General features: G+C 39.7%; 1 protein-coding gene across 5 annotated transcripts; it reads left to right on the top strand.

Moving 5' to 3' along the window:
- Window positions 1–18,994: 18,994 nt before the first annotated feature.
- PCGF5 (polycomb group ring finger 5) lies at window positions 18,995–85,489 on the top strand. Of its 5 annotated transcripts, XM_038139977.1 has the most exons (12): window positions 18,995–19,130; window positions 29,010–29,120; window positions 34,083–34,154; window positions 51,174–51,483; window positions 61,267–61,363; window positions 65,767–65,822; window positions 65,939–65,998; window positions 69,208–69,356; window positions 70,469–70,567; window positions 71,624–71,713; window positions 73,576–73,635; window positions 75,825–85,489. In XM_038139977.1, the coding sequence occupies exons 4-12, from the start codon at window positions 51,372–51,374 to the stop codon at window positions 75,870–75,872; spliced, it is 771 nt and encodes a 256-aa protein (XP_037995905.1). In that variant the 5' UTR covers window positions 18,995–19,130; window positions 29,010–29,120; window positions 34,083–34,154; window positions 51,174–51,371; the 3' UTR covers window positions 75,873–85,489. The 5 variants fall into 5 exon arrangements, with proteins under 5 accessions (XP_037995905.1, XP_037995906.1, XP_037995907.1 ...); XM_038139978.1 differs by lacking the exon at window positions 34,083–34,154; XM_038139979.1 differs by lacking the exons at window positions 29,010–29,120; window positions 34,083–34,154 and having other exon boundaries at window positions 19,001–19,130.
- Window positions 85,490–125,522: the final 40,033 nt, after the last annotated feature.

The following is a 125,522-nucleotide window of genomic DNA, read 5'->3' on the forward strand; positions in this document are numbered from 1 at the left end:
AGTTGTTTCCAACTTACCATGACGACAGTGAAGAGCTTCTTAATATTTATCAGCAAGTTCAGCATTTTCAAGTTCCCAAAAAAATTAAAAGGTGAGAGCTTCAATTTCCCCCCCTGTTTTCATATTCTAAGAATGTAACTAAAATCTTGATGCTAGGAGAAAATTCTGTACAGAACTTGGACTCAGCCTCATTGCATGAAAAGGAGACATATCCTTCAAGCTAAAAACCCCAAAACCAAGCCAGATCATAACTGAAGTATGCTTCAAGGCTCCCTGTGAGCCTTCTAGTTTCATCAGATAGAGACACTCCTATGGTTTTTTCCTCATTTGCCTTAGTTTGAAAACTTTATTTTTAACTTTGAGGTGCATTTCAGACATTAGTTCTGAAAAACATCTGTATTGGCCCAACTCCTGTTGAAGTCACCAGAAGCTTCCACTCATGAAGCCATCATAAACCAAGCTCGCCAGTGACCAATTGTGATTAAAAAGAAAGGAGAATGGTCCTGCTAGGGAATAAGGTGACTCCCTGGGACTTAAAAAGAAGGCTTGGTAGCAGACCATTAGTGTGACCTCAACCTGCCACTTTTCCAGTGCTACAGTTACCCTTGCTCCATAGAGAGGATAGTTCCTTATCCAGCAGGAAATGATCTGAGATACCTGGCAAATAAAAGAATAGCATGAATAGCAACTTTTTCAGCTGACTAAAGGCCGAGCTTCTCTCTAGTGCAACTGTGACTGCAGGTCTCTGGAGTGATAACATTTTCTGTCCTTAACTTGAAATCAGGGCCACAACTGCCACCCTTCAAATTTTAGTAAGAAGCAACAAAGTGACTGAGAGGTTCTGGCATTGTAGCTGAGTCATGTTTTGATACTCCTGCAGAGGGCAGTGGAACATATTCTGGATATGGGACATGTCCAAAAGTTATGCTGTTTTCTTTCTGGAAAATGGTGAAGTTCCAGGTCTTGCTGGTGGTAAGGAATATTTTCTTGCATTTCTGCTCTAGAACTTGTGTGGATCAGATGCCTGCCTGCCCAACATCAGCCAAAAGAGCCCCTTCCTTACATCTCCTTCAAAGGAAAAAGCAGGAACTCTGTTATGGGTGGGCTGTCTGAAAGGGGAAGAGGAGTGAGAACCAAACCTGAGCAAGATGGCTGGGCCAGTAAAACCCATTCTGCTTCTCCCTCTGCTGTTATTCAGGGTTATCTAGCCCTTAATAGTGAAGGAAAACAGGCAAATAAGAGCCTCTTTATGTCCAAATTCTTAAACAATTGACAAAGTAAAGACAAATGCAGACTGCCCAAAGTTGTGCTGTTCATAATGCGAAATGCCAGCTGTTGTCTTGTAGTATTTTTGGTCAGGAGAGCTAAACAAGAGCAGAGAGGAGTGCAAGGCTAGTTTAACTATCTTTTTACATGTATATGCTTATATATATATATATATATCTGTTTTAATTGTTATGTATATAATTGTGTATGTGCTACTTTTGGGGCTATGTTTGGACTTTAAATTGGACATGCCTTTTTTAGATTTGAGTTTATTCCCTGGATGGATCTTTCCAAAGTGAGCTAACACTTCAGTTCAAGAGCCCATCAGTCCTACCTGACAATCTCAGCTTTTGGCAAGAGCAGCAAGAAGCACTATTGCCATCTTACCTGCTCTGTCTCTGGTTTAAAATACAATAAATAACTGACTGAAACATTGATTTATTACAACTCTAAGTTAGGCTCTGGTGTCTAAAATACAGTTGCATACTGGACCACTTTTGGTGATGTACCCCTGCTAGTAATCACATTAGAATGAAATAGAAGATCCAAAGCTAAAATGCTTATAATAAAGATCTATTCATGCAGAAATCTTCCTTGTCCTTCTTATTCTCTCTCTTGCCAAGCATCCTCTTAGGTTCATTACAGGAAGCAGTATAAACTATACCTTCTTCCATGTTTCTTAAAATGTCTCTCGTTGAAGGCAGAATCAAGAAGAGCACTAGATGCAGATTATATTGTAAACCCTGCTGCTGTACAGAGGTGAAAAGGAAATTGATAAAGGAAGGATTTGAATCCTGCCTTCTTATGGCTGAATGGAAACAGAAAACTGGGGGAAAACTTTCCAGAGTGGGCTCTTGAGCTAGAAATAAGTCCTCTGCACAGGAAGTATTCAAATGATAAATTATAATGTAAGAAGCCTTTTTTAAAATTCCTTTTGGAAGGTGTGTGGATTTGCATCCTGCCATGTCAAAGGAGACCCAGGTGCCAAATCTGAATGTTTTATTGTAGAATAATGGTAGGCAATTAGTTGTATGTGTGATAAAGCCACAGGGGAGGAGGTAGGGAGGTGGGAAATGCAGCATGTCTCTCTGAAGTGTATTGTCCTCTATCAAGAAAACCAGATGAATTCTGAGCAGTTGTATTTAACATCTCAAGGAAAAGAAAAGGGGGTGATCTCCAATTAGTGCATATCTGATTCCCCAAAGCTACACATGACAAAGAAGTTTGTTTCATTTAGATATCAACAAAATCTCACCAGCAAAAATGTGATTCTGATCATAAGCCTATTAAATTGAGTTTATGCTACTGTATTTGTAATTTTATGAACTGGTGCTTGGTGCAAAAATAGAATTACTAATGTGTACTGATGCTTGTACTGAATCTAGCACACACAAAGGAGTTCAGGAGGTGGAGGCCACTGGCAAACTGCCATTTAGAGATGAGAAAACAATTCAAAAGTGATAAGAAATTTACAAATGCTATGTGTATGAGAGCATTAAAGTTCTTGTCTGAATTAATTCCTTGTTATTTCAGGGTTACTCAAAGTCCAAAGAGTGTATTTTGAAAAACATACATGTTCAGTTGAATGAAAAAGCTTCACTTTTAAGCCATAGTGTAATTGCCAGAGGTAGATTAAGCTCCTTGGTGGTGGGGAGGCACTGAAACAATTTCAGCTGCTCGGGTCTCAGAATTGTTTAGATACTTCTGGGGGCTGTGTAACTGATGCAAAACACAGATAATGGGCTGGGGCAAGGAAACTAAAGGCTCTTAGTAGATCAGTCCTGAATGTGCATTTATTTCTGCTCTCAGAAATTGTAGCAGTCACTGCTGCTTGCTGGGGATTTTGTTGCCCTGGGAGAGGAGGCCATCAGAAAAACAACCACGTGGCAACTGGTACAGCTTGTCTGCTAAAAAGACAAAGCATGATTGTCATGAGAAAGGCTACCTCCATAACGAGCACTTAGGCTACTCTTGGAACTTGGCACTTTGCTAGCTTGTCTCTGTACACAAACTTCCCAACCAGCTATTTATGTGTACCTGAATAATTAGTAAGAAAAATTCTGCTGTTACCCCACATCAGGAAAAAACAAGACTCCAAGTATGTTCGTTGGATAATGTTTGTATTTCTTGTGCAAGAGTGTTCCATTAAACACAAGAAACACTGAAGTCTTGAATTTAACCAGCATATATTGCAAGGAGCAAATCTGAGAATTAAAAATTAGTGCTGAGACTGCAGCTAATTCAGAAGCAAGGAAACATTGTAATTTGCTCTTTTGAGTGATATGTTTCATAAAATCTTTGGGTTTATAAACCCTTCTCATGGTATCAAATGTAATCTACCTACCAATCTAAGTATTCACAAAGTCATCCTCTTTGTTAAGTGCTAGAGATTAGCATCGCCTTGCTGAACTGAGCCCCTGGAGCAGTGATGCTCCTGCACTGATGGCATGAATGATGCTCCTGCACTGACGGCAGCAGCTGTAGGGAAAAAATGGTAAAAGTTGTCATGGATGTGTTCCCCAGCTGAAGATTTGTTTACCTTGAGCATCACCCACCTAAGCGTGCTTCAGTGGGAACTCCAGTGAGCTCTTTCCAGTCTGCAGACTCTGGTAGCACAGGCCCTGTCCCCCTCTGCGCTGGGGCACACGCGGTGTGCCGTGTCCCCCTCTGCGCTGGGGCACACGCGGTGTGCCCTGTCCCCCTCCTCTGCGCTGGGGCACACGCGGTGTGCCGTGTCCCCCTCTGCGCTGGGGCACACGCGGTGTGCCGTGTCCCCCTCTGCGCTGGGGCACACACGGTGTGCCGTGTCCCCCTCTGTGTAGGGCACACACGGTGTGCCGTGTCCCCCTCTGTGTAGGGCACACACGGTGTGCCGTGTCCCCCTCTGTGTAGGGCACAGACCCGGGCCGTGTCCCCCTCTGTGTAGGGCACACACCCGGGCCGTCCCCGGCACGGCAGCTCGGGGCAGCTCCTGCGGCCTCTGCTGCGGGAGGGGAGGAGGAGGAGAAGAAAAGCAGGGGGAAGGAACCGAGCAAAAGTTACAGCTGGGAGGATGGGCAAAACAGAGGATGAGAGGTGTGTGTAAAGCTGGGAGAGGGCTACAAGTGTTGCTGTCGTTCCATCAATTACACATCCATTAATAATACAGATCCCAATTTAGGGCAGAGGTGCCTTCCTTGTGCCATACAACTCCGTCCCCTATCGCCTGTGCAAATGTTTCTAGGACAACATAAATTTTTTTGTGTTCTTCTGTGGAAGAGAGGCCCATTTTGACTATTTGTCAGAAATATTTTTTTCTAAAATCTGATCAAATTGTGTATTCAAAGTAATTTGCATCAGTATGCCCAGGGTGCTACAATTTCTGTGTCATTCATGTGATAAAGCTGTTAGGAGAGAACCTCATCCATGACTTGTTTCTGCTTCATTGCAAAGGTAACACCCTCCAGGTTTGGTAACTTGTTATGACTAACAACTTGGTGGAAACACTGCAAATAGCTCATGGGGAGGGAAAAGGAAACAAAGGAGACAATTTTCCAGAGCAAATACCAAGGAGGTGTTTTCTGAAAGTTTGCTTTCTTGTTTATAGTGAAAAGTACTGTGTAAAACAAAAACTATATGGCTTACAGGATAAAAAAAAAACAAACAACAACTTTAAAGGGATTAAATCCTCATTTGCCTACTTATCTGAACAGAGACTTGAACCTGACTACTTGTCTATGAAAAAAAACTAAGAAATTATTCACATTGATGATTTTTTGCTTCTACAGTAAGAAATGTCATTTACTAGGTATCATTTATTTGATGCACTATATTGCTTTATTGATATTAGGATGATGAAGCATGCATTCTTTGGTAGTTAGGTCAGTGAGGTTCAGCTGTGTTTACTGTAAGGATAAGTAAAACTAATGTGCCATTAAGATGTTTTTAATCTGTGAACAACATTTGCCTCAATAACTTTCTTTTATGTGTGTAGATTTGCTGTGGATTTGCTAGAGAGTGCTTTCTAGGTGTTGTAAATATATTGCTTAAATTGCTCTTTTCCTTCTTTGTGATTTCCTTTCTGTTGGTCTCAGAATTCCTCTTCTGGTTTTCTAAGGAAATGGGCTTATGCAATCATGTGATTTGGATGTGGTTTGCATCTGTCTGTCCTGCTGTGACAGCTTTTTAACCCACTAGTAAATTAACCAAATTGGAGAGCAGCAACAGTCTCCAAACAATTTACATTCTTATATATTTATGAAAATCAGGACCCCATCACCAAGGGGAGAGAGAGGCTTTGAGAGTGCCCCTAAAAAGGAAGAGTGCCTCTACTAAGGATTCAGCTCCTACAAGGCACAAAAGATTCCATATGAAGAACTATGTCATGAGTATCCTAAAGCCAGATAAAGCTTCACTTAAAATGCACACACAGTTAGCTCCCAGACAAAACCTACAGCAAATGAGGCTCCGTGATCTCTCTTCACAGAGCCCTTCGTTTTGTGTATGTGACCTTGGCCGAGGGTAAGCTAGATCCAAATTCTGCCTGTACATTACTATCCTTGTTTATTTAGACAGATCTGGATTAGGCATGAAGAAATAATCATAAAAATGTTGCATTTTATGATTAATTAAGCTCTTCGTTTGCACTTCATGACATAATAAATAGAAGTGCACGAAAAGCATTTCTAGGGCCCTTTATTAATTGCTCTATTTCTGGGAAATCTGCTTGGAAAGTGGCCTGTTAGTGCTGCCTCCTCCCCTCTCCTGCAACAGCATGCAGTTCTTTCACCTCTAATGAAGTTTAATCAACACAGAAAAAGTGGTAGGCGTTCCAGGTCACAGGCATTGTGGTGACTCAAACCCTGAGTGCTTTTGACAGACCAGAAAGTACTTTGCAAACCTTCCATTGTTCTTCTTGTAAGAACAAAGGTAAAAATACAGACTCCTTGCTGCATTCTCTTTTGTCTTGATGGAGGTGATTTGTCTCTCCATTTTTGCATATATGAAATAGTGAATGAAATCATCCTTTTGGCACATTACTGCTGTTTGAATTCCCATTCTGTTGGTCAGCACTTCAGTAGTTCCCAGGAAAATCAACCCCAGTGATCCACCAGTTTTGTGTAGAGCAATTGAATTTTATTATTCTGAGATGTTAAATGTATTTTCATTACATGAATCAAGGTGATATTTCTTATAAAAGGAAGGTATTTATTCCTAAACATTTTTAATGTCATAGGGTATTACAAGGCTGATAATTGTAAAGTTTTCCTATAATTTTCTATACTCAGATGTTAATGTTTCTACTATTACTTCCTTGTTGAGGAAAGAGGGCAAACTGAGAATAGGCTCAGTTTTATAGTTTCAATATTTTATACCTGAAACAAAAGTGCTGGTTTCACCTACTGCTGTAAGAAAGCTCACACACAGAAAAAGTTTCCCTTTCATGTTGTTCACCTCCCAGTTCCAGTACTGATGGAAGGTAAGAACATTCAGCTAGGAGTCGCTTGGATTTTTCTGGTTTTCGTTAGCAGGTGGTGACTCTTTAAAGATCTGTCACCTCTTTCTTGCCTCACTAAAATCTAGGCAAGGATGACAGGTGAGCAGAGACTGCTTTTTGTTCTGTGTAGTTACTTCATGTTCACAAAGGACTGGTGGTGGTGCAGCTTGCATCTCTCTAACAATATTGCTGGTGTGCCAGGGGTAAATGGAGGCAAACCAGTGAAGTGGCATGCTTTTCAGAGGTGCACTGTTAGCTTTGTTACCAGCTGCAGACAACAATCAGGATTTGTAGCAAGTGACAATCTGGAAGCTCCTTGATTATGTTGCAATAGAATTATTTCATCAGTGTTGTACTATTTCCAACCCCCTCTGTGAGGACAGCTTTCTGTTTTTTGCTGTTAGGGAAAACATACTGCCTGGAAAGATATCTATATTAAGATGACATATTATATGGTGTTGGGAAATAGATTTGCATTTGATTGGCTTATTCTTAGAAGATTAGTCTTAGATACTAACCATACACAAAAGTATTTCTTCAAATGTCATTTCTTATGTTCAATGTACAATTTGAAAAGGAAGGCTCTGCTAAGAGCCAAGATGCTTAAAAACATTCGCAGGGATTGAACGCAGGCAGGGAATGATGCTTGACCACCAAATGCTTTTATAAAACTTAGTATTATGTGTAAAATTATGCTCTTGAGTTCAGCAGCTACTTCCCTTCTGTTCTTTTGCAATAATAGCTCCTGGCCTGGCTCAGAAGAGCTGGCTGGCAATGGGAAGCCTGTGCAACAGGAAGGAGAGCAACTGGAAAGACCCAGTAAGTTCTCCTGCAACCTCAGAGATGCTCCTTAAGCAGTGAAAGGAGCCTCCACTGTTTTGCCTTCAGCAAAGTTTGCTGGGAAAGCAGTTATCCTGTGACAGACAAAATAAGTACAGCCTTCTAAGAGGAAAGGATACCAATAGGTTTGCACTGCCATCTTCAGCCCTCGGAAAAAATGGAGTCTTTTATGTAGCAGGCAGAACACGTGGCTCAAGAGGGATTCCCACAGCCTGCTTACAGCAGCCAGGGCAGAACCCCAGGCACAGGAATCCAGAGATGCTCATAGGAAAGGTGCTTCTGCCCCTCTTCATACCTCACTGAGCCCACTTGCCAGTCACACAGGAAGAGGTGGAGAGATTTCCTCCATGCAGCCACAGGTAGCAGGTGCTACAAAGATAAAGTGTATAACCCCTCCAAGGTATGGCAGAGGGATAGAAATGTAAGGAGAAAGGAATTGACAGTGAGGCATGACCTGTGTTGGGGAGAGAGAAATCTGAAAAAAATGGGGCTGCTTAAAGTTCTAAAGGGGAAAATGAATGAAGAGCAGAGGTAGAGGCTGGGAAGAAAAAAGGAAATTTGGGACAACATATCTCCAAGTCTGTATTTCAAGTTTGAAAAACTGGTTGCAGTTTTCCTCTCTAATACAAACGCCTCTCCCCTTGAACAAAACAGCTTCACTAGTGGTCAGAAGATATATGGTCTGGTGAGGAAGTGCTTCAACAGCACTTAAGACTTTTCCATTAGGTAGAAACACATATTCAACAGAGATACATATCATTATTGATAGAATTTGCTGTGATGTTTTTGGTATCTTCAAAAATTTCTTACTGATTTCTTGGAGAACATGGAACATGGAGTACTCTGCTGCAGTTAGTAGGATATTTGCATTATTGACCCCTCCTCTCACAATATCTGGAACATATTGCATAGTATTTTGCAAAGGATTCTTCTCAAAATCCAAAAGTATCTTAAAAATACGTTAGTATTACTTTACATAAAGCCACACATCTCTGGAAATCTAGCTGCAGAGTGAGCCCTCACATTAGTACGAAGCCAAATAGCTTTAAATACAAAATGCTGAATTTCCAAAAGCTGCTCGCAGTAGCCTCTCTGTTTTATGCACTATGTGTGTGCAACAGGCTGTCACTGAACATTTGTTCCACATTCTGCTGAATGAAGAATGAATGCAAGGCAGCTGAGATACCTTCCCTGCAGAGAGCAAAGATGAACAAATCGGAAGCTGCTGCAGGGGTGGAAAAGGAGAGGTGTGGGCTACCAGCAGTGATGCTTCTTCAGAGATTGTGAGAGAAGGAAGATGCTGCAGCTTACTGAAATTACTGGAGCTATTATATTAGCAATTAAAACAAAAAAGGGAAAAAAAAAACCCACAACCAGAAAAAGCCCTGAAAAACACAGCCAAAAAACCCCCAAAAAACCCCCAAACCACCAACCCTCAAAAAAAAACCCTCTAAGCTGTTAGCTATATGGCATTTTACAGCTAAATGAAAAAAAAAAAAACCTTATTTGGTGCCTCAAAACTGGAAAATGTTTGGCAGTGGATAATTGTTCTCAGAAGACAAATAATCTGTAACAACTACTAGGGATTACTACTGGCCTCAAGTCTGGCTAAGCATTAAGAACACATGAACTACATTACCTAATCCTGAAACTGAGTAATCTAACTTTAATAATTTAACCTTTAGTCTAGGACTTGCATAAAATCTGTTGAGTAAAGGAATGTGACCTCTTGCTAACAATTCCTCACCCTTCACACCCTTAGGAACCCTGTGGTAAAAGCTGTTGGGAAAAGATGGGTGAAATTTTCTGAAAGGAAAGATGGCATTAAAGTAGGCATGCTGTCAGCAGGATTAAACTTGGGCTGGTGAAATGTGCCTAAAATCTGTTCTGAAGACAGAAGTTTTCTATCGTTCAGGCAGGCTTTGCATAGCTAATGCCAGTGTAAGTGGCTCCTGTCACACCAGCGTGCTCCTTCCCTCAGCTCAGCGAGTGAGGCACATCTGATAATGCACAGGGACACCCTAGCTCCACTTGTCCCTCTTCAGTGGCTTTGCTGTCCAGCCAGCCTCCTGAGTCAAAGTGATGGTAAACAGAAGATCAGCACTTGTTCTTATAAGGGAGAAGGTGTATTTTGCATTCGAAGTCTCCCAGGTTCTCCCAGCCCCTCGGTGTGGTGTGGCTGGGGCCACATTGGAGATGTCTGTACATCACCCAGGGGCTCGTCCATACAGACAGAGGAGGGGCTACATCTAATGCTTTAAGATCTCTTGTTCCAATTGAAATAAGTAACAGGGGTCTTGGGCTAGCCTTATTCAGATTTCTAAGGCTTAAGAGATATTGAAACACTAAAGACTATCACTGCCCAGGGTGTGCTCTCATTTAGACAGATAATCTTTCATTATTTGTTTCACCAAATACTGTGACTCATTTTTGAGCCTGGTACTTGACAACTGAAAGAAATAATCTCCAACAGAAACTAAAATTTACTTGCTTCATACAGGATTTTCATTTTGAATGCCCAGCTAGTTATATCCAGTCTTTTAAGACCCAAAGTTCAAAGTCCTGCTGTCCCAGCAGAATTAAATATCTGTCAAAGCAAATCTTAAAATATTTGTAAAACTATTTGAAAGTAAAAATAGTTCACTAGTTAATAAAAACATTCAAATATCCACATTTTGACTTTTTAAAAGTTGTTTCTTTTATTGTTTTTATTTTTGCATTTACACAGATGAAGTTGATAAAGCTTTACCTGTGCGTCAGTTACTAAACCAGGTCAGACCAGCTTATTTTGTGTGGTGGAACAGGATTATTAAAATTATTTCATTCCAAGTAGGAAATAAATTTGGTCAGGAAACAGACATTTCCTAACTTAAACCTAATGTGTGAGGGCTTTTAAAATAAGTTTCAAGGGTATTTACTAACTTCTGTTTGATTTTAGGAAAATACCTAGATGTAACATAGTGTTTTAAAGAAGGAATGCCTTTTTGTGAATTATGATTTGCACTTTATTGGTGCCACTGGTGCCCTTCCTTCTTGCCTTTCCTAAACGCATCCTTGAATCAATCACAGCATCACAATAGACATCACAATATGAGATTGTAAATGAGGACATCATCCCAGGTAGACAAAATCTCTGCATATCTGTGTGATTCACCAGCTGGGTTGTGCACCCATGTTTTTATTTGCTCTTCCACTATAATATCTATATCTAAGCAATTGTGGAATCTCCTCTTCCCCTTTGGTTGGCCGACACAAGTCTCTAATGCATTTACTTAGTATATTTAAAATTAATGAATTCTATCAGTAACTAAGGATATGTGGGACTGGGCAGGTTGTAGCTGAGAAAATATAAGCTGGACACTGAAGGAGGAAGAACAAAATTGCAGTGGTTACAGTCATCCAGCCTGGTAAGCCATTAACATCGTTGGCATATTTCATTCACGTGACCTTGTGGGCAACGAGATGGGAAAAAAGTGGCATTGCCTCTTCACCTCCCCCTGGAGATTTTGTGAATGAAAAGCCCAATGAGGATGCAAAAGCCTGACACTGCCATGGTACCTGCAATTAACCCTCTGGGGGCAGAGCAGCTGCCAGTGCAGCTGAAAACTCACACAGACACCTGAGTGAAACCTCTTTCTATGGCTTTTATTTTTCCAGTCTGTTTCCACATGTTCTGCTGTTTTTCCTCATTTCATCTCTTCAACTATAAATCAGTCTTTATTAAATATGCTATACACCAGTAAAGAAGTAACACCTTAAATTCAAAATTCAAATTAACTCTATAGCAGTGCATATGGATCTAAGTTTTGGCAGGAATTTAGATGAGACATTGAAAGTTTCATTACATAAAATTTGGGGGCGTAAATTTTTTTTAGTTTCACCAATTCATCTTGTAGATTCTTCCTATTTACGCCTTTAGCTGTGTGAAAACAGATTAAATGTTAAGCTTAGATGTCCACCTGCTTCCACTGATTTGTCACTAAGGATGTCTGTAAATTTGGTTGCTTAAAGCTCTTTCTCAAAACCTTGACTTTCAGTTATATCCACCACTATGTGATGTTTACCATCAGCTTACAGAAAATATAGTTTGGACTTTTAACCAGTGTTATAGGAAATTGTTTGGTTAGTATTAAGTTTCTGAAGTCCAGATCTAACTGGAGTTCAGCTAGGTTTTTGAAGGAAGTATGATCCATAGTTCTACAGTTTGTCCATCTTCTGGCTTCCCTTCCCTAATGATGGTCAGCTTACTGACAAGTCCCACCTGTATTCCGTGAGAGATACTTGGAGGACAAGAAGCTTCTGGAAAAGTACAATCTAATTTACTAATCTAAGTGAGGGATTAAACCTGCCTGCTCTATCTGTGGGGTATTTTTAATCAGGATCAGGGCTGGTAGATGTTTCAAACCAAATCCTCACATGTGCAAATTTGGGTAAAACACACCTTCCACATGGGGTGTTTTTAGGGGCCATATAGACCCTCTAAATACACACTTCTGTCCACACACTCTGTACAAAGCCATATGTCACAAGCTTCCATTTGTACCCTAGAAGGTGAGTTTGTGTTTTGGTCTTTGTTTGCTACCAGCCCTGCTGGGACATAAGAAAATGGATTTATCCTTTCTGTTTCATCCTTCTTTGTCTTCAGCACAAGGGTTTTTCCCACTAAAGTTCTACTGCCTGAAGAATTGGAACATCATGCAGGATCATTGTGTTTTCATCTGTTATTCTCTCTGGCCTTAGTCACGGCTGCACATACCTAAAATAAAATCCAGAGTCAATGTGTTTTCCTCCGCAATTAGGACACCATAAAAATTGAGGAGAGAGGGGATCTTCAGTGATTTGTTCATTAAAAACCAGGCAGTCTGAAGAGAGGGCTGAGCAGAGGGAGGAGCCAGAAAGGAATAATTAGGCCCTGCGACCAGAACCAGCAAGAGCACAGTAGGCACATGGCCAGACACAGGAAGGGGTCACAGGCTGTATTGGCATATCTATGCATAAAATTAGCATTATGAAAAATCAAATTATGAAAGCAGTATATTGCTTCTGCATGGATTTGCAGCTATAGACTCTTCATGTTTTATTTAAAAAAATTCTCACATAGTGGGAGAATTTTCATGCATTGGATAAACAAAAATATCTTGGTAACTTTCTGATTAGAAGTATAAAGAACAGTCTATCAAATTCTCCTTTCTTATCCTTGGTTCAAAATCTTTTCTATGTTTGCCAAGAAAACATACTACTACACAAACACGTGATAAGGAAATAATTCACTGACTCGTTTTCAAAATAAATATGTATGTATATGTATTGCCTGATAATTTAAGGTCTCAATAGCCGTTCAGAGTGCTCACATGTGCTTTTACAGTAGTTTTACAAATAATCCAGCATTAAAAACTACTAGATCACTGCTGCCTGCAAGGAAGTTTATAAGGAGGATTACTGAGCTCTCAGGGATGGTACCATCAGGTACATGCAGAGGGGATAAAAAATGTATAAAATATGTTAATGCTATGGGGCAGGAAAAAACCCTGGATTTATAATGTGCATTTTATTATGAGCTAAAAATAAATTTTTGTAAATACATGCATGCTGTATCATCCTAAGTATTTGGTAGTGGACAGGTTGATCTTTGAAGACTAGAAAAGCTCCCTCTTACATAGGAACTCTTCAACCCATCAGTGCTCTATTGTGTCTTGTCTGCTTGTTTTTAAACAAATTCAAGGAAGATCTCTGAACTGTGGAATGGATTTGTCACACAAATCTTTCTCTTCCTTCTTCTCCATGTACTATTGTAAAGAAAAATCTCCAGTATCCACAGCTCTAGTTATCTACATCCAGACCTACATCCACATTGCCCCAAATATATAACCCCCTTAAAAATTGTTTGTTTTCAACAACCAGAGACTAGACTGAAAAGAAATACTGGGTAAGAGGAACATTTTTTTCCTCTCTACCTTTTGAAAATCTTTACTCGTACATTCTAGTTTACATGCAAATAAACACTTAGAAAAAAACTTTAAAACTTGAAACACCTTTAAGTACAAAGGTGTTCAGATGCCCCAGCAAGGACTGTGACAAAGTACACCAGATGAAACGCTTGTCACCTAAAGGACTCTGAATTCTAATTTAGAAATGGGTGTAATACAAGAACTCGACTGGGTTATAATTTCTTCTATTTGTTCAAGTTGCCAGCAAGAACTACTGCAGGTATTTTAGTTAAAACACTAGAAACTTGGAAAAACCCTGATTTCAAGGGATCTTTAAAAAAAAAAAGGGTCATCCTACTTTCTTTCACTTCAACAGTGGCTCAAATCAACATTAATAGCAGGAAATAGGTTCAATGCAGGAAATATTTTCCTTTAGGATCATCTAAAAATGCTTGCATGGTAGGATAAACATAGAATCTAAATTTAGGTATCTAGGTTCACCTCCTCCTCATGAGCAGCTACTTCTCTCAATTTCCTTGTGAGCTGTTTTGCACACCACAGGCAGGGGTAGTGCAGAAGACTAGTCATGTCCTCATCTATAAACAAAGAGCAGAAGTCTCCCTGGAGACTTTGCTATTCCATCCTGCTTTCCTGCATTCATTCCATTTGGCAGTGTAAAAGTGATTGTCTAGTGTGTTCTCTGGGCTGTGAAAAGACACCATTCAGTAATTATGCTCTCAATTCCTTGGTAAGGGATTGTTTCCTCACTGGCAGGAGGGAGACTCTCTGAGAAAGAGCTGCTGTGATTACTAAGCACAGGTATCAGCCTTGTCCTGCCCATCCCTCTCGAATAGTGTTAGTGGTTAGTCAGTTAAAATCTGCTCTTGCAGTTCTCTATGAGCAGAACTCAATGTGAAATAGAGCTCATTACTCTGAGACCACCTCTCTGTGCTCTTCTCCATTTTGGAGGAAGATTGCCCATAGTCATTGACAGATATTTTAGCCTGCCTGTGAAATGATATCTTGCAATAGTTTCTTATGTAGTGTAATTATACCTTAGTTCATATTCCATAAAAGGATCAAAATCAAACTGGGAAACACCTTTCTCTGATATTATAGCCAAAATGCTTCATAATAATACTACAATATAGAGCAGGGTTGAGTTAAAAAGTAGTGAAATGGAAGGAAGTAGAGAAAGTTTCTGGAATAGCACAACAGGAGATGAGACATGACCTGCCTTAAAGCACAGGAGCAGGTCTGTGGAGACTCCTGATGCCTTTGCAGGAGTGGAGAATTCCCTGCTGAGGGTCTAACTGATGTTGCTGCAGCTGTGCTCCAACACAGATGTTATTTTTCTTTTATGTACGTATTTATAATGCACCAATAAATGATTAAATGTGATGTTTACCCAAGGATCTCAACAGCTTCTGTGTTGAGGAGAAAGTAAACTCTTAGATTTTCTTGTAGTAGGCTCTATACCAACTTTGTAAATAGGCAGCTATTCCAGCTGACAGTAGATAGCTGGCAAATCTTACTCCTGCTGGAGCTGAAGCCAGGTGTTTTACAGCTCTTCCCCTCTGCAACTGAAAGAAAACCCCCAGTCTGGTCCAAAGGCAAGAGAGCACTCTCTTCTGCTTCATAATTCATATGTCAGGGTGTTTCAGCATTTATAGAATAGAAATAAAACAATGCTCAAGTTGAAAATATCCACCAAAAAGCAGAATTCACAATTTAGTCTCACTGTTGGTAGGAGATACTCTGTAATTATAGCAACACTAAGCTGTGCTCAGTAAAACCCAAGAGTGCCTTTTGCTGACCAGTAAACAATTGATAACCTTGCTTGGAGAGCAAGTTAATTAGTAACACAAACAGAATGAAAAATCACAGTGTAAAACAGTATTTAAAATAGCATAATGATTCTAAATAGGGAGTTAGGAATGATACCCTCTTTTCAAATGGAAGTAGTTATAGAGTGCCATAGTACTCTGCTAAAGTAGTCAAATTCTGGATGAAAGGGAGAAAGGAATTTATCACTCACTGGCAAGAAGTCATAAGAAAGCTGCATAATTAATGCTGGACATTTTAAAGCCATAATTTTCAATTTCTATGTAATCTTTGGGAAAGGAAAAATGTACCTTGGCAATATTTCTGAGAAGGTAGGGAGGGCACCCACTGAGAGTTATGTATATTAGGTCAGAAATTGAGAGCCAGGGATCCTAAAGATCCCTGATATACCAAAAGGTTGTGGCTTGCCCTTCACTGGAAATTTTGTGAGCTTATTTGACAGGCAAAATCTCCTAATGAATTGAAAGTTAACCCACAACCTGCATGTAGCAACTGCTGAAAACCACTTTAACAAATATAATTTGGCTTATTTTTAATTTTAGAAAATATTTCTCAACCACATATTTTACACTTGAGTACAATTTTCATGCCAGTTCTCCAAAGATGCATTAGCAGAAGAGGAGGTCCAGATGTGGCTGTTGCTCTAATCACAATTAACTGACAGCTTATAAAAGCCATCATCTTAAGGAAACGTCTTCATTTTACAAAGCTTGGGATCAAGAAGGAAGCCCCAGGGAGCAGTTTAAGGCTCCTCACTCTACTAGAAATAAAATCAGCAGAGGAAGTGAAAGAAAGATAATTAGAGAACTGAGCCTTGAACCAGGCAAACCATTTTCTCCTGCATGCAAAATCTACCATGAAACTGCAAAATCTGTTTACACTAAAAGTTCAGTATCGTGTAAGATATGGACTAAAAATAGAATCTGTAGTTCAGGTTTTCACAGCCAGTTAATGGATTTAGATCTTTAGACCTTTTCATTGCTACACACAAAATGAGTAGTGCCAACTCTTGTGCTTCAGTTATTAGTCTCTTGCTATTTGGTGTCTCCTGGGAGCCAAGAAAACAAGTGAGAAGATGATAAACTTTAATCTAAACTTACATATGTATGTACTTATATTTAAATAGATGGCCCTCTTGGCTGTGAAGAAACCCTTGAAAAGGGAAATCTGTATCTGTCATTTAGGTAGACTCAGAACATTTGGTGAGGGAACTGTCAGTACTGAAGTATGTTTTGCATTGGGGGCTTTATGTGCATTCCTTGCTCTCTTAGTAAAGAAAGTTGATCTGCTCTGAGCTCTGTCCTGCCATGTTTAGACCACCACTGGTAGCTACATTTCTACCTTGCAACAACACCTTGAATAATTTTGTCTTCTGGTATGTTTTTTTCTGTGACTTTAGTGTCAGCATCAGTTGTTCCAGTAAAATCAATGAGTGCTCCAGTACTTTGATGTACAGGAAGGAATTTGTTCTCTTTCTGACCTTTCTTTTCAGATAAAGAACTACTGTCTCTCTCTGAAACTGTTCTTTCATGATTCACAAGTTTTCTTTTTTTTTTTTTTTTTTTTTTTTTTTTACCAAATAAAAACTTATAATCGAACCTCGCAAAACAAAGCCCTACAAAAGTCCCCAAAACTTTTAATGATAGGACCCAGGTCGCAGTTTTCAGTGAGCTTGACATGATAGTCTGAAGTATAGACAGTCTAGTTTCTTTTCAGAGAAGATTCTTTAATCTCTAAAAATACTCTACATTGTGTGACACCCATTGACTGTAAACTCTATGGAGTTAAATGCATTGCTCTGATAAAACCAATCTGGCTTATTATCAAAAATACAATTAGAACCAACAGCTGGCCTGACAGTCAAGATCCACACTAGTCTGACCAGGAAAGCCTCAGAATATGTACTTACTGTCAGGGTTCGCTGCTGTCTAAATAAATGTGGCAATGTGACCTGATTCAGATGATGTTAAAGCATCTTTAATTCAGATATCCTGGTAATTTGTCCCAGGAAGTGACTAAAAGGGAGAAGTTTTAAATAAGCAGGCACAAGAGAACTCTTCTCTAGTTTTTTTTTTTAATGCAATGCTACTTGGAAAGCAGCATGGATGTATTAAAATTAATCTTTCAAAACTGCACTCCTACTTTTCATCTAAGAATGGAAGTTGAGGTCACGAAAGCTGCTAACTTGCAGGTGAATGCTCAGCTCTAAGTTAGTAGCAACAGTCCTGACTGCTGGCTGACCACTCTAGTGCTTGCAAGGAAATGGTTCTAGCCAGGGCCCTTACCCCAAACTTTGTGCGAGAGGCAACATGGAACAGGTTACAGGGACTACTCATTCTTTTATCAGTATGAGGAAGTTGAGTGCTTTACCATCAAATGCCAGGCAAACTTGATTGAGACGCTTACTCATATGAAAATGAGTCAGGGAAGTTCCCATGGAGCATACTGAGAGTGCATAGTGGGGATTCCTATTGCAAAGAGCTCTCATGGCTTATATTTTGCTATTACATTTATTGTCATTTGCTGACTGTGGGGTAGGAGTAAAAGAAGCATTAAGGAGCTGCTTATTTAGAAATAACGAGTATATGAGTAATGTCATACAATTGTGTTATGTCCTGATTATTTCCTTGGTTTAAAACTGTTTATTTCAATGGAATTTACCAAGGATATGAGTCGCACCCACCCCAGCAGAAATAAATCCAGGAGAAAATACCCATTGCTGGGACGGCCTTTTCCCTGCACCGAGGGAACAGCGCAGTGTTCCTGAGCAGCTGCTGCCCACACACAGCAACTCTCGCTGCCTGGGGCTGTTCGCTCCGCGCCGACGCGGGGACACCGCGTCCTGCCCAAACTTTGAAGTTTTCGGTATGGGATGCGCTAAGAGCAGGTGAAGGAGAAGGGTCTGACTGGCGCTGTGCTCTTGCCCGGCCCCGGGATGGGGCCGCACCTGTGCGGGGAAGGGGCAGAAAAGGGCAGCGGCCGCTGCCGCTACTCGGCGGGGGCTCGTCTCTGGGGCGGAGGGAGCACATCCACCTCCCCGCTAGGGAAACGCAGCCACGGGAGCACCGAGCGGCAGCCCCTCCTTCCGAGGCGCTACCGCTGATAGGGGCGGTGGCGCGGGGCCGCCAGAGACACCCCCCCGGTTACATAACCAGCGCCTGCGGGGGCGGCTCCGCCGGTCCCGCCCCCGCTCTGCCTGAGGAGGCCACGGAGCGTCCCGGCCGCGGTCCCGCCGGCACCGAGCGGGCAGCGGCTCCGCGCCGGCCCCTCCGCCTCAGCGGGCACGCGCAGGACGCATGCGCGTCTCGGGCCCGCCGGCGCGCCGGGCATGCGCGGGGGCGGCGGCCGGGCAGCGTCCGAGGGCGGGCGGGCGGCGGGAGCCGGCGGAGCCCGCGGGGCACCGGCGGCCCCGAGCCCCGCGGACCGGCGGGGGCTCCACCGGCGGCCGAGCGGCGCCGGGGGCCCCTGGGGCGGCAGCGCCCGAGCCGGGCTGTGCCCCACTTTGTGTCCAATCAGAGAGTGCAGCGCCTGCACCGGGCGGGCGGCAATGCGTAAACAAGCCCCGGGAACTCCTCCGCCCCCCGCGCTCCCCTCCGCGCCGCTCCCCGCGCCGCCCCGCAGCCGCCCCCGCCCGCTGACAAGTCCGGCGAGGCGCGTTCCCGCCGCTCCGCCGCCCTCCCCTCCCCCGCCCGCCCGCCCAGCCGGCGCCGCCCGCGCTGCCACACGCACCCACTCCCGCACACGCCCGCGGGTGCCCGTGGCCTCTGCAGGGGAAGGTAAGGGGCCCTCCGGGGGCCGCCGGGCAGGCGGCGGCGAGGTGCGGATGCGTGCGGGGGGGGATCATGTGTCATAACAAGTTGTTGAACGTGACATTGCTCTTGAACTGCGGCGGCGGCGGACGCCGGGCCGCCGCCGAGTAACTTTCTCCTCCAATTCGGCGCTGAGGAGGGAGCCGGCGGCGGCGGGGCTGGAGCCGGCGGGGCTGGGAGCGCTCGGGAGAGGCTGATGCCGTTCGCGATGCTTGCGGCTTCCAGGGGAGACGGCGCGCAGCGCGGCGGGGGACGAGCGAGGGCTCCGCGTCTGGCGCCTGCTGCTGCGGGAGCCGCTGCCGCCCCGGCGAGGATTTTTCTAGCAAGGCGCCAGGGCGGGCGGTGAGCGAGGAGCGGGTGCCGGTCCGAGCATCTCCTCTGGCGGGTAGTTATCCCCGCTGATGCTCCGTGGCGGTTTGGCTCGCTTCCGGCGTGATTAGCTCGGCTTATTATGTAAGATGTCACCGGAGGAGGAGAGGCACAAGCCCTCGGTGTGGCGGAGGGGGAAACGCACCGGTCCGCCGCGCCTTGCCCGCTCCAGGTACCGGAGCAGGGGGAGCAGCCCCGGCCGGGAGTGGACGGGAGCTGCCCTCCCTCCGCCGTCCGCCGCTGGAATACGGCTGCTCGTTCTACACGTGGGTTGGGTGTGTTCCCCAAACCTTGCCTTTGAGCAGAAACGTAACCTGTCCTGGTTCGTCTCCCATGTTTAATTGCTTCTATTCTCTCTCAAAGAAAAAAAATAAACATGTGAGCATAAAAAAAGTTTAAGAACTTGGTTTTTGCTTTCTTTATGTGCATATTTAGTAGATTAATATGATCTGGAGACGATTGAATGAATCATCAGTTCCCTGAAATAAAAGCAAGTGAATCATCTCACATACACGCGCGCACAACTGTGAGGGAGCATAGTTGGTACCGTAGATAGTGGAAGGTTGGTGTCAGTTTCTGACGTGCAATGGGATGTCAGAAGTACAGACAATGCTCAGAAACCCAGCAGTTTCCTGCGGCTGGTTTGTGAACTGTGAAAGTTTTGCACCATTCAATTGCAGTTTTTCTGGCTCAGTGGTTAAATGGTAACCTCTTTCAGTTAGCAACTTGTTACCCATTATTTCCATTATTTTAGCCAAATAGTTAAAAATGGGGGGGGGGGGGGGGGGGTGTAAACGGTAAGAATTAAGTAACTGTGTTATTCAAAGTGTATTAATTTAAAATAAAATTTAAGCAATAATACCTAAAAGTAGCATCAAACTATGTCCATACCCTGAAGCCAGAGATGGATCCCAGATGCTCTTAATCTGGGTTTTGTTTTGCTTAGTTTTTTTAAGCAAAAATAGTCTCTGTTGAAGTAAAAAAAAATACATAAATATGTATTTTTGAAAGCTAAGCCAGTTGATTTAATAAACATGTTGGAGTTGTACCTGGATAGACTTCTGTTCTTGGTCCTCTTGCCTGTTGGTGTTTAAAATGGGATAGAGTCTGGATCCTATATATAGTTGTCCTTTCAACTGCAGCTTGCTTCCAAAGTGGATTTTTCACCCTCCATGGTTTTGGGATGCATTCTTCTCTTCCTGTACAGAGGCAGAACTATGAATTTTACAAGATTAATTTTTCTTTTTTTTTCTCGGCATACCTGCCACTGTGAAGAAACAAAATCACTATTTCTAGTGGGGGGGTAGTGCTTCACACCATCCAACCACCTGGATTTACAGTATAACTGTGTGAAGATCTTTGTATGTCCTGCTAGTAAATGATTCTGTTTCCTGTGGCATCAGCTATCCCTTATCACACTGCCTGTGTTTTGTACCTCTCCCCATTCTCCACGTGGGAATGGAAAGGATTGCTTTGGGTGTTTGTCACTCTTGGGGCATAAGGACATCTTACCATTTTTGTTTGTCTAGAGCTATGCACTGGCACCTCATAGTATTAATTAGAGGATTAGAGCAGTAAAGTGTGGGAAAATTGCATTACTTCAGGGTTCATTTGTGTGGATTTTAACATCTCCCTATCAAATATTCTGAAGTGTTAACCAAGTTAAGACTGCAAGTTAAGTTTAAGTGAAAGCACTGTAATAGAGAATCTCTTAGGTATGCTGGGTGGTCAAGTTAACAAACAGGAAAAATACTGTTTTAGTTGTGCATTTCATTCAACGATCAAATAGCATTCATCCTTATTTATTCAATTTCCTTCAAAAGAAGATACAATGTGTGTGTCATTTTATGTGCCCAGACCTCAGCTAAAAGCAGTAAAGGAGATAATACTGAAAGTGGACTTACCACTCTGCTCTAGCTGGTTTTCCCTGCTCTGTGAACACTCTAGGATTTAAAGTGGAAATGAAAGATTCTAGGTTTCCCTTCTAAGCCTGCAGAATATGCAAAATAAAGTGAGATAAAAATGTATTGGTTTAAAGTTGCTCCTGTGCTGCTCCATTTTTAGGACTGATAAACAAGTTACTGTGGGATGCACAGAAGAACTTAGAGAAAAGTGGAGGGCAGTACAGATAAAAGTGTCTGAACTTTGTATCTTGATGTTTGCCAGGTTGGGGATGCATATATACATATATGAATTTACTCTACCTTTTTTCCAAAAAAAGATATCGTAGTTATAATCTTTCTATACTTTGAAAGACTGGTGCCAACAGCATCTTCATATGTTCTTCCAGCTATCTCAATTAGAACATCCCAGTGAGGGGGGGGGGGGGGGGGGGAACCAACCCAAAAGATTAGTTCCTTTCTGCAGTTTTGGCTGTAAAGACCCTTTTTAGATCAGTGCAATAGTCCCAAGGAAAGTTTTAATAATTTCCTGTGGAAAGACATACTGCTGATGTTGAAAAGGGAAATCCTTTCTTCAACTATTGAAAACTTTGCACTGAGTACACCTTAGCTTGGGGTTGTTTGTTCCCCAAATCCTCAGTTAAAAAACATTTGTTGCAGTGGTCTGGGGAAAAGTTTTCTCTCTATTATTAGACTAAATATTTGAAAGAAACAAAGTTGATTCTGTATCGGTCTTGTAGCTATCTCTTTTGAGTGATGGTGGGTAGTGCCTTAGACATTTCTTACAATGAAGCTTATTTTCCTGATTATTGTGGTTTTATCTTTAAACTTTTCCAGTAGATGTAGTGCTGTGAAAAGTAACAGCTTGACAGGCTTTGAGACTGAAGCCTGTAATGAGCAGAGCAGGTGTAGCACTGGCAGCCAGTTCCATCAGGCTGTGACAAGACAGAGCCTGTCTCAATGTGCATCCATGGGAAATACAAGTGTTGCTGTCCTTATCTGGATTATTGCTTATAAACCAAAAATTGTTCACTGTCAAGTGTGGGCCACTTCTGGAATAAAAGATATGTAGTGTTACTTGAGCACTATGGTCTCAATAGCTGTCACTGTTAGTTCTTACTTGTGAAACAAATAATTTTGACTGGTTACCTAAAACTGAAACCATTTATTCAATTATTAATAGTGAAATTCATGCATATGTCAGTAGCTTTCCTAACAGCTAACCAAACTGTTCATTTACTGCTGTGCATTGGTCATTTCTTTCCTGTAATAGAATAATTTTGTTTGCCATTGATTTATGTATGTTTTGAGATTTGAAAGGAATTAAGAAAGTAGCCTGTTGATTTACCGTAATACTCCTGTTTTCATGGAAGGTCTAACCAGGAAAAGACAAGTAAACTTACTTTCTCAGAAGAAGTCAAAGATGAGAATAACAGTTATTGGGAGCTTCTTCACTTCCTTGAGATACTGTCGTGTCAGTGACTGGTGCATCACAGAGAGCTTCAGGTTGCTGCAGTCTGTAATGGTTCAAGAACTGCCTTCCCACACCAAGTCTTCACTGGCACTTGAGTTGGTGCTCATTGTTTTAAAGAGGGCACACGTGGAGATGAGGCAATGAGTGCTGAGGAACAGATGCCCACACTGCAAACAGGGGATGCCTTTGCTGGCTCCTTTGCTCAGCTTCAGTATAGGTTCTTCCACAAGGAGGAAAACCACTTTGTGTTCCACGGCAACTCTTATCAGAAAGAACCCTTCCCACACACAACCTACCAGTGGAGATGTAGCAAGGAACAGCAGTGAGACCTAAATGTGAACAGTGATATTTTCCCAATTCATGGCTATGATTCTTATTACATCCATGATATTGATGGCAGTGTTACAGAATTACTTTCTGTCAGCTGAATCTGTGAGTGCAATCTGATACCAGCAGGGAGTCCTAGTTCATAACTGCTGTAAAATCACCCACATCCGCTTTGTTATTCCCATCTCTCCACCCTACACGCTTGTTTTGCTCACCTGTTGTTGCAACTTAGTTTTTGAAATACAAGCTCTTGGGGAACCCCTTGTAATTCACTCTGACTGTTTGCATTACATCTGTTGCAATCTATTGTTACATCTATTGTTACATCTATTGTTACATCTATTAATGTCTTTGTGTATAAACAAAGTACCTTGAAGTAAGGGAATCCAAATTTTAAGTATCCTGGAGATAGATTTCAGTGTTGGTTACTACTAATCAGATCAGACAGGGAGAGAAATTCTCTATGCCACAAAAAAAGTAGTAGATCTTGAGATAAAAGTCTTGAGTGATTCTTAGAGAAGTGTCACCACTGATTAAAGCAAATGTAATTATATTTATTTCCTTCCCTAAGAAGAATGGAATATATAAGAAACCAGACTCTTGATTAATTTCATAATGAAAACACAGTTCTTCTTTCAGATGAAAGATCATCTCTTAAATAGCCAATATGTGTATTGAATGAAGTTAAAGATGTTTCTTTCTTTCGTGGTTTTATAAAATTGTTGTTTACTTTTTTGAAGAATCATCAGAACTAGCGGCAGAGACAAAAGATCCTTTATATGATATAAATGATATTTTGAGTAAGTATTCTTGGTTGATTCTGGCTGTAGAATTTCCCTGCAAACAAAGTGATTTTGAAGAGCTGCTTAATCAAACCAATATTTTTCAGCTTTCCATCTTAACTCTTTTGATATGTCATAGATAAAGTAAATTTTAATGCTTTCATCCCAAATACATATTTACTAAAAGTACAAGTGGGGGTTTTTTTGTGTGGCTAGTGATCAGAGAATGCAAATAGATTTACTTGAAGTGATGTACTCAGCAACGGTGCCTTACACAGGCTAGTGCTTAAAATCTACTAATGATGTGTAACTCTTGCGTATTTATTGCTGAAAATTTACAACGTAAATTTACATGGGATTAATCTCCGATTCAAAATTACCATTAATTGCACAGAAGCTCTTTCAGTTTATTTATTGTGAAGCTGGGTGATACCAGTGAGACTTGTAACAGAGGAGCTTTATTTTCACATATGGCTTCTCCAGGTGTAATAGCTCTTAGTACATCCACTAGTACAATAGGGAAAACCACACAAACTGTTGGGCATGCAAACCCTTCTTCAGGTTTTGAGCAATAGCAGCAAACACTGAACTAGGGCTGCAGTTCCAGAAGATATCTACAGCCACTGCTTAGAACAAAGGAAGTGCTGCTGCTATGGCTTATGCTCTCTGAGCCCTGGCAGTCATTAAACCCCCAAATAAATTAGGCTTAACTAAACCACCAAGAAACTAGGGAAAAGTTTTCTGCTACTCTAGAGTATTAAATGGACTTTCAAATAGATCAAAAAGCTCCAGTGTGGTGCTTACCTTCTTTTTGGTACAGCTGTTTGGTTAGATCAGCTCTGCTGTTCATCTAACCATAGGTTTACGCCAAATTTGGAACAGTTGTTATAAGTTTATTTCAGTTATGGCAATGAAATAGCTCATTTTATGAAAATTGTGGTTATCACCTATATAAAAAAGGGGATATTAGTGTGGTTAGAAATTCTGAGGCAGTGCTCTGTCCTGGGCAGGAAGAAAACAGATCATTCCCAGCAGAACACTGAAGACCTTAGCTGGAGTGTCACCACACACTAGGGACAATATCTCCAGTTAAGTCTATTATTTTTGTTATCCAGAAGATCTGTGAACCCTCATTTCCACATTTGACTTGGTGATCAGGACTAAGAAGGGGGAATTCATTCTGGCGCTGAAAGTCTTGCTAATCTGTGTGTAACATTGACAGAATAGCATAAAAAGAACAGCATACATGAAGAAAACAGTTCTCTAATATTTACTGAGGGTAATCTCTTGTCTTCCTTTCTTGGATGCTTGCTGGGCTGCTGCACTAGCAATCTGTTTGGGTCACATGGACAAGGGCTGCTGGAGCAAGTTTGGTGTTCTGTAGTTGTGGACTATGAGATACAAACTCTGCATCTGACTTCTTTCCTGGCAGAAGAGAACCCTCCCCACTCCTCCCATCTAGCTGTCTTACACCTAGATTTCTCAAGCATATCTGATAAATAAAGAACATTTGCCAACATCTGCCAAACATTGGACTTTTGGATTTACAGTTTCCATCTTTTGGAGTGGGTGGGTAATACCAGAGAACACTGACAGGTAATATGCTGACTGAAATTTCTTACAAGGGATGATAGCTACTTACCATGTAATTTTTATTGGATGTTTTCAGTGCAAGTGTCTTGACTCTCATGAACCAAAGGAAGAATCCATACAAATACAAATAATTTGGAACATTAGCTTTAGCTGATGGAAACTGCTGTAACTTAAGCTTCGGTTTATCCACTTGACTTTATGCCAGTACTGAATATGCCTATAGACAGAGTAGCCACAAGTACTCCTTGTACTTACTTTAGTTAAGTTACCATAGACCTTGCCTCGAATTGCTTATAAAATTGTCAGTTATTAAATAATTCCAAGAGCAAGATTAGGGAGAAGTTGTCATTTTGCCGAGTGTAAAAATGTTTTTGGTAACCTTTTCATTAAGCCAGGACCTCAAATTTGATTTAATTATTGCCCTTGTATTATAAATGTATTTTTTCCTGTGCTTCTGAAAATAGAAGTGTTTGATCTAAGTATAAGCCTTTGAAAAAAATAATCTATGTTTATAAATGTTCTTAGGTGAGGTTGGTGGGAGCTTGCCCATGACATTTTCCAAAGACAGTATCTGCAGCCAAGGCATTGAGTAGAACTTTCCCTTTCTTTGTTCCTCCTTGAACAGCAGAGAGAACAAGCAAAGAACCTCTTCACTTCAGTGCTTTCTGGCTTGGTATTGATTCTGTTTATTCACAAAGGTGACGTCTGTTTGACAGGTGCAGAAGTCAAACTGCTGACAGCTTAGACAGCATGGAGCCATAATAACTCAGCAGGAGAATTCCTGTACTTTGGGAATGGTTAAGTATAAAAATTAAACTCTTCTAATATATGTTAGGACATTTCTTATTTTAGGTTGTTGGTGTGACTGTAATTTATCCATTGTAGTGCTTCTCACTTCTGTTCTTGAAAGGCTTTCTCCCCAGCACCCCCTTATCACCTGCAGGCGAGTATAGAATGGGCACAAGGGGAATCAGGAAGACAAAGCATAGTCAGCTCAGGGAAGTTGAATACTGCCTTGGAGGACTAGTATCTGCCTGTCTTGGATACTAAATTACTATTTTTTGCTGGGTAGGTAATATTGGTCAGGGGTTCACAGATGGCCTTTCATTTTTAACAGCTGTGAGACACATGCAGCCAAATTTGCCCTTGTTTCGACATCACCAGCATAGTCGAAATCGTGTGAAACAGAGCTGTTTACTCAGTCCTGAGTGTCCTGAAAAGTTGAACCTTTGAACATCAGGGGTATGGAAATAAAGAGTACTTGGAACAGTTTGGACCTAGACTTCTATGTCTCCCTTTTCTGTATCTGTAAATTATGGCTTACAGTGTTGTCTTGTTGAATAGGTTGTGGAGAAGATTCTCTTATTACTCTTTGGGGAGCACTGAAATACTGGAGGAATGAGTGGGTGTAACTGTGTGTGATATCACTAGTGTGTGTTATCAAACACCTGGGAGTAAAATACTAAAAAAGGGCGCAACTGTCTTTTATACTAATTTGTTTGGTAGTAATAGTAAAGCCAGTGCTGCAGTTCACACATGTGCAAAAGCACAGATTTTTTTTTTCTCTGCAATTGTTTTGAAGTCTGTAATTTTTACTGAAGTTATAGCGATCTCAGCAGGCCCATTTAGGTATGGAATTCTGTTGAGTTTGGCTTCATGGATATATATAAGAGATTGGTTTTGTCTAAAGGTTGAGTATTTAAACAAAGGAATATAATGGACAAATTGAGTTCAGGGAGAGATATTAGTCATACAGGTATATTTTTCCATAACGTGCTTGGGTGTGCTGCTTGGAAGTACAAAGGTGCTATTTATTTCTTAAAGGAATTATGCATTGAGGTGCATCTGTGTCATTTTTAAGCAGACGTAAGCTCATGCTGCTCGAGCTTGAAGAAACTGAGAAGATACCTGCTTATGTTTAGTGTAATATAAAGACAGAGTGTATTAGCTGTGGCTCAGTGCCATGGTAACACCATTAGGTGTTACCCTGAACAGAACCCTGACTAGAATATGTTTTCTAGTCAGCTTCCAACACAGACACATCTTGCTGCTAATGGAACCATCTTGCAACTTTTCTTGTCTTTAAAACAAGATTCATTAAAAATACTTTATTAAAGAAATCGTTCTTGAGGAAGCTGTGGTAGTGATCCTGTGGATGAGCTATGAATATGGAATTTGCCTGAAGAAAGACGGAGTTTAGGGAAGAACTGGTGTAAGTTTAGGACAAGAGAAAAAAGCCCACAATACCTGAACCTGAACAATGCAGAACCTTCTCTTATACATCAGTGAGTGTCATGTTATTGAGTGTGCTCATTGGAGTAGGTGAAGTTCATATTGCTCACAGCAATAAACCCTCACATTTCTCGAAAGTAGCAACTGACAGTTAAGTGTTGATTTCTGTACTTTCCTACCAGTAAGAAAAGCATAAACATTGCTGAGCATCCTGTATTGAGTGAAGCCTCAGAAGTTTGTTTTGCAGGAGCTGTTTGTAGGTTAGAGGAGATCTGGCAGCTCAGTGTGGTGTTGCTGTAAGAGTGGTAGAACATTGGCATTAATGATTGTGACATTCGTTCAGATACTGGACAGTGGTGTTGCATGAAGTGTTTCATTGTATCTCACAAGCTAATTGAACTGCTAAACTATAGTCACATCTTTCTGACCACTTTTTTTCCTAAGTATTTTGTGGGCTGCACAGGTTTTAAATAGTGAGTAGAAAACCTGATATTCCATTGTTGTTAATTTATCATGTTACTGTGAGCAGCGTTCCCTTGGAAGTCACCAGCTCTGCAGGCCTCAATCTCTGGACCTATACCAAATACAAGGAAAGCAGTGATTCCATTTAAGTTAAACAGGGCATGGAAATCCAACTGCTGACTGTGCAGTTGCTGCTCTTGTACTATGTACCAAAATTAATCAGTGTAATATGACCAGGAACTCCAAAACTTTTTGAGTGGTCCTAACATAGGAAAAAATCTTTGAAAAAATCTCTTTTACAACTTGTTCAGAACATGCATAGGTGCAGGAGGAGATGTTTAGGCTGTATTCCTTCTCTAGAGGAAAGACAGTAGATGAGATCTTTGCAGTACCTTCATAGTTAGGATGTCCCTGCAGGAGTGAGCTGCATTGTAATTGCCTGCACCAGACATTACTGGACTTATTAAGGGTCTTCCTCAGAGTTGTATTCCTGTAAGCAAGTAGGTGCTAAATACTTTCATTTGAGGGGAGGAAAGGGGGGGTGGGGCTGGAGTTGCTGTCTGTGTAAGCAAATGCTTTGGGTCTCATGCTTGTGCTTTTCTCTGCAACACTTCTGAGTTAGCAAGGCTTCCTATTCAGAGGTGTGTTTTTTCATTGTCTTGTTTTTCTTTTCTTTGCATGTTCCTTCTTGTTTCACAAACACAAGGAACTGATCAAAATCCAAGTAGAAGATAAATTTTGGAATAAGAAGAAACTTGTGTATGCTGAAAAGAAATCACAGAAGGATTGTTGAGAAGAATTGAGAGTTCAAGTTCTGGTATGAAATTCTAAATATTTTCCTTGGAATTCAGGTCACTGTCTGCTCTGCAAGACAAACCTCGCTTAGCATAGATTATAACATGTAAAATAGTTCATTGAGCTAGGCAAAGATCACTTTTTACTAGAAAAACTATGTTTAAATGGGTTCTGACTAGCATAGCTCCTACTCTGTTGTACATGGTATCCACTAAGATATGTTTCATCCTTTAACCAAATGAAGTATCTTATATGTAAGAAAACTTTTTTAATATGGAAATTAGCCAAGAAGTCAGGTCAACTTCCTAGTGCTAGACTTTTTGCCACTTTTGAAAATGTTTTGAGTATGATTTTTTTTTTCCTTAAGATGTAGGAAGGAAAACCATTTTTAAATACTACTTGAGGTGCATTCTTCAATCTCCACAACATAAAATCAAGAGACAATTAATTTTTTTTAATGTTGAAATATTGCACACATTTAAATAAAGCTGTATCATTATTCACCTGGAAAATACCTTGGTCTATTTCTAACTGTTTTCACTGAAGGCACTAGCAAGCATTCCTGCTAATTTAAGGGCTCACAATTTGAATCCATTATACTTATTGCAGAAGTTCTAAATTTAAATCTGGGAATTTGCAAAAAGCAAGAAAAAGGGTCTTTCATTGAAATTGGTTAAAACCCAATAAATTTTATTTAAATTTACAGAACATTAATTGCTCTTTTTTCATTTCCACTAAAATTACATAATTTTTTTACTTTTAATTATTTGCAGAACGGTCTTGTGTAAAGATTTGTCAGACTAAAAGTTTACTGAGTGGAATCAGTCACCTAATCCCAGAGAAATGGCTTGATTATTTTTAATCTTCTGTAGATGAACTTTCTGGTACAATTTCAAAACCTTTGTCTTTGAAATTGCAAGACAGAAGACTGGAACATCTCTGTGTATGTTTTCCAGGCCCATATCCGAGGTGCTCTTTCATAAAAACCCCTGTTCAGTATCCACTGCACTGCAATTCAAGCCATGGTCTCACTGTTTCCAAGTTCTAACTTCAGCTGGTGTAAAGTGCTGCTACCAGAAGTTTGTTGGTTTTGTGTTCAGTGCAGCCAGAAAAAAAGATCAGGGAGCAGAGAGAGGAGAAGCTCATGAAAAAATTAGTTTAACAAGATAACACAGACCCTTGAGTAATGACCAGTGCTTTGGTAAAAATGAAATGGAGACATAAAGTGGCACTTTTCTTACAGTAATATAATCATGATTTCTCTACAACAGACATTTGATTCAAATATTAGAGTCATCTTAATTATGAATCAAAAAAGCATAATAAAGGAGGTGGAAGAAAAACAATGTAAAGGCGGAAGGCTAAGGGTTTCATGTCCTCCCAACTCCTTCCACACTTAAAACTGTGGAAAAAAGTCTGTAGTGTTCAGTTGTTCCTGAGGGAAACAGCAGAAAATATTACATGGGAGTAATTCTAAAATGGATATATTCCATATAAATGTAATTAAGCTCTCTGACATCAGACAAGTTCAAATAGAAGTCTTATACACTTCTATGTGCATATTCCAGAGCTAAGATCTAAGATAATAAAATAGAAGAATAGGATAGATAGCAAAAGAGGAATTACTATGTAGAAACTATTTGTAGGTTCTGTTTACAGAGTGCCTCATTCTTCCCTCACAAAGCACAGACTTCTAAAGGAGTTTTGAAGGGTCATGGTATAATCAGCTGCCAGTGTCAAGGGGACACAAAAGAATGAAGGTAGTCTTAGATGAATGGGCAAGGGGAATATCAAGCAGTTGTTGAATTACATTGATTCAGTGGTTTTTAATGCTGTGATCATCACTCATTCTGAACTTGGTTCTGGCAATTGCACATCAAAAAGGATGCAGAAATCTTGAAAGTTATATAGAGAAAACCTAAAAGAATGATAGAATTCTTGGCACACATGCTTTATCATGGATGGCTGGGGGCACAGCCTAGTAAAAGGAAAGCTTAGGTGGCACTTCCAGACAGTAATCAAGCCGTCTCTTGATATTATCTTCCATGAACTAAATGGAAGCATTTGAGATAAAGTCGTATTCAAAACCAGATTATTCAGTCTAGCTGATTAAAAGAAAATCAAATTACTGTATCTCAGCAAATGAGGTAATAAAAACCAGAGTAATTCAGACTACTATTAAGTTTTTAAAATTTTTTTAATATTTGAAACTAGTAATTATTTTTGTAGATCACTCTTTACAATAGAAAATTAAGAAGGATGCTGTAATCAAAATAATCTGTTGAATTTAAGGAGAAAATATTTTTAGTGCAACTCAGATTAGCTTATTGGCCTTTTTTTACTTGCTGTGTATTACAGTAAAGGTTCTGCAGTCAGTCTTTGCTGTAAATTTTGGAAGTTTAATTACACACAGTCCTGGCAGAGAGCTCTTTGTGCAATCACCTGAAATTCTCCAGAATTCACATTGCTATTTCAGAAAAAGCAGAACAGAGACATCTAATTATAAATAGACAGCAGGATGGCATTAATCAGGTGAGACATTTTCAAAGTACAACACATCTAGTGTGGTTTGTCAGCAATTTATAAAGGCATGATAGGCTCCCTTGTAAAATACCTGACTATTTAAGTTTTAAATGATCTTTTATCTTCTTTTTCGATGAGTAGTATTCAAAAAGTATGTGGAAAGTAAAGCAACAGCTAGTCTGCAAAAGATAGTCCTAGGATACAAGGGAGAGCTGTGTACTGTATTTGCATAACATGTTGGTCTCAAAGTAGGTTAGACATCTGCTTAGCCATTAAATTTTCTGTAAAAATACTGCTCCTTGTTTGTTCTGTATTAAATCCTTCTCCATTTATATTTTTATGTTATTTAAAAATAAACCTAGAAAAGATGTGTTGTTTTAACCATTAATAAAAACAAACCAGCTAAGGTGCAGAATGGTCCAAGATCAGCATTCCAGAATTCTTTCAGAAAGAAGAAAATCAGACTCGATTGAATGGCTTGTATTTATTTTTAAAATAAGGCTAGAGGAAATAAATATTGTGTGGAATTGTGTGCCCAGCTTCCCTAAAGTAACACAGGGGTGTATGTTGTGTAAATAAAACTAGCATATGCTTAGGAACCATAAGAAGTCAGGATTCCTATCTTTAAGGCTTCTTCTCTTCATTGTGGCAAATTTTTTCAAACCACTGACAGAAAATAAGTATTTTGTTATGATCAATAAATATCCCTGTAAATAGCCACATTCTTTAAGCCATCTTTTTACAATATTTCAGTGGTATGCAAGATAGAGCTTTACTTCAGATGCACAGTAATCTTTAAGCCCCTTTAGGAGATTCTCAGTGTGTTCCAAGAAGTAGATTAAACTAGTTCTTCACTATTCATAATATTTTTCATATGTGACAGTAATGCAGTGTTTATTTTAAGAGTCAAAAGCCACAGGTTCAAATCCCCTTAAAGTCAGTAGGGAAAATTGCTTGCAATGACTTCTAACTTAGATTCTACATTTGATTTCTATTTTACCCAAAAAATTTATGTATGAAAATTTAATGCAAAGTGTTTCTTATTTTTGATGTAATACAGCATTTTAGTGCTCAGTGAGAGGACATTAAGAATATTCAGTAATACAAATAGTATACAAGTAATACAAATGGTACCTTTTATGAATTGAAGTAAAAGCAACAAGTATTTAGTGGGATGACACCCAAAAATACTATCATTTGTATCTAGTATAGTCCCAATCTTAAAAATATTTAATAGCTTGATATAAATATCTGTCTGAGATTATGCCATAAATCTGTATGGCTTCTTATAAAGTATTTATTACCATAGAAATGAAACATCTTCCTGCAGCATAGTAAACAACGTCCCTAACATCTGTCACAATCTTTTCACACATCCTCTCCCCTGGGTGAGAAGCATGTGCAGTTCTTGGCTATGTTTTGGTAGAATTTTTGTGTTTAGTTTGAGGCAAATGCATTGACGGCATTTATGGTGACAACTCATAATCAATGTATAGTGTTACACAAAATTATTCTGATTATGCTAATTGACCTGTGGACAAACTAGAAACTGAGCTGGATGCTGCCTAGGTAAGTACTTCATCTGGCACCCAGCCCACTCCTGCATTCTTTCCATCCCTTAGAGGTGTTGGTCATGCCATACCATGCACATCTGCATCTGGCCATGGAGAACAGCCTATAGCTGCTTGTAACACAAATACAGGCTTAGTCACAACTGTGCATAAACGCCCACTACCTACTCATACATCACCAGGCAGCACAACAGAAGGGTGGGAAATCATTAATTTTGTTTATTATGTTGTTTTTGTGGCAGCTAAGCACCACAAATTGCCCACTCACTCACCCTAAGCCCCTGTGAGATGAGGGAAGAGAAAAACTAAGAAAATTTGGGGGGGTTGAGGCAAAAAAAAAAAAAAAAAAGTTTTAAAGTTTATAAAGTGAAGGATAGATAAAAGATGGGAGGAAGGAAAGAAAACAAGTGAGGCAAAGGTAGTTACTGTCCACATCCTGCAAGAGGACTGATGAACAGCCAATTCCAAGGAAATGGCAGCTAACATCCCTAAGCCCCCCTGTTACTCCTTATCACGACTGAATGTGGTGTTACGTGGCATGGAATATCTCCTTGCTTTATTCAGATCATCTGCCTGGTTGCATCCTCTACCAATGTATTGCACCCCCACAGTCTTCCCTGTGGTGGGAACGAGAAAGAGAGAAGGCCTGGGTGCTGGCCAAGCACTGCTCAGCAATAGGGAGAACCTTACTGTGCTGTCAGCACAGTTTTGGGTGGGTAACTAAAAGACCATATGAGCTGCTGGGAAGAAAGTTAATTCTGTCCTAGCCAGGCCCAGTACAGTTAAGCTATAAAAAGCCATAGAGAGCATCTGAATAACAAAACATTTTTCAGGAAGGAGGAACACAGTATTTTATAGATAACCTTAGTGCATTTGAACACATTTCATAGGTCACATGGTGTGGGAGATGAATATTTCTAACTCCGACTGAGAAGGAAATCCACACATAAAAGATATTCAAGGTACGTATTTGTGTGTCCCGTTGAAGTTGCTCAAGAGTTGAAAAATAAGAATTTATGTTTGTCTTGGACAAAAGTTTGTATTTAGGTCAGTAGGTACTCTGTTTCATTCCTTTCACTGCAGAAAACAGACTACTTATGCAGTTGTGTGCATTACATAATCCTCAACTTTCTCTAACCTAGAGTATCAATTTTCTTGTGCAGAAGCCTTTTGGATGTTTTGACTAAATGTCTTATGTTTGTGCCTACTCCTGTCTAACGTAATGCATTCCATTTTTAGAGAAATGAGATCTCAAAGATCATATTTGGCATAAGTCTGGTGGAACTGAATTTTTTGTTAGAATCTACCGAGTTTTGCAGGTGTACTCTCAGTGCTGTTTTGGGAATAGAGTGAAAAAAGGGTACTGTTATTTTTGTTGACACAGAGTCCGTAGGGATGTAAGCAGTCTAGCATTCCTCAAGTGCGTAGTTTTCTTTACATAACAATGTTTGAATATTGTGTGAAAACTTTATTCTTTATTCTTTCCTCATCTCTGCTCACGTGCTAGTGAAGTGAGTCTCTGACTCCAGTGTGAAGTAGAGAGTTTGCTTGAAAGCTTATGAAGTATTGAAAGTACTGTAGACAGAATAGAAGATACTTACGTGTCTAACCATCCTGGGTTTGGGAAGTCTGAGGAAGGGACTAGAAAAAGAACACAAATTTGGCAGTCTCAAATGAGCAGTTTCTGCTTGTGCAGTGATCACTACCTAAGCAAACATAACAAAACACCCTTGGGACTATAATGGCATCCTTGTGGCTTTAGATCTGAGAAGTGCAACAGAGCAGTAGGCCAGAGGACCACTTTGATTCTGAATAGTCCACAGGCTTCCAGCACACTTGTATTAGATAATGCACTGGAATTTTCTCACATAAGAATTACAGGAGTTAGAAGGAGTGACACTTTGTTCTCCCAGTTATCAATGTGCTGTGGACTCTGGTGGTATCCTTTATTTGATGTCTTCACTCCTGGTTATTGGGAGATTGTGGTACTTGTGCATGTGTGGAATGGGAGTAGTTTACAAGCACATTTCTAACCACACTGCAAACAGTGCAGTGATGGAGATATTATATTTAAACCTCACTGCAGAGTGAATCTTTAACAGCATTCTTCTATTTCCAACCAAAAATACTTTCAGTTAATTACAAACATAAAATGAGACAATATTTCTGTTTCAGTGATCATTAATATTAACTGCTGCTTTGTAAATGAGCGTAACTGTGCATTTTTATTTCCTTTTTAATAAGTCATGTGTAGCTGTAAAACACTGTATCAGCTCTAGATGTGTATTAACAAACAATCTCTTCATCACAGCAGAGGTAAAAATACATTTAAATACATCATAGAGACATAAAAATAACTTATTTCAGGAAGTCATGATGGTATTGTGTGGGATTAGGCTGTGTAAACAGCAATATTCATGTTTGTTAATATGAAAAAGATGAGTTGGTGGGTCTCAATCTTAGCCACCTTAAGTGATCATTTGCTCTTGCTTAAAACCAAATTCAAAAATGCAATTAAAACAAAAATTTCTGTTTCAGTTGCGAGCATATAAAATTTTGTATCTATAAATACACAGACACTATATAAGGCATGAAGTTCTGAAGAATCCAGCTTTTTATCCTCAAATATTGCATCTTGCAAAATGTTTTACTTGCCTCCATATGCTGAAAATTTGAGACTTAACTCTTAATTTTTTGCTAATCCTGTTCTAAAACTATCTGCCAATATCTTGACTATTTTCAGGAGCTGGTATCAATAGCAGTATGAGGCAAAATGTAGGCTATATGTTCAGTATGGCTATTTTTTAAAAATAAAATATCTCACCTCAGAGATTAGCTGTCTGGTTTAAATGCATGTCAAATTAACATTCAGATGAAGACTAATGTTGTGATTAACACATTGTATTGGAATTTGGGAGTTGGAGGTTTAATTCCTAGGCAGTCATGTCTTCCTGTGTTGCTGACATCAAAAATTTATTAGGAAACAGCTAGAAATATTTTAGTCTTTATGTAAAACAGGCTCAGTAATGCATCCTTTTCAGTTTATGTTGGAGACTTTTTAGAGCAGATGGACTCTCAAAAGGGTATGTTTCCACTGCAGCTGAAGGTATTAGCTGAATGGATATATTTGGATATATTTGCCCTAAATGTAATCTAGCCAGTTCTGTTAAATACCAATAAAAATGCTATCAGGTGTTTCAGTAAATGGGACCCAGCTTGCCCTGGAGCTTGTGTGACTAGATTATGCTGATATATTTGTTCACTTCTGTTATTAAAGGGGTTAGCTAGTTCAAAGAATGGATCTGCTTTTCCCTTTCAAAAAACAAATTGTTTTCTTTTTAACAGCTTTTGTCTTACTCCTTTACTAAATACTGCAGTCAACCTTTAGATTTTCTTCTGATTTATTTTCTTTTAGAGGCAACAGTTTTCTATCCTCTGTCTTCCCCTGACCCTCTCTGCCCCAAAATACGCAGGCTCTTCCTTTGTGCACAGAAGAACAAAAGGCACACCTCTGTGGCTGTTTTGCTCAACTGAGCTCTTTTACTGGGCAGTACTAGTTGACAGCTGCCCCAGAATTCCCAAGGTGTATGATTTCCTTGGTGCTTTCAGAAGAGCAAAAAACAGACCTAATTAAAGCTTGAGTCCATGGAGTTTTGCCCAGATTTCCCTAGAGCTGGATTGTGATAATACATAGCGTGGACCCTAAATTTGGCTACCCTCATTCTCATCCTGAACCCCACCTAACAGAGAGCCCCTTTCCAGCCTGAATTGCCCACTTCTGGAATGGCAGTCTCCTCTAGGACAGTTGGGTTGTAGGTGTTCTAAAGTCAAGTAGTGAACTGAATATAAAACTTAGTTGATTGAGTAGAATTCTGTACTGTGAAAAGACATCTTCTGCAATTTGAGATTGAGTTTTCCTCTTCGAGAAGAATTTAGACTCCTGTTACATAAATAACATGGAATAACATCTCTACCCCAAAGCTATACTATTTTGAAAACACAATTATTTCTCAGGAAGCTAAATTTGTTCATCAAATTTCGAGTTAAAATTTAGTGCCTCTAAGAAATTGAGCAACCCACAGAAGCAGAGGAATGCAGAAGGGAGATGAGAAATAGAAAAACCTGAATGAAGCGAAAAAAGAGGGAAGATGGGACATGCAAAGCAGCCTTAAGCCAGTTTAACAGAACTGTGTATTTTGTTGTTATGCACTATTCCAGGAAGCTTACTATAATGGTAGTTTTGTCCTTAAATTAGTAGCTTTTTTCATAATTTAAATTTTTAGACATGCCATGGAGCAAATGGGAATGGACCCAAAGCTGCTGTGCAATCTGATACCAGTCTGTACTGATCTTTAGGAGAATCCAGTGGATTTGTTTAGCTGACATTATGATGCTCAGTGTGGTGGATCCCAATGGGTAATGTAGACAAGGAGGTGACAGAGCCAGTGCAGGCTTGGGTGTATCCCAGGTAACCACTGGTCTCAGGAGAGACCAATGTCATGGTGTGAGACCAGTCCCCAGCACTCACCATGGCATTCACCTCTGACACAGGTCAGACTCAGATGGGGTGACTGAGACCTTATACATTTTCTGTTTGCAGGTAGCCTAAAACTGCATGAAGTGAACATATTCCTGACCTGTTGAGTAATCTGGTTAGTATTTCACAGAATCCCTGAATCACTGAGGTTGGAAAGGATCTCTGGAGCTCATCTATTCCATGTCCTCCACTGAAAGTGGGATCAACAGATGAGATTGCTCATGACCTTGTCCAGTTTGGTTTTGAAAGTTTTCAGTGATGGAGGCTGCACTTACCTTTATTATTTCCCACAGTTACAAGTTCCTCTTCTTTGGCCACCAAGTGCCATTTAAATTGGCTGTGTACATCAGTGACAGTGGTTTGGAAAATAACACCATTGAGATGTCATGTTCATAGCAAGGATGTTTGCTCTAACAAACATAGTAAAATTTAGTTTTTACTGAGTAAATATTGTATGTAAAGATTTGGACAGGTGTTCCTAAAATCCAGACAAACTAGGAGTTACTTTATCCTTCTTTAAAAAAGTGACTGGATGCAATCTATCTTCAACAAACCAGTACACTTTCCATTTCTCTTTGTTATGACTATCTTTGTTAGGGGGTTTTGTTAGCACCACATTAAGTGCACCAAAAGCATTAGTTTTCAGGAGTATTTTTGAGTCTCTCTACTGAAATTCATTAGCTTTTCCTTATTGACTGAGGGACATAAACATAAAATAGGATTATAAGAAAGAAGTTTCAATACCTCAACAGTTTTCAACTGTTCTTGAGATTTTTGTACTTTTAACTGATATATAAAGAAAAAGGCAGGGTAAAGGTATTGCTTCACTGGTACAAATGTTAAGAAAAACAGATGCGATGAAGAAAATTGTACAATAGATTTTAAATATATCAGGTAAAACTGTGAATTGTTATTTTATGTTTGAAATTATCTGTTTTAGACATATTTTGTAACAATGGTTTCTGTCAGGAGTTTGGTAAGTTGATGCATAATGGAAGACACAGCCCCCAAATACATATTTTAGTTCCTGACTGATAGAAGGTTATGATGGCACCAGTGTTTCTGACAAGTTTAAAAGACACAGGATAAAACATTAAACAGAATTCCATATTTCTCAGCAGGAAAAATGTAAATCGCCTTAATTTTATTCCTACTGAGCTGTGGTAACTGAGGTCTTGTATTTAAATGTGAATTATTAAACAGACAGCATGATGATGATAGGAGCAGACTATGTGTTACATGTATCAACAAGTTCTCATAAGCCAAATTCCTTGTCAAAATTTCATATTCCCATCTATGCATTTGTGATAAAGGGAAATAATTTTAAGAGTATTATGCCTTTTACACTTAAAAGCTTCCCAAGGATATTAGATTAGGGAATGGAATGAGACTTGCCATATAAATTGATAGGTAAAACCTTCTAGCTTCATGCCTCTAGAACCTAAAGTTATTACAGCACTGAAGAAAATAGTCACATCTCAAAAAACTCAGTAAAATGCATAGAGACTGTAGTAATGTAGAAAGGTCAGAAACTGGATATCTTTAGCATAGTTTATCATTTGCTTTGGAAAACTATTCTTGAAATGTATTGAACATTTATGGGAGCTCAGTTCATTGCAAAATGTGAAAAATTTTGCAAGTAAAAATGTTTAGGGTATGTTTGTGCTTTTTCAAGTGTGTTGATACAGTGAAAAGGCAGCTGGCAATCTGAAGATGAGCTATTATATCTGTGATAAATCTCATCTCATAGAATCTCTTCGTGTTTGACAGTCACTGTAGAATTTGGAACTCTTGCAATACAGATTAGAAATAGTAGTGAGGTATGAAACAAAAGAATGATGCATTCTCTCTGCTGACTCTACACACCTCTTTAATGTATAAGGAAGTGACTGCTACATATATATGTACATTTCTGCATGAACTTCCAGACTAAATCTTGATGAAAGCTGATAGTCATGATTTTAATGGGCACTGTAGGCTTGCATGGACTCTGGGCATGCACAGTGAAGCAAGATAGTTTAACATTGTAATGTTTATACAATCCAGGCCTAAAGATGTAACATAAATATAGTTAACCTGTCATGCAAGTATAGAAATCCCTGCAGGGGAATGTAGTGATTTCAGTAAGATTTTGATTCTTTGTGAGGAGAAAATTTAGATCTGTTTCTCTATATTCAAAACAGGATTCTTAATACAATGATCCAATTTGTACATCTGTTAGATGTTTTCATTAAGTGCCATTATATATTTAAGGACCAAAACAGGTATTATTTTGTTGTATTCAAACATCTTGATTTCTAGAAGGGCTTTGACTGTACTGATATGCATTTTAGACTCAAAAGCATGTAATCTCCTGAAGTATTAGCTACATTTCTCACCAACGTTTTCTTTCTTCAGAATTTTGTAGCAAAGTAGTCCACAATCACGTCTAGTTGATGAGGCTGGACAAGTTCAAAATGTGACAGTGAGATTCAGCAGGCAGTACAATTTTGTAAAAGCAGGATGTATATTCTTTGTATTCTGAGAAAGACTCAGACCTGCTCTGTCGAGAACCCTAAAAACAGGGAGTCCAAACTGCCACAGCCTAGTCAGCTAAAAGCCATATGATCTCATTAGCACTGCACTAAATCCAGACTTCCAGGTACTACAAGAGGACATTCAAGATGCAAGGATGGTAAACGTGGTCTCACAGTTTTTGGTTGATTTTGTGTTCATTCTAATTAAATGCATATAAACCAAGAATATGCTGTTTACATGCAGGCAGAGTCTGAAGGCCAGGATTCTGTAACTGCAAAAACAATCTCAAGCTTATTTTGCATACTTGAGAATTGTTTTATACATCTTTTCTTTAGAAAACTCCCTTATGATAATGTCACAAGCTGACACCGTTTATGCAAACTTCTTTAGTTCCATGCAGTTATGGAACTAAGGTCGGGCAAACCAGCAGTCAGCTTCCTAAGCTAATGTCACTGCAGAACTGGCAGATGATGCCAAGTTATGGGCTGATTGCTCACTTGAGAATAGGTTCTGGCTAGAATCCTGAGTTTGTCTCTCCTCAAAACTAGCAGATTATTCACATGAAGAATCAACTAAATGTATCAGTTTTGCTTAATTGTTACAATTAGTATAGTGGATAAAAATTATTAGAATTTCAAGATGATGCTTTCAGTGAAATGTTACATGCAGTGACTCTCATTTGTTAATGCAAACTGTTAAAAACATCTAAAATACCTAAAGAGCTTTTATTTTTGCTTTTCCCAATGGAAGGTTTTTTATCTAACTCAGTAGGCCAAATTCCACAGTGACTATAGCCATATGATTAGATGGACAGGATCACATGGAATATGTTGCTGCACTGTCAAAAAAGATCATAGGAGGATATGAAGCTTCGTATCTTGGTCTGCTCCCTATTTTCTCTTAGTTTATCCAGAAGAAACATTCTCTGTTTCACAGTTTAAGTTCACAGGTGTCTGTGTTAGGTTTTCTCAGACACAGCTGACTGTTTCAATGGGCTGACCAAGTGGTGGTTCCCATGAATTAGTTCCATGCAGTTCAAACGAAATGGAGTCCACCCAACATTGTGTTACTAATTTAAAGGTTTTATTCTTGAGAGAGCTGCAAACAGAAGTCGTGTTGAAAATCAATTGAAATAGAGTAGTTAACTCCCTAAGACATTGTGAATATCCTTAATTTGTCTCGTAAAAGATGAGGCAATTTGGTCACTACTTTTCTATCTCCCTTCAAGCCTGTTTATTTTCTGGTTCTGCCATCATAACAGTCATGAGTAGATTTTGTTGAGGATTGCTTTTACTGAGCTTATTGACATTTTAAATTTGTTTTGACTTAAGATCTAGTAGCAAGTCTAGTTTTTAATTTGCAGTGCAAGTTGATTGCATAATTGTGAAGCTGTTTGACATGTGTGATACAATTTGATTTGCGTTCCTGCCAGTTTTCAACTGTAAGAAACAAAATCTGTTAGTAACAGTTTTAGTAGGAGTCACTGGAGGCTTCTTACAGTTTGTTTTCATTGTTTTAATTTGTCTTTTAATTTCATGGAAATTGAGAGATGAAATTCTATAAAACTATTTGAAGACTTCAGATTATTGTTTAGCTGTGCTGTATATGTTGATGTCAGTGGCTTTGATAATTTGAGGGGGAAAAAGAGTGGGAAAAATATTATCTATAATAGCTATTTTTCTATAATATATGTGTACAATGCAGTATAGAATGGAAGAGGATATGTATTACTTACAGAAACAAGGATTTTTTAAAAAGTAACAGAATTATAGCAAGTAGCCATTAGGATGTCTTGTGAAAAAGCATAGACTGTGTTGTGACTTGATTAGCAAACTTGAAACCTATGTTACAGAAATACGTTTCCCCTGGAAGGATGCATGCATCAAATTGGCATGGTGTTTGCTCTGTGACCTACAGATCCTGGAAGTCTATGGAAGAGACATAGTCTTGCCCATGCAGACAACAGCTGTATCAGGCTGCTCTGTGCATAACTACACCACTGGAATTTTTCTGATAATGTAGCTCTAAGTATCACTGATTGATTTATTTTTTTTTCCATTGTGGAGTAGCAGGGAGACTTGAAGTAGCATTAATTGCAGAGCAGATTTTCTCTGGAGAAGCCTCAGAATAAGCAGGTGATGCTATTGGAGAGAGCAGCATAAAAGGAAACTGAACTGGCAGAAGCATATAATCAGATAGCAATAGGTAAAGTAGTTAAGAGGTATTGGAGATTATATAATAATAGAAATGGCAAGACAAGTGGGATTTCCATTAATGCAGAGACAGTCTAATAAACTCTTCAGTAGAAGTGAAGTAAATGGCTGGAGACCAAAAATCTAATTCTGATGATGCAAGATGTTCGTGGTGCAAGGAAAACACCTGCACCACCAAGGTAATTGTTTCAAATTATGTATCTTCTTTAAGATGTTACCAAAGCACACCACCATTATTTGCTCTACTTACACAACTTGCTAGATTCTGTACTTATACAGAACTGCTAGAAATCTATAAAGCATGGGACTGGAAAAGACTACTTTGGTCACGCCCTGTGGGTCTCCACCATCAGGCAGCTCTGAAATAATGCCTGCTCCATTGCAGCCTACAGAACATACTAAGAACCACAAAACATTTGTTTCCAATACCCTATAAAAAGGAGAAGGAGATGTAGCACAGTAGAGCGAAGTGTGCATGGAAGTGCATGGAGGTTAGCATGCCATGAGATAAATCCAGGAGAGGTTGACGATACCACCAGTATTTTAACTGCCCAGAGATCCCGACTCCACCACAGATCACTGGTTTTTAACCAAGCACACAGACAAATGAAGGTGCAGAAGCATCTTGGTTTTATGTCTTGAAACCTCCTGCCACTGCATCACTCCCTGTGAGCAGTCTCTGATGCTTCAAAGGCTAACCCCACTTCACCAAAAATCAATTACCTTTGGGGGGAAAAAAAAAAAAAGTGCCATTTGTGCCATTTGTGTTGTGGCACAATGCAAAGTTTTATACTATAACAAAGAAATGTTGCCTTTAAAGCCAAAATAATGTCAGTTAAGTTATTTGCACATGAAGAATCAGCTTTGCTGCCTGGCCATCTATACTTGCACTGTGCTTTAAAAAACCCAAACAAACCAGAAAGCAGCAGTTGATCACAGTTCACACATTGGACACTGGGGTAACTGAACAGACCATTTAGTCTGTAAAATTTTCTAAGTTTGTCTCACTTCCTCTGGGAAGTTTCTGAATATGTTTGTGTCTGATACATGTAATCGTGTCTATTCAAAATATTCTTCAAAATAAAAATCCAGAATAGTAACAAAATAATCAAGGAAACAGAAGGAAAATAAATACTTTTTTAAAATATGCCCATCACACTTAAATCTACAGCTGCTTTTAGATGAAAAGTTTGGATTCTGCTGAGATATATTGTTGTTTTTGTACTTGCAATACCTCTGAAGACTATAATCACAGTTCTTGAATTTGTTGTTTCCAGGGAGGTATGTAAAACTGGTCACAAGATCTTCACACAGTATGTTTAATGGTCAGCTAATAATAAGTTCTAAACCAGTGATTTTTTTTTCCTTCAACCTCTGCATACAAGTGACTGAAGTTAAATTGTCTTCTCCATGCTTGTGACAATTTCTAGTCAGTTTTTGTTTCAGAGTTATGATTTTTTTTTTCCTTGCACTGGCAATCTCCCACTGCTTGACCTTGTTTCTTGTTTACTGGTTCCCTGTCTGGGAAGAGACAGTGGCTATGTATTTCAGTGTGCTGAGGAAATGTTTAACAATACAGATCTGCTCATCTTTCCCTGGCAGGAGTCACTGGTTTGCTTCTCTCTTCTTTACTAGCAACTAATTATTATAAAGTCTGTGGGAATTTACTTTACGATTTCTCTTACTTTTTAAAAGTTCCTAGAATTTAGTTCAACACAGTTGGAACACTGTGTGACACAGTTTTACCTTTCTCTTGAAGTATTTCTTGAATGCATTTTTCTTGTTTATGTATTTGTCAATGGCCTAATAATACAGATGTTGGCATTTTGCAACCTGCTTTGCTACTTTACTTTAGGCTATAAAAGAAGAGTAAGCATTAAGAAATGCTATATATATATCCCAGAAGTGCTATTATGTGCTAATATATGGCTTCTTATAGAGAGCTTAGTAAGGATGAAGAAAAACCCTAAAATGCAAACCCTATTTGCATTTTAGAAATGCAAAACCTCATTGCTGATCATTTTCATGAGTAACTGATGAGAATAAGAGTAGCCTGATTCCTATTGTTTCCTATCAAATCAAAGGCAGTTTTCACACTGAGCATACTACTATTTTTATATGATAAGCAATGTTACTACTCTTGGCCTAAAAAGCAAAGAAATATGTCACATCATCCCAAGATTATGACAAAGACTTGGATAATGGCAGTAAGAGTTAAGTTTACTTGCTGCCAGTAAATTACTCATATATATGAGAAAGTATACAAGATGGAGCAAGGAAAATTCCAACTGGACCTAAATAAATTACTTCACAATGAGGATAGTCAGGGGTTGAGACAAGTGGCCTAGAGAGGTTGGATAATTGCCATCCTTACATATACTCAGACTTTCTTTGGATGAAGCTCTGAGCAATCTGAATTAACTTTAACATTAGACCTGCTTTGAGCAAAGGCATTAGACCAGATGATGTCCAAAGGTCCTGCCAACCCAATTAGAGTTCTATTCTAGATAATGTTCTGCTTGACTGGGAATTTAACACTGGAAATAAGAGATCCCAGGTGGTTATATGTGAACTCTTCTTCCTACCTGAGTGAGTATGCAGTAATTTTAAGTAGGTTGCCTGGAGTTTGAGGGAGGGTGCTTTTCCTCTCTGTGGTGCAGCACTGATGAAGTGACATATGGAGTGCTGCGTCCAATTCTTAGAACAAGAAAGACATGAAGCAAGTCTCAGAGCCCCATAGGGCCTACAGGGCCCCAAAGATCTTTAAGGTCTTGGAGCACTGTTCATATAAGGAAAGGTGGTGAGTTTGAGGACTGCTTAACTGGGGAAGAAAAAGTCTCAATGGGATCTTTCCAGCATATATAATTTCTTGATGGAAGGGAATGAAGATGAAGAAGTCAAACTGTTCTCAGTAGTGCCCACTGACAGGAAAAGAAGTAGTAGGTACAAATTTAAACACATTAAATTCTACCTGATAACAAGAAAACTTTTTTTTTTTTCACTATGAAGTTAATCAAAACTGGGACGGATTGTCCACAGAGTGTGTACAGCCCCACCTATGGACATAGTCAAAACCCAACTGGATGCAGTCCTGAACAACCTGCTTTAGCTGGCCCTGCTTGAGCAGACAGGTTGGATTAGATGATCTCAAGAGGTATCTTCCAACCTAAGGAATTGTGTGAAGGTTTCAAGTTTTTAAAAACTGTAGAATGGCATTTCCGTCAGATGTCTAGAGAATCAGTATCCAGTGAAGGTTAATGCTGTAGTTCTCTCTAAATGCCATTCAGATTGCTTCACAATTTCTATCAAGAACACTAAGGGGGTTTTGTTTTGTTAGTTTCCTAGTTCAGATGGATTTTAGTAATTCTTTAATCTACAAAATACAAGTAACTCTTAGAATAACTGGAGGGTAGCTGGAGACTTGCCTAGAACTGGACTCCAGAGTAGCTTGATAAGGATGTAACATTGTACCAATGTGGATCTTGCAAAGTTAGAATTGTTCACTCATTTCAAATTTTGCTGAGAATTTGGCTTTATTGATCAATGTTTATTTTGTCTCTGAAATTTACTTGGGAGCCCACAATGAGCAGTGGTATATTTCAAAAAGTAGTAGAACTGCTTTAATGAAATGCTTGGAGTTCACAAGTTCTTGTGTGTCCTGGCTGTTCCTTTCAAAAGATACATTCTATTGATATTAAATGTAAGTAATTACTCTGTTTCACATCAGGGTGATACAGTAGTTTTTTAGGGATTTCAAGGAACTACTCCTCAAGGATGGTAATGCTTAGAAAGCAGCATTTATTTCTATGTGCTAGGAAAGCTCATATATGTGAAAAAGTACTTGGCTTTTTAAAAAAGTAAGCACTGTGTTAGAGAACACTGAGGACTGCTGAGTGAAAGTCAGTTGATGAGAAAGTCAAAAGTTGAAGAAACACAGAAAAATGAGAGCAGCTGTATTTTCATCACTCATTTGAGGGCTATAGTCACCAGCTCTGTCATACCATGTGTCCTAGGGTGACTTTATGATACTGTATTGTATCCCCCACCATCTGCTGATGCTGGGTGTTGAGTTCTGTGCCTTAAGACTAGATTCAAGAGCAGAGGGAGGGAGAAGCAGTGGCATGCGGTTTTGTCTGCAGAAGCTTCACTTTCTCCCCAGATTCCTTTCTCTTGGTGTGTTGTCTGCAGCACGGATAGAGGAAGGGCAGCTTTCCTTTGCTTTTTAAGCTAGTTTCTCGTCTGTGAGCTGAGTCAAGAAAGTTTTTCCTGGGACAGTGTTTCTTTTCTGGAACTGCTCTGCTTTCCTCTGGTCTGGAACACCAGGGCAATTGCTCGCCCCACCCCCCACCCCCCTCCCCAAGTGGCACTGCAGCCTGGACACTATGCCTGAGCCCTGGAGAGACTGAGCAAGAGCCAAGCTACACCCACAGAGGACCCTCTGAACCACAGAAGGACTCTCTGAATTTGCCATCTCTCCAGAACAGCGAGAGGTTTTATTGTTCAATATTATTCATTTTTCAAGGCTTGTGAATACTTTGCTTGTTAAATAAACAGCTTTTTTTTCCATTTTCTTCAAGGAGATCTTCTCCCAAACTGGTTGGGGGAAGGGCTGCTGGAATCTGCCTTTTCAGAGGAGATACCTTTTGGGCATTTCCTCCCAAATTTGTCTCAAACCAGGACAAATATTTTGGCCCCCAACATGTGGCTTGAGGAAGTAGAAAACAATTTGTTCTAATTGCATTTTGGTTTTACTTACCCTGTATTGGGATAAAGCAGTCAGTAGCCATGCTGCTTGAATTTATAACGTCTCTCTGGCTTGAGGCACTGATGTCTTTCTGGTCCCTAGGCTTAGGCTTGTTTTCTTACCCACAGACAGCTCCAGTACTGTCCCTAAAATGTAGCTTTTACAGAAGAAGGGCACTGATTAGGGTTGCTGTTTTGCTGGGTATGATGATTATGATTTATAGAGAGTTAACAAAGTTACTAGGGTTTGTTCAAAATGTGTATGGTCTGTTGTTTATCCGTCCTCGCTTCCGTAGCCTGTTTTGGGGATTTATTGGTAACTGCACCCAGTTTGTTAGAGGAGGAGTAGGGGATAAGGTTTCCCAGCCCTTCCTCTCCTTCTTCTCCTTTAAATCTGTTATGTCACCTTTTGAGAATATTTAGTTTCCCCTGAATGTTAAAGAGACCACTTTCCTGGTATTTTATCTGGTAAGCTTCCTCTATACAGTCTGCAGCTTGTCTAGAGTGAGGGCTGAGATGTCCAGAGGGGTTGAGGAGGCACCTGACCCGGGCATGGAAAATCCTGAGTGGTGTGGGGAATGGGAGAAAATGGGCCAGGCCCTGAAGGAATTTTCTGACCCAATAGCCTGGGACTTTCCCTGTGAACAAATTCAGAACCCAGATGAGCTGGGGAAATATTTTCAAGAGAACCAGGACACCATGTTTCCTGTCACTAATAAATGACACCTATTTACTCTGATGAGCTCAGTTCATTTCTTAATTCTGTTTCTTTAATATGAAATGAATGTCTTGTTTGATTCAAACACTATTCTTGTTACCTTTGAACTGCTAAAGTAGATCAGAATGCTCACATCATGTATATGGACCTGTATGTTTAAATAAACCTGTTGCATGCAATGCTAGGAGTTAACTGTCTTTGAATTTATAGTTAATTTATAGGCATTTATTAACATAATTTGCTTCCTGATGATATAAAGCGTAAGTATTTAAGGATCTACTTTCCTCTGATAATGAAATGAGAGCTTCTTCTGTGCTGCTTCTCACTTGCTCTTTATGTTGTGGTCTGGAAAGGTGCTGAAAGCCTCAGCTTTCATCACCTTCAGTCAGCATCAACTTGGTACCAGCAGGACTGAGCTCCTGCACTGTGGAGAGATGAGGCAAGAATTTGTCATGTACACTATCACTTACCTGGCATGGGAGTGCTTGTCCTTAAAAGAGGGACTTCAGCATGACTTATGGGGATCAATACCAGTTGTGTATGTTTGCAAGTATCCCAGCTGCTGTGTGAGCATTACTGCATGGCCTGCACAGTATAATGAATGACATAATTGAGTTTTTAATGTGCTTGAGTGGAATACTGTGCATCCATTACCACATAAACATGAGCCTAGCTGATTAATTCATTTAGAAAAAGTTGGGTTCTTTATTTTTTCAAATGGGACACTTGATAAACTATGCTATGAAATCTCACTTAGAATACAGTTTAGTTTTAAAAAAAGTCTTACCAGATGCAGTGGTTTGGAAACAGCCAGGAGGTCATCAGCAGTTGCATGTTTTAAATGCATGTATATAAGTTTAATAATGCTATCAAACTACATCTGATCAGGGCCACTGTTATGCACATTCTGAAATAAGTAAAATTTTACTAAACCAACTGAATATGACTAATGAAAATATTCCCATGATCTGTATATCGTTTTTGTTGTCTCTTTCTCTGCTTAGTGTTCTTTAGCCTGTGACTCGTCAGTGTGTTTTGTGGTATAAAACTGCAAATAACAGTTACAGCAGAAGGTTTAAACCATCAAAACACAACTCCATTAAGCTATACTGAATCCTGGGGTGCATCAGGCACAGCATCACCTGCCAGTCTGGGCAGGCAGCTGACCCCTTCTCCTCTGCACTGCTGCAGCCTCACCTTGAGCGCTGGGGCGCTTTGGGCCACCTCAGTGTAAGAAAGATCAAAAGCTGTTAGCGAGTGCCCAAGGAGGGCTGTGAAGATGGTGGGGGGCCTAGCGGGGAAGCCTTGTGAGGAGAAGGTGGCTCAGGTCACTTGGCTTGTTCTGCCTGGGGGAGACTTCACAGAGTCTGCAGCTTCCTCATGAGGGGAAGCAGGGGCACAGACACTGATCTCTTCTCTGTGGTGACCAGTGATGGCACCCGAGGAAATGGCCTCAATCCGTCAGGGGAGGTTTAGGACAGATATTAGGAAAAGGTTCTTCACCAAGAGAGTGGTTGGGCACTGCAACAGGGTCCCCAGGGAAGTGGTCACAGCACCAAGCCTGACAGAGTTGAAGAAGCAGTTAGACAATGCTTTCTGGCACATGGTGGGACTCAGGGATGTTCCTATGAAGGAACAGGATCTGGACTTCAATGATCCTTGTGGGTTCCTTCCAGCTCAGGATACTCTATGATTCTATGCTGCTTCAAAAGATTTTTAGCTATATAAACATTTTCTATGTTGTGGAGAAATAACCTCATACAAGATGAACATTTTAGGAAAAAACATTCAGATTCTGTTGAATTGCTCTGTCTGGTTTATCATGCATTCATCATTGCACTGTAACTTTAATTGTAACAGTTTTTGATGCACCTGATTCAGACTAGCCATTGAATTGATGTTAATGGAGATCTATTGCCTGGTAAATATTATAGCAGTAGGACGGGATGGCAGAAACAGGCCAAAGTTATTAAAGCCTTCAGCTGTTGCAGCACTTACACAAGGATGAAAGGGAAGAGTGCACTGGAGGGCCACGGCAAAATGATAATTTATTTCAAAATGCAGAACAGAAGAGCAAAGACCTAAAACAGTTGCGGGTAACGTGGTGGCATTGCAGCTGATACAGGAAATGTCTCCTTATGTTTCTGTCATTATTGTTAAATGCAGTATAAAAGAAATTTTCTAGAAACAGTACAAATAGAAAATTAAGGCAGCATCAGTTTTATGGGTAATTACCTGGTAATATGATGGATTTCTGTGACTAGGGGGGGCAAAAGCAGATGCACTGAAACACGGAGACAGCTTTTACTCGTGCTAAGCCGCTGGCTAGTTGGTCCCGGTTCGAGGAAAGCACACGTATTTTCACGGGATTCGGGCTAACTTAGTGCAGTGTTTAGCGTTTGCGGGCTGGAGAAACGGCTTTAGCTTCCACCCTTCCACGGGCAGAAGCTGAAGTTATTTTAAAGAAGGGGCGCCGGTGCCCCAGCGGGTGTGTGCCGAGCCGAAGGCGCGGGCCGGGCGCCGCCGCTGCGCTCACCTGGTGCCGGCAGCGCCGCCGCCCGCTGCCGTCCGGCCGCCGTGCGCGGGCAGCCCGCGGTGCCCCGGCCGCCGCCGCCCCGAGCGGCGCTGCGGGCTGTGGCGCAGCGGGGCTCGGCCGGGAGCAGCGCCTGCGCGCCCGTCCCGCCCGCCCCGGGACCGGCCGCGGCAGCCCGGCGGGGAGGAGGGAGCGCTCCGAGCGGGGGAGGCGCACGGCGTTTCCCTTTCTCTTTCGCCGGGCGCCCGCCCGAGGCCGCGGGGCTGCGCCAGGTACGGCCGGGGCCGCGGCGGGGGCGGGAGGCGCCGCAGGTGCGGGAGGGGAGGGACGGGAGTCGGGCGAGCGGGGGCAGAGCCGGGCGGCCGCCGCCCTCTCCGGCCGCGGTCCCGCGGGTCGGGGCGGCGGGGGGGCTGCTCCCCGCGGGCCCGGCGCGGCCTGCGGGCCCGGCCCGGCGGGGCGGGGCGGGCCGTGCCGGGCGGGCCGTGCCGGCGGGCGGCCGCGGCCCCTGCACCTGTCACCGCGGGCCCCGGCCCGTCCCGCCGGCGGCCGGAGCCCGGCGGGGCGGGGCGCGGCCTCGGAGCCCGGCTGGCGGCGCGGCGGCCGCTGTTATGTAAATTACCGCCCCGTGCCGCTGCCAAGTTCATGGCGACATTGGTCCTACGGGGCATCGCCGCTGTCCGGCCAGGTTGTCGTAGCTCTCTTTTTCCACGTGTGTTACAGGTAGGAAAATGACTCGCCCGGCACAGGAGCAGGAGTTATGAGCCATGTCTCAGTGAGACCTGCGGAATTAAGATCAAATGCCCGGAGAAGTCCAGTTGCACAGAGCAGCGACACAGCGCTTGTGAACCGTGGACATCGACGCCTCTCAGACTTGCTTCTCTGGCCCCAAGCACTCTGCCAGCATTTCCTGCTCCACGAATGGCTACTCAGAGGAAGCACTTGGTGAAAGATTTCAATCCTCATATCACCTGCTATATCTGTAAAGGCTATCTCATCAAGCCAACTACAGTAACAGAGTGCCTCCATACCTGTAAGTGATACTTTTCCAAATAGTCCCTCCTACATAAGTTCTTTTCTTTTTTTTTAAGCGTTAGTGTGTCTAATATAACCACTCTGCTTGTTTTTGTTTACTGAATTTTTACATTAAATATTTTTAATTAATCCAGTCTCTTCTGAAGTTTCCTAAACGCTGGTCTGCAGTCTGGGTTATCTTGAACTGTGTGCAGTTCTGTGCTCCACAGTACAAGAGAGATGTGGAGCTCCTGGAGCAGGTCCAGCAGAGAGTAGTAAGTTGATCAAGGATCTGGAGTATCTCTCTTACAAGGAAAGGCTGAGGGAGCTGGGCCTGTTCAGATTCAGGAAGAGGTGGCTGAGAGCGGGCCTCATTAAGGTGTGTAAATGTCTAGGGTTGATGGAGCCAGGCTCTGCTTGGTAGTGCCAACAATAGAACAAGAGGCAATGGGCAGAAAGTGATGCGCAGAAAGTGATGCGCAGAAAGTGATGCACAGAAAGTTCCACCTGAACATGAGGAAGAATTTCTTTACTGTATGGGTGGCCAAGCACTGGAACGGAGAGGGTGTGGAGGCTCCCTCATTGGAGATATTCAAGAGCAATCTGGATGCAATTCTGTGCCATGTGCTCTGGGATGACCCTGCTTGAGCAGAGAGGTTGGACCAGATGACCCACTGGGCTCCCTTCCAAGCTGACCCATTCTGTGAGGGTACATCAGCTCTGCTGGGCCCTGTTGTTTGCCCTAGGCTAGTGGAGATTGTGCTGACTCTAACACCTAACTTATATCACTGTCTGATCACAGGTGAGATCAATAGCTCAGGTGTGCTCTTCTGATGATATAACCACGCTTGAAACTTAAACTAATGTATCTCTTGGCAGTATGTGTGATGTATACACTACTTTGGTCAGTAGCGGCCCACATCTCTCTAATGTGTTCCGTGGCACAATGCAGAGAAATACTTGAAGGTGGCAAAATATTTACTTAGGGAATAGATCTCTTTCAATGAAACTGTCTCAGGAAAAGTTGTTTAGGTTGTCTTCTGCTCCCACTACATCATCATACATTGTCATGTATGAATTATATTAAATGTATGAACAATCCTGTCAACCTCTACCATCTTACTTTCACAAGCTTATTTACATGCTTGCTTATTTTACATTTGTTTCTGAATAGCCAGTAGTTTCACCTCCTTTAGAGGTGGACCTCCTTTAGAATTTGACGTTATTTCCAAATAGCGTTTGCAGTCTTCTAAAAGAAGAGTAAGGGGAATTGTATGTCTTTTGGTAGCTTTCCCATTTTTAAACCTTTAATAAATATCAGTTAAAAGTCTTGTCTCGGCATTTCCTGTAGTTGCTGTGCAGTGTTGTTCTTGCAGTTGTTAATGTCTTCACTGTTAATTTTTACAATTTGGTGTTGCATCCCTACTGTATGAGACACACAGAGAATTAAAACAATGGAAGCCACTGTGCAGCAGGAAAATTGCAGCACAGTGGCCATCACAGAAACATGGCAGGATAACTCACACAACTGGAGGGATGCAGTGGATGGCTATAAAACACTCCAGAAGGGCTAGGCAAGGAAGGCGACCTGGGGAGGTAGCATGGTGTGTTAGGGAGTGTTTTGAGTGTCTAGAATTCTGTGATTGTGATGATAGAGTTGAGTGTCCGTGGGTAAGAACTGGAGGAATGGCCAACAAGGCAGGTACCATGGTGGGAGTCTGTTATGAATCACCTAACCAGAATGAAGAGGAAGATGAAACATTTGAGAAGCAGCTGAGGGAAGCCTCACAGTCACTAGCACTTGTTCTAGAGGAATACTTCAGTTTAACAGATGCCTACTGGAAATAGCAGAGAGAAGACAGTCTAGGAGGTTCCTGGAGTGGGTGGAGGATAACTTCTTGACATAGTTGGTGAGGGAGGCCCTGCTGGATCTGCTGTTTGTGAACAGAGAGGGACTGGTGGATGATGTGAAAGTTGGAGGACGTCTTTGGGCACAGCAATCACAAAAAGATAGTTTTCAATTCTCAGAAAAGTAAAGAGGGCATCTAGCAGAACCACTTCTTTGAACTTCTGAAGGGCAGATTTTGTAGCCTGGTTGATGGAGTCCCTTGGGAGGCAGTCCTGAAGGGCAGAAGAGTCCAGGAAGGCTGTATGTGCTTTAAGAAGGAAATCCTAAAGGCACCAGGAGCAGATTGTCCCCATGTGCAGAAGGATGAGCTAGCAGGGAAGGTGACCAGCCTGGCTGTACAGAAAGCCTTCTCTGGATCTTAGTAAGAAAAGTAGAGTTTCTGAGTTTGGAAGAAGGAGCAGTCAACCCAGAAGGACTGCACGGACACCATGAAGTTATGAAGAGAGAAAATTAGAAGGGCCAAAGCCCAACCAGAACCCTATCTGGCTACTGCCACAATAGACAATTAAAAATGTTTATATAAATACATTATCAAGAAAAGGAGCGCTAAGGAAGATCTTCATCCTTTATTGGATGCCGGGGGAAAGTAGTGACAAAGAATCAGGAAAAAACTGAGGTACTTAACAGAGGTAAATTTATTAGAGACAGGTAAATACATTATTAAATACTCTTCCCCTTTAAAGAAACTGTAAAAATTCCAGTATTAGCTATTTTTTATGGTTGAAGTTTAGTGAACATTGACAACTTTTAAAAGGTTGGGGTTAGGGGAAAATAGTTACATCAGAAATCAGATTTTTTAAAAAATGCTTTTATTGTGGTATGTTTTTGTTTATATAATTTATTTTTTATTTACTTTTGGTCCTATTACAAAACAATAATGGCAGAAGGAGCATTTTCTTCTCAGCAACATCTGCTTCTTTTGTTCTTTTATAGTTTGTGAGCCCTTCACTGAGCCAGCTCTGTCAGTGCCTAGTTCCCAGGTCAGAGCACATGAACTTTATTGAGCTGCCATATAGTTACACAGGTCTTCTCACCAAAAACCAGGTCTTCTCACAGGTCTTCTCACCAAAAAACTACCCACACATTTGGGTCCTTAAGTAGAAATGCAGGAAAGAAGGTGGTGTTTCTTTAAAGCAAAGTCTAGTTTCAGTTACCAAAATACAAGGATTACAGTGATGGAAAGGAAAATTTAAAACTTGAAAACAGTGGTGATATGCAAATCTTATGTCTGCAAAGGAAAAGGTGATGGAAGAATTCAGGAAGGTACTCTGCTAAGTTAACTTGTAGAAAATATTTAATATTTTTAATTTTTTTTTTTAAATACGGGTATCATACCATACAGGTATGATTCTTCAGTATTGACCAAATAGATACCACAGAATACAATGATTTTAACTGTCCTTTGGTATTTGTCTTGTACTTACCAATTGCCATAACTGAAAACAATGTTGTACAAATGATCAAAATCTGCAGGTATTAATGGTTGAAGGAGCAGCGTAAATTCATTAGATACTGGGAGTACAATGCATTACTTTGGACAAGATGAAAAGCATGTATTGACATAGATGTTCTCCAGTGATCATAGGGGAACTAATGTGATCAGTAGTAACCACAGCAGGGAATTAGCAGTTGATTTGCATATTATGTATTTCTGGAAAATATTAAGTCCTGCTCTGAGAAATGAGTGCTTTTTCAAAAAGAGATGTTTCTGCTGGGGCTTTTGAAAATGTTGGACAGAAAACTCCACTGTTCACTGGGTGAATAATACCTAAGTGCAACTTGGGTACCAGAAGTGCAAACTTTCCTATCTCTGTTGGAAAGGAAATGGTTATGTTAGTGCAAAACTACTTATTCTGCAAATTCAGTACTTCATTACTTTTTTGCTACTTTCGACAGAACAGTTTGGTCTTATGGACTGAAACCTTTTTTTTCCTAGTCTGTTACACAGTTGTCAAGGATGTTTAAGAACTACTGATGGAAGCAGGCTGGATGTGAGCTAAAGGGCATGTCCCATCATCTGTCTCCTGAGTCACTCCATTGTTTAGTACAGTGTGCACTTACAAAATTTGCAAAATAAACTTTCCTCAAGAACATTCCTTAGTATCTTAAAAAATAACAGACTGTTTACACAATTGTAGAAATGTTGGTTGAAAGCATCAACAAACATCTGGAGGCCGTCTAGGCTAACTTCATGCAGGAGGCAGGTTAGTTGCCAGCACTCTACCAGGTCAAGCCATGTCTCTGTGTAGTTGACATTTGAATTTCTAAGCATGGAGTTTCTAAGCATCTTCTCTTAATAACCATTTCCAGTGCTACAGTCTTTATCTAGTTTTTCTGAATGTCCTGCCAAATGTCAACATGTGACGATTGCTCCTTGTGATACTATTTGCCACACCCCAGAAGAGGGGCTCTGTCACTCCTGTAACTGCTGTTCAAGTGGTACAAGCTATTATTTCATCACCTGCCAGCCTATAGCATGATTTGCTTTTGGCAAATTGCTGTTGCCACTTCCTGATTACATTTTTGTCCCTCACATAGCTGGAAATTGACTCCAAGGGACATGAAGTAATCTGCCATCTTCCCAGTGAGCTAGAGGAGGTTGTTTAGCTGTACTCCCCTGGGCCATCCTTCCCTTCTTTATTACAGGTGGCCATAACACACCACTCTTTTCTTTTTCATCAGTCACCCTGGTTATGGTGATAAGCCTTCATCTTAGTGAATCCTACCTGGTCTGTAGATTTAAGTACATCCTGTGTTTCTCAGTAAGCTTTAACCTGCTGCTCCCTTCACTGTTGATCATCCCTCTCCTTCCCAAATCAAACTAGTATGCAGGGAGGATCAAGCACTGCCTGTGAAGACCAAAGCAAAAAGATACCGAGGACTTCAAACCTTTCTGTAATAAACTATTCCTAAGTTGTTTGCCTCATTCATTAACAGGAATATTTTGTCTAAGCTTCCTCCAGCTACTAGCATGCTTACACAATTCCCTCATGTCTCTCATCAGTTTTAGCTATGGCTGGGCCTTGGCTTTCCTACTTTTGTCTCTGAGTGCCAGAGTAGTGATTTTATATCCTTTTGTTTCCTGTTCTTGTTTCCACTTCTAATATGATCTACTTGTGCATATTAATTAGGAACCATGTGCACTAAGCAGTTCTTCTGACATTATTCCCTGTACAGTGGACTCTGTAGTTCAGCCAGCTTTCTTAAGTCTCTTTCCAATGATAGTCTCCTTGGGAAATCTGATGAGCAGTTGCTTAAACAAGCAGAAGTCCCATCTCCTGAAGTCCAGAGTCCTAACTGTGCTGTTGAAGTGTGCATCCTTTCTCAAGATCCTCAACTCATCTCAAGGCAAGTTCCTCTCTGTGGCTGTATTCATCACCAACTTTTCCCTGTTTATGAACAGGAGATCAAAAGGTGCATTACTCCTAGTTGGTCTCTCCAATATTTGTGTTAAGAAATTGCCAACCAAGGCACTCTAGGAACTTTTTCCTTCCCTGCAGTAAATTTACCAGAGAAATTATTTTCAATATCAAATTATCTTTCAACTAGAGTGGTTTTCAGATTTTGCTAAAAACCTATGCTGTCAACACAAGATCCCAAAAAAACTTCACTGCAGCAAAATTTCTCACCCTCAGACAAGCAAACTGAGCTGCCTTCAGATTCCTTCTCCTGCAGAAACTTTAGTCAATGGCATGTAGCAGGGCCTAAATGTTATTTTTAAATAGTTTTCCACACAAAAAGTCTCCTTGGTTATCACATACTGAAATTCTCTCTCCCTTTTAACAAAAGAAAATCTAATGTGACTGTGTCTGGTAGTAGTAATTAAGAGAGGAGTAGTCCCACTTGTATAGTTTCTGAAAAGAGTGATTAAATGAAGTTTTCTGTCCTGTTTTTAAGCACTTTCCCTAAAAGTAAGTGCTTTTAAAGCAGGCTTAAGGTAGATAATTAAATACTTCAGTAAACATACCAAATGCCTTGTTGCACCTCTGTGTCGTCAGTGAGATGGGTTTGATGTTTCACTAGATGGGTTTGATGTTCCACTAGCTGTGCATGTGCTGTGCCCTTCCTTTGCTCTCTGAATCAGAGTGATTAACTTTGAGAGAGGAAATCCTTGGAAGAATTCAAAGGATGAGTTCTGACAAACAATTTGTACTACAATTAACTAATTAAACTTCATCTTGTAGAATACTTTATTTTAAAAATGCAATATGCAGTTTTATTTCGGTACCTAATTAATCAACATGTAAACAGTAACCTGGATGGATACATATGTATGTAGATATTCAGAGGAGATGTACTTTTTCTGTTTGTGACATATAGCACAGTCCTGGCACTTGTATCTATGTTTTTCATCTGATTACGAGGATCTGAAAGAATGTGTGAACCAGATATCTCTGTATTGGAAAACAGCATTGTTATGCAGCCAGCCAATTAGCATATGTCACACAATTACTTTCATCAGCCATAGAAAGTCATCTGACATGAGTTTAACTTTTATTGTGTCTCATCTGAAATGTCATTGTATTACTATGAAATTCAAGTTCTCATTTCACTGGCATTGTGTAGCATATCCCTTAAAATTCTGCATACACCTAAAAATTTAGGTTAAGCAGTTTTCTTTTGCCTGTTTGCTGCCCTAGCATGACCTACAGTAAAGCAAATGAAACCATGTTATTTTGTTAATTTGTACTAGAAACATTAAAGGGTTGTGGTTTGGAGTTTGGTTTTTTCCCCTAAGGTGGTGAATTAATGATATTTGTCATTTGATTGTGTTTAAGGATTCCCTTTTTGCCTACCTTTTTCACTCATTATGTAGAATTCATCCCATTTTCTGAAACTGCAGAGAGATTAGGCTTTGAAAAATGTTCAGTGATTTACATTGAGAGTAACAGAGGATGATTGTACCTGTCATATAGGAAAATATTTGGTTGATGATTCCTCTAGGAGTATCATGTATCGGTTCATTATTCTTGCATGCTAGAATTTATATGTATTTTTTACCCTTATATTCCTGTTGGTAGATCACATTTAGTTTTGGTCAGCAAATCCTCATAGCACCGTAGCTCTACATGAGAAAAGCAAAAGTTGGTTTAAATTATTTCAGTATTGATTTACAGTTTCAAGGGGGTTTTTATGGTATTGAGCTGGCTGTACAAACACATGATCCAGATCTGTGTTTTTATTGGCTTAGAGAAACATCCATATAGGACTGGAATAAGGTTCTTGGTTCCTTGTGATGTTTTCTCTGTTCTACTCAAAGACCTTTCCTACACTGGAAATGAAGCTCTTCATTAATCATTAGGTCCTTTCTTGGACCATGCATGCCTTCCAACAGTGTTGTCTCCTCGGAAAAACAAAAGGTATAAAGAGAGCACAAAAATATATTCATAGTAAGGAATTCAGTTCCATTCCATAGATTGGTTTGTATTACAAATATTTCTTCCAATTACATTATTGTGGATATTAGCATGCTTTATGTTTAGCAGTGTTTAGTGTTTGGGAGATTTTATGGAGTCAATTATCTGACTTAAATAAGTGTATCAGTTATTGATCCCATGGCATGGAGTTCTTCTGAATAGTAATAATTTCAGATTTCTTCTGGATGTAAATGAAAGCTATAGCTCAGATAGGCCCTATTTGTCTTTAGTTTGGAAAACAAACAAAAAACCTAGGAAGCCCAAATGTAAAATATCTTTACAAGACAGCTCAATGCAGTAAGAACAGTGTCATCTCATCACAGACTTCAAGAACTCTGACTTGAGTGGAGCAGAAATACTGAGAGCAAGTGAAGGGAATCAACTTCTCATAAGAATTTAAAAAACTTTTTCTAAAATGGAGGGAAATTCTTTCAGAAGGAGGCTAATTCTGTTGCTTACAGAAAAGAAACCAAATCACTCTAGTATTGATACAAAGCCCCTTCTTTTGAAGAATTTTTGTGCTAATTCTCTGAGTCTCTGTTGCAAAAAAATTCATAGAATGGTTTGGGCTGGAACAGACCCCTTAGTTAGTTGTGACTCTCCTCCTATGGGCAGGGACACCCTCCACTAGTTCAGGTTGCTCAGAGCCTCATCCAGCCTGGACATTTTACAAACAAGAGAAGGTTAGGGGTTGAGCTTATCAATTCTGAAATTAATATTGAACAGTTGTAATTACATTTTTACAAATTTTTCCACTTTGTTTATTCTTTATCGTTTTAACTTGGTGTCAGTCTGGAAAGACTCCATAGAGACACTGCTGTTATACCAAACAGAAGGCTTACCAAAAACATAGACTAACTCCTTCCTTTGTTATAGGAGTTAGCAGATGACACTCCATTGAAAAAGAGTTACATTTAAGCTCAGTTTCTATGAAGTCAAGTTAGAAGAGGTCTAGAGTAAGCCAAACTTTTCTGTTACTTACCTCAGTGACTTTTAGCTGAATTTCCATATGACAGTAACTTACATCTGTTAGATTTCACAATTTCATCATCATACTTGCTCCTCAGCCCTTTTCCCCTCACACTCTTTAAACTGAGGTTTCCAACTAGTGGCATTTCTGAGACAGCTGGTGACTGATGACTTGGTGGTTCATCAGTATTGTCCTCACCCAGCACTAACCCATGCACCTTCTCCTAACAGAAGCAGTGAATTCAGCACAGTATAGGTACCAGGATTAGGAGCTATCAGGTGCTGCAGCTGAAAAGCTTAACTGACAGAAGAGTTATTTTACAATTCCTTGAGAAGCTTGGGCTGTAAAGTTAATATTTTTAAGTTAGTGATTTAAAGCAGTTGGAAGAAACACCTGCATGGAGGTTTATTGTATATGCATTGTCAGCATCAGCTGATTTGATATAACCCTTCTGAGCATTCTAAGGCAAAGACAAATGCAGGCTTTGTTTGTTAAAGGAAGTTGAAGATTCCTAGAGTTATCTTATAATTAGGATTTGCCAACTTGCTTAGAGATGTTCATACTTCTTTAAGTAACTGAAATAAATTACAGTGTTTCAGCAGAAAGCATATTGCAGTCACAGCAGTCCATTTATTTTTTCAGTCCATTTACTGATGAATTTGCAGTTCTTATTTCAGTGGAGGTGAATTAATAATAAGAAGAGAGTAGAGTTTATCTCCATCCAGAACACTGTTGTGCAGTAATAACAGCAGGCATATTTGTTCTCCTCTGCTTGGCTTCCATAATTAATGACATTAAAATCTACAGTCTGTAATTGATCATTTGGAAGCAACAGTAGTGTAGCACCTTGTTTAGTTTACTTTCAGTTGATTGGTTTTTAAATTCACATTGTTGTTGGTTTGGGTTTATTGATACTTGCCATGGTCCTGATCCTGATTTGTCATTATAAGGCTCAAATATTAAATGTTGAGTGTACATTCTGTCATTGCTTTGGAAAGCACTGTGTCAAAAAGGAAACACTTTGAACCTGTGTACAATTTCTGTCACCTTTTCTCCTACAATAAGTATTTAAACCAGTATTTTCAGCTGCAAGCAACGCCATTGAACTGATGTAAGTTATTTCAGATCAGTTGAGGTGATGATGGGCTCTGCTGGCTGAAGGTCTCCAGCAGACACCTGAGAACCTGTTCTTTAAGGTGATGCAGGCTGTGGGCTTCGTGTGTAATGATGTTGGGAGAATTCTAAGTAGCAAAAATATCTCATAATTTAAAGTGCTTGTCCAACCTGTGCTGCTGACCTTGGCGTCCCAGTGGAGCAGAACTAACTATGGTTTTGAGGAACAAGAAAGGGATAAGATACATTGTAATTATTTACTTTAAGACAAAACTCTTTTATTTCTGATGTATGAGGTAGCTAGCAGGTATCATTAGGTCATAGTCAAGCAATATTATTTAAATTTTGCCTAAGTGGGTTTTTTCTTTTTTATTTTTTCCTTCTCTATCTTAGTTTGTAAGACTTGTATTGTTCAACACTTTGAAGACAGCAATGACTGTCCCAGGTGTGGAAACCAAGTGCATGAGACCAATCCACTAGAAATGTTAAGGTAAGGATCTATTTCACAGCATTTGCTGAAATGCAAGAACAACAACAAGAAAAAAAATCTTAATGTTTTCATCCTAGAAGGGTAATAATTGTTTTGGTTATTTGTATAATGCATATATTAACTGTTCTGAGCCACATAGGTTTTCATTTTCTCAACTCCCACTGCATTCTAATTGATTTTTTTCAGATATAGTAAAAAGAGGAAGCATAAGGGAAAGACACAGAAATAGTGCTTCTGTTGTACAAGTTTAAAATAGTGCTTCTATTGTACAAGTTTAAAAAAAATTGTATCTCTATTAAACAAGTAAATGAACCTTTTATTCTTTACATGAAATTAAATTCTAGAGAGTTGTTTTTTCAAATTACTTTGGGCATTTCAAACCTCATGGCAACTTTTCCTTTTTAGAGCAACATATAAAAAATGAATCATGTTAAAAGCAATGTTTTTCAGGGCATAAGTCCACCAATCTGAATTGAAATCTGTTGTTAGATTAATGAAAAGACACTCATGAAAAGAAGTTTGTCCATTAAAAATACCCTTTTTGAGATTTTTAAAAAATATTGTATTAACACGCCTTTTTAAAAGCAATTATTTTTCATAAAATTCTGGATTCACTTTTAGTGATATTATGTTGAAACAAAGATGATAGACATCCAATAAGATAAAAAAAAAATGGAAATGTCATCACAAGTGGTAGAACTTCATGTTTTCCTGGAGTGATAAAGGCTCTCCGTGCCCTCACTCCCAACACTACCTCCACCCCATCCCCCAGTATTATTGTTTTGTAATGCTGTTATGAACTCAGAAGGACTTATTCTTACAGTAATGTAAAAATATAAATTTACATCTGGAATTTACTAGGCTTGGTATAATTTTCTGATGTCATTGGTTTTGTTACAATTTGTCATACATTGCTTTGATTTTTGACTGATGCATGTGTGCACAACCATTCCCAGTTATGTACCAAGAGCATAACTGAGAGAGATTGAATTCAGCAACTGTAAAGGGTGTTATGGACTAAGTCTTTGTCATCTGAATATTTTTGAAAGGGTGGGGCTGAGCAGGGAGCAGGTTCATGTAGATTATTTTTCTGATTTCCTGTCAGTTTCTGAGGTGCTGTGTGAGTCATAACAGAATATGCTGTAGGCTAATAATAAGCTGAAAACAAAAGCATGTAGAAATATTTCTTTTACTCTGATAGGACCACTTCATAGGAGATGAAAAATGCATTTTCTGGAATATATGGTAGATATTTAGTAAACAAATATTGTCCTTTGAGCAGGAAATTATAGATGGGTGAGGAAAGTTGAGAGTGAAAAGCCAGAAATGTGGGAAGAGCTATTTTCTCTGCAATTATTTACTGAAATTCCTTTTAGAGTCATTTGGTCTCTATGCCAAGAAACTGCATATAGTTAGTAGTTTCCTGGTTGTATTTTATGAACCAACTTTAAACATCTGCTAAACTAATAATCAGAAGTGCACGCGAGCCATACAGTGGAATTATCTTTCCTGGATGTTGCCTGCATAACTTAATACAAGAGTTACACTCTGACCATGGAGATCAGCCCCATCATTGCTAAAGAATGCAGTCATTTTCTGAGAAATTGTGTTCAACACCACTTAGGAGTTTTTAACTAAGATCTCTCAGATAAGCTTTATAAACGACTTCTAAACTCAGTTCTGAGTGACTTCATTACTATGTGAGCTTTTCACATGTATCTCTTAGTTGGCAGCACTTAGGGTCTCTTGTAACTACAAGACTAAGTCTGAAATTCAACATTGAGCTCTAAAATGAAAATGTAGGAAGCGTGTTAAATTTTAAGATTCCCTTTACTGATTTAGCAGAATTCTGCATCATCAGTATTCAATAGGATCTGTGTTGATAATGCCATGAAGGCAGACTTCTTTTTCTCCTTCTGGCATAGTTGCATGCAAGTTTTCCTGAGCAATAGTCTTAGTTTGGTTCACATTTGCTGATAATTATCAGAGAGTGTTGATCTTGTAACTCATTCAGTATTATAGAAGAGGTGAAAAAAGGAGCTGCACTAAGCTGGCAGAAATGCTTGGTTCTTTCTATATGTTCTGGTTTGGAGATTTGGAAGATGGTTAGAAGATGTGGAAATGGAAAGAGGTGTCTCTGAAATATCAATGTTCTTTTTTCAGCACTAACAGGAAGTATCACAGTAAATGACTGAGACCACCTTTTTGAAGTAGTTTCATTTTGGAATGAGTTTGATGTGAGACACAAAAATACAAATCTTTATGTCAGACTGGTTACGTGTGTGAATTATGGGAACACTGAAAGATGCATCTGAAATTGAGAATCTTGTAATAATTGTGTTTCCCTGCATTTAAAGATCAGATTGGACTTTTTTTCTTTCTCCTTGTCAGAGTATTGATTGCTATTTATCCTCTGTAGAGAAAGATGGTTTTTTTGTTTAGTTTTTGGAAAAAAAATAAGTCATTGACAGGAGTGGGAAGCTACTTCTTGCTTCTAGCATTGTAAATTTGCAAATACTGGATTTTTTTCTATTTTAGCATTACCAGTGACTTTTGTTTTGGGCCATTGAAAGTAAATTAGAAAGTGCTAAATGGGAATTTTCAAAAATAAATGAAAGAAAACCAGCATGTATTATACCATCCGCAAGAACAGAGGGATTTTTAATTAAGGTAGTGGTGTTCTCTTTTGAAGTCCTTATTTTAATGAGTAAATTATGAAGGTTGGAGCTTTCTTACAGTGTGAAATGAATTCCATTTCTAAGGCACGTTCCCAAGTTCTGTGGTACCTCACAGAAAGCAGCACCATGTAGTTCCCTCAGATACTGACTGAGGAGGCTGCAAGATACACCACCTGGGAAAGTAGACCTACATTGTCATCTATCAGAAATCAAGCACTCAGACATCCTACAATTTTAATGTCCTTATCTGTGAGAAAGTGCTCTCTGTGCTGCTTTGTTTTATGGGGAGGTACGTTTCACTTGCTGAATTTTTGGTTTTTTTGTCTCCTTAAGAAGAAGCAATTAAAAATGGATTGTGGTTGTAACTGAAACATGAATATTTCTATAGTATAACTGAATCTACTGATGGATACCACAGGGATCTACTCTCACAAGTTGATGGTTGGGTAATGGGTCGAATTGTAAACCACAAGTACAAATTCTGTAAGGAGAGCCTTGAATACTCATGTATTTATTTTAAGATAATTGTTATCAATTTGTTTGGATTGTAGGCATTCCTCAACAATGAAAATATTCATTCTTACTCCTACTTTGCAACTGTTGGTGAACAAATGACAGAACAGCTGTTTTTTTAACAGGCCTATAGTGTATTATTAATACTATGTGCACACTTGTATTTGCATATATATATAAAGAAATATATTGTTATTGAGATGAAAAAATAAGGCAATTTAAAATATGCCAGATTCTGATTGAATGTCAAGATACTTAATTTCTCTGCATTATTTAGTGTTTTATTTTGTCATGAGTTTTTGTTTAGGCTGTGGGCAATGGGAGTTTCTGTTGACAAGAGAGAACATAGAGGGCAAAGGAGGGGAAGGAAAAGGAAACAGAATGAAAGCCAGAGGAAACTGAAGGATGAGACCAGGAGAGGAAGTAGATCTAGAAAGCAGATGATAAACTAAATGGATAGAAGAGTTGGTTAAATTCAGAGAAAAGTAAAGAAAAGTATTTTAGCTTCAGCAACAGGAGTAACTGCAGTGTGTACACTGGAAGGGACTGTAATAACTAGTTTTGGCACTAATATCAAAGGACATGCCTGTGCTGTGTGCTCTCTTCTGGTGTACAACACATGGCAGATTTAAATAGTTCAAATTAACTGTGCTGGGTACTGAGAACTGTAAAGTCAGAGCAGCATGGATGCACTGTGGTCATCTCTATCCTGCCAAGACTGCTTTGCCTGTGGTGTGGTAAGTAGGGAAGAGTCTGTTCCATTTTTTGTAACAGGCTTATTACCAAAGCACTTCAACACTTAGTATGATAATGGAGTTTATCATTTTCATGCTTACTACTCATGAGCTGGACCTTAAAATTGGATACTACTTTACCAGTCTGTTCCTTCTAGTAACACTACTGTTTGCATGTAATACAAATTCAGAAATAAAAATTTTAGAGTAAAATGTTTTTATCTTTTGCTTCATTCTTATCTTTATACGTTAAAAAAAGTAATTCCTTTGTTATTTCTATAATAAATCCATTTAGGAGATGGTTGAGATAAGCTTTAATGCATGTTGTCTCTCAAACTAAAATCAGTTGGCTTTGACAGGATTCATTACTTACCAGAAAATGAAACTCATAATTCAAAAGCTTTTGTTATTTAAATACTAAAAATACTTAAAATGCTAGTATCCATTTAATATGAAATGTATTTTTTCCCTCTGAAAGGCTGGATAACACCTTAGAGGAAATTATATTTAAGTTGGTGCCTGGACTTCGCGAACGTAAGTTTCTCTGGTTTTGGGAACTGTTTGGGTTGGTGGGAAGAATATGGCTCTTTCTAATTATATACCTGGTATTGATTTAAAAATTCACATTACTGTTCTTTGATGTTAACTAGAGGAACTGCAGCGAGAGATTGAATTTTGGAAGAAAAACAAACCTCAAGAAAATGGACAAGGTGATGATTTTTTCCCTCTCTCCTCTGTGTGTTAAATAACACTGCTTATTAAGACCGGTTTCTTCACTGACACAAGTACATTTTGTTCTTCCTGAATTCAAAGATACTACAGAAACTTGTAGTGAATGCATGCAGATGTATGGGCCTTCACATACTACTGCTTATCTATCAACCAGTTGGTTAACAAACTCTAGCTGTTTTGCCATTATTTTTATTTGCATTAACCTCGGCTCTCACTTGCAACACTCTCACGATTGTCCAGCTGAATTCTTAATTTTCTTAATAGAGCAAGACAGAATTTTTACAGAGTTTTTACAAATTACTTTCTGTTACCAAATTTCACCATCTGTTAAGTAGGAGGTTGTCAAGAATTAGTTATGACAAGCAGTAAAACAGTTTTCCACACGTGCTAAATAATTGTTTTCTATAGATCCCACAATGCTTTTTTGTTTCTTTCTTTCTTTTTGGTAGGGTTTTTTGGTTTGTTTTTGGGTTTTGTTTTGTTTCAATTTGGTAGTTGACCCATGAACTTTGAAACTCAGTACTGAGGTGCTAAGCGAGGACTAAATCCAGCTGGTTTTATGCCCCTTTAATTTGATATGAAGTTTTTAATGCCATAGCCTATTTGCTTTGATTTGATTTGAGCTTTTGAAAGACTGCTAAGTTAAAAAATAGCTATTTTCAGTAAAGGGTAACTGTCAAGTAAACATCTTATAATATTCTTCTGCATTCATTTCTTTATAATGTCTTCTTTTCAACTTTGTAACATTTAATTTTCTTTCTTACACGTTTTGTTGATTTGCATTTGGCGTCCATTGTGAGGGACAGTGTTATTTTTCTCTATTATATAAATAAATTATGAAGTGCAGAACAGTTTAGATGAAATTATATTAGTTTGCTACAGTATACCATGTAGTTTATACCTGTTCAGTTTTAAAAAAACTTAGAAAATATTTTTGTGAGATAGAGACATTTCTTGACTGTTTAGAAAATGGTCTTCTGCTACATGCATAGAAAGAATCAACAGGTAATTTGTAAATTTATAGAATTTGACTTGCTTTTGACCAATTTACTCTTCTGGTTCTTACCTTCCTCTCCTAATTTAATGATAAACCCAATGGAGATGAGTTAGTAAATGTAGCGAGAGCTTGGATTGGTTTTTTTTTGTGAATGAGAGGAAGGCTCTAACTCTCAAATTAGAATTCTGACTAGCCACAGATGTATCCAACTCCGTTAGAGACTGTAGCCTGGGGCTATGGAACTTTGTCTCTGCGAAGTATTTGATAGTCCTGACAACTCATTGATACAAATTATGAGCACTTAAGCTATTTTCTGCTACTAAAAACATTTTACAATCTTGCCTGGGAAGAAATCATTTGCTGTGGATAATTTCATTGAGAAGAGACTGTTTCAGTCGTCAATACCATGCCCTGCAATCAGATTGTCACTGTAGTTTAAGAATCTGTCAGTTATATCCTGTGCCACAGGTTGCAGCACAGTTCCTAACCTAAGCATCTAAGAGCTGTTAAAAATTCCCAGGACTTAAAAGTTTCACATATCAGAAGGCAAAAACCCCAAAGAATAAAGCATATCTCAGCCATTGGTGACTCCTGTAGGAGAGTGGTTACCAAAAAGAATTGATGAATGATTAAATACTATGGTACAGAGAAAAAATAGTCATTGGTACTCTCCAGCCTGAAGTGAACAAATGCTTGTGACAGGTGGACTGCACCTGCTTGATTGATAGAGTTTGCTCCCTGGACTTTCAGGAAAAAAAAAAAAATAAAAAAATCTGTGGTTTGATACTGTAAATTCTGCTCATGGAGGATGATAGGAACAAAATATATGTATGATACACATTCACATTCAACTAAATGTCTCAATAGCTAATAGGGACTTGGGGATAAATATTGCATAATTAGTGAATACTTAAAAATTCTGAGAGAGAAAAGTAATGAATATAGCTTAAAACTCATCTTGAATATGTAAACTGAGCAAAGGCAACTAATTACTGTGTCAAGAAACTTGGTCATGGCTTGGTGTTTATTAAACTTTGCATTCCATTTTCTCATCTGAACTCTTCTAAATTCCTTTAGAATCTGGTAAGTGTAGAAAAGCAGCAGAACTTCATCTGAAAGGTTTATAGAAAACATGAAAGCAGATTATTCAATTTAATTGTGCTAATGTTTTATTCCAATAGAGAGCAACCTTTGTTTTAAATCAAAATAAGTAAGTTGGGGATACAGAAAAAACCCCAAATGTATACAATAAGAATATTGTATACTGTATTCTAAATCTGTATTCTTAATCTGTGTTCTAAAACGTACTCCATTTTCTGGTTATTATTTACATACAATGCAGCTTTATCTAGATGTACTTGCTATTCTTAGCATTTGAGTGCTCAACTTTGCTAAACCTTTCTAAACTATACAAGATGGTACTTTTCCAAAGAGTTAGAATTTTAACCAGGAACCAATAGAACATCTTAACAGCAGAGTGAAGGGGGATGACATGTTGTATGTGATTATGTAGTCTGTATAAGCTCTGCTAAAAATACACAGACTTTTCCTCTTTTCTTGTATTATTTTTTCCTTTTTAAAAGGGAGTAAGTAAATCTATGGCTATTTAGTTGTAAAATCCTTCTGGAGAGAAACACCTGGAGTTCTTACAGTGACCTATTTAGATCTGGTCAAAAGTGGATGAAGTCTAAGGTTTAGTTTATCTCATGATTACATTACAGGAACTTTCTTCACTGGATTATTGTAACAGTTAATATGAATTGATTAGCTGTGTTACTTTGATATATAAGTGTTTGGATTAGTCATTCTATTGTTTATTTTAAAACATTATTTTTGTCACTGAACTGCCACACTATACAGTATTACATGTCTGAGTGATTGTGATGCATGCACAGTTGCAAGGTTTTAATTATTGAACATATCAGAAGTAGACAGCCATACCCAATATAGTCCATCAACTAATTATTTTCTCTTCCATAGAAATCTGTTGTTTGCATATTGCATTAAAATTTCAATAGTAAAAATTTGTTTCCAGACATCTTTAAGTTGGTCAGTTTAAGAATACATTGAATTAAAACTGTGTGAAGTTAATGTGAAGAAAAAGTATGGCTCATAAAAATGCCTTATTTCCTTAAATATACGATTCTTAATTACTTTATTCTTAAATAATCTGATCTTCATATTTTACAGATGAAAGTCCAAAAGCTGATAAACCCAAAGTAGATGAGGAGTGTGATGAAAATGAAGAAGATAAAGACTATCACAGGAGTGACCCACAGATTGCCATCTGCCTCGACTGTTTGCGCAACAACGGGCAGTCGGGAGATAATGTCGTCAAAGTGAGTAGCAAACAAGCTGTGCTGTACTTACTGATGACAGAACAGCATCTTATAGGAACCAAATCATTTTATAACCATTAAAAATAAACCTGAATGTAGTGACGTGTTCCCACTTCCACGCTTATTTAGTCCTTCCCTTTGAGGCATTTCAGTGCATTTTTGGGATTTTGTGAAAAGTACAGCTCTATACAGAAAGCCATCTGTGACAGTGAATTTTTTGTTTGTGTGTGGATTATAGTTTTGTAGTCTACAACCTTTATGGTATGTAACTGCATTACAGAACAGAATACAGTACACCACAGAGGTATTTATAAAGCTAGCTGTAGGTGAGCTGCCTCGTGCCTTCAGGATTACTGTCTTAACATGCCAGAATGAACCTGCTTATCAAATATGTGGTGTCCTGAATGACTGGGATCCAGATCTTCTGAGCTGTAAACCTGATTCTGACCCTGTTGTTGTCTGTGGCCTTGGGGAGATCACTTCAGTCTGCAAAATGTGTGGAGTAATACCTGCCAATTGCTGTTTTAAGAATTAGGGATATTTGGTTTCTATTCCTGAAGGGGATTACCTAACATACTGAGTCTAGAAGTCTTTAGAAATCACCTTAGATTTTAACAATGTTTTATTAAATTAAAAACAGAAGAATAAAAGGAAAAATGCATTTAAGAACTTTTCTAATACAACTACTTGTATCTTCTGAGTGTTATGTTATATGTATAACTTTGGAGGTTCTTAACCCTTCTAAGAAATGCAACATTTGTTTGACCCCCAGCGTTACTAACACAAACACACTGATTATTTAGGTTCTTCTGGAGTTTTGATGGGTTTGGTGGTAGCTGGGCTTTGGTTTTTTTCTTTCCTTCCTTCTGTATCTTTTAGAAATACCTTTAGAACCAGAAATGGGTCAAATGAACTTGTTTGTCATCTTTTAAATTTTGAAAACAAGTGAACAAAACTGAACCTATGGTGTCATTATGAATTAGAAGAGAATAGAGTAAAATTGGTTACTGGTTGAAAAAAATTATCAGTTACAGGTGTTCTTGCACTAAAGATTGCTCACATTTTCCAGAATTTCTAACATGTTTTTTTCTGATTTGTTGCTGTTGCTTTAGGGCTTAATGAAGAAATTTATCCGCTGTTCTACTCGAGTGACCGTGGGAACTATCAAAAAGTTTCTCAGCTTAAAATTAAAACTTCCAAGTTCCTACGAGGTACATTTGAAAGAAAGATGTTTGTATTTTTATTTCCCTGCAACATAATATATTTCTGTGAAGTTTAATCATGTTTGAACCTGCTTTGCCTCTTTCTAGGGATACAGGAATTTAGACTGAAGCACAGACTATTTTTCAGCCTGTTCTTGTACAGGAGCCAAAGGCTCCATGCAGGGCAGGCAGACTGTCTTTAGCACCAGCAGCAGCCTCCCAGCTTTGGTCAGGACTAGTGCTGAGTTAGGTTTGGTGCACAGATTGTAACTATACACAGAAGTTTGTCTCGGTATCATGACATGCTGACCAGCCTTTTTGGTGTCATTTGGTTTTTAATCTATCTGGTACCTAAATGGCTTGTGTTACAAAGAATCTGCTTACTTCAAAATTTTGACCTTTTTTTTTTGTTTAAAACCCAGAAAACATTATAGCTCTAATAATGAAAATACTGTCAAACATTTGCAGTGGCAGGCAGCAGTAAGATGCTGTAATACAGTTTTAAGTAGACATTTTTCACACTGTGATCATTGTTTTTCCCTGTATTTTGCTTTCAGTTGAGGAATGTGTGTATACTTTGAAGTGCATTTTTATTGTAATTTATACTTATTTTTAAACTAATTTTTAAAAGTTTCTTTACGATCTGTTTTTTAAATGAAAATTACTGTAATTCTGGTTTATATCTTTGGGTTTGAAAGAGCACTGGCATAGCAAGGTGGCCTTCAAAATACAGCATAAGGCTTTCTCTTCAAACGGATACTGTGTAGTGTAGCTAAATATAGGGAATGTTTGTCTACTGGTGATTTCATACCTCAGTAGCAGACTTCCTTCTGTCCACACTTCAAATAAAAACACAAAAGTGAAAAAATACCAGCTGAATACCAGGGTAAAAAATAACATATTGTCAGCATGCTGTATTCATCCAGGTTTGATATACGTGTCTGATGGAATTGTTGTATAATGATAGGAGTGGAAGGATTAACTCTGGAGATGCACTTAGCAGTTCATTTAGACATTAAAATTTTGCATTCCTTTGTCTTATTGTTTGTTCTGTTGTATTTTAAGCTGGATGTACTATGCAACGGAGAAATCATGGGGAAGGATCATACTATGGAATTCATCTATATGACAAGATGGAGACTAAGAGGCGAAAACGTAAATGCTGTTACATTATTGATAAATGATGTTTTGGTATATTTATTATAGAGACTATACATGCTTTCACATCTTAGGCCCAAATATAATCTATGACCCTTCAAAAAACCTCTAATTGAAAATGCCTTCTGCATGTTTTCTTAATCTCTTATGTAAAACCCTATGGGTGAAACCCTTCAGCACATATATTGTGTAGATTCTGAAACTTCAAAATACCAGACGTATGATGTGTACATGCAAGTTCTGATCAGAGTTTTAAGTCAAGTAACTGAAAACCCAAGCCCTTGCTCTTTTACAGCAAATTTGCTTTGGGTGATCTTTTGAGTTATAATAGTTGGGGAATCTTCATCCAATAGTTCTTCAGTAAGAGCCCGTTTTATTCAGTCAATAAACTGAAAGTGACACTGAAAAATTACTAGTGAAATCTAATTGTTTTATCACTGTTTCTGTTAATACTACATCCGTTCTTTTTGGATATGCTGTATAACAATAACATTCAGATAACAGCCAGATGGGTTTTCCTTGCTGCATGTGTATATTTCAGAATTGCAGTATTTAACTTTTTAAAAGACTTCTTTTCAGAAATGATATTTAGTTTGGTTTACTATTACCTTGTATATTTTTTTTTATTAGGAGTCGTATCCCCTTTTCTTCTCTTTCTTTTATGCATTTGTTTGTGTGTGCCTGTTGATTGGTCTTCACTCTTTATTGCTTTGTCATACATGCAGGTTTGTCTGTCATTACTAATGGAGGCTAAATTGGTGTGCAGCTAAGGTTAAGCATTTAACATACCTTAATGTACTGATCTGAAGAAAATTCCAAACTTCTTCTATTCTGTTTTTGATTTAAGCTTCCTAGTGCTTAGAATAATAAGTGCTGGGGCACAGACAGAGAAGACAGAGGATTAACACACTGTAGAGTTAACAATTCACAAGTCTCCTAAAGTTTTACCTTAATCTGAAGCTGGAGGGGGAAGGATAGATTTTGATAGGAATTAGGGAGGTCAATGTATATAATAGGCAAGTATTTGATAAATTTGAAAGTGATATTGCACTGAAATTTGGTGATTGCTGAAACCCCCAAGAGAGCTTTAACTAGAATTTTTTCCAATACTGCCTTGAAACCAGTGGACGTCTGTTTGGTTTGCCATCTTGTATTTTGTTAGCATTGACTGTCCTATAGGAAGTGTTGAGGCAACAATTTCAGTTCTAATGGAATTTTTTCATGGCATTTTGTCCTGCAGCCCTTGCCTACTGCATGAAATTGGAGGCAACAGTAACTATGATCTTGCTAACAAAAAATTGCACTAAAAATTTTTAGAAATCTTAGAACTATAGTTTTTAACATGTAGTGAATGCAAGAGTTCACAACTCCTGGTTTAAGTTTTAAGTGTATTTATATATACACACAGCATAGCCAGTTATGTGTTCATCTTCTATTTCATGTAGTTTCAAATCACTCCCCTGAAGTCAAAGATTATTAAAACCTCTAAAAATTTCATTTTGCTGGTAATAAATCCAGTAATATCTAGGCTTCTGTGATTTTGTTTTCCTCAATGAAGTTGCAATGGCAATTAATTAACAATCTCTTTTTTCTGAATGAAGATCAAGTGAATCCATTATCTTTGTCTTTGGTACTATTGGCCATGAACTTTTACTGCATAGCTGTGGACCTTACATGAGATAGACAAGAGAAGGGAAAAATACCCATTTATTCGTTAAACAAGTCTTTCCTGTTTTAAAATAAGTAAATTGATTGTAACCTTTACATTTAAATTTTTTTTAAAAAAATCAGTAAATGGTAAATGTGTATGTCCAGCTGTGGATGCCTCTTATCTGATCAGAAAATCATCTCCTTCGCAGTTTCGGTGTCAGAACTGCTCATCTTCGCAAGTCTGCTCACAGGATGGCACTTTCTATCAGGTAAGAGGCACTCACGACTGTACATACTACAGTCCTTAAGGTCCTGTCAGCACCTCCATTGTAATTCAGCTTGTGGAGTTTTTATAACTCCTCACTGCAAAATGCTAAAACTCTGTGAGCGAGGTCCGAGCATTCTCATTCCTGCAGCACAAACTTTATTCAAAGGATTTAGGAGATTGTCTTACTTTGCCTTAGGCCAGTTTTGGTTTGTGACTTTTTGAGAGATATCATTCTATAGGTTGATATCCATATCAGCCTCAAAGGATTATCTACCTCTTCCTATCTCTAACTAAGCAGTATTGGGCGCTCACTGGGCAAAGGATCAAAAATGAAGAGGGTGAATTAAGAGACTACACTGGTTTCATCTCTTTGTGGGAATTCACATGTCTTTTTTTGCTCCTTGATGGAGTAAAAAAATGTTAGATGTTTCTAAGCTCTGTTTCTTTCACATTTTTAAAATTAGAAATGGAGTAATCTCTAGAAGCAAAACCTCCAGAACCTGCAAACTGAAGCTGATTTCTAAGTTTCAGTGACCAATCTGGTTCCCACTATTTGAAACCGTATTTCAGTTTCCTCACTGAGAATTTTGATTTGAACTGATTTCTAAAAGTTACTTTGCAACTTTGGAATACTATTTTTGTCTTGAGTAAAAAATTAGAGCTAGTGGTAGAAGGTCAGTCCCCACTAGTGATGGAAGTGAACTACTGCACTCATGCATCCTTCAATAATTAGAATTGTCCCAGCATAGTGCATTTGATATGTACAGTTTTGTGATTTTGTTTGCTAAAACACTGAGCCTCACTGGTTACTTGGCAATTTCAGTGTGGTGATTGCTCTGTCTCTGCCTGTGTGCACTTCCAATTAGATCTGCACACTTTTAGAGACAATTTATATACTCAAAGTCAAAATGTGAAACAGTATTTAAATGAAATGGTAGCCATGTCCTGTGCAAAGAAAAAATTAATCAGAGACCAAGTAATTTATGATACCAGATACGTGTTTGTTAGTTGCACATGCAGACTACACATGGTGCTTCCTGTCTTCTCTCCTAAATACTCCTGGTACTGTTGGTACCTCTGGGTTTACCTTGTGATTTCTCTGAACTCCAGTTTGTAAATCCCCTGCAAGTGTGATCACATTTATTTCTGGTGATATTTCATTACCATGGCATGGAAAGTTTATTAACCCTGTATGTCTCTGAAGCTATGTCTTTGTTTCTTGATCTCTGTTGCATTTAAAGGATGAAACAAAATGTTTCTGGTTTTAATGATAGCTTCTATAATAATTCTCTAGCTTCTATAATAATTCTCTGTATTTACAAATTTGGAAGTTAAAAAACGTACATTAGCTTTGTTTCTCTGTTGTGTGGTGGAGAGGTATTTAAAGCCATACAGCTGCAGAGACAATGAGATTTGCCAAGGTTTTATGCTATAAAAATATCCAGTATGCTAATGAAGTTAAGAGGAAAACTTGAGACAAATGAAATGCTGACAGACTGAAAAATAAGAGGTTTGAGCAACAAGCAACAAGTGCTCAGATATTCTACAGCCTTTTTGGGAAACCCATCCATTCTTCCCTTCCATTCCACAAGTTCTATCCAGTTTGGGGACCCAAGAAGCTGATTTGCTTTTTTTTGTTTGGTTTGCTGGTTTTTTTCAGTAGGAATCAATAAAAACTTATAACTAGATCTGATGTTAAGGAGTTTGGATTTGTGGAGGAGGTCGTCTCTCAGAAAACCAGCTGACAGCAATTTGACCTTTTTTATAGTTTAGCTATATGGAACCTCTGTATATAAATTTCCAAGTCCATCACCTGTAAATATACTTTGGCTTAGAAAGTATAAAATGTCAAGATTGCTTTTTATCAAACACAGCAACATAGAAATAAGACTTGTTTGAGCACTCTCAAGTATAAATGTAATAAAACATAAATATTGAAATATATAAAAGCAGATACAGAAACTGCATATCAGTGACAAATAGCTAATAGATTTGAAGTACAGGGATGGATTTAACTGTTGAAATGTATGGAATTATTTCATATAAATCATCATATACATCTGTCTTAGAGATAAGGTCTAGCTATTCTTAAGGTAGTCTTTAATTGCATTTTCTTTGTATTGTTTATGAATCATGTCTTCATGCTTTCTTGTCTGTTTTTGTTGTTGTTTTTCCCTTGCTTGTTTTCAGTCTTACCCTATGGTACTTCAGTATCGACCTAGAATTGACTTCGGTTAGACCAAAGGGCCAGATCCCACTGAGATGAATCCTGCACTATTTGTTTACCCATCGACAGATTGCACAATGAATGGATGTGCCTGGATTGGGGGGACACAGCCAGAATTTCAGCATGCAAATAAGGACATTGTCTTTCCTAAAATTGTCAGTTGCATCTCTGTTGTTTCTATTAGAGCAAGCCAAGTGCCATTCTGCTAATGAAATGTGCATAAGATATTTGTGTATCTTAAGAGTGTGCTGCAAATCATAGCCAAAATCATGAAGTGTACAGTCAAGATTCAAAACCTATGGAATATTTTTGCTTGCGTGTTAGAAAATTTTTCTGGTCCTAATATTGATTACACTAGCAAAATGGCAGAGTGCTCATTCATGTGGTGTTGCAGTTTCACACACTTACTACTTTACTGAATATTGTTGTTTAAATCATAGAGTACTGTAAAAATAACTAAGGATTATACCTTGACGATATTTTGTATAGAAAATATATTTAGAAAAGTGGTGATTAGGCCACTACCTTTTCCTTGATAAGGTTCTCATGGGTCCAGGTATAGCTCACTCATGAGTGTGCAACAGTCCTTTTGCAGTGAATGAAGATTAATTACACTGAACAAGAGATGTAGAACATGATCATTCAAAATAATAATTTTAAATCTTAAAATTGCTAATATTGCTTGAAAGCATTGTAGCCTTTGTGATTGCACTTTCCAATGGTTTCCCTGAAGTTTGGAATTTGGGATACTAGCTATTTTTGGAAAAATGTCTTCTGGTCAGATTACATTTCTTCTAATAAAGCCTCCATAAAATGAAGGTAAAATAATACAAATGTCTATGGAACAACTAAATTCCACTACAAAATTATGACCAATGCAAAATTTTTCATAATTATCACTTTTCATAATTAATATTTCCTTTTAAGATTGAATAGAGGTCTATAATATACTAAAACAAAAAATATATATAGCTTTAATTACATACTGTATCTCTTGTGACTATCTGGAGTTTAGAATTCATTACAGAAATTTTCATTAGTAAAAGTCACATCATAAAACTATTTCCATAAAATTAGAGGTAATGCAATACTGAAGATTAGCAGTCTGACCAAAATAATTGTTCAGGTCATCTTTTTTTCCTAAGACCTGGTAGTGCTGGATAAAAAGTGATTGTTGCCTTAGGTATGACAAGCATAATGGTTCTAGTATGGGATGTTCCTGGGGTTTTTGGTCATGTTGCAGGGAGCATAGCAATGTGTATGTTTCCTGTCTTCTGTTGTCTTTGCTTAAAAGTCAGTTGAGTTTTTCTGATCAGATTCTCTGGAGATACTTATAGTTCAGTCATGTTATGTAATTTCTACTTAGTACATGCCTGCTAGTGTTGTAGATAGCTATTTACTTTCTTTATGCCTTTTGCATACAGCAAAAAGGAACCAAATCAATTTTTCACAAGCTACTGTAGAGTGAACTGATCATTCTTTGATAGACAGAGTGAAAGTTCTTTCTTGGGATCAAATACAAAAGACAGATGTAAGGCTGCAATTCCCCTGTAAGTTTATATTCATGTACAGTAATATGTTCTGTAGGAGAAATAAGCATGTTGTGGATTAGGTCTGGCCCCTTTAATGTTGTTAGGCATTCTAACATTGGTGACTCGAGGAATCCCATGAAGCTGGGTTGAATCCTACCACTCCAAAGCCCATATGACTTGCAGAAATCAAGATGCTGTCAATAGGAGTCTGTTAAGGAGCCCTGCCATTACAGGTCAAGGTTGCACATATTGTGCAACTGCCAGTGGAACTGGGGAAGGAAACTGTCTAGGAAGAAGAGGCTGCCCCTTTCTGCAGTGTGCTGGCCAGCACAGGCACTGCTTTGGCCCGAAGCAGGCAGGGGGGATGTGCTGGCTGCAGGGAGCAGACATCCTACTGCCCACCCAGTCTGTGATGTGCTACTTGACAGAAGGAAGATGCTCCTTGTAGGGAGGGCCCTTCTCTGCAGAGTCTCTAGGGAAAAATAGATTCTTCTTGTATATAGAAGTCCACCTCATGGAGCAGCTTGGAAGAGCAGGGCATGCTTTCTGATTGAAAATCATTCTTCTCTTTAGTATACACAGTTGTTTTGTACAGTAGAAATAGGATATTATTTGTAAATATTTACATGCACATACCAATTACACCTTACAATTTTTATATATTTCATGTGTTTTTATACCAGAATTTTCACTGTAAATTTGCTTGACATAAAACACCTGTTTCAGTTTATCACAAAACTAATGCTAGGATGCTTAAGCATAATTTTTGCTCGGTTCACAGCACAATTTTTTTCTCAACAATTATGTTTGCTGTTTTGAAAAAAATTGAACAAACTTGCTTTAAAAGACAGGAACATGCAAGTTTTATTCCATCCACCTAACAGGACCCTTGGAATAGCACTATTTTGCCTTAGCTTTGGAATGGCAACTAATAGAAGCTTTTTTTGACTGTTTGATAACTTCCTGTATTCATAATTCAGAGAACCATGAATTTTCTCAATCAGAGATGGACATTGGTTTTGATCCCTGGTATTTTCTTGATGCAATTTAAAGCTAGATTACAGAAGGCAAATCTTCATTTGAAGCATGGAAAATACTGACAGATCGGAGCCGGCGTTCCCAGCTGCGAATGGCGGCATTAAATGCATATGAACTAACCACCTACACTTTCTGCATTTCTGCTTTGATGGCATGGTGCCTGAGTGCTGCTATAGTTTAATCATTTTTGTAAAAGTGAAGTGCCAGTGAAATACATATCTTAACTGGGCAGCCTGTGCAACACAGGCACTGCCTTCTTTACGGGAAATTTTCACTCATATAGTACCTATGTGCCATGTCTCTACAGATACACAGATTTAATTCATTTGTGCCAATTAAGAGTATCTGAGCACCATAGGAATATGAGAATGCATGTGCAGATTCCTGTGTGCCAAAGATGGGGTAAAGTGAAATGAGTACCTAGGCATTCCCTTCAGACTGCACCATATGCCACGCTAGAGCTGATGCCTGGATAAAGTCACACTTTCTGAGCATTTCCATGACAAGGTGTCATCACTGCATCCTTGTAAAACATAGGAATATAAAATAAGTGTTGCTGTCACTGTGTTTCTATGACTTTTCCATATTAGCAGTATCTAACTGCAGAGGGACCTAAAAAATTCCGCACTACTACCTAAACTTGCTGTCCCTTATTTAGCACATTTGTTGCTGCTTGGATTTTTTTCCCTAGAAATGAAAAACTCATTAATGAAAATCATAAACAACTTTTTTGAGCATAGCTGGTTGCTGCATTTATCTAGTAACAAGCCATCAGCTAGAATTTAGAAACAAGATCCTGTAATATCTCAAACAATGTGGAATTAGATGATTAATCAAGAAATATATCTTCCATGATGCATTACTACACTCCTGGTAGCTAAGGGCCTGGTCCCATGAAGGAATTTTTTAAATGAAATACCAAAAAAGATTGCTACAATAACTGAACTGACTCATCACTATAGCAGGCATTGTTCATATGAAAGCTTTGGGATTTGGGTCCTAGGAGTCTGCAGTGCAAGAAGTAAATTGTGCATACTCAGCTAGCTTGCAGTTATGCAAAAAAAAAAGTTACACAAGTATTATCTTGACTTTACTGAAAATGTTACACAGAGTGAAGTGCCTGATTACTAATACAGAATACCTTTTAACCCCATTATTTTCATTTGACAGGGTAATATTTGCTTCTGAATTTTATCTATGGTCTTAATATTTTCAGCAAGAATATATCATAAGCATACTGTATTGAGAAGCTTTCATGGGAAAAAAGGATTAAAAGAAATGTGTTCTTTTAGATAGTTTAAATTAAAACCAGCCTATCTCAGTAGAAATTATATTAAAATAAGTACTTTTATGTTGAAAATATTCAGTTTTCTGCATGAGGAACCCATTAATTCTGGATCTTGGTCTTTTTTCTCCGTAGGTTTCAGCAGCTTGACTTGACTTTTCTGCTCTTATCACAAACAGTTCTAGTGTATCTGCAGGAGAAAAGAGACTGATCCCATCCCATTCCATTTAGATATAAGCTAGGCTCTTACTGCAGACGAAATAATGGTCCAGAGTTCCATCTCATCTCTCCCATGAATCACTGGTATAAATGACTTAGTGAGAGAAGTAAACAATTTTTCCTTCTCTGTTGTTTAAAAAAAAATAGGCCATGGCTTAGTCCTTTAATTGAACCAATCACTGAGTTGTATTGTTTGTGGGTTTTTTTACATTTTCATATAACTGCAGACTAGAGGTATTTATTCACTCCCCAGAAAAAAATCATTCTTGAGAGGACTTGCAAAGAACAGCATAGCATCCGGCTCAGCCAGATCCTATGTCTGGTAGAAATACTAGAAAACAGGTAGCTTCAAAACCAGTCTGAAGTCTCAAACTAAATAGATCAGGCCTTGTGTATAGAGGGGCTACATAAAAATACTGGTTAATAGCATTCACTGATCAAACTCACTTCTGTCCTGGAAAAGTGCAAAGGCAATTAGGACTTACATCCTTATCCAAGAGTTTGGTCCAGTTACTTCACCTAATCTGGCAGATTGAAGGCATCTCTTTGCTTCCTACAAAAATGCATCTATCATGCTGCACATTCCCTTCTCATTTTACTTCATACTTTGTTGACTTATTATTTGTCTCAGTTAAAATGTCTAAACAGGCACCCTCTCTCCAGTAATTAATTCTTGGTTCTTACACATCTTTTGGTCATTCCCATACTGCATCCCATTTCCTACCCAAAAGTCAAAACATTAAGGACTTATAAAGGTGAAATTGCACATGAGGTGTCAGCTCACAGGTTTCATTTATCAGGTTGCTCTCATGGATTTCAGCAAAGTTTTCACAGCTCTGCATTTTCAATCCTTTACAGTCAATTTGAGCAAGGTCATGCTTCTATACAAGTTTCATTTAAAAACACTTCTATGAGGAGGGATTGTAGCCTATTGGAATGTGTTCCAGAATGAGTTCCAAAACATGAGGGGATTGATTCACCTGAAGGAAATGTGCAAACTTCCAACTGCACATTTACCTCTAATTTTGTTATATAGGGTTGTCTGACCTTCAGACCTCAGCTGAAACATCCCTTGCAGGAATGTCCTTCAAAAGATGATCTTGCAATGTTTAATTTATTTTTTTTTCATAAAGAGATCTACCTATTGATCTTCTTTTCTACCTTCTGTCTGCACTGTCTGTAGGTCAGATTAAAACCTTAGGTTCCAGAATAGGAAATAATTAATTAATGTATTCCCAACAGATCCTTCCATCCAAGGTATGTGCCATAGGTCTTTTGCATTCAGGTAGCTTTCCACTACAGCTGAGTAAGGATGTTGTTTCATTCTCTAGAAAGCAATTTAGATCTCTGTGGTCCTGGAGTGGGGCAGTGAAGCAGAGGAGCTCTGTACACGGGTAGAGATGTCCAGACTATCTTTTGTACTTGCAGAAGGATACAAAGTTCAGTAAGCTCAGGATGGAGGAGAAATGTCTGTAAGTGGTAGTTTTTGCTGTTACATTAATTTTAACCAAAGATAGGCATTGGTTTGACTTTGCTTGCTTTTCTGAACCATAGGTCCTTTTCTTTGAAGTAACTTCTACGTGTGTTTTTAGGACATGCTTCTAACATGGCTGACAGTTGTCAGGATGAGGTGGACAGAAGTAGCTACTGTGCATTTTCCTTTTCCTCCTGACAGTCAGTGGAAAGCAAAGAATTGAGAGAAGGTTATTCTACAATATACAAAATGGCTGCATAGTAAAATGGTTTTGCTGCTAGTTAACATACTGAGGGTTTTATTAATGAAGTTGTAATGAAGATGGTTATTGTCAAAGTGCAAGGCACATATTTTATATTGGTATTCTACTCTTAAAATTCAGTTTTGTATCATATTGAGTATGGTAGATATTGTTCCTGTTATCTCCTGAATTTTGTTGTGGTAAAATGAAACATGCTCCATTTTTACTGAAAAATATCACATACTTATTGATTTAAAATTAGTCTTTGTTGTCAGATGCTTAGTTTGTTCTTAAAAACTAGGGTTTTTTAAAAATAAACTATTTTTATGGATAATCTGATTGCCTAATAGTTTTAAGGGACCTATTTAATACCAAAGGTAATGCCACCCAGAAATGAACTTGGAATATGACATTGACACTTTCCTGGAGTGCCTGAATGATCAAGAGGTACCTGGAGTCAGTCAAGCAGAACTGAAGCAGTGATAGTTGTCTGTGTCACCAAGCTGAAGGGTCAGGCACACCTAGCAGTTTCCAAAACAAATTAGAAAAGGAAAGAAACAACAGGAATAGCATTGAGGTTTAAGTCAACAGACATAGAGTAGCTCTGCGTCCTAGCTCATGTTCCTGAAGAAAAGCACAAAGGCTTGCATTTACTGATGTGTCTGCTATACCTGGCCTGTGAACTAACAAAAAACTCAGTGTGCTGTCAATCCTGTAAACCTTCCAAAGCACAAAATAGTCACCAAGCTACTTTTGGGGTTTCTAGTTGTAGTTCAGTGATATTTTGGAGGGTGGAAAGGACAGATTTGGAGGATAATGAGAAGATATTAAGTATGTTTTACAGATTTTTATAGCTATTTTTTTAGCAAATGGCATTGCTGTCCTTGATGTGAGACCATTGATTAGTAAGAAGTGATTATTTTACTTGTGAAGTATAAAAACAGAGAGAATAAAAAAATCCAAATTGTCTTGATTTCCCTTTCCAGGATAGTGGCTAGCTAAACTGGAAAGTAATAGGTCAATATAATTATTTAGCTGGCTGAAAGATTTCATTCTAATACTTAATGATCTTATTTTTTTTCTCAAATAGAAGCTTCTTAGCACAAACATGAAGCAATGCATCATTTTTTCCCTTATTGCAGACTTAACTATTGAAAGGAAAGTATTTTGCATTTTTTTTAAATTAATGCAAAGCCTGAATTGTTGGATGTTCCAGGCTACTGAATAGATGATATAGAGTTACTCTCAATGGATTTTTTGGGGGTGGGGGCCTAAGTGTCCTTATACAAGCTGTGATCCAAGTTAAAAGAAAGGAGCCTATGGTGAGCAGTAATAATGTTCTAATGCTTCCTTGCATTTGATCAGTAGTTACCAGTTTTCAACAAAGCAGCCCTCACAGTACTTAGGAGCTCATAGAACATATTGTGATCTTACGTTGCTAATTTGTTTTAAAATATAAAATGTTTTAAGCTTTTTGTCAAAAGTGATAACATCCTATTACAAATAAACCTTTTTGTGGTTGTAAAATTTAGCTTATAAATCATTCAAATTGAAGTGAAAAAAAACACAGGTCATTGTTAATGACAGTCTATCCTACTCTTACGAATATATGTATTTTTGTAAAGGAAAAGCACTTGTAGATATTTAATCAGTCCAATATCTATCTATGTTAATGTTTTGGAAAAAAAAAAAAAGAAAACAAAATGCTGCTTAGAGAATCACTTACATATTTTTTATTTTTTGTGCTCAAATGCAATTTCTGTTGATTTATGGAATGTTTATTCTGTGTGAAGCTGTATAGTTAGTACAGCTGGGCTAAATGCATTTCTCACCTTAATCAATTGTATCTGACTATGATCATATTGTGTCCAATCAGAAAGCAATTGCAAAACACAGGCTTGTGGTGCTGTTTGTCATCTTTGATATTAGCTTCATCCTGCCTTATAACTTTTCTACTTCATAATAAGTATAAAAAATGCTAACCATTTTTTTGTGGTGCGTGTGTTTCAATCGACATTTCAGGGTATATCTGGTTGTTTAGTTGAATCTTACTATGTTACTAACATTTTTATAAGATGACAGAATTTTACATGCAGTATTTAATAAACAGTCCCCTGGATGAAAAAGTATGCAAGATTAGTCAAGTTTAATACTTACCTTCCTTCAAAGGAAACTACTGCTGGGTACATGCATGGAATGTGAGTGCATCACTAAAGATTCTGAGAATTTGGGCTAATACTATTTTTTAAATTCAGAATAATTCACTTCTTGTAATATTTTGCAGCTATTTGAAACCTCACTTTCAACTGTGTTTTGATTCATTATAATGCATTAGCACAGTTTCAGGGAAGAAAAAGTACAGTAAAAAATTTTATTAAAGTATAGCAAAGAGTGGCAACCATGTTTGTTTATTGGATTGGATTGTACATATTAGTGTACAATCCAAAATTTCTGTACTTACTCCAGTGGGATTTTACAGGGATCTACTTCATGGGTCTGATGCTCAGTTAAGTTCTTCAGCTTGACCTCAGTGGAGTGACTTTCTATAATTATCCTTGTAGCTGAGACTTGAAATGAGCCAGGCTTCCCACTTCCTCACTTAATTTCCTTTCATGGGTGACTAATATTGTTTAAATTTACTCTTATTATATTAACCTTCTCATAAGTAAGTTTTGCAATAATGAGTGTGTACACTAGCAGTAGAATTCATTGGTAGGAACTCAACTGAGTAAATACTTGTGTCCTTGAGAAACCAGAGGAGAATTTGACTCAGATTATAAACATTTGAAATGGCATTCTCTCATTTATGTTCATGCTTTGCAAAGATCTGCAGTTGATCAGGATTTGGTATGTTTTATTACCTTGCCCACTTTTATAATTATTGTTAAGAGCTAATTTCTGTAGTAATTCATTAGGGTCAACATCTCAGGGTCCACAAAGTAGCAGTTTAAAATCCATTTGATCTGAGTGCAATACCAGTACTGCAGGCTTGTATCTTTTGAAGAACCAAATATGTTGTGTTTTGAAGTACTTTTAAAAAGCACTGTAAATTTCACCCAGTTCTACCAAAGGAATGTGGTGAGTTTTTTAATCTGAGTGTGGCCCTAGAAAAAGTGAGACACTTGTAACTGAGTCAGCACTAGTGATGAGTTTTCCATTGAGGGACAGGAAGTGCTGGTACTTGGGGTTTTTTGGCAAAACCTCGTGGTCGTGCCTCTTGATGTAGAGTGAAGCCTGTTCAATTCTGCATCAACATTTGTAAGCAAGATTTATTTTGAAACAACAGCTCATGCAAAGCCTGTGAAAGGGCCTCTAGAACTTGTGTATAAATGTGTCAGATATGTAATGATATTTCTGATAGTTAACTACCTGTATGGCTCAGTACTGGTGATGTTAAATTGTGTGTTCCATGCTAATGTCAAGAAGGTTTACAGCACCTTTATAATGGTTGATAACAAATGACAATTTGGCCTGACCTGTATGCTGCAAGATGCCTCTAGCCCAGTTGGATTAATTTTTATGAAAAATCTAGATGAGCAAGAAGTATAATCTGCTTACTAGCACTGAATTGCTCCTTTCTCAAAGCAATAAATATATTCATGTTGTAACATCTGTGGTGCAGCCTACAATACGAGTTGTTTTGTTGCATTGTTTCTATATAATTTATTTTGTGCAATAAAAAAATCTCTGGTTTTATCTGACTTCTTTCTAGTTTTTAATAATATTTGAATTAAAACATTTGCTAGCTTTACATCTTAATCATACAAGCATACTGTCAACTCACAGGAGTGTAAGTAGAAAACAGAATGCAGTAATATTATTCATTATAAAAAAAAAAACAGAAGGTTTTTTCATGGCCTGATTTCATTCTAGTTAATGTCATAGAGTGCTACCATTCATTTTCATGGATGCAGAGTTCTGCCTAACATTAAAGTTGTCTGGAATTGGGACCCCATTTGTAAAATATAACCAGGTGGGTTACAGTGTGACTGTGTGCTTGAGGCTTTAAAAAAAAAAAAAAAAAAAGAAAAGAAAGAAAAAAAAACAACAAAAGCAATCCCATAGAGATTCTGCAACTTTTTCTTAACCTAATTTCACTGCTTTTTATTCTCTCCCTTTTTGATGTTTTTCTGAGTTAATATGGTGTCAGTAGTAGTTATTATTCTGTGCACTTACCTTTATTATGTCATTGAGTTGTTTTAACTCTGAGGTAGTGGAAAATAAACGTGCACGCAAATTGGAGGATACAGGATATCCGTACATGTGAGCCCTTGGTAAGTAGCATTATTCACACTATGTACAGAATTACTGCAAAGAAAGACAATGGAGGGAGCCCTGTTATTCAAGAGAACTTATACCTTTTGTCTGAGATGCCCCTACGAAACCTGCAATACCACCACATGAGCTCTGAGATGTGGCTCAGATTTGGAAATAATAGAAAGGATTGCTGATTGAACTAAAATGATCTGAGACAAAGTACATTCTGTATCTTGTAAAATCCTTCTGCATGTTAGCAGGAAAAAAACAATGGCTTGTGAGCACAAAATGTGAAATGCAGCGCATAGCAATACATGCATATGATTGAATAGGATTTGTTAGTTACATTGCAATTGGCTGTTACCAGGCTGAGAGCAGCTGTGGCACCACTGGCTGCTCTGTAGCCGGTGCAGATGCAGCCGTGCAGCCTCAGTGGCTTTCTTTGGACCTTTTTCACATGGGATATTTGACCTCCAGACTTGTCAAAAGTCACAAACTAATACTTTCCCTTCTCCTAAAAGTGTTCCTGAGACCTAAAGTCACTCAGTGAAAAAACCCCAAACTTTACAAAATGCTTGTACATAAAGTCATTCGATTATTTATTAAACAGAAATTGAATTGTATGTAAGTGCAAAATTCTGCTCCTAAATAGGGAACTTTTCCTCAAGCAAGATATCCATTTAAAATGTAGTGATTAAATTATTCTAAATAATTAGTTTGTTTCAGGTAGCTAAAAAGAGAACCATTGTGGGGGAAAAAATCCCCATGCATAAGAATAGTAACAAATGCCTGGTAAGTCATAAAGCTGGATTATGTTTTATAGAAGGAGGAAGTTAGGTGGTAAACAAACAGCTGTTTACATCAAGGGTGTAGCACATGAATTTCCCTGTTGGAACTGTGATTCACATTGCTTTCTACCCTAATTATTTTTTCCTCTTTTATTCTAGAGGAGAATATGCAATGCAATGTCATTATAGGCAAGAGTAATGTTTTTCAGAAGAAAAGTGATTTCGTAATTTAGGTTTCATTAAAGCAACAGAAATTTGCTGGCAGTATGTAATATGAGCACCTTGTTCCAGTGGCACACTTCCAACATCTTCATTTGGAAAGAAGACTGCTGCATTCACAATTCATAAAAGCACTGGCATCTATCCCATTAAACTCACACAGGAAAATAAAACATTCTTATATGCAAAACCACCCTATCTTTTCTAAACTATTTATAGGTAATGTTCTGTCCCTTCCTGTAGTACACAAATAATGACAGTAAGTGCACTTTTAGATATGGAAAATAATTACAAAAAGGAACTTAAGAAAAGCAGTACTTGAAACCAATTTTGGAGACACTTTAAATGCCTTGGATTTAATGTCATCCTTTTGCACATGTATGTGTCCCATGCCCCAAAGACATCCAGTCCTGCTGCCCACAGACCCCATCTACAGATTTGTCTCCTAGTACATCTCCAGAACCAGCAGAACTTGTTACTAGCCAGTATTCCTCCTTTAATTTCTCTGTCCATGTCCTTCTCAAAGTAGTGTGATTTTGTCTTGACTAGCTTCTAAAATGTGTTTTATTCCCATGTTCCTCCCTACAACCTGCTAGAAGTGATGCAGATGTAGAGAGAGTGCTCTTTGTGCTCTTTGTGTCCTTATGCTACACCCAGCATCAGTTCTAAACATCCTAAATAGTGAGCTCAGGAAAGTTCACTGCTGCTCCTGTGCTTTGCTAGTTTATGATGTTGGACTTGTAAAGCACCTTAGTACTCACAAAGAACTCATGGAGTATTTGATACTATTAACAGGGAAAGAGAAATAGGTAGAGCTACCAATGCTGTTTGCCCTTGGAAGCAAAGAGCATCCAGAATAGAAGCTGTGCTTCCCTGTGTCCTGCCCTCATCTCCAGTGTGGATTGCTTTGGAATGCTAAACAGCAATTACACCAACTTCTTCCAGAGCCTTTCTCTTTCTCCAGGTGTTCAGCTCAGATGGTGACTGTAGGTACAGTGTGTGGTGGTTGGGAGTGGGGCTGGCCCAGCCTCATCCCCAAGGGCACAGCTGTGAGAAGCAGGTGGGCAGCACGGACAGCCATGAGCCATGGAGTGCCCAGGGCACTGAGCAAGCACCAAAGGGAGCAGAGGGCACACAGGTGCCATGCCTGAACATGAGGGTATAAAAGGCTGGGCTAAAGAACAAAGAGGGCAGCTGCTTGAAGCCTTCTGAAGTGGTAAGGTGTTACTCTGTATGGGTTGAAGCCTTCTGAACTTCCATGAGGATGCTCTGTGTATTGTGGCCATCTCACCTGTGACATGTGCTGTGACAGTTATTCTCTGGTAATCAAAATCCCTGGAACAAGAGAAGAAAATGGCATGGGTCTGTACTGCTGAATAGTTCTGTAACTTGCAGCAGTCAGCCTACCCCTCTTTCCCCTCTTTCCAATTCTAACTGCCAGAATCTTTCTTCTTAGACTGAAAAGGTTCTTCCAGAGTACCTTATAAATAAGAAAAAAAAAAAATTACTACAGAGCTTGAGGTAAGCAATATGCAACTTTGGTTTTAATTGTTATTTGGAAAAATTACTACAAAAGAGCTCTCTGGCTAATACTTTGAGTGGATGAATGTGCATGTTCAAAGCATAACCCATGTAATTTATTTTTTTAAATTTATTCAGAGACTTAAAAAATCAGAAATGTTTGCTAATCAACTTTTTTCATATAAAAATAAATACGTAAATTATGCTAGTATAGCTTATTTAAAGTGATACTATGAAGGAAAAAAAATCTGCACTGTTGCTTTTGACCTAGGGCTGCTCTGGTTTAATTTTCTATACTTGCTATAAAAACAAGGTGTTCTGTCACATCATAATGAGAGCATGAAACCAAACATGTGTTACGTAGATGCCTGATCCTGTAAAGGCTTATGCTGAAAGAATACTCACATGTGTAACGTGCAAGACATGTACATAGGTTTTTAGTGTTGTGGAAATACAAACTGGCCTGCTGGTAGCATGCTCTCCATTTGTTTTACAGGCTGTATTTGAAACAAGAAAATCACTTAGAAAAGGGATGCCTAGCATTTCAAAGGACCCCAAAGTGCTTTGTAGGTTATGTATTTAAAACATACACATGAGGAGTGACTTTGCCATGGCAATGCGGCCATAGGTAAAAGTAGAATAGAGCAACTCGTCCCAATAAAGTAATTTAAGTGCAAGAGAAGTTCAAGTTAACAGTAATGTGAAATCAGAATTCACACCTAAATCTATTCAGGTCTGTTCCCTGACTTTGGAGAAAAGTGCCAGTAAACCTTTTCAGTGACTGCACAGTGAGCTGCCCACCAGCTGCATTCAGCCTCAAAACCCTGATTTCTGCCTGCAGCTCCCACTCCATGGCAAGACTATTCTGTGGCAAACAAATTCTCAGGTAAAAAAATCAGAGTAAAATGCTTTATCTCTATGAGCCTTAATATAGTCTCAATTCCCATAATGAAACAACAATAATCACTGCTTAAATGAGCTGACAAGCTAAATTATTCTGAGTTCCTTCTAATATCTTCTAGATTTTGAGAAGGAGGTAGATGTGATAGGAGAATCTACTTGTCTTACTAAGGGAGAGGGCTGTACACTAATTTTCTTTACCCTGGTGTCGTCAACTGCTAGTCACAAGAGGAGAGTGGCTAAAACCAGTTTTGAATAGCCCTAAGAAATTCAGTCTTCAGCTCTGGTAGTCCTTATCTCTCTCAATTGCACAACAAGAATTGCCAGAGATGTAAATCAGAGAGAGCGCCATGTGGAGAAAATTGCTCAGCACACCAACACAAGGCTGTGCCAGGCAGCCATGGAGCAGGAGTGAGCCAGCCAGCTGGGCACAAGCTCCACAGCTGCCTCGGTGCAGGACTGAGCTATTTGCATCTCTGTGCAAGGAATCTGGCAGCACAGAGGCAGTGGCTGTGGGTTTTGAATCCTTGTAGAGCTCAGGTCACTGCCAGCCAGGCTGCCTGTAGCCCACACTTTGCTGTAGGCAAGGTGGCTGTCCGTGGGTTATATAGAATATACTGTACGGGACCTTTATTCAATTAACATTTTTAGTACCGCCCAGGTTCTTAACTGCTGCCAGGTTAAAGCACATGGTCAGCAGATAAACTGTGTTTTCTAAATGTCCTCACATTTTACTACTAGGAAGTGTAGATTTAGTCTCAGCTGCTGTTTGCAGCCTGATATTCAGAGTTGGGAATCAGCAGAAGAGCATCCCTGAGCCTTCCTATAGGACTGCAGGCAGAAGTTCTGACAGAAAACAGGACACTTGTTGGTGTGACCATCAGCCTGAGACTGAGGCTGTGGATTCACAGATTTCTTGTTGCTAAACTCTGAGAACAAAGGCCATGGGGAGGGAAAACCACCTTTTGTGCAGCAGCTGTATCATCTGCTCTGCTTTTATTTGCCCAGAAGGAACCACTGGAATAAGAATAGTGGTAAGGAATATACTGTGGTAAGGAGTGCACACTTGTGAATATAAATCAAAGGTTTCTGCTGGAAAGTAAGCATTAGACAGTGCTTCATACTATTAATAACTTCTAAGAAAAGACAGAATGTCCCAAAAGCAAAAGCATCATGGGTTGGTGCCTGCTGCTCAGAGAACTCATCCAAATGTAGTCCTCAGAGATGATTATTTCCATTGACGCTGTAAGTCAAATGTGTTTTCTTCCACTTCAGCACAGGATCAATTATCATCATCTCTAAAAGCCTGCAGGTACAAGCACCTCTAGTGCAGCAGACCACAAGACACATATACATTTTTAATTTGAGGACCACAAGCTGAACTGAATCCCTCTCTCTTCATGCGTCAGTAATATTTAGAATGATGATCAATGAATGCTGCATTAAGAATGCTTCAAATGTCACTGATCTCTTCCAAGCAACACTTTAGGAGGCTCCACAAAACTCACAAAAGGGAGGTGGTTAGATTTTTCTGTCATAAATACCTGAGCAAGACAGCAACACCCAGGTGCTGAAGCAATTCTGAGTAAGAATGGGGAGCAGCAACCCAGCACAGAGCTGATTGCTCTCAGCAAAGCCCTGTGGATGTAAGCAAGACCCAGGTTTCAGGGTGGGACACAAAGCCCTGACAGGGGTCCATGCCAAGGAACGGGAGGAAAAGTTCCTCAGGTGTTTTTCAGAATCAGATGGATCAAGGCTTGTTTAGCTTTCACCCGCACCCTGATCTTTTGTCAAGGGTGGAATGCATGTAGAGTTTGTGCTTTGCATTCAAAGAAAAGATACCTTTTGACAAAATTCCAGAAGCCTCATTAGGCATTTTATTTTTCTAACTTTAATGATAAAGCCCAGTACTGGAAGACCAAAAGGCAAAGCTCCCCCCTTACACTTGGGAGAACTTCAGTGGCATGGAGAGACTACAAATATGACAATACAACTACAGCAAAAGAGAGAGGGTTCTGTGAATGGAAAATGTCTTATTAAATATAAAAAATGATAATTTTTTTTAAACAGCTGAAGTATATCAAAGTAAAAGCCAAGGATATAAGGAAAAAAGGGGGGGAAACCAAAAGCTTGTTAACGTTTTTATAGATGTTCTCCATGTTCATTGGTATTTAGCTTTTTTTTTTTCCTGTTGAGCCCTAAGCAGTTGACATAGAATATACTGCTGTTAGAACAGTCTTTCCCTGGGCTCAGATGTGTCCAAGTCAAGCTTTTGAACTGTAAAGGTAATCACCTTTACAGTGGTTGGGTGAAAACTGAGTTTAAATGGATGAGGCAGCTGCAGATCAGATGTGATTGCTGGGGAGGAGGTGTAGAGAGTTATCTTAAGGTCTGGAAACTCCGTCTGTGTGCAGTCTGTCATCAGCCCTGATCTTTAGGAGCTGGGTGTTAGTAAAACAGTGAGTCCATGCCCGGGCAGGATGACACACCAAACACTGCTCTGCAGCTGTAGTCTCTTATGTGCTAAACATCTCTAGCAATATTCTTAATCTTTGTTCTTTTCAATATGTGACACAGCTGGAGCTGGACTCTTCTGATTTTTATATATATAGCATTTATAATATATGCTAATATTATGGCATTTGTAGCACTACTAATATATGCTAATATATAGCATTTGTAGCAGGTAGTTATGTAGAAAAAACAGGGTAAATTGAGCTGGTGCTTTGCTGCCCAGCAATCAGCAGAAATGTTACTCATTTTCTGGAGCTGCAGGTATGAGTGTGCTGGACCTCCACATTTTAAGTTCATTATATATGATTCGTGTCACAGATATCTGTTTAAATCACAGAAAGATTTTGCCCACCACCTTTTAGTATCAATTCAGTTGAAGCAGCCCATGGGCTGCTGAAGGCCTAAGCTTTTGCCGTTGATTTTCCCAACAGCAGTGAGTGTTGTGCTCACTCTCCACACCAGAAGTCCCACGTAAGAAGCCAGCTGCATTGTGTTAAACTGCTTCCATCCTTTCAGGTTGGATCTCCTATCAAATCAGGTACTGACTTACCAGATTTTCTTAGAGAAGATTTCCCCCTGTTTGTCATTAACCTGCCTTTGTCCTTTTAACAGCAACAGCTCTGCTTGAAATTACAGTGGTTAACTTCTCTGCAAGCAGCTCTCCCAGTGCCCGTTGTGTCAGCAGGATGGAAATTGCTGCTAAACCAGCAGCCACAGGTACGTGCAGTTGCTAAGGTGTGAATGCAAAGTTCTCTTAGTACTCAACCCCTTCCTTATTAACACAGCATCAAAGCGTGGGACATCCTCCCCCAGGACCCCATACTCTGGAAAATCCCCATCCCACCTGCATGGGGTGGCACAAACTCACAGGAAGGTTCCTGGGACATCTGCAGATCCCCACCCAGCCCTACACTGGACCATGGGGCAAGTTGATTTGTCTCCCCTCAGAAGATTCCTGGGAGATAAACTCTGGGTGATGGGCTAATTTTGTCTCTTAACTGGTGCCACCTGTAACATAAATAGTGCTGTGCTGGGCCCATGGTTGTGGGATCTTTGATGCTGCAGAGACAGGAGGATTGTTCTGGGTATGTGAGCAGACGTGTCTGTAAGTGCCCTTAGTGGCAGTACTCAGTTAAGAATGCATTATATTAATCTAAAATCCTGCTGAACAGTAGGTAGTTAAATCAGTTTCTCCTTTCATTCTCTCTCCAATAACTACTCACAGCGTTTCTCTGTTGGTTTTAGTTCACTTGATGGTCCCAGTTCCTTAGTTCCCTCACACCTTTCATGCATTGCGATTTGCATAGCACCAGGAGAAATGCTCAGAAATGCTCCACAATGATACTGCATGTTTCTCCTATGAAATCCTCTTCTCCTTAACTGGGTGCTCTTCCTTTTTTTTTTTTTTTTTTTTTTTTTTTTTTTTTTTTTTTTTTTGCCTCCCTGAGCTGTCTGCCTCTGTGGAGACCTGCTTCAGCTGCTAATAAATTGTCTAAATTGTCTTGATATTATTATTCCTGAGAACACCTGTATTTTTTGTTTTTTTCTTAAACATTAAATTGAAACCTTCATTTTTCTATTTTCTTCTAAACTTTATCTAAGACCAGCTACTGCACTCACCAAATCTGTACCCTTTCTACCCAAGTGTGATTCACACAGAAATTTAAACTGGGGCCAACTCCTGCACTGCCTTTGCCAACATGTTCAAATCAGGGAGATTGCACATCCTTGTATACAAGAACCTAATTCTGAACTTTCTCAGTGGAAGTCTGGACTTTCTGTGAACATCAAGTTCATGTAAACCAGATTAGATTAGATCCCAAGGTCCCCTTTTTAGTATATACAATGTTGAATTTCATTTTTCTTATTCAAAACAGAAGAGAAGCAGAGCAGGTGTTTCATGTGTTTCATTCCTGTGATCACTACTATTGTTTATTACTTCCCACAGGTTTGCAAAACAGACCCCACCTACTCAAGTGGTTTAGAGGGTCTCCCCAGGAGTATCCATATGCTGCAGGGTCTCCTCAAGCTCTCCAGGTGAGTCTCTGTTTCCAGTGCAGATCTCCTCCTGGGATGAAAGGAGGCATGGGACTGCTTATTCTGTCCCACTGGGGCAGTTTTAGAATGCTGGTGATCTGTGCTGAGCACATCATTGGGCTTTACCATTACTTGAACTTAATGTCAATGTTTGAATTTGTTTCAACATGAAAACAGTATTTATCATGTAAGTGGGTTGAGTCTAAACATAGCAAGAATGGACCAGAGCTCATCACTGCTCTTTATTAATCTTTCAGTCAGCTAATTAAAGAAGCAGAACACGTTCTTGCTCTTTGCAGTGCTTCCTAGTGTAGACAAAGTATTAATTTCAACCTTAGCTGCAGGAGGATATTGGCAAGAGATGTTTGGATCTGAGTAGGTTTCCAGTTTTGTTTTAGTCTGTTTCTTAACATCTGCTGAGGTGGGTGGCTGCTTTGGGGGGAGGGAAAATTAACTTTATTGATTGAGTAATTTCCTTTATGAAGGCTCTGAAGGGGATGGCTGCCTGCAGAAATAATATTTGTTAAATGGCCATATTTGGAAAATGAGTCAGTGAGAAAATAGCATGCAAATCCGCCAGCTTATCTCCAGCAGGGAAAGAACAGAAATGTGCTAAGAAAGGAAGATAGATGCTGACTTGGAGATGACAAGATAAAATTACCCTAATAGGAATTTTTTTTGTTGTTGTTATTAACTAAAAAATACATTAAGAAAGAGTTGGAACCGGCTATTCCAAATGCTAAAACTTTTTAATGAGAAAATTTGCACAAAAATAATTGCCCACCTGCAAAATATGTTTAGTTCACATTAATGCTGCGAGTGCACGGTTTTGCAGCTCTTTCCTTTACCTACACCTTCACCTGCTTTTGCAAAAAAAGAAATCTAAAGGAAGACACAATGATGTGTTCAAGACATTAACAGTAAAAGAAAGGGAAACATCTTTTTGTTGTATGAGCTACTTCAGCATACTACGGAAGGATGGCAAGACCCCGAAAAGTTAAAATAGCTCCCAGACAAATCCTGAGGTTTCAGAGACCCAGGCAGCAGCCCATCTAACTAGCTACAGTTACTGTCTCTTCAGCAGCTTTGTCACTGCTGACCTCTCTCATTTACTGCGAGTCTTTATAAGTGAACATTTTCCACAGTCTTTTGTCCTGGCAGCTTACTCTTTAAACCCAGGAGCAGGCTGAAATAGTTTCTACTTTCTACCAGTTCGTGGGTGTCTTGGGTCTCATTTCCTCTCGAGTTCCTGAAGAGATGCCGTGGCCTCACTTGGCTTTTATGCTGCTGTGGGCTTGGAGCGCCTGCTGGGGAAATGGTAATGCTTGTTATTTGGAAATCTTGGGGAAGGGGAAAGGAGACCAGCAGCAAATTGATGTGAAGTTAAATTACTGCTTTTGTCCTTAGCCTTGAGACCGGGGTGGGAAGCGGTAGATGAACCACTATGAAATCTGATCTTTACCAAGTGAGCTTTTAAAACTCACACGTTAGCCTGGGAGGCTGCCTGTGGAACAGAATAACTCTGCACTGATGCAACCGAAACGCTCCCTGCCAGAGCCGAGGCCAAAGCAGCTCAGCAGCAGAGGCGTGCGCAGGGGGGAACGCTGGGGCTGAGCCGCTGTGCTCGGACAGACCGACACACCCCGGCAGCCCCCCAGGGCACCCCCGCGGCTGGGAAACGCTCGGAGGGCCTGGGTTGGAAGGTATAAATGGTTTACAACAGTGGTACTTGTTCTCACTGCAAATCCCTCCCCAGCGCTTCTCTAACGCGGGTAATGAAGCGAGCAGCAGGGAGAGCCAGGCTGTGAGCGTCTGGGGCTTTGCTGAGCAGATGCACAGCCCCGGCAGGGACTGCGCGCTTTGGCAGCGCCCGATGGCAGCACCTTCCTGCCCTGCCCTTCCCTGCCCTTCCCTGCCCTGCCCTGCCCTGCCCTGCCCTGCCCTCCTGATGGGCACGGCCTCGTGCCTGTGCTCCTTTCCATGGAACTCCCAAGTCTCATCAGTGACAACGGGTGTTTCCTGGCCCACCCGAAAATTCTTCTCTCTGGAGTGGTTTTGCCGTGTGATTTTTCAGAGACGTAAGTTCCTGCACTCGGCGCTGGTGAGTCTGCACCTCGAATCCTGTGCTCAGTTTTGGGCCCCTCACTGCAAGAAAGGCTTTGAGGTGCTGGAGCGTGTCCAAAGAGGTGCAACAAAGCTCGTGAAGGGTCTGGAGCAGCTGAGAGAGAGCTGGGTGTGTTTAGCCTGGAGAAAAGGAGGCTCAGGGGAAACCTTACTGCTCTCTACAACTGCTTGAAAGAAGATTATGGCAAGGTATGGATCAGCCTCTTCTCCCAGGCAACTAGTGAGTGATCGGATTCAAGTTACACCAGGGGATGTTTAGATTGTTTATTAGGAAACATTTCTCCATGGAAAGCATTGGAACAGTCTGACCAGGGAAGCATTTGAGTCACTGTCCCTGGAGGTATTTGAGAAGTGTAGATGTGGCGCTTGGGGACATTGTTTAGTGGTAGACTTGGCAGTGTTAGGGTAACTGCTGCATTTGATGATCTCAAAGGTCTTTTCCACCCTAAACAATTCCATGAGTCTGATTCCAAATGTTCTTGTAGGGAATCAGTTGATCAGAGGAGTACTGAAATACAGTGCTGTAAATACAACCAACAAAGGGAGGAGTGCAAGGTGTGAAACAAGCACAGAATGAAGTGTGTGATGGCCCTTCCTAAGGTTATCACAAAGACAAAACATTCAAAAAATACAACTTCCTACAAGTCAGAAGGCACCAGCTCTGGCCAATGAACGTTTCAGCAATTCTTTAAAAGATAATGCTTCTAAGTATTATATTTAAACCCTCTGTTTACAGTGAGGGTTGTTTTCCTGCCCTGGATTGCAGAGTGGTTTTATCCTTATTCTGTTTGCTTTAATAAAGATGGATGTATCATTCTCATGTCCCAGAGAAATATGAATTAGGTTATTTCCCTCTAACTGAAGTGTCCTCTATATCTTAATTGGTTGTACTCTAATTTTCCCTGTGAGGTTGGGGAAGAGGAACATTCTATGCAGGAAATCCTGCCCAGTCAGGTCATACAGGAGGTCTCATGAATGGGCTGCTGAGGTTGTTCCACCAGCTCCCTTGATCTACCCCAGAGCCTCCCTCAGCTTGCAGAAGAGAAAATAATTAAGCATTGCAATAAAAGTTTTCATAGCATTTACAAGCAGATGAAGATCTGCTCTTCTGAATGTAGTGCTCCTCAATTGTTCAAATGGGGCAGCAGGTCCTAGTCTTCCACTGACTGTTTTCCCAGAGGCAGTACTTTCAGAATTGAAAGAAGTGTTGCTAGAGCCCCTTTTCATGCCAGCCACATTACCTTGAGCTGCACCCTTTTCACTAGACTCTAGTTATGTGTTAGGAAGCTCATCCACTGGGAGTGTCTCAGGGAAGTCCAACAAGTGTCAGTTGTGATCTCCATACCAACATGGCAAACACTGATCTGCTTCGTGTTGGATTTGGTGTAAAGGATGGGGTCAGTTATGCCTGTCTGAAGTACAACATACACAGTGCTGGAATGGCTGCATTTTCTGTAGTAGATTTACTCAGCTCTGTCTGGTCTTCAACAGGGGTACAAATGACCCTTGCAGAGTGGACCACAACTGATTCCATGGGCAAGAAGCAAAATCCCATCTTTTTTGAAAAAACACAAGGCTTTAAGGTCTTTCATCTGCATTCTGGTGTACTTGGGCTTACTAACCCAGTAGGAAGACTATTAACATATATTTCTTCTGAATCAAGTGCTGTTATTGAAAACTATATTAATTCAATGGACCATGGAAGTGTTAAGCCATTAAAATGGGGGTCTGAGGAGAACGCTGAGCATATGACAGAGGAGAAGAGAGGCAAAGGAGGGAGGTTATGTTTGTCCTGAGACAGAAGGGATTGGGAGGATCCAGCTGCATTCTTCTGCTATCAAAAGGGGTGTTAGAGAGTTAAAAGGTAATTTCAGTAAACAGAAACTTGGTTAAATAGTAAAATGCTTCGTAGGCAGAAGAACAGGGACTGGCCCTGAGGTTGCACGGCACTGAGAATTAGGATATACCTCTGTACTGGTAATACCTGTTCACTGCTAGAAGCAAGCCAGATTAAGCAATGTTCCTCATATATTCACTTCTCAGAATTTTGGGGGGGTTTAACTGTTCTTGCAATTTCTGAACGTGTACTGTGTCCTTGGAGCTGCTGTCCTGACAGTGGTGGGAGAAATAAAAAGCCTCAAGTTAGAAGCCTGAGTTTCATGGGAATTGTAAATGTCTCAATGAATTTCAGTGCTTCTTTAAACAAGCAAAATGAGAGACTGCTCGAATGCCTCTGTGTAATCAATTTCAACATTTATGACTCAGACTATGAAACATGCAGTGCTGAATTATTCACTCTGGGCCAAGAAGAAAAATAAGACAACATCTCTTACTACACTGTGAAATATTACTACAGGACAGCAGTGGTATGTAGAACTCCTAAAAATCCTCTTCGTGTGAACTAACTGAAAGTAGCAAAACATAACAGTCTTGGCTTTTGGGCATATACAGTTTAATTTCATGGTCTTTTGGGGTTTGTTTTTAAAACTGCACTTTTCTCAAAGCACAGGAAAAGCTGAAGTAAAAAGACACGCATTTGTTTGTTGGAACAGCACGATGTAACATGATAGTTGTTATTTCTGTTGCCTTTGATCCTTGGCACACGAGACAGTATGGCTTAAAGGTTGGGCAGGGTCACAGTCTCTCTGGCCCCTGGGCCCTTCCTATGGATGCCTGAAGTGGTCTTCATTTGACACCTTCACAGTAGCCTAAAACACTCAGCAAGTGATCTATGTCCAGCTTGTGAATCTCTTGGCATTTTTTCAGAGAAATCATGCCCTGAGACAACCTTTTTGCACTTTCACGAGCTGAAAGTAACCCAGACCTAATGTTAACATTGCTTGAAAAGAAGCTATGGGGGAAAGAATTTTTCAGGGGGAAAGAAACCAAAAACAACAAACCAACTAAATCAAGTGTGACACCATTTTACTTGTACTTATACCTACTGGCTCAATCCAGAAAGCCTCATTATTACCATACCAATTTTTAGGCAAAATTGTTGGGGTTTTTTCTTTCCTTCCTGACATATTATATTAGCAGTCAGAAAGCCTGAGGAAAGAATCATCTAAGTCTATATGCTCAGCAAGAAGTTGCTTGGGTGATGACATGAGCAAAATGTCCTGCTGCAGCTTCAGAGAAAAGCCTTCCTGTAGGAGCCTGGTCCTGCCTCTGTCCTGAGGACACTTCCATGGTCCATTTCTTCAGGGAATGGTCTGCAGCTTGCTGTATGTCTGAGATGTGCACCTTTCCCATGGCAGTGGGTGATTTCTGCCCTTGCAGATAAAGCAGGGGCTTTACCCCTGGTTCTCTTCTCTACTAGAGAGAATTCGAATTCACATGTCCTATTTCCCAGGCAACCACTTATCCTGGGAGAACACCCTTCTCTCCTTTTGAATGTGTTCTTCCAAACCAAATAATTAAAGGGAGAGAAAGCATGGATACAAAGAAACAAAAAGGCTGCAGGGCTGCGGGCTACCATATAGGACTCTTCTCATGAGGAAGAGGGGGGTTCTGAGCTGTGGTTCCTGCCCCCCCAAGATGAGTTGTGTTTGGCACTTGAACAGTAATGTATGCCAGCACTTCTGGCAGCAGGGAGAGCAACCAGAACCCCCTGCTTGCCCTGGCGTGCCCTGAGCATGGTGAATGCTTCCCTGAACAGTGCCACGGCTTCAGCTGGTGAGATGAGGAGCTTTGCCTCATGGAGGATGAAGATGTCACCCAGTGACAGAGGCATCCTGCTCAGAATCACAGCTTTCTTGTCTACAGGCAGAAACAGCCAAGCATCAGATTAAGTAATTGAGAGCACCCTAGCTCATTCTCCGTTCTACAGAAAGACAGGAGGTGCCATGACATCTATCTGCATCTCTGAGACTTGGGAACCCACTGCCCAATGGCTGTGTTTGCTGCCACTGGGCTGAACTAAAGCCCTGCTTCTGGGTGTGGAGTGGGTTAAAGCAAAGCAGGATGCTGAGCACCTCTGCTAACCCTCAGCTGAGGCAGTTCTGGGTGTATAAAGTGGTGCAGCTCAGGGCACCTGGATGGGGAAGTGGAAACAGCAGGTGTCTGTGAAATTGGGTTTTCTATAGTGCTAGGAGGCAATCAGGCAAAGAGAGTCTGGGATGCAATATTTGAGTCCTGCACAACTCTATTTTGATGGCCTTGTATGGTCTTTTTTCTCCCTCTCTCTCACTCTCTCTCTTTTTTTTCTTTTTTTTTTATTATCCCAAGTCTCTTGGTCTGAATTCCCTCATTTCTAGAACCCTAACAGATCTCTGAAAGGATAAGAATTTAAAGGGATTAAGTACTTCTAGTGCAACTAAACATAAAAAGTGTCCTCCAGTATATGAAAAAAATAGTCTAAAACCTGCTTCCAGTTCCTCCATTTAATCTCAAGGTTGTCTGTTCAAGAAGCTTGTGAGGAGTCCTGTTCATACTAGTACTTAGTGCTACAAAGTAATACTGCTTTTGGGTATGTGCAAATTTGGCTGCAATGATGTTTTAGCCTGGACATGCTCAGCCAGGACGTGTTACAGGAACAGGGATCAGCATTGGCTCGCTCCTTCCTGCTGCACTGGCAGGAATTCCCTGTCACTGATGTCTCTTTGCTGCTGGAGCCAGAGAGAGGAGGCTGAAATGAAAGTTAGGATAGGCAAGGAAAGAGTGACATGTTAAATCATGAATCTCAGCATTCTAATCACAACCATGGTTATAATTAGTGATATGGCAAAGATAAAATATGCAACATGCCTGAGGGACCTATATATCCACTGCTCCTGGACTGCTATCTGACAAGCTTATTAACCACAGCAATGTTGAAATACACATTCAGAATGGTTGCTTGGGACTGGGCTGACTATTCTTTGACTATAGCAACATGGAGAGAGCAAAGAGAAACTTAAGAGTAAAGGAAGTAGTGAAATGAAGGATCTATTTGCTCAATCAGAATGAAGGAGTTCAGGCTAGCAAACCTGCATTACAACTGATGTGGGAGATGAGTGATCTCCCTCCCTTGGAGAGACTTCTTTTCTTTTGTGCTTACATTTTGGAGTGTCTTCCATTTTCTTTTGCCCAAGTGTGGGCACTTCTGAGCCACCAGGCTTTCTGTGGATGCAGAACAAGAGCACATGCAGTGTGCTGGGTGTGGATGTTGGAGCACTTCTTCAGGGTAAGCAGAATGAGGCTCTAAATGAACAGCTTTCTCAGCTGTAGGTGCTTGGGTGCATAGTGCTGAGTAACTACACTTAAATACATCATTATTGTTTAGTGTGTGCTGTCAGATTTTGGTGCAGAGGGAAGAAATCCTTTATCTAAAGGAGAAAAATGCAGAGGTGGTCATAAAGTACAGTTTCTGTCTCCTGTGCAATGCTGATGTGTCAGTATGTGCTCTTGTCCTGCCTGCTTGGGACAGAGATGTGAGATAATGAACATTCTTTTGGTTTTGACCTATAGAAGATGTCAGTCATGTGGAAAGTGTTCTCTGCAAAATTTCAGATGGGTTTCTATACTGACTACACACCTACAATGGCTTGGCAGGGCACCCTGACAATGTTTTTGTGGCACTGCCTCACACTTGCTCACACTTCTGGTCTCTTTGCTGGGTGTGCTTCAATCCTCTTCTCTGCCGCCCCAACAGAATGGACTGGTCCAAGGTCTGTGAATTCAAGTCACTTCTTCTGTCCCCTTAGTCAAATGTGGCGATTTGAAGTGGAAGCCTTAGCTCATGCAGGGAAGTTGCACACTGTTGAAACCATATGCCTAGCAACTTGAAACTATTAAAGAATTGCAAGTGAAATAGGAACCTTGTGAGTGAATTGTAGATCTCAGTCAGACCCAGTTTCCCTCCTGCCACAGGTGGAGTCTGGCATGGCAGAGAACAGATGTGTCTGTCAGAGATGGCATGTCACAAGAGTCTGTCACCATTTTCATTGGTGATGTGCATGTACATGAGTTAGAAGGGCTTTTGGGAGTTTGAACTTCTTTTCTGCATTATTAGCAGAAAATTATAGAAGTGTAGTTATGCTTGGTCTGATGCACCTCTTGAGTACCTTATGGTTTTGCAGAAGCTGACTCTTAAAGGAGCTGTTTACAGCGACTGGGAGGTTTGTGGGGGAAGCTCCTCTCTGTATGGGAACGTTTGGGTTACCTTCATTTCCTGAGTAACTGATGAGCAAGGAGAGCACCTCCTCCAAACTGAAAATTATTTGTAGTTGAAGTTTAGGGAGCCTCAATGGTGATTAAACAAACCCAAACTATCTCATAAATTGAGAGCTGAATAAGTTTCATACTTTGTTCTGCTCAAACGTCTGTGTTTAAACAAAATGTTTTCAATTGCACTGTTTACTCACCCAAGAGCACCTCAGCACATTCTCTGTCCCTCAGCACAATTTCTCACTTTTTTTTTAGCCACTAATACCTCATTGTAGTACAAAGCCTGGAAGGAGGGCATGGAGGGGGATTAAGAGGCCAGTAGAGCCATACTTGACTATTGTAGGTGGTAAGAAAAGGTCACCACTTGCTTTAATTTTCCTGCTTTGCAAAAGTGTGAAATGTCAACATGCCACCATATTTTGGGTCAATATTTAAAATTATTGAAAGAAAAGAGTAAGATGTAGTAGTGGCAGCTGAGTGTTGATTTTCATTTTAATGCATTGGATATTTATGACTGAATGACAAAGGTCTGCAATGAAATAGACCAAAAGGAGATTTGGCCCAAAAGGTACTCCTTGCAGCACTTAGTCAAGCAAATACCCTAAAAATTCAGATGAAGTCTTGCTGCAGGATCATTTTTTGTCTATGAAGTATAAGAACAGCAAGTACATTAATAATTTTCAACACTATATACTTACTCTCTTGTTTGTAAATGACTTGTTTCTTATTTGTGCTTATAATGCTAAATCTCCTTCTTCCTGCAAAGCCACAGAGCTTGCTTTAAAGTCCAAAAATTGTTATTGGCCTGTTTTCAGCTGATTCTCTTGACATCAGTAGGGAGATCTGCCTCTCCCTGGAATGCATTAGTGAATAGGAATGTTATAAATACACCAAGAAAAAAAAGACATTTCTTCAAAATAAGTGAGCAGCAGCTCCTACCTCAGCAAACACCTTGCCATCTCCACCCAGCAGCAGGCAGAAACATGGCTGTTTGCATAGATGCCCGTCTTCTGAGCTGCTGCCTTCCATTTTAAATCCATTCTTTCTAAAGAATTCAGTCATATCAAGTTAAATCTAAACAAAAGAAGGTCTTGACAAGTCAAGCAAAGAAGCAGTATCATTTTACTACAGAGTCAAAAAATAAATAAAATACTTGCTATAATTTTATATCCCCTGGGCAGAAAAAAGTGCTTGCTAGTCAGTCATGATGACTGTTTTCTTTTCCCTGGGCTTTCATGTTGGAGGAGGTCAGAGGGTAACCTGGGACATCAGTAAGTGGCTTTTCTTGTAACACGAGATTTTCCTGCAGCGCACAAGTGAGCCCAGCATTTGTGTGCAACTCAGCACAAGTAATCCTGCAGAGGTGACACACTGAGTTATTGATGGAAGGATGACACGGCCCCTGAGCCACGCAGAAGTGGCTCCTCCATGGCTTGCACTAGTTCATACAGAAGGCATCCAGACTATGTCACTGCCAGACAGCTCTGCCTTATTAGGATGAGGCAGTTTTCTTCTGAGCCTGCGCCTCCGGGCCTTGCTCAGAGCCTGATGAATGGGTGGATACCAATCTGACTCTCACATTTTTCATGCCAAGCTGGTTATCCTGTTTTAACATAAACTAGAGCCCTTTTCTTTAAGCTGTATGTTGGCATTTCTTTCAGCCCAGATCTGCGGTCTTCTATCTTGGGAAGGCACAGACTGTATTCCTCGCCGTCTGTGGGTGAAAGCTATATTCCTCACATGTTTAGGTTCACAGCAAATCCTGTAGTGCTGGTGCAGAAGGGAGAATTTCTACCTGAACCTCTTCCTTCTCAATCTTTCAGCAGTGTTTTTTTCATATGAGAACTTCCTGAGGAACTACTTTAGTATTAACAAGCAATCATTATTAAGATTACTTGGACTAGGGCTTGAATGATGCTGTGGAGTAAACACAGATATAAAACATGGGCACTGGCATTTGGCATTATTTGGCAATAAAAACATGACTGGTTTTTTACACCAATAAATTATTTACTTTAAAAAGTTGCTGCAGCAGAAAAAAAAAAAAAGAGTTTCAAGGAGGTTAATTCTATTCACCCATTTCCCTAAATAATCACAGCATGCTAAACGTGCTTTTTTACAATGCTGAGCAGAGCCCGTGCATTATGTAAGTGAAGGCATTGGTCTCTGTTTGCAGACTCTGAAGCTACAATTTAACATGTGTATCTGCAGGGCAGCTGGGCACTTCTGCAGGTCTGTGGGTGAAAATGCTGCAGTCTGGCAATAGGACAGCTCAGCAAGGAGTCAGTTTGTTACTGGGAATGGGCAAGATAGCATTGCTGAACTTGACTCTGATTTTCACCATTTGATGCAGTCTGGTCCAAAATGTTCAGGCAACAAGGTATCCTGATATGTGCCTCCAGCTTCAAATAGATGGTTTTGTTGAAGCTGACAATTTACTCTTGTTTGTTTTCTGCTCTAATTTTGAAAGCAAAACAGGACTTTCTGAATACAGAAAACAACTGACAGTATTGTTCCAGAATAGACTTAATGAGGGTAGTAACTTCTGCTTTTAGAAAAAGAAGTCAGTCTCATGACGCCTTCGAACATTTTCTGAGACCCCATTTGTCAGTAATGGCTTTTTCTAGTAGTAAGTATAGACTTCCACAGCACCACCACCTCAGAGCAGCTCTGAGGTCAGTGGTGAAGAGGACAAGATTTGGAGTGCCACTGCATTGAGTCCCACTTATCTTGCATGAATCACAAAATGTTGACAAGTTCCCCAAGTGGTTTGAAATCTTTTTCTGTTGTCTAAATTCCTGTTACAGCCATAACTAACAAAATAGCAGAATAAAAAAAAGAAAATTCCTCTCATTTCTTCTCCAAGTGAGAAGTCCCAGAGACCACTCTGGTCTGTCTCTGGAATGTCTTATTGCTATAGCATTTCATTCATTTTTCTGCAATAAACTGTGAATTGCAGGAGGAAGCTATTACTCTTCTAGACTCTCAGTCCAATAGGAGATTCATTTGTCCTAAGGATCTATATTGATTCTCTTATCTAAATTTCCCAGTTACTTTAGAGCTGTTGTTTCTGTAAGTTTTGCCAGGGCCATCCCATAACACTTCCTGCTCTAGACTTTCACCAAAGCCAAAGAGTGCAGCAGCTACACCCATAACTTCCTTAGACAGATTCCTGAGAGAATGCATCATCTCCCTTTTCTTGGCTTGCTGTTACATGCTTAACTTTTATAGGCATTAGACCTTTTAACACTTTCTAAATTTATGCTAGCAAAGGCATGAGCGGTGTAGAGCCCTGAACTGCATCCATCACGTTGCTCTGTGTTAAATATACCTGAGAATGCAATGCCTCTGGCCTCTCAGAGATTCTACTTTGTATCAAAGACACGTAGTCTCAATTAATAAAAGCTGAAAGAAGGCCTCAAGCAGAGGTGTTCTGTAAATCATTAAATTCTCAGGTCTCAATCTGCAGAAAAAAGCAATGTGTTTAGGCTTTTACATTTGTGCAGAGCATGACTGCTTCCTCTTCAAGGATTATAGTTTTTCATGAAGAAGAAGCATGCAGGGGGTATGAAAAAAAAGGAAATCAGAGGTGAAATATAATGCTGACCATTTCTTTACATATATATGTTTTTATTAGCCACAGAAAGCTTATTTCTCCATTGTAAAATATTTGCAGTAGCAGCTTTATTACTGTAACAGAATTCTACTTCTAGTTACACTTGTAACACCAACAAAACCTCTTTATAGCTGCTTTTACAATGATACCTGCTTAGGATAAGCTTGAAAATTCTCCAATATTTCATCCTTCCTAAAGACCATTCCTTGGCTCTTCATTATACTTGCTTCCTCACTCCTGTTTTCTTGGAAATTCTGTATAAAAGCAGCATATTGGTTTTCAGTAACTTGTTGTGAGCTTTCCCTGAACTCTGTAGGGGAGAAAGGGCTTTGGGTTGTTTTTTTTTAATCCTTTTTGATGTTGATTAGAAAAATCTTTTGACTTGAGAATTCTCATGTTTGCTCTGTAAAGAACAGACTATAGTCAAAAAACCAGAAGATCTCTCAAATAGCTGCTGAAGTTTGAATTACTTGGAGCAGATCCACTATAAAGTGTCTTCCATCTGATACTTACCTTCTTTGGCCTCTCAGAGGAATTAATATACTGCCTTGTGGTTCCCATAGAGCTGGGCATAAGCTGCAGCAGAGAAATGCTTTATAAATTACAAGTTTTGAGGTTTGTTTGGGTTAGTTGGCTTTGCTGTAAATTGGTTTGCATCTAATCTTGTTTCCATTGGGTTTATTCAAAGTAATGGCTGCTAGCTGACCAAATTGCAGTTGTATAATTCCTGCCAGAATGGAAGCCAAGCATTAGAAAATATAAAAATTAAAATCTAAGGGTCCCTGAATAATACAGAGAGGCATCTAGAATAAGATAGATTTATGATCCTATCTGTTCATTTTCGTACTAAGCGTCCAAACTCTAAATTCTATTTTAGGTAACCTTATTGTCACCTGAAAACTTTGCTGTTTTCCCTAAAAAATCACTTTAAAATTTGGAAGCACCTCCAGAATGGCAGTTAAAAACAGTTTTGGTGGTGTTCATCTCTGTGATTTCTACATTATCAGACACCTGGCTTCATAGCTTTGCAGATTTTATTTCTTAGAGAAAGGGACAGATTTGCTGGTGATAATAACTTTCTTACTGTATGAAGCACAGACTTAATACCTTCTAGGTAGTAAGATAAATGTTTCTGACCTTCCATTGCTGCAGCTCTTGGCATGGGCTTTGCTGTGATGGAGGGTCTGTCCCAGGAGCAGCTCTCCATGTCTCCATCACTGACTTGTAACACTTTGGTTACTGTCTGGTCCCATCTAGGCTGTGCAGTACATGGGGGCTGGATCCACTGCCAAAGCCCCTCTAAGTGGCTGCACAGTGACAGATGGCTGCTCTGCAAGGCCTGGGTGGACAAATGCAGTCTGATCTCTGCTGGGGCTGTGGGACACCGCGATTCAGCTCCCACGTGCCAGAGCTGCTGCCTGGGCTTGCTGTGAAACTTAGTCCAGGGCCGTCCACCTAATCCTCTGCAGGTGGCTGATAAAGCCCTGAGCTTGTGGCTTAGCTTGGCATGCAGCAAAGATGGGAACACGAAAGCAAAGACAGCCAGGTGAGCCCTTTGGGGCTGCAGTGGTACGAGCTGCAAGGCCGACGGTTCTCTGCTCCAGCCCGCGTCCCGGGCAGCAATAAAGGCACGGCAGCAAGAGTGCTACTGCTGGCTGCCAGCACCAGGAACCCACTGGCTGAGGCTCTGCCCACCTCTGCCTGCCTCCAACACGGGAGCTGGGCTGGCAGTGGAAGAAAATTCACAAGACAGTCATTTCTAATTGCTGTCACCAGTTAGGGGCCACAAACACAGGCAGAGAAGAAATGCTTCTATGAGTCTTGCGAAAAATAAATGCCTCATCCATTTATTTGGCCTTACAGTAAAAAAAAAAAGAAAAAAAGAGAGACTGTTAAAAGGATTTATCTGAAATTTTCTGCTTCTCTGAACAGATAGTTCATATAAAAAGATCAATGCTGTCTAACAAAACAGGGCAGGGCTGGCTTTCATTTTATAATTTCAAGAAAACAATCTTTGGCCTTGTAGAACAAAATGAAACACTGAAAGAGGCAGGGATGCCAGCTGTGCTGAGTCCTTTGCCCCATGCTTTCTGATCCCTCCTTAACAATCCTTAGATTGTTTTGCTATTTAGTGTGGTCATTTTGGTTAGGACTAGAGGACTAATTGGATTGTATCTTTCTCCCCCTACTGCATTTTTAAGACCATTTGGAGAGTTTTCAGAACATACTTTCATTTCATGTAACATAAACAGAATTTTTTCCTAATAAGATTTATTAACTTCATTGTTTTAACTCCCTTTTTTCATGGTTTTTAAAAGTGACAAAAAGCACCAAACCCAAAAATAATCTGAGGTTTTCTGTAACATAAGATAGGGATAAAAGTTTCCCATGTTACTGGTCTTCTCAAGGCAGCTGAAGATTTGTATAGCATTCTGATGTAATTTTATCCCAGGCTTTGTTTGAAAAATGAGGTCTTGCAACAGCCTCAATGAAGCCTGAAGTGCAGTACATGAAGTTAACCCATCACCTGGCCATCTTTGTCTCTGATGTGCTGGAAGGAGGGACAGGACTGGCATAGCTCCTTCACTGGGGGGGAATCCTTCATACTGTAAAGGTGCAAAGTTTTGGTTGAAGTAAATAAAGTTTGAACTGTGGCACTTCTGTACCTGGGGAGTTTCTGTCTGAGAATCTCAGCTGAGGCCAGGGTTCCTTTATCTTCTACACTTGACATTTCAAGTTCGCATCTTTCTAAGTCATATTACTGTGAGCTGCCAATACTAGTGTCAATTGGATAAGGAGATTACTTTGTGCTGTTGTTCATATCTATTGCAATACTTCATTGGTTTTCTAGGCTGCATGACAGGAAGGAGAGGTTAGGTTTGTCTTTTTCAGGCTTGTGTGTTATCCATGCCAGGATGGGACTAACAGCACCCGAGTCTAATAATGTCTGCAAAATACTTTGTCGTCATTTCTTGGACATGTTGGAAATTATAATGGGCTTGAAGCAAAGATTTTGGGCCTGGGTTTCCTCTTCTTTTCTCTACAGCTGTTGCACAAAGTTCTGGTATTGTGAGAGTGAAGATGCATCTCTAATCTCTGCAGACATGTTCCTACTTGCTGTGTATGTCCTTCTAATGTCAGAGCCCAGTACTGGATTAGTGCCAGGGCTAACATTAACTTGCATTTCCTTAACATGGAGAAGTGGGAACAGCACGTGATATTATCTTTGAAATGCACCTGGTAGGTTTTGCCAGCCATCTGTCCAAACTGTGCAACATTTAGACTGAGTATTGTGCGCTGCTTAAGATCTGTATCACTTTCCATGTGATCTAACTAGCCTCTCTCCACTCTAACCAGTGCATCCCAGCACAGAGCTCTCTCAAGACATGTGGAGTGCTTAAATTATGTTTTGTGGCATCTCAGAGAAGTCTCTCACACTGAGAGAGTCTTGCTACAGAATGGCCAGCAGCCCAGTGCTCAGGGCTTAGTGCACCAGCCAGGCAGCAGAGCCAGGGCAAAACAAGGACTCTACCTGATAGGGAACAACAACTTGGCCTGGACATGCCATGAGTGCCTTGAATGCCAGGCTGCTGTTATTTAAAAGGTTTCTATCTTTATTTTTATCAAACAGAGAAGCTTTTTCTTTCAAAGCTACAAAAAAAACTTTTTTTAAAAAATCTACCTTTCTTTTGCAACTACTACCTAAGAGTCTAGCAGCTTAAGTTTCCCTAATACCATCTATATGAAGTAAAGAAGGTCTGTTTTTCCACATTTTACAAACCAGGACATGAGAACAACCATCCTGCAATGTAAAATAACCCCAACAAAACAGAGCACTGACACAGTTCTTCTCCTAGCCAAACCAGGCAATGCCTCTCTTGATCTCATACCCTGAGTGACACAGGCTACAGGCAAACACAGCAGCCACTGAAACATTTACACTTAGTACCCCTCTGTGGTATATCCCAGCTGTCTGGAAAACCTTCCTAACTTCCACCTTAGCCCATGTAACTGAGGCATCTGGATCTCTCCTCTCATGTCTGAGAATGGATTCGGAAATCAGGCTGGTATATGCATTTTGAAAAGATACTTCTCAAAATGTTCTAGTAAGGCAAGATAAAAAAGCTGCAATTCCCACAGGAAAAAACACATGATGTATGTCTTTCAGAGATGTAACTATAGGGAAGTGTGATAATTGCCAACATGTGTATCTTATTTTCAAAATGTAATCCAGCCAATCTCAGTTAATAAACTGAATCCCGTATTTGTTTACAGTGTTCTTTGTTGAAAAGAGAAGTCCCATTTATAATAATCTCATACACATGGAAGTAATTTTATTCATATCTTATCAGTTGGTCATGCTTTTAGAATAGTCTTTATTCCAGTTGCACTAAAGCAAGGAATATTTTAGTTACAAATCTGATTAAAGAAAAATTAGTGAAACTTGTTTGCTAAGCACTGTAGAGAAAATGATAATTATTTCTGCATTGTCTGTTGTTGTACAATATACTCTGAACCTGCAACTCTGTATATGTTGTTGTATACTCTGAGCCTGCCCAAAAACTCTGCCACATGCCAGGTTAGGCCATTATCACCTTATTTTCCTCTTTTATTCCAGTCTTTCCCACATTGAACACACATTTCAGGCATTTGCCAGATGGAAATGCTGCTGTCACCCAGCACAACCTTGCAAACAATGTCTTTCAAATGCTGCTCTCCATATTGCCCAGATTGCATCATTCCCAGCAAAAAAGGCAAGTTAATGACTTCTTTAATTCCCCACTCCAAAAGAGTAGAAACCCTGTACATAGGAGTTTAAAGGAGCAAGGACTTGCTGACAAAACCTGTGGTGAACTTAACATCACATTCACTTGTTTTTGACAGTTGCAGAAGACACTATTCACACTTCCCGTTCAGTTTTACGTTAGATTTTCACTAAGCTATGATTGTATTAATGGAGAGAAGTAAATAGTGATGGAGTTTTTTGCTGGAATATTTACTTTTTCATCATTGTGCTTCAGCTTTTATGTGCAGAACCTTTTTCATTGCTCTCGTTTTTGCTGGATCAAAATATTTATGTTCCCTATTTTCCTGTATTTTGCAATCCCAAAACAAGTATTAAACCATACAGAAGGGTTTTTTAATATTTCTGCCCGGTTTTGCTCCCCTTACTTTCATATTGCTACAGAGCAGATCAACTCTGAGATACCCATATTCCCTCCGAGCAATCTTGCTTCCCAAATAGCTTCCTGGACATCAGTGGATGTCCTTGTTATGTCTGGCAGCAGCTACCAAACTGTGATTTACCAGCCCAGTGAGATTCTGGCAGTTCCAACACAGCGACTAGCCTGACAGAAATACAATTGTTCATTTAATTTATATGGTTACAAGCCCAACAGAAGCAGGATAAAATGAAGGAAAATTTGGGAGGGGAATCTAGGGTAAAAGCTAAATAGCTGTGAACACAAATATCACAATCTGGCTCTTGATCACAAACAGTGTTGTTGAATGCTGTAGGACTGTTGCAGATGTTTTGTGATGCAAAAGAGAGGGGAAATCCTTGGCATGTGAAGATCACCTGTGCATGCCAGGATGCTTCATGCATAAAAACATTAACTTTGCACCCCAATCACCAGCTGCAGATACCATTTGAGTTGCAGAAATCATGCCAGTAGCTTGTCTGGACAAATGGAAATTATTAGGCCTTGGCTTAATTCAGCTACAATGTCATGAAGGATTTTTCTTTATAAGACTTCATCCTACTTACACCATGTGTCCCCAAATCATCTTACTTGTTTGGCTGTTTCGAAAGAACCACTTTACAGACTTATCCTTTTGGTTGCTAAATTATACAATAAAAGTGCAATTCAAATGCAGAGCTAATTCCACAACATTTAATTTCATCTAATTTATTGTTTCATGATGTTTATTAAATGTTTAAGAGGCCAAAATCTTGTAATACCCAAAGAATGGAAGTTAGTTAAGATCCACATCCAAAACTAATGAACATGTCAAAACCTATAGGGTCTGACAATAAACATCAGGTTCTTTTATGCTAATTCCTTTACAGAAATCTGCACTTCATAAAACTGGAATTGCTTTGTTAGATTCATGCATCTGATTACTGTGAATGAGGATGCTGGGTACTCAGGAGACTGGCTGTGGGAATGGGTAAAGGCATGCAAAGCCACCAAGCTCTCCATCAGAAAACTTAGTGTGGCTGACAAAAGGCCATATGGAGGCATTGAGGGAAAAGCTGCCCAGAGTACTTAGAGCAGTGAAGTGCCACGCTTGTGCATACCAGTTTTAGAAAGTCCAGTTTTCTAGGTCATTCGTTTCAGAAGTTGGAGGACGAGAAGTGGAAGCCTGAGACTTTGGTTCTTTCCTCCTTTGAGGTGTTTCCCCACCTTTGGGCTGCTCAATGAGGCAGAGTAGGCTGGAGAAATTATTGCCACATGCTCAAAAGCATTCACTCTCTTTGGCTGCACTGGTCTTGTGTTATGCTGCTCTGGCATCACAGAGCAGCTCTCGGTGCCCTCACCTGGGAGATTTCACCAGCAAGGGGCAGGCAGAAGCCACCGTGAGCCCCCGTGCTGATCTCTTGTAGTCCAGTCCCATGGCTCTTGTTATTTGAGCTCTCAGTGTGAGGGTCCACCTGGATGCTCAGCCAGACTTCAAGAGTCAGGCAGAAACCCGAACAGAGGAAGACTGTCATTGCCAATTGCACCTTATGAGAGATGGGCTGCTCAAGGTTGAGTATGAGTTAAGGAACAGGGCAGGGAACTTCAAAGGGTGAAGAGCCTGGGCTTGCAGGTCGTTTTCCTCAGTGTGGATGTTGCATGAAAGAACTGTGGTAAGAGCCTCTGAAAGCACATCTGAAATGCTGACACCCCAGGCAACAGGTTGTACACAGAGTTGGCTAAGGTACATGGAAAAGATTTCCAGCTTTGTACTGCATGTCCTCCCATTTGATCAAATGACATAAGTTTGTGGTGTTGGAGCTTATTTTATTTTGTTTGTGCCCATCAGAATGCGAAAGGAATGCAGATGGAAGGTTGATTTATTTTGGGTTTTGGTTTTGGGGTTTTTTTACTACAAGAGGAGTGAGGTCTAGTGGAAACTATTTACTCCCAAGTGGAAACTTCCTTAGCTCCACACATGTAGGTGCCTAAGTAGACCTTGCTTGCTCGCTCAGGCAATGGGTACTACATCAAACTGACCTGGAGGATTAAACAGTACTTTGTTTAGGGGTACTGCTATGAGAATTTCCGTATGGAAGTCAAAAGTGGCTTTGGCTTGAAGAGAAAGAAAAACTAAGGATTAAGTGCTAGCAGTCTTGCATCTTTTTTACTAATGAGGACATAATTGGTTGACTGGAGGGTTAACCCCATGACACTTCAAACTGTGTTATCTTCTGTGGGAGACACTAAAAAGTAAAAATGAGGAAATACAGAAATGAGAACTTTAACTGTCAAATGAAGATAGTTTAATAGTGTTAATGCAGACAATATTGGAAAGTGGCCTTTGCCTTTCGTATAGGTCCTGTTGAAATAATTAGCACTAAAGAGATGAAACTTTGGAAAGTCCTGTAACGTCATGAAGTATTCATTTCTAGTAAGTCATTTAAATTAGAAGCATTGAAAAGAGAAATAATTCCGAGACTTCTCACAAAGTCTGTTGAACTGTTAGATGGGAAAAAGGAGGGGGAGTAAGGAAGGAAAAATGGGTTTGGTTGTCTTTTCTGTTTTAACTCAAAGCCTGAGCTGTAGTTTACCACTATTATTGATGAATCCCTTGCTATTTCACTCATGTAGTCATATGATGCTGACCAAAACTAGGAAGGAAATATTTGAAATGTTTACCTAAGGCCCTTCTCCTGTTTCAGCAAATTTTAATGTGGGATCTAGAGTAGTATCAACCAGAAAAGCTGCCCAAGGTGTTGGTTAACACTTTGTGGAAGATTTAGTACCATCCAAAACATGAAAATTTCTTCTCAGTTGGCTGGCATTATAGTCGTGAGATCTCAATAGAAAAAAAGTATATACTGTGGCAATGTTTGAAAAAATTCCCATTGTACTACTGTGTTGCCAGCCAATGTCATCCACATTTGCTTGGTAGCAAAAAATTTTCAGCATTTCTTCTTATAAAAATGAAACGTTATATATATATATATGTATATTTCATTTTAAATTAAATCACATACATTTAGTTCTACTTTGGAAAGGAAAACAAGGTTCACACCACTTATAGTTTGGCTTCACTTCCTATCACTCAGTTCTCTCTTTTGTCAATCATTTTTAGGCAGAAACTCCACTGCCAACCAATTTTAAGCACGATGTCTTTGATTAAATGGCCCAAGCTTATGCAGCAGAGAATAAAGGGCACAGTGCTACAGCTGTAAAGGAAATGTCATCAGAGGAGTTCCACCTACAGACTGGGAGTCTGGAGTCTAACTTACCATGTGAGCTGAGCTCACATGAGCCCCAAGAGCACCACAGTTACTGCTTTGCCCACGAGACTACAAGAAGCCAGGAGAGCAGTCAGGTGGTCACTTTGCATCATGAGCAAATGGAAAACTACTGAGGCAGGGACATTTTCTGTCCTTGACCTGTGTTTTCAGCTGTCTGTTACCGTTAATAATTCTTACTTGTTTGGGTTGGGACTGTGTTATCCTTGGTGCAGTAAGAAGAGTCAAGTGATTTTTTTTCCACTTGAAATGTGTTTGCCATGACCTGTGGACATTGACAGCATCCTGGTCTCCATTTTTTTCTCTTGATAAATCTACACAAGAGCCAGAGGTGCTGGATTTCTGCCTGCAGAGCATCACTGAAATGCTGAACTCTGGTGGGACCAGTTTCAACCATAGGAAAGATCCCTAAGGTTAAAGGGACCCTCCTTAACCCAGAGATCACAACTTTGTAGCCATCCAAATGGGGTTCCACAATCATTCATCAAAAACTAAAAAGTTTAAGAGGAAATACTTCAAACTCACTAGATACCCATCAGTGTTAAGATAAATCTTCAAATAGACTGGAAAAATATACTGAGCAGTCCTTCTATTTGGAAACAATATTTTTTCTAGAAAACAGTGAGTTTTTGCCCTCTCTTACCTTCCCTGTATACCAGTTCTTCAAAAAGGCAGAGCAGCCCATAACAGTATTATTTCCTTATTTCCATCTATTAGCACTCATTGATCTGCTGTATCACACACGGATTGCCAGCTGTCTTTGGGCCTGTCTTTCTATTCCAGTTCTGAACAACACTGAGCATGACAGATTCAGGGGCTTCAGAAACAAGGATGAATAATGCCTGTACAGAACTCCACTAGCTTCTGAAGTGTAGCTCTTTAGAGTGTGGCCAAAAATCCAAATTCATATTATTTTACCTCCATTTTCCCCATTCGCGGGGGCAGTGGAGGGAGATCTCTCCCTCCAGAGTTGTCACAGTGCTGAGCCAGCTGCCCTCTCAGTAATGCTCCTGAAAAGAATGGGCACAGCGAGCCTCTTGCAGTGTCACTTCTGATGGGCAGAATAAACAACAGATTAGGAATCTGCCAGCAGATTCCTAAATGTACCATTGCTCAGGACAGAGATGCTAGCAACAGCTCCATTCAGATTCTTCCAACTTGTTTTTGCAGACGAAGTATTGTACATATGCATATTAAACATCATGATTCTCCTGAATAGCCTTAAGTACTTCCTGAATAATCTAAAAGAACAAACAATGCTTTTAAAGCAATCTTGGTGCTCTATCACTCCTTTTCCCTCATAGTATACAGTCATTATAAACATTAAAATGTGACAAAGTAAAAAATATTTTAAAACCTGTAACCTAGATGTCACTCGGTACTTTATTAAAATTGATACTTATAGCACAAGAAAATGGAGAACAACTTTTTGAAATAAATTATAAAGATGATGAAACCTTTATCTTCATACAGGTTTTGGATTGTTAATTTTGGTAGTGCACCTTTTAGATGCAATTATAGGGCACATCTGTTTTTATAGCAAATAAATGATTACTGTGTGCAAATCTAACCCCAGTGGTGTTTGCATGGTGTTATGTTCCGCTGGACACACAGTTCTGTGCACTCAGTGGCCCTCCTGCACATATCAGATGTTGTCAACACTTTGGCATGGAATTCACTCAGAGCCACTTTCAGGATCCATGCTCATGGCCCTGAGGTGCCACATTGCTCCTGTGGGCAGAGTGAGCAGACAGTTGCATCATCCTGCTCTTGCACCTGTTCTGGAGGTTTTTATTTTCCTCTGCCTCTTCTGTGGCTATATGGATGCTCAGACAGAAAAGGGAGATGGAGTGGTTAATGCAAGAGTGTTTTACAACATTTCAGTATAAAAGCACTCGTTTTAATGAGTACGTCTGAAATTATTCAAATGCATAGCAGCGGAGAAACAAAAGAACAAGTTATTTGTTTTTATTATAACTGGCAATTTACTAAGAAGCAGATTGTTGTTAATGGAACTACTCATATGGGTAAAATGGGCAGGACTTGTCTCTACAGCTCTCTAAGGCTGAAATTCAATCACTTTGGTTAATTTGTTGTTTTATCCAGAATTTTTTTTATCATTTTATTATCCTTCACAAGTAAATTAGGGTATAAATTTCTCTGCTCCCCACCTTTCTGATACTATGGCAATAGAACCTGAAGGTATCAATTTAAATAATTCAGCAGATGCTGCTGTCTGTAAGCATAATTTCAGACAGGCTCTTGGATGTTTTTTCTAAAAAGATTGTCAGAACAAATCTTCTCTCCTGGATGCTCTCTTAAACCACAGTCATGGTGTGCCACCCAGAGTTGGGATAGTAGAGGCTGGGCACAAAGTGGCTTTGGGGAGAGGATTAGGTCCTTTCCTGTGAAGTATCCCCTCCATGTTTCCCTAGAGATGATTGACTTTAAATACAGCTTAAAAATAAATGCATCTTCCTATGAAAAAACACAGGGGAGAAAACAACGTCTCCAGTAGCTACATAGGTACAATGTGTGATGGAGAATTGATGCCTAATATGGTGCAAATGATTACCTATGTTGGTTTTATTTAGCTATGACTCACTTCTAAACAGATCATTCCTCATCCTGCAAGGGACAGAGTGGAGAGAGGGATAAAGAATATCAACCCAGCCCCAGCTTATCTTGCTGGCAACACAAGAAGGCTTCCTTAAAATTTCCATTTTCCCTCTTCTGTGGTGACTTCTATTGGGATCAACATTCCATGTCTCGCTCTGCATGAGATAAGTCTGCATTTCCATGTGCCAAACAGTATTTTTAGCACATATTACAATTCCCTAGATGGAAAGCAAAACCACAATGTTGTATCTCAGTCCAATGGTATCACTTCAGGCTACAGCTGGTACTTAAGTCATACATCCTTAATTATATCAGATACAGAGTGCCCAGATACATTCTGTGCCCTGGAAGGTTGCTGTGGCATGTCACGCGTCAAATCACACCACAAGCAAAAATATTCACTGTACCTTTTTCGGGCAGTTCTTGCAAAATATAACCTGCGTGCACATTCCTCTTCTGTGCACATGTAGGCAGACAGGCACCAGAAGTGAACATGGGCTCTGAATCCCAGGGGTGCCCTGTTTGAGTCTCTCCCAGGGGTTGATTTAGTCACCCTTTCCTGCACAGCACCTACATCAGTGTGGCGAGTTCCAGCCTTGGAGCTGGTGCCTGCCCTTCAGGTACTGCGCTGAGCCACTGCTGAGCCCAGCCCCTGCTCCTGGCCTTCACCATCTTTTCTAGGAAGATGTTCCAACCTTTCTGAGTTTTTCCCTGGCTTAAGCACAGCCAGAGCTCCACATGACCACACAAAATGTGTGCAAACACAGTGAAAGGGACGATGACAGCACACAGATGTAGGGTAGGAGAGGGTGGACAGATTCTTTCTTACAAAAAGAGAACTGAGCACACCAGAACATTCATAAAACTACAGGCACTGCTGACTATCAACAGCATGAGCAACCTACCAAAAATACCTACCTTGTACTTGTCTTGCTTGAAGACAGGTACAGATGAAACTCTTGGGAGATAGAAATCTCTGGCAGAAACCATGATGTTTCCTGAGGGGAAATGTTGCAATGAGACCTGGTGTTCATGGAGGCTTAAGAAACACAAAAAGCATCTAGAAGGTGTGTTCCATGTATTCTTCTGCCTGTATATTTCTGGGCTGTCTCATTTTTATGCTCACTAGGGAAAAATACAATCTCTAAATTATTGCATGTATTTTTTCAAAACCAAAGGACTGATAAAGAAGAAAGAAGAATCCCTTGTGGGTTTGGGGATTTTTTTTTTTATCTGTAAAATTATTTTAACATCTTCAAATTATTTTAAAAATGCTGAATTGTACCACACTGAGAGTTATAGGATTTTTAAAAAACAAGATTTTGTTCAACCTCTATGTTTTTAGAGTTAAGAAAATGGACCCTGACTTTTCTATAAATAACCTTTTAGAGAAATGATTCACAGAGCACACAATGACCAGAAAACATGTTTGCTATTTCACAGGGACAGCTGTAGCAGAAAGGGAAGACACTTCTGACCAGGTACCCATCAAATGATGACATGAGATATGTGACCTTCCTTATAGAATTCTGGAGCATCTGTTTAAGAGTAAGCTCCTGCTGGCATGATTTCAAATCCTGACCAGAAATTAGTTCTCATCCACAGCTGTCTAAAGCCCAAATAAATTAGCTCAGGTTTTTGACATTGTTTCATTCTGACAGGAAAGACTAAAATGTTTGCCTGTCATGAGTATTGTAGGTGTGCAAATCTTGGCCACTAAATAGAGCTTGATATGGTCTCATCTATTGTTTTGATACAGCTGAACATTTCATGGAATAGATTTTAGAGGAGCAATTACTGCTGAAGACCTCCAAAAAGAGGTATAGCCAGTGAGTGTTGAAATTCTACCATTCCTCAGAGAATATAAAATTATTGAGCATTGAATATGTATTACATGTGAGCAAAAACGTCAAGCTTATAATCTTGTTATTGGTCTTTATTCGGATTTGGATCTGGTTTGGTTCAGTAGAATGAAAGGGTCTAAACTTAAAAATATTCTTCTGTTACCATTGTGACAACTTCTCTTTGTTTCTTAAACAGATGGGGGATGCCTCCCCAAGAAGAATCGAATAAAGAGGTCATGCACACTGACTTGTACTGGCACAAGTGCGTTTACAAAGAGTAAATTTCTCACTGGAAAAAATTACAGCTATGAATTGGAAGGTTGTGTTAAATTACTAAGTTCAGTTGAAACCTGATCACAGTCCTTGACTTGAAACCTTGCACAGTCCTGACAAAGTTAACAAAAACCTACATATCATCTATTTATATATCAACATTATTGCAAATAATTGGATATTGCCTCTACTTGTTACACATGGAAACTTGAGCTTCAGACAGATCTCTGACTAGACAGGCCCTCCCTGGCTTTGCCTTTCACCTCCTATCTTTCAAGGTTCCTAGAAAGGAAAGAGGACAGGGTGTATGTCCTGTTTACATTGACCTGCAGCTGTTGGCAGGACACTCTGCAAGGAAGCTTGTGTCTTTTACGATCTCCTAGTTTTGTTTTCTAATCTACCAGAGCTTGGGTTATGGCAGAGGGCATTTCTTTGGCTGCACAAAATAGAGCCAAGGGGTCCACTTGTAGTTATATATATTTGGATTGATTTATTTTATGAGGGGCAGTTTGTCACTCTCAAACTGTGCTGTAGATCACTGAACATAAGTGATCCATACTACTGCAAGTTTTCTGAGTCATTATGCCTTAGACTTTAATACACATACTCAATAAATACCATGGTGGAGGTAGAGCTGTACCCAGCAATAATTCCTGGAGGAGGAGGTTTCAGTGATCCCTGAAAGAAGGTCCTTTCTCATCTAAATGGAAATGTTAGGAAACCTTCACAGTGCTGGGGATTTTGCCTGTCCTTTCACTGTGCTATCAAGCAGTATGTCAGCATTTTGGGCAGCATTTCAGCTGTTTTCTCAGTTACTTTTGTTTATGGTGACTCCATTAAGATAGTTCTGTTTCACCAAAATTTACCACTATTTACACCTGTTTCCAGGGCACGCCATCCTTGGATTATCACTCTAGTGTGATCACTTACCTTCTTATTCCTCACTGCTCAGGACTGTAATGCTGAAAAATGCAGTAATGCTAGAGGAAGGTTACAGAGTAAGCTTCTGTATAGTTGAAAGAGACAGAAAACTAAAGGATCTGCAACCACTGCATAAATAAGCCACTTGACACCTTTAAAAGCTTCAACTTACTCTATTTTTGGAATAAAACTAGCATCTGTGCTGACAGCTTACATGCCAAGTTTCAGCTTGATGCAAATTTGAGAAATCCTGAATAAAAACTGCTAAATCTCAAGAGCACATAAACACTACCTGATCCTAACTGACATTCAAAACAGACAGTAGCTAAGCTGCAGTATTTATATAGTACACTACTTCATACTCTGAAAGATAGAAACTAATCTTCTTTAGACATGCTTTACCAAGTGTACAATTGGGTCACCTGAAAGGTTATTATAAATGGAACTACTTGGATAAATACAAATGACATTATAATTTGGTATCACTGTCTTGGGAAGGAGCCTGTACTCCTGCAATGCTCTCCAGCAAATCTGGCACCTTTATACTCAATAACAGTAAATCCTGCAATACCAGCTGAAAATGTGGGAGACTGTGTGTTTTGGGTTGAACCTGGCTGGATGCCAGACACCCACCAAAGCCTCTCTATCACTCCCCTCCCCAGCTGGACAGGGGAGAGAAAATATCAGAAAGGGTTCATGGGTTGAGGATAAGGACAGAGAGAGATCACTCATCAAATGCCGTCATGGGCAAAACAGATGCAAATTAGAGATATTAACTGAATTTATTACTAACAGAATCACAGCAGGATAATGAGAAACAAAATAAGACCTTCCAAAAACCCTCCTCCACCCCTCCCTCCTTCCAGCTCCACCCCCTCCCCAGCAGTGAAGCAGGGGAGTCAGGGTGTGGGAGTTATGGTCAGTTCATCACACATTGTTTGTCCTGCTTCTCAGAGAGAGGGAGTCCTTCTTCTGCACCAGGGTATTTTCAACAAGTATTATAATTTATACAGGGAACTGTTCAGCTGTTTATTATCTCTTACTTACATTCTAATGGTGTTTTGTAACTCCAGGATTTCTCTACTGCCTTACTGTGTGTGCTCAGGAACTCCACTGAAGAGGAAGGCTTTTGCAAGAAATATCAAAATATTTATATTTTAAGGAGAATGAGTGCAGGAAAATTTTAAAGGGACAACATTTCTTGAAAGATAATTCAGGAGAGAGTCAGATATATGAACCCTATTATCTGACCAGTTCTTTGCTTTTATAATGTTTCTGCCCCTACAGTCAAGCACTGTGGTGGAGTTTTCTTAATACAGGGATACGGTATGGGGCAAGGACAGAGGATGGATTATGAACCACTTGGTGCACATTTCCTCTGAAGATGAGAGAAGCAAAACAGCAGTATTTGTTCATTCATTAGATAAGTTAAGTCACCATTACATTGTTGTGTTTGCATCGCTCCTTTTATCCCCCACAAACCATGGAGAGTTTTTTGTGCTTTTTGGCAGACAAGGAGGTTTTATTAGAATAGATGCTGTTTAAGAAGGAACAAGTTCTGAGTGAGTACAAGTATTTATGTAAAATAAGCTAGACAGTATCCATAAAACACATCTTGATCTTATTTACTTACATTTGTGCTTTTTTTTTTAAAGGGCCTTGGTGAATGCACTTCTGCAACATGCACTGAGCGCTGCCTGTAGCCATGTGCCAGTGGTGCAGGATGCTTGAGTGGCATCCACATCACACAGCACAGGGATGCCCTTGGCACCCACCTGTGAGAACTTCTGGTGCTTCTGGAAAATCATGAGTTGTGTCACTTGCTGCCTCTTGCTGGCACACAAGGAGCTTCTGGTGTCTGAACCCACACTGCCTGAAGAAATGTCCTAAAGCTGCTGCTTCTGCCCAAACCTGCTGTGAAACCTCAGCTGTGCTCGTCAGAGGTATGAACATTTCAGTCTGTATGTGTGATGGGCCTGTAGTGACACTACAGAACAGTGTGGGGGTCTTCCTGGGAGTTTTTCTCTCCCTTCTGTGATTTTGGTCTGTGGCTGCGGCATAGCACTGCAGGGTGTTCTTGTCTCAACTCTACTCCAGGCAAATTGCTGGAAAGCAGCCACTGGGTCTATAGCAGTGCCTCACAGGAAATTTGCAACTAATAGCAGTGAGGGAAAGTTAGGAAAATCTTGGGAAAGTGAAAGAGTTGGGTTTGAAACTGATGGTGTTTACAGGAGACAGAAGAGAGAGCCCTCTTACACTTTTAGAAAAAAAACTGGATTTCTCAACCAACTTGCCCTGAGCAGGGAAGATGGGAAAGTGAAGCAGCCCTGGAAGAGGGCAGGCTGAGTCTAGCAAAGCCAGGCTGGCACAGCACCCAACAGGCTCTGCTTGGCCAGGTGCTGAGCTGGGGTACATCAGTACCTGTGCTACAATTCTGCAGCTGGATCCAAACCAGACTCCTGCTGCACATGAGGAACCAGATTTTGGGACAGTTGTCCTCAGGGCTTGCTCTGCTGCAGGAACAGCACCACTAACATTTGTAGAGGCTCACCCTCTGCTTTGGATTCCCATGGGGCTGTAGCCACAGATGAGAAGCAGAGGTGATTTATCTTACAGACCAGCCTGAGAAGTGTGGCAGGAAGGTTGCAGACTCATCAGCAAGGACTGCGCCATTCAGTGTTAGGGCAGCATCCTCCCCAGCCCTCTGATTCTAGCTACCATCATCATATGTGTGCCAGAGGCCTTTCTTCCTTGGGAGACTGAAGACCTCCACAAATTCAAACATCCCTCCTATTTGTAGAAGTTAGCCATTAATAGGAAAAGCAATTAGAGTTAGCTAACCAAGATACTGGAAGAAGCGGGCACTGTACCCATCCCCTTTAGACATTACAAAGGAAATACCTTTAAAAATGTGAAAGTCGTGACAGTCTGCAAGCATGCAGCTCTCACTCATGCCCAAACCAACATATGGGGTAAATACTGTCTATGCCATTTGCCCTAACAGTTTCAAGGATACTCACGCAAATCACTGTATACACGATCTTACCCTGTATTTATTACCTTTAAAGCTCGAAATCTAGGTACTTCCACCCTGTCAGACATGTCTGCGAGCTAACAAGTAATTTCCAAGCGCCAGGAACCCCGAGTGCGATGCGCTCTCAGCGAGGCCCCTCCCCTGGAGAAGCCGCTGAGCCGGCGCTGGAGGGAGCTGCAGCCCCGGCTACCGCCGCCTCTGCCGGCACCCTCTGCTGCTGCCGCTCCTCCCAGCCCAAGAGCACGAGCAGACTGAAATTATTTAAATTGTATCTCTCGCTGTCACTTCAGTTCAAGAACGCTGTCTTTTTAAAGAAATCAGACTAGTTTGTTGACCGCTAAGTAAGATGAGATTTGCAAAGCCATGCTAAACGAATGTTAATTCTAACAGTGGTTTACAATTTTATAGGTCACAGGACAAAAGTACAGAAGCTACTTTCTGAATTAAACGTTATTACTGCCACCTCATTTGAACCTTCTTTAGCATGGCATATTTGTTTCTTATTTCCAGTCTGAATAGAAATTGGATAAAATTCTGTGCCTAGCATCTGCCTCTATCTCATTTAAAAATAAATTCCAGATCAGATGTGACAAAAGTAGTGGGCTATCTCCCAGCCTTAATGGCTCTCCCTTGCTGTACCTTGGAGAAGACCATGCTGCTGCTACATTCTGTACAAGTGAAATTACCTGAAATTTAGATTGAATAACCAACACCAGCTTTCTGGAGAGAAGAAATGGAAACCTTAGTAAAGCTGAGAGGCCACTAAGTGAATGCTCTTCACTTGGTGAGTTTTTCTCTTGCCATATCTTTCTTCCAATGTTTGCATAAACTGCATTATTGCAGATAAGCTCCCTCTTAAAAAGCCATTGCATTTCTTAAAGAGAGGCTAATGATTTCTTTCAAACCAAAGGCCCTGTTCCATGGCAAGAGGTAATATAATATTCACTTATTCAGGCAGACAAAAATGAGTTAAACACTTATCTAGAAGATAATATATAGCTTAGGCACTAGAGCCCATAAGCCTTTTTCATTTGGCTGGAACAGCTGTTATCCTCCACCAGTCAGCGATGACAAGGAACTCAAAGTGAAAATGTAATGATGCCAATAAGACAGAACTTCTGATTACCTCTTCCTTCTCTGTACTAGGAATGCCCAAGCTGGATGCAACCCAGCTGGTGATGTACCTTCAATCAAACATCTACCATTTGCCAAAGAGATATAATTGTCTGCCAAGACAACCCAACTTGCATGTAAGTGCTTCAGATGATTATCCAAGTTCTTTGCACCATTTTTTTATAAACATTTATAATTTTATTTTTTTCAATGAGACTTTTCAAGTACTGGAGGATAGCCAAAGGGTAAGTGAGAGCAATAGATTCATCTAATATTAGTCATAAGGGAAATAACATCGACTTAGCTTAGGAGGGTTTGAGTGCACCTTGCATATGTGCTTCTGGAATAAAAGGAGCTTTTCTCTCTTGCAAATGAAGGCATGTGATACAGGGAATAAAACAGTAAGCCAAGCTCAAGGTTGACATATTTTGAAATTTGCAGCAAGAATAACAAATATAAATGGACTAGCTTGCTAGCAATGGCAGATGGATTCACAATCATTTGGACTCTTTTGGGCAAAATTTTTCAAATTTCTTCAAATTCTTCAAATTTCTCTTGAAGTCCAGCTTCAAGAGAAATGGGTGGCTGCAAAAAGGGGAGGTTGGACAAGACTGGGGTCATCCCTTACAAGCTCTGAGGTTGCGCAGTCTCAGAACAGTCATGACTTGTGAGCAGACATGCACTTCCATCTCCCCTAGAGGATGATACGGGCAGGTGGCACAGGAGGGACCACAGCTTGGGAGTTACAGGCCAGGGAGTCCAGAAGCTACAGTGTCTCTAATTTTGTGATTCACATGGCAAGTGTGGTGAGCTCTCTAACAGTAGTCAGCAGAGTAACAGGTGGATTTTAGTGGCATCTTGCCTGAGTTCTGCTAACGGGTCACTGAGAAAGATGCTTCTTTGTAAAACATTTCCATTTCAATGAATCAGATCTTTCTGTTGAAACAGAATGTTTTGCTGAAAACCTGTTATGTTGGAAAACTCCCAGCCATTTCTTTCTCTCCTACTCCCATGGAGAGGAAATGGGCTGTCTCCAGCCTTTGCTTCCTCTTTTGATGTTTCAGCCATCCTGTGCTTCCCCTTGTGCCCACTCAGGGTCCATCTCACAAAGAACACATCTCTTAAATAGCCCAAATATTTTGTACTGGGAAGTGTATGAGATCTTCAAAAGGTATAAAGAGAGGGAAACAGTACTACTCCAGAAGAGAGACACAGTACAGATGTGTGATGGGAGTACATCAGCATCAGGAAAATTCAGCCTACCTTTTCTGAAGGACAGGTGTCATTTCGATTCCTGAAATACCAGTTTGCACAGAGATGTTTGACACCATTTGATGGCAAACACTAGTAAACCACTTTAGGATCAGGGAAAATCCCATAACAGCCCAAACCTATCCCCTAATGTTCCTGAATTAAACCAGGGGTGATTTTGGCTATAGCTGAATTTGATTTCTGACTGCAGAGAAAAAAGTGAGATC

The sequence above is a fragment of the Motacilla alba genome, chromosome 6 (assembly GCF_015832195.1).
Source record: "Motacilla alba alba isolate MOTALB_02 chromosome 6, Motacilla_alba_V1.0_pri, whole genome shotgun sequence".
Classification (NCBI taxonomy): Eukaryota; Metazoa; Chordata; class Aves; order Passeriformes; family Motacillidae; genus Motacilla; species Motacilla alba.

Bases quoted from the DNA above. Each gene is read 5' to 3' on its own strand.
- PCGF5 (XM_038139977.1), top strand. From the start codon at position 51,372: ATGGCTACTCAGAGGAAGCACTTGGTGAAAGATTTCAATCCTCATATC. The intron at 51,484-61,266 runs GTAAGTGATACT...TCTCTATCTTAG, and splicing joins AACAGAGTGCCTCCATACCT to TTTGTAAGACTTGTATTGTT. The intron at 65,999-69,207 runs GTGATGATTTTT...CATATTTTACAG, and splicing joins ACCTCAAGAAAATGGACAAG to ATGAAAGTCCAAAAGCTGAT.